The following is a 144179-nucleotide window of genomic DNA, read 5'->3' as shown; positions in this document are numbered from 1 at the left end:
GGAGATTAATTTGCCCCAGAGGTCAGGGAATAAGAGACAAAGACAAGAGGTAGAGAATGACTGAGAAGGGGAAGGGAACAAGAGAGAGGAGAGGGTTATTTTCCCCTGGGGGGACAAGGGAATGACTCTGGATAGAGAGGAGAAAGATGTAGCACACAGACAAATGGCAGTTTATAAAGATAAACAGGGAAACCCTGTGTTAGGATGAGGTGTTTAATTTTGACTGGACATGTTAATTAGGTGACCCAAAATGGGGCTTATGATTGCTAGACCTGGGTAGTCAGCCTCTGGAGGAGGAAGTGGCCGAATAAGGGAATGGACTTTCAGGGATAGCTTTAGGAATGCAATCTAATGTTTTAGCAAGGCTCAGGGAAAGGGGGAAAGGGCACGGCCTGCCAGAGCCATGTTTGCTATGGTCAGGCTGGCCAGAGTCCCTGCTGTGACATCCTAAGAAGCCCTTGACCCAACTGAAGATGAGACATCAAACTGAAGACCGGGAAAAGGTAGAACCTACCCTCATTTTCAAGTGCATTATGAGGAGGGGTAGGAAATAGATTTGTATGTGGATGGCTGCTAAGGATGAGAGACAGAATCAAGAAAAGAGGCGACAGGCAAGGCTTTACTCAAGTAGGTTTCCCATCCCTAAGGCCGTGTCCTTCTGGGAAAGCCAGCTGGAAGAATGGCTGAAACAAATGGGATAAAGCTGGGTGTGAGAGGACAGAGTGTTTGAACTTCAGGTGAAAATAGCATGTAGCAAAGACCCAAACATGAAAAGCTTTACAAAGGCACAATATTTAGTTCCCATATAACTGTGTTTAGATAAAACTACCTTAATTTAAAAAAGCAGACAGTTAGTATTGTCCTGGGAATCCTAATCATAACCAAATCAAAAAGTAAGTAGCGATGAGGAGGATTCTAAAATTGAGCATCAAATATATATGACAGTGGCTGAGGAGAGGGCTAAGTAAGTAAGAAAGCCTGCCATGTGAACATGAGGACCTGGGATATATCCTCAAACCCGTGGAAGAACAGCTGGGGCAGGTAGCATGCACTGTGACCCCCAGCATTGTGGGGGGTGGTGGGGACAAGTGGAGCTCTAGGGCTCACTAGTAAGTTCTATATTAGTGAGAGAGCTTGTCTAAAACAAAAACAAAAGATGGATGATGCCCTGAGAAGTACCTCAAGGTTGCCTCCTGCCCTCTGTATGCACACTCCCACACATACATGCACACATATAGGCATACACAACTACACACACACACACACACACATTTGGAATTTTGATGATGCCTAATAACACAGTATTCTAGAAACTGAATACAAGGGTCACATGACTCTCTTCCTCTTAATTGACCTCATTTTGGTTTGATTACTCTAACATCTATTCTGTGTCTTCTTTCAATGTCCCATCAGTCATTGATATCAGCATTTCATTAGGAACTCACTGGAGAAAGAAGTTTCTAGAACCACATGCTCTTCTCACTGACATTGACTGAAGTATCATTCATGTGTCTCTGCTCACCTGTAATTCCTGGAGACTGCAGTAGTTTTCCATCATAACCTCCACAGCATTTATTGTCATTTCCCCTCAGTGACCTCAACAACAGAAGGAAACCCTCAGTTACATGAAATTCCTCAAGTGCTCCACAGACACAAATATTTCCTTAACCTTCTTTACAACACACCAGAGAAGGAATTGGTTTCCTCCCCACCCTCCTCTTCCTTTAATGAGAGCTCTGGTGGTTGTGTGAGAACACAGATTTTGGCTACTGTGCCTAGTGCCTCTGGGTGTGGAAAGAGAGCCAGCATATCAGACCTGCGTTCACATCTTCAGTTACAGGTGACAACCTGCTCTGTACTTTTAGACAGAATACATGACTTCTCTGACTTTAAAATTTGTGTTTGTCTTTAAGGAGAGACTAGGAGGCCTCAACTAGTGACTGAGATACCTTGTATATACAGCAAATGGCGGCACCTGTTGTAAAGATATTTTACATTTATTTATTTGTGCATGGGCTCACACCTGCCATGATGTGTGTGTGTGTGTGTGTGTGTGTGTGTGTGTGTGTGTGTGTGTGTGAGTGTGTGTGTGGGTGTGTGTGGGTGTGTATGAGTATGTCATAAAGCTTAGCAAGCCTCTTTACTTACTGGCCTCTCTCACCAGCCCCTTCTCTTGATTGGTTAATGGCTGGCACTTGCCACTTGAATTGCTGAGCATGACAGAGGTGTGGAGTTTAGGAAGGTGTGCTTCAGGGCACTGGAGCTGTCCTCTGTGTAGCAGGCTCAGTCAGCTAATGTTTTCAGAGCACAGAAAAGTGAGTCTTCAGTCATATATTTGCAGGGAAGAAGTTAAACAGCTATGATTGTTGACATTTTAGCTACTCTAAATATGATACAAAAATCAGAAGGTAACCTTGTATTGTGTGCCATGAAGCTTGTTTGCTTGTAAGATCCATCCATCCCTTTGGAACATATGCCGAGCCCTTGGATACAAAGTGAAAAGTACAGGCCCGTGCTTTGTTTAACAACGCATATGATATTTATAAGATAACATAAATACGCTCATATTACTCCACCACAACACCCTTTAAAAACATGAGACATTGTTAAATGGGGTAAAAATGCAGAATATTTTTATACTAAGCTATTGTGTTAAGCACATTGGAACGTGAGTGCTGAGTACTAAAATAATATCTGTGTTGGTTTTGAAATGTTCATTTTATTAACATTCATATTCCTCTAAAATCTTTATTATTTGTAACATCTATAGTAAATGATTGGTTTGATGTTACTTTCTAGTGTGTGACCTATGGATGGTCTTTTAAGATTTTGAGCCATTTAAAAATAGTAATAGCAATAAAATACTTATAAGATTATTGTTCCTTTTGTATTTGTGTGGTTGGGATAACTGTTAAACATGGTTTCAGTCTGAGTTCAGTGATGTATTGCCTGGAACAGACCTATTTCAAAGAAGGAAAGTTTTTCAAGGGAAAGTGAGTGCTAATGGAATTTCTTTTGTGAAGGCGATGTATGGTATTAATATCATTTTCACCCTTCACTTCTGTTATGGTCACGGGTCTGGAAGAGTGAGCTGCAGTGCTCTCATGAGCACAGAACTTTTATCTTATTTACTTTTCATTTAAACACCAATAGCTAAAATACTGACCAAAGTATGCCAGAGCTTAATAGGTATCACTTCTTAAAAGCGTGCTGGAAAATCACTAATGGTTTATGGAGATTTATGGCCTCTGGGATAACATGACAGCTGCCCCGAGAAGCAGCAACTTCCACAGAGGATTGCGATTGGGCTGCTCCAACAATTCAGGAAAGCACAGAATAGCGAGTGTACAGATGTGGGACAGAGGGTGACTGCACTAGAACAGATGTGGAACAGAAGATGAATACACAGGACAGCAACGAGCTTTGCTTTGATTATTCACTATGGCCAAGAATGAATGAAATTGGATTTATAATGACATGATGTACTTGTTAGGTGTGCATAAAAACATGGGAAGGAGATCATCTTTGAAAGTCTCAAGACTAATGATATAATAATTTGAAGCATTACTTTGACTAAAATAGGCTTATGGGTCACTAAGAAGCTGTGCTTTCCTGTTTTATACTATAAGGAATAATAACAATAACAGTCCCACTATTTTCTAGGTGGGTCACTTAGTAATCGCAGAAAATCTAGCATCCCAGGTCGAGTTGTGGATGTAGGTTGGTGTCCAAGTTCTCAGGCCTTCAGAGATTCTGTTGATGTTCTTCTTGTCCAACTCCACAAAGAAGCTTAGGCCAAGCAGCTCAAGCTCTCGGAGGCCCCAGTGACTGGATGCCACCCACAAGACTTCTTAGACCTCAGTATCTTCAACACCATAGCAATTCCCCACTTGTGTCCTTCTCAGGTCATTTCTGCTCTACTCAAAGATGCATGCTATTCTGATACCCACCAAAGATTATCTCAAGGTTTCACTTTTGGAAGCTGAGGCCCAAGAAGAAGGTTGAAAGAACGCAAGAAGCTAGACACCAACAGACCGAAGAGTTCAATTGAAAAATGGAATACAGATCTAAACAAGAACTTCAAATGGCTGAGGAACACTTAAAGAAAGGCTTCACACCCTTAGCTATCAGGGGAATGCAAATCAAAATTACATTGAGATTACATCTTACACCTGTCAGAATGGCTAAGGTTAAAAATATAAGTGAGAGCTCATGCTGGTGAGGGTGTGGAGCAAGGGGGAGCATCCTTGCATTTCCGATAGGAGTGCAGACTTATATTGTTACTAGGGAAATCAATATGGTGATTCCTAAGAAAACTGGGACCCTGATTGTTCCTCCGAAATAGGTTAGGGGAAGACAGTAGCTCGGCATAATAACTTTCAGCTGTAATCATAGCACTAGGGAGGTTGAGGCAGGAAGAGCATCAGATATTTAAGTCCAACCTGTGCTGCATAGTAAGTCCCAGGCCATCCTGGGATACAGAGTGAGACTCCATCTCAAACAAAACAAAAAAGAGAAAACAAATTAAAGAATCTAGTAGTGCCACACACTAACATTTATCACACCAGGAAATACAAGATGGATAAAGTAAAACAGGTTTCATCTTTTAATAAATAGCTATCTTATTTTGTTGAAACCATGTATGTGTGTATGCCAATGAAAAGCAAAGCTGTGCACACTTTTAATCCCAGCACTTGGGAGGCAGAGGCAGGTGGATCACTGTGAGTTCAGGGCCAGGCTTGCTCATCTGCATAGTGAGTCCAGGACAGTCAAGGTTACACAGAAAAACCCTGTCTCAAAAAACCGAAAACCAAAAACCAAAAACCAAAATAAAATAAAATAAAATAAAATATAAAAGAAAAAAAGAAAAGAAAAGAAAAGCTTTCATATCTATGATACCCATCTCCTGGGACAATTGAAATAGAATCTCTTAGTACACATCTTTATGTATTTGAGGCAAATTTATGTTGCTCCTTCATGATTTATCAAAGGTAATTGAAATCTAGTTTTGTTTCTGAGACATTAGCTGGCCTCAAGCTCACTAATTCACCAAGGAGACGTTTTAAGCTTGTGATTTTTCTGTTTCTGTACCAGTTTATGCAGGTGCTGGGGGCAGAACCCGGACCCTCGTGCATGCTAGGCAAGCCTTATACCAGCTGAGAACATCCCCAGTGAGAACATCCCCAGCCCACTGAAATATTATTAACGATTTCCCACGTCTGCAGGAGAGCTTCCTTTCTGTCTACACTTCTCATCTCACTCTGCCCAGGAACTCATGTAGCAACATCACGATGCTCTGCACGGAATCATCTGCTATTGCGTGAGTATTCTCCTTACATAGTATTTTGGTGATCTTAGAATTAATTGGCTCAGGAGTGAGGAGCACTTGTAGAGGACCCAGAGTCAGTTCCTAATGCCTAAATCAGGAGCCTCACTAACATCTGGTTCTAGTGACTGTGAAGCTGTCTGCAGGTACCTATCTGCATACGATACAGAAACAGACACGGAGAAACACATTCATATACATAAAATAAATCCCACCTCTCATTAAGAAGCTATTGCAATTGATACCTTTTGGGAAAGAGAAAACTAGTTTCCTCCAAGTGTCACCAAGTATATCAACCACACCCCCGGGCAGGCCAAACAGCCAGGAGTCATTGGCCAAGACAGGACGTTCTATATTTCTTTGTGCACTCTTCCTTTTGTTTTGGTATATTTTATCTTACTGATTTTCATTTTCTTTTCTTTTCTTAGTTTGTCTGCTTTTATTTTTTACTTCTTTCTGTTTTTATTGTATATGTACTTTTGAGAGAGAAAGAGAGAGAGAGAGAGAGAGAGAGAGAGAGAGAGAGAGAGAGAGTCACAAAGCTGGGTAGGTAGGGAGATTTCATATGGGAGGAGTTGGAGGAGGGAGGAAAACTCTATCAGAATTCATTGTGCAAAGAAAATTTTAATAAAAATTTAAAAAGAATCAATTTCAATTTATCACCAATAGTACTCTTCTAATGTATAAATTTAAAATAGTTTTTATTACTAAGTTCATCTCTGTGGAGAACCAATTTTCGGACACTTTCTTCTGTTCTAGTGTAGATCTGTGTGGTAGACACAGAGATGTCCGACTCAGAAGGTCCTTTGTGGAGGGACCTTGCACTCCGGCTGCCGGGGCTGAGTCAGTAGCCGAGCTGCAGGGATGGTCCTTCAGCCTGTGTGCTAGCTGCAGAGCTGTGCTGCTGTGCTGTGCCGAGCCCGCCCTGGCTAGGGGGGCCTGTATTAGTGGCTGAGGAAGGCTACGTCAGCCCCTGTGGGCACACTCCAAAGGGCTGCAGTACCCCATCGGCTCAATCTTGCTCCTTCCTTCTCCCTTCTTCCTAGTTCATTAGACGCACTCATCTCTAAACATGAAAAAAAAAAAAACCTTGCATGCCAATTTTCTTATTTAGCATCAGTCACTAGATAATGCCTCTGTAACTCATTTCGAGATGTTCCTTCCCCATCCTCCTGGAAAAACACCTTAGAATTCTGTTCCTCTTGCTTTTATTGTGGTGGGAGTACCTAATCTGTGCTCTACCTCAATGACCGCATTTTAAGCGCATAATATAATAATAAACATATGCAATGTTGCCCAGAAACCCTTTAAAATGATTTATTTGTGTAAAGAAAACTTTATAGCTACCATAGAGCATCTTCTCATTTCTCCCAGCTATTAGAAACTGCCATTGTACCCTCTGCTTCTGTGGCTTTGGCTGCTCTGGATACCTCATAGAAATGGGGTCATGCGATACCTGGCCCTCTGTGTGAGATGTTTATGTTAGTTACTTTTCTATTGCTGTGACATCTCACCATGACCAAGGCAACTTGTAGAAGGAAGGGATGAGAGTCCGTCATGGTAGAGAAACCTGGCAGCAAGCAGCAGACAAGGTAGCTTAAGCAGAAACCATGGAGGGCTCACCTCCTGAACTGCAGGCAAGAAACTGAGAGAGGGAATTCAAAACTGCATTTTAAACTCTCAGAGCCCACTCCCGCTGACCTCTTTTCTTTTCAAAGCCAGTCCTCCTAAGCCTCCCCAAACAGCACCAAATGCCCCAGACTGTGGGAATTCTCATTCAAACAGCCACAGTGTCACATGTTAGTGGCGACATTTTCTGTATCAAGTCTTCTCTTTGGCTCACTTTCTTATTTTGCTGGTGTGTATCCTGTAGTAGTTTTTTGTTTTTTGTTTTTTGTTTTTTTTTAAAAGGAAACGTACATTGGATTTTGACTGTTTCGATTCTGTGTCCAAAACTCTGGCTTTATTTGCTATTAAATTTGATTGATAGCCGAGTTGTTAAGTTTCCCCCCAGAATTTTGAAGGCATTACTTAATTTTCTTTTGGTTCCAAAAGCTTTGCGTATGACTTTGATGCTAATAACATTTCTTGAACTTTAATATGAACACTGTGAGCTTTTTCTTTGTAAGCTCATTTGACCTTGCTTTTGTTTCCGTCACTTGCAAGTTGCAGCCTCCTCCAGTTTCGAATTATGCTAGTTTGTCACTACATATCCAGACACTGTATGACTTCTCAAACTCAGCTACTTTAAGATCTTATCTTTTCTCTTTTGCCATTATTAATAAAAATACAACAAAAGAAAGGAAGAGAGACCAAAATTATTGTAATGAATAGTGGCATTTGAGCAGACCCTTGGGAAGAAGAGGTCGGAGGTTTAAAACGCTCTTAGCCTGATATCTCAAGCAAGGGATTCGATTTCTTTAAAAGAAAATGTGAGCTTCTGAAGCTGTGGCATCTTTCCTTTTCTCCTTCCTCTCTCTCTCTCTCTCTCTCTCTCTCTCTCTCTCTCTCTCTCTCTCTCTCCACTTACCTCTCCTATGCATGAGCTGAACATGCTGCACCTAATCTGATGCTTATGAAGTTGTCACATTGGTGCCTTTCACCCCATATAGCATTGGCTGGGGAGGTTAAAAGTAGCCCTGCTATGTCTCAGTGAAAATCCTGTGCAAACTGTGGCAGAGACTAAACAACTGTTGTCACCAGCAGGCAAGAGCCACTGTTATGTTTATGGTGAGTTATCTACAGGTGAGTTTAAGATGCACACTCAGGATGACCATGTTTGGTGAGTGTGGAGAGCTGACGGTCTCTCTGTGAAACAGGGGAATCCAGCAAAGCACACTCGTGGTCAGTGGTCAGTGGTCAGTGGTCAGTCTTGCTATCCCTGTCCCGTCCCCCCCCCCACGCCAGTCACTTTTTCTTATGGAAATGAGGAAATTATTGAAAGGAGACCCTTTGGGGTTGAAACAGTGAATGAGCTGCCATGGAGTGAGGGGCAGGAATAAGCTGCTGAGTTTCCTCTTTCAGAGTCTGACAGGCTTTATCTATGGGTCCTGCCAGGATTATGTGCTAAACTCCGTGAACTATGAGAAATACAACACAACTCACATCTAATTCCTTGTTCTATGTGTTGTCATGGCAAGAGCATCTACCAGACAAAAGTGTAAATTTTTGAGTCCCATTGGTTGTTCATTTTGCTGTTGTGGTCCTGGTGGCGAGCTGCTATGTTCCAAAGGCCTTGTCACTCAAGTGAAGTGACTCTACCTAGGATGTGTGGCTGCTCTTTGTAGTGTGCAAAAGGCATACGTTTCTTCAGTGTTGCAACAAATGAACTCATGTGTATAGGATCAAGAACACCCTAGTTCTTCTGTCTGAGAAAATTCTGGGGCCATATTTTTCTTCCAAACATCTCCGAGGCAGTCAGGCTTCTATTAAATCGTGCATTTAGATGGGTTTGAGTGGTCGCCTTGCACCAAGTTCTCAAATTAATGGCAGTCCATGCAAGGTGGTGTGGCAGCTGATGAGGGGATGATTTCATAACTCTAGTGAACCACAGGAGAACAAACTTGAGTCTGTAAATGAGAACTGACAGATGAAGCAAACATTCCCCTTAGTGTCATCAACAACATGTAACTTGAGATGGGCAGTGGAGGGATGTCCCCAAGAACTGGCACCAGGCAATACGGATCTGGACATGAGAATTCAAATGGGCAAGCTCACTCATCCGACTACACCTTCTCTAGCCCAAAGACTCTAGAACATTCAGAGACACACAAAATTGGGGAAATCGGTCCTTTTTTGTTCCAACAGCATGCATACAGATGTTTCCATTTAATGTAATAACACTTGACAGTAAAGTCGCACTTGGTATAACTTAACAAGTGACAGGAAATTGGGCAGTGCTTCAGATGTCTGGTTCCAGCAAAAACAATGAAGCAGTGACTAGCAGTCTTTAAATTAAACGGATGTCTAAGATAGCTTGCAAGGTTTGTTGTGCCTTCCAAAGTGACGGCCCAAAGGCGTTCACTGTGGCTACTGGGGACTTTCTGGAGATCTGTGTCACAGGATGCCTGTTCTAGGTCTGAAGGATGGTGGCTCTGGCTGGCAGCTCTTTTTCATGATGGCAAAAGACAGAGGACTGATCAGCAGAGCACACACAAGGTGCCCATATGCTTCAGAGTGATTCACACTAGTGCTGGCTTTCTACACCAGTTAAGCAAAACATGACTATCTTGGAGCTCGTTTGAATAGATCGAATTATGATTGCATCCGTCTGTCTGATGAGGATGCTGTAACTATTGGACAGCTGTTACCAGAATGCCTCAGCAAGGGAATATACAAAATATTATCCCATTTGTTTTGAAAAACACAATCAAAATATTATCAACTAAAAGAAATTGTCAACTTTTAACTGTATGTTATTTTATTCCACTTGAGACTAGGTCTTGCTATACGTAACTCTGTCTGATATGCAATTTGCAATCCCCCTGTCTCAGCTTCCCTAGGTGAACACCAGCATACATGAATTAACTGTACTTTGTCAATAGCAGAAAGATAAATGTGTCTTCTAAGAGCAAACAATACCTGTCCCAATAATTGATAGTACTATTTAAAAATAAACTACACTAATTACATTTTTGGTTGCATGTATGTGTCTTGGCAAATGAAACTTGTGGTGGTTGACTTTTTCTAGCAGGTGGGTCCCTGTGATTGAACTCAGGTTGTCAGGCTGGGTGACAAGTGCCTTCAACTACTGAGGCTGCTCACCAATCCAAAAGCATTCTTTTGTTCCCCTATTAAACAGTGCAGAATACTAGGTAGATGCTCTGTTTTAGAGGAGAGGATGTTTTTACTTGCTAGAATATCCTCCTATGCAATGAGTTGTGATGTAGTAGCCAAGGTATCACCAGCCAGCATACTGTTGAGGATAGGGGTATGGTGGGGTTGTCGTTGGCTCAGAAGCTGTAGCAGAAGGGAGATTACAGGCAACGTCACAACAGAACTGGAGAAACCTATACATGTCCCCAGAACTAGCTAGAGAATGGATCAGCAGTTAATATAGTTTGCATACACTGGGTACTGGAACTGACACAGGAAAATTCATTCACTTAAAAAAAACCCTTTCCTTTCATTTGAGAAGTTTGGTGGCTACCTTTCCTCTGTGATACGGGGCTTGGATGTGAAACATCTCCACAGGCTGGGTACCAACTTCAGTTGAACTAAAAGGTCCTTATAATGAAGCTAAACTCAAGCAGTTGGTTAGATAAAACCAAATTTTAAGATGGCATTAGTCTGGTTTTAAAAGCCAAATCCTTTAATGTAGTGCTTTCCAGCTGAACAGATTCAGCATCGCCCTTTAAAAGAATCTCTTCCCCTGAGGAAGCAGTAAGATTATGCCTTCGTGAGGTGTAAAACCACATTGATTTGCACTGCTGTGAGCCTCTGGAATTAAGTCATTTAACATCCCAAGGGAGGATTAAACACTGCCTCCCATGAAGGAGAAAAATGATGTGGCCCCACATCCTCCTAGAAGAAGAAAGGGCAGAATCCACAAGGACTTTATGCCTCTTGTTGCAGCCTAGCTCCTGACCTTCCCAGTGACCTTGGAGAAGTCCCTAGCCCACTCTCACCTCTTTTATTCTGTTTGTAAAATGAAAAGCAGAGACTATGCTTAAAAAACAAACAAACAAACAAACAAACAGCCAGATGGCTTTCTAATTCAGTCCTGCAAAGCAGCTAGGCTCTGGAACAGAACAAGACTTGACTCAAGTCTTCACTGCTACAAACCAGCTGTATTTCTGGAGCAAGCAAGTTAAATTTGTGTATTTTTAAATCAAGCTACTCCCGCAAAAATCATACTGCTGAAGGTCGTTAATCTTCTTCTCTCACTTACTTGGCCAGGAGGCAAGCAGTGACTGGAACAATGGGAGCTGTAGACAGGACAATGACAAGAGTGCCATTGCAGATGGAAAGCACCTCAGTCTAGCCACAAGAGAAACAGTGCCCTGCAGACGGGGCCCCTTGGGCAGGGTATGAGCTTGCACGCATCATTCATCACGGACACTTTCTTAATGACACCTTCAACCACATCCAGGTCACAAATTAATGTACTCCAGTTGTAGTTCATTTTCAGTTTAGCATATAAGCTAATAGATTTCTTCTTGGCATTGTCATATATACTTTGTTCTTATTTATCCCCCTTCTCTGTAGCCCTTGCCTATCCTCTTCCCTTATGTCTCCTTCACACTCTTTTGTTTTCATGTCACCTGTGCATGTACTATATCTTATAGGCAAGCCACTTGAAAGGAATCATGTCAAGTAAATGAAGATGCAGCATAGTAACACGTATCTTTAGAACTGGGTGTCTGAGGGTAGTGTTTGAAAGCTAACCTTCGTATTGGAACCTCAAGGGATAAATAAAGACTGAGGGTGCTAAAGAAAAATATATATAACGTGAGTTAAATTTACCAAAGTTTATTTGAGCAAGAAGGCCCTAGCGCTAGGCAGCATTCCAGACCGAGCTGGTTCTGAATTCCTCACTCCACCACATGTACCGGCTTTATTTATAGTCAGAGAAAAGAGGTGACATACAAAAATATCTTGATTTCCTGCAGTTGACGTTTGCCTTGGGTGAGCATGGTTTAGTCAACTGGCAGCCTGTGATTGGCTGAGATTCCATTGCTTGGTTACTAGAGTGTATACTCGTAGGTCACCTTATAATTGGTTTGCACCTCAAGCTGGTGGCACAGTTCACCATATATGGAGGCCCCTTTGGGGCATATCTTATTACCCAAGTACAGAGAGCAACTTAGACCAAATCCAACCCAGTTCTGTAAGGTTCTGCTTTGCTTGCGAGCCTCTGACACCTGGAAGGGCAGAAGAACTTATTTACTGCCTCAGCTGTGCATCTTTCACCATCAGAAGCTCTGTGGGAATCAATACACTTATTTTCATTTGGACTGGTAGAGAAGCAACTGTAGGTTATGATTTAAATTACAGTTCTCTGAACTAAATGTACCTTTGGCATTGCAAGAGAGCCACACATAATTTTGAATCAGAATGTATGAGAGCTGGAAAGAAGTCTAACATCATGATGCGTGATGAGTCACAGGCAAGAGTATAAAGATGGTGAGGGTCTAGGCTATCTGAACGGCATAGAGGTGGAAATAATACAGTAGGAAGGGTGAGGGTATGGAGAGCAGGCACAAGCCATTGCTGCATTGCCTTACATGCCCCCCTTCATTTTACATATTTATTTTGTGTGTTGCGTGTATGGGGGTGTACACATGTGGCAAGCATATGAACGTCAGGGGACCAGTAGGAGTTAGTTTCCTCCTACCACATGGGCTCAGGGGGATTGAAATCATGTCCTCAGGCTTGGTGGCAAATGACTTGATTTTCTAGGCCATCTTGCTGCCACCCCCCCCCCCCCAAATAAAGCATCTTATATCCTTAAACGGTTAACTAATGAAGCAGAAGTAAAGCTTCAGTTAGGAACTCAAGAGAGACAGAACCACACTGTCACTACAGCTGCCATGAGGTAATCAATGAAGAGGGACAGGTTGGGCTTGGTAGCTTGAGGCAGGAGGATTGCTTTGAGTTCCATTCCAGTCTGAGTCACAGTGAGACAATTTTTCAAACAACCAAGCCCCACTCTACCCCCTTGTGAAACACCAATACGCTATCCAAAAAAGGACACGATCAAAACCAATTTGAATTGGAGTAAAATTTTTACTCCTCTCAGACATCTAGCCTTGCCTTGAGATGGCGCCAAAAGAAAACAACAACAACAACAACAACAACAACAACAAATCTTGGACATCAAGATTAGGAAAACAGTCTCCACCCATATACTGCTCCTATTATCCTGAAGACACACGAAAAGGCGCTTTTCTTCTCATAGGTAAGCTCTGAACTCCATGGCATATCTCTGCATGGAGCAACCACTTTCTTATGGTGCTTTGAAAGGGCTGGGGCGTGATATGGTTTTAAATTCCAGCAAGAAACAGGGCTACTTTGTTCAACACGGTAGCTCACAGGTGGATTTAACAGTTTGGATCTGTCGCATGGCTGTGTTCTATTATGGGTAAAGGTGCCCTTTAAGCACTCTCATCTATCCTATAAGGTCATTCGTCTTACCTACTCTATGTATCTTAAGAGTTTGGTAGTGGGACAAAAAAATCCAGGGGACACCTGCTGAGTCAGGGCCTGTTCTAAACACAGTGGGAGTCAGAATCTGTAAACTTGGATAGTAGTATTCTAGGAAACAGAAAATAGAAGGGGTTATACTCAGTCCCATAAAACTGTGTCTAATTAGAGATGGCCGCAAAGAGGAATGACGGTTCCTCCTACCTTCACGCACACCTTTTCTTGAGTAAGTGCCATCCTGCTCAGACGCCTACACCTGCATGTATATTGAGTGACTGGCGCATGGCTGAGCATTCTCTAGCCAACTTAGGTTTTGGAGAAGCAGGTGCTTATTGCAGTAGTGGTGACATCCAGGTGTTTATCCACCCCAACACCCCCCCCCCCAAAAAAAAACGCCAGTAAGATGGTTCATCGGGTAGAGGTGCCTGCTGCCAAGCTTGATGACCTCAGGATCCACATAATGGAAGAAGAGAAACAATTCTCACTGGTTGTTTCCTAACATGTGTGCTTGTACATGCATGCTTCTGCACATGCATCCCCCAGCTAAGTAAATACATGAATAGGCCAAAAATTTGTAATTAGGTTGCTTTGAGAATGTGGCTTGAGACACATGCCAAACAGCCTCACTGGTCAACTTGTCTTCGTTGATCTTCGTTGATGGGCAGGATGGGCAAGTTCAAGGGGCAGAAGATTCTGTCTCCTGAGTGGTTAGTAAGCTTCCTGCCCTCATCTATGTACACACAGTGGTCCACCCCAAGGAGCAATCTCTTACAGGATCTGCTTTCTATTGGAAAGATTTTAGAGCCCTCACATCTCCATCTTCTCTGTCAGGGGACACATGGAGTAACCAGCTGGTAATAAAACAGATAAAGAAGATATTGGGAATTTGTTTTGCCCCTTGCATGGACGCTTCTCTATCTTCCAGGGCAAAAGACATTATTTATGCTTTTCAATTAAACTATGCTCACCCCATTTTGATGTTCTGGGTCTTAAACTCCTTTAGCATGTCTGTTGAACGCTTACACAGTAGGAGAGCGTGGTTTTAGTACTGGGTCCTCCTTGGCAACGGCAGAGCTTCCTGAGAATCCATCCTACCTTCTAGCCACCACTGATCTGCAACTCCTGTCAGGCAGCATCAAACACTGATGGGGACACATTAGTGATGAACCCCCCAGCAGTCGGACATTTTGGATTTCTAACCACTCTGAGAAGAGCTTTCTGGGGGTAATGGCAAACCTAGTGCTGGACTTTCGAGAACATCCCAGCCCAAAGCTTTGCCAGCGACACCCCTTGACCCCAGATACAGTGCAATCTCCACAGTCAGCCTTTCTGGGAAGGAGCAGGCTATGCCTTCCTGCTCATCTTTATAAGCCATAGTCCTTGTTTGGGTACCATGGCTGCTATAGTAGCTTCTAGAGAAGCTGGTTCTTGCTGTGGTGGTGTAAGAATTAAATGAGAGCAGCATGTTTAATTTCCCAGCAGAGTGTAGTGAATCCTGTTATGTGGTGCTTCTCTCTACCTTCACTATGGAGCTCTTTCTATATCCCACACCTTTTCATCTCTGCCTTGTTGGCACAGATGATAACGCCCACCCCACCCCATCCAATTGCCCTAGAGTCTTTTTTTGTGAATGGGTGTGTTGGGCTATTCTCACCCTATCTTTCTCGCACGCAAATGTCCCTAGACCCTCTATTCCAGCCCCTTCCTTTTAGCCTTCTCTACCCCAGCACTTCTACACTAGCATAAGTTGCCTCCCCCTTGGTTACTCCTACCACATGCTCTTTTATCCTTGTGTGAGTCTCGCGCCATATCATGTACCCCACCTAGACACTGAACTGCTTCGTTGGAAGGAATGAGCCTTACTGGTAATTCTATCTAATGCCCAATAGAGAATCGATATACCTTGCTTAATAAAGCATGAAGTCAGACACTGGTTCTCAACCTTCCTTATGCTGTAACATTTTAATATGGTTCCTCATGTTGGGATGACTGTCCCATCCCCCCCCCCTGCAGCCATAAAATGATTTCATTGCTATGGCATAACTGTAATTTTACTACTTTTATGAATCATAATATAAATATCTGCTCTGTAGGATATCTGATATGCGACCCATGTAAAAGGGTCATTTGAACCTCAAAGGAGTCGAGTTCCATAGGTTAGAACCACCAAGGTTCCAGATGATGGCCTGAACATTTCCAACCGTCTTCTTCATTTCTATGAAGATTCGCCGCACATAAAAACATATGACTTCATTTTAGACTAAGGATAATTGATTTTTCCCTGTGTACAATGAAGACACTCTTCTTTTTTTTCTCACAGATGTGTAGTGAAGGACAGAAATTACACAGGAAACAGGACACGGAGATATAAACCTGCTTAATTCAATAACATATTTTGGTCGGCTGACAAGGTCCCAGGAGAGGCGAGGGTGATGTAGGAGATGGAGCCTGTTAGGAAATGTTTTTTTTTCCTTCCCCTTTGCTCATGAAGAAAGAGAAATGAGGAGAAGGGCTGAGAACTGGCAGAGGAAGTGAGAACCAGTGTCTGTTTGTCACATAACATGAAACCAGTCCTGAAGGAAATGTTTAGTTGGGGGAATGCTAAACCGGGCACTCATAAATAATTTTCTTTAAAAAAAAAAAAAAAAAGCAGAAAGCAGAAACACAAACAAACCAGATGAAAGAAACAAGGACTACAAGGACCTGGCTTTGAAGGGAAAGGCAGACTAATTACATCAATTTGATTGAGAAGTCATGTCATAGCTTGAGGCAGGAAACACAGGATTTACAACCCCAAGAAGGGGGAGACTGAGGATGGTCCCTGAGGTAGGGGATGAGGCAGTACTGGAAGTTACAGAATCCCAGCTTCTTCATTTCATATGCTCTACCTGGTTTGGGCCTTAATAGAGCGATTCTATGAAGTACGTCTTTTGCTTTGTACTTTACAAGTAAACTTCAGGTGTGATATTAACTCAAGGACAGAGATTTTGTTCTGCTGACTAGTGGCACAGATAAGAGTTGAACAATGCTCTCATCTTCCACATTTCCCTCATTGTGCCTTCCTACAGTAGGATATGACCCATAAGACCCCTTGCCTTAGTTATCAGCGCTTGGCATTGAACTCCAGGGCAGGAAATCACAGTAGCTCTCACTGCGTTACTGAATTAAATGTCTGTTACTTTAATTCACTTGTAGTATTTGGACTTCTCTCTTCTTAATGGCACTGCTTCTTTCTCAAAGAGCTTCTCTGTTGTTCTTAACCATGGTTTGGGCCAAAGTGGCTACTACCAGTTGGATTTTAGGTGGCCATGGATGCACAGCTTTCAGGTATATATATGTGTGTGTGTGTGTGTGTGTGTGTGAGTGTGTGTGTGTGTGTGTGTGTGTGTGTGTGTGTGTGTAGGCCAGAGGTTACTCCTATGGTGTGCAGTACATTTTAGATACAGGGTCTTCCATGTCTAGGACTCATGAGTAGGCTAGGCTGTTTGGCCAGGGGTCCCCTGGAATCTCTCTATCTACTGGGATTACAAGTTCACAAAAGGACCTAAATACTGGAACTCAGGCAGGGCCTCATGGTTTCTAGGCAAGTATTCTCCCCTGTCCTGCCCTGGAGAAACTTAAACCAGTGAAGGCCAACTTCATTCCAGAAGTGGTGCCTTGCAGTGCTCCTTTCTGAAAGCTAAGACTCAGGAGAAAAAAAAAAGTGGAATAGCACCTGTGACCACTGTGAATACCCTGAACATACGCTGTGATTGTTGTCTGTCTCCCCACCTGGGGTGGCTGTAATGGCACTTAGGCTCTCCTAAGTCTCAGTCATAGATGTATTTTTGGTGTCCAGAGAGATCTTGGCCACAGCAGACCTCCAACAAATGTTTGAATGGGGCGTGAGGGTGAACATTGTCACCTCTGCTGTTCATTCTCTGAGAGGGCCCTGGAAACGTTATTGGCCCTCTATGAGTCTCATATTTCCTTCTAGAAAACAAAGTCAGAGGGTGATTTCTTGTGGGGTTGGGGTTAGATGGCACACAGGCACTCCATCTAGCATGTCATTATCCGTAATAAGTCTACGTAAATACTGATTTCTTTCTATCTCCAGTGGGCAGAGTTGTAACCAGGCATTTTGGCTACTTTATTGGGTTCCTATATCTACCACCCTTCTCTACCCCAGTCCCTTCTAAACCCCAACACTAGGTAGGTGAGAAATAAGGTTGGAGGAGAAAGGGGGCATAGACTTTTTAAGACTACTTCCTGCTCATTAGCGGTGTCAAGTTCCTTGGAGTAAGTCCAGTTTTCATCAGAATATGTGCAACCAGCAATCCAGCAACCCAGCATTAGAAAAAGCAACAGCAGGGACCAGCAGCAGCAGGGGTAGCATCAGCTGCCACAGGCCTTCTCTGGCCTCTGACATTTATACCTTCTCAAGAGTCCCCAGAATTCCAAACTGTCTGCAGCTGGCAAAAATCATGTCCCTCCTAGAGCACGAGACAAATCATAGTTAACAGCTGTGGATAATCTAAAGCAGCCCCGTATCTCACACCTGAGATTAAAACAAAAACATATTCACATAACACAACTGGAATTTTTAAGAAATCAAAATTCTCACTACACAAAGTAGCCTCTTACATTTACTACAATACCCAAGAAAACATATGTTAAAAGGCACCTGTGTAGCTGAGCATATCCCATACCAGTGCTGTTTCTTGTCCCCAATGCAGGGCAATCCTGAAGCTCCTTCTTCCCCTTTTTTTCCCACCATGATCACTGGAAAATTCTGAAAATAGGGCAAGCTTTAAAATCCCAGTCGAGATGTGGAGCCTATCAAATAATGTAACAAAAGAGATGTGGACTCAGCTGGGGAAAATACTTATATTTCTTGCGAGATTGGCAAAATAATGTGCAAGCCCCCGGTGCACTTGATTTGTTAACAGCATTTAGACAGATTTAGCAGCTGAAAATTTTGCACTAAGGGAAAAAAAAATACAGCCTTTATGGAAAAGAATACGTAATTTCCTCGGAAAACTAAAAATACAACTGTCATAAAAATGTAGCAATGCCATTTTTGTATATAACCACAGGGACTGAAATCAATGTGGGGAAGAGACACAGAAGCTTACCAGTCATGTAACACTATTCACAACAGCATAGATATGACTGTGCCTTATGTGTCTGTTGTCAGTGAGTGGATAAAAAAGTGGTCTATGCATGCAATGCAGTACTCCACAGCCTTTAAAAAGAAGACAACTCTGCCATTTTTGACAGAATAGTTGATCTTACTTATGTGTGGAATCTACCAGAGTTGAACTCACAGAGAATAGAATGGTGGCCACTAAAGAAAGAAGGAGGAAAATTGATAAGGAAAGGGGAGATATTGGTCAAAGAGTACCAAGTTTCAATTAGACAGGAGAAATGAAGGCTAGTGATCTTGTGTGCAGATTATTACAGTGACTACAGTGCACTCCAAAATTGTCTTAAAAGGTAGATGGCAAATATTTTCAGGACAAACTGATAAGTATTTGAGGCGATAAATTCATTGAATGGCCCAAGTTAGTCCTACCATATTGAACACGCCATGTCAAAACATCACCTTGCACACCATAAACATATGCAAGCATTATCAGTTGATTAAAAATAAAGTTAAGTAATTTAAACAGCGCTCTGTGTTTTCTTAATTTGAACACGAACAGAAAGATCAAATGAAAACCAAGCAAACTGAGTGGGCAGCAACACAGATGCATGGCTTTCCCAGGGCCTGGCACGCTGTGGGTGCATGGCTTCAGCTGGGTTGCCAGGCTCCAGCTTCCAGAGCTAGGAGAAAAAGAGAACAACACATCCTTAATTAACACCATAACAAAGCCCTCCCAGAGTGCTCTGCGGCACTGGGCCCTGTGCATTGTTATGAGATCATTTGCTTGGAAATGCATTGTTTGAAAACTACATGAAGTTAAATTTGAAATGCCCCAGATTGAACTGATGGCGATGAGTCAGGAGGCCGAGCAGAGCGAGCAGTGGATTTCCACAAGTCAGGGGGACAGAGAAGGGGATTTGGATTCAAGATGAGAGTCCACACTGTACAGCTCACTGGCTGTTGTGGCTTCATGCAAGTCATTGACCCTCTAAGGCTCTTAGGAAGCTGTAGTGAGAACAATTGTGAAGTGGTATTTATTACTTTTTGAAGTCTGGGGCCTGGGGATACAGTGGCGCAGGGGTTAAAAGCACACACTGCCCTTGTAGAGGATCAGAGTTTGTTTCCCAGAACCCATGGGTAACTCACAATTACCTGTAACTCCAACCCCAGGGGATCAGATTTCAGATACCTTTACTCAAAGGCATATATTCTATCCCCACATGCACATAATTAAAAATAAGAATAAATCTTTAAAAACACCATAAAAAGTCAAAGTACATTTATGGGTGTGAGCCTAGCCTTTAACGGCTGAGCCATCTCTCCAGCCCCCCCCCTTTTTTTTAAGCCTACAGCACCTGGTATTCCCAGGTGGTCTCCCATCCAAGTACTAACCAGGCCCGACTCTCCTTAGCTTCCGAGATCGGGCGCATTCAGGGTGGTGGCGCACACCTTTAATCCCAGCACTTGGGAGGCAGAGGCAGGCGGATCGCTGTGAGTTCGAGGCTAGCCTGGTCTACAAAGTGAGTCTAGGACAGCCAAGGCTACACAGAGAAACCCTGTCTCGAAAAACCAAAAAACAAAAACAAAACAAAACAAAAGTCAAAGTACAAGGGTGGCATTTATAATTTTCTGATTAATTGTAAAGAATCTTTCAAAAAGATTTAATTAAAGGAGACAGAGTAACTCTTTGCTTCCTCCTTAACCACCCCACATTTTTCTGTAGATCCGATTAATATGTGTGCGCCCAGTTACATACAATGTACAAATACATCCTATGTACTAGCACCATCATTAGCATATATGATAATTATCAATTATACACGCATCCCTTCATTAGCATTCCCATTGTTCTTTATAATTCTTCTCCTAGACTGTTGCAATCGTCTGTGAACCAGATGGCCTCTCTCTATGCTGTCGTTTTGATCCAAAACAATCTAAATGCAATGGCTACCTGGCCGTGTTGCTTCAACCTTAGGAGCCTCTAATCCATAAAGCCTAACTTCCAAGTCCACGGTTTAGTCCAGTTCTTACCAGTGAGGTATATGAGGGAGTGATTTCCCCACCTGGGGACCTCAAACAATATCTAGGGACAATTTCAGATGTCTGAATGGACCGTGTTGAGGAGGAGGTTGCTACTGACACCCATGAGTAAAAACCGGAGTGAAGCATCTTCCAGTGCCATCATAGGCCCCCATGGCAGTCTGTCTCCTGGGAATGCCATGGTGCTGAGCTTCAGAAACATACTTAGCCCATGAATTCTCTGTAGCAGCTCCTGTCAAGTCCCAGGCCCATGTCACCTTGGTCTCTGTCGCAGCAAGTTACTTTCTTCTCTTCAGGTCATTCCCACAGCTCCCAGATGGTATGGCTTGTCTTGCTTCGCGGTCCTCTCTGTGACTTCTGCCTTGCTCATGTTTCTCCTTCCTTCACCTCCACTGTCTCACTTTTTTAAAGATAGCCCTTTGATGTGGGCCTCTGGGAGCAGCTTTTCCTCCCTCGGTCCCTCTGTGTCCTCTCTCCTGCCTCATCACTCGCTTACCGGCTGAACCTTGTTGTAGGGTGACAGTTTCCGCAGGCATCAGTGAACTGAGAGAGGACCAGGCCATTCTTCCTTGCTTTTTGTAGCCTCAGAGCCTCATCATACCAGCTAGGCACATCATCTCTGTAAATAGTTGTTGGCTGAACCCGAGGCTCACTCCAAGTAGGCGACTTTCTAGTCAGGGTCACAGGGTCACAGGGTGATACTTCAAGGGCACCCTAACCTGGTTCTGTGGATACTCAGGTCTCAAGCTGCCCATGGTAGTTTAGATTTGTTAGCACGAGGTATTAGCTGTGGGAATCCTCACACCATTCCCATTTTTGCCAGATATGGACAGTGAAGCATGGGAGTCCAAGACAACAACTCACATGAAAGTTGTGTCACTAGGGTTTAAGTACGGTTCTCAGACCACGGAAGACCTGATGTGAGAACCACTGTCCTGGTATATGGTCATCTGGGAACCCAGTTTCCATTGGCCTGTGTTTAAGTGATGAAGAAATAATACTTCTGCAGTACAGCCATGAATGACAGGCACATGTAACAGGCAGGGGAGCATCGTTCTGCAGTCTTTGGGTTCAGGTGCATCTAGTGATCCACTGGTATCCATGAACTAAGCCTGCGTTTGGTAATGTTGCTTATGAGCTGGGGCCAAGACACTACAGTACTCATGTGAAAATAGACCCTAGGAGCCTTCACACCCACGATGAATCCCACTACAAATAGCTCTCTGATAATTATTTAAGCTTGTAGAAATCTGCAGCAGATCTGGAACAACTTTGATTCCTGTCTGGGATGAGTCCTCCGTTCTGGGAGGTCTCTGTGTGAATCCCATTTGTTACACATCTCTGAAAGCTTCCAGGCTGCTTAACTCTTCCCAAGCTTTTTGGTTTTAAAAACACATTCCTAATCAGTGGGTCTGGGCATATTCTTTGTGCCTAGAGAATGCTGTTCCTGTTAACTTTAGAGTGAGCCAGCACATAGCAAAGACTAAACTATGTGACACTACATTTCCAGATTGTGTGGCCTGAGAAGGCAATGAGGGTGGCACTTACGGGTTCCCATACAGTTCTGAGAAGAGGGCGGGGTTTCACAGGGTGGTCTCACAGCCCTGACTGCAGTAGGCTCCTTGTGCTGGCATCTTTGGGAAATCTCACACAAAGATGGTTATGGGATTTCTCACTCTTGCTTCCTTTCCTCCATCAGAGATGCCCTACCTCTTGACCTGTGACATGACACTGTCATCTACAAATGTGTTGGGGAACACAGCTGTACCTATTCTAGGATGCATGGGTTTCCACTGGTTACAGGTTACACATCTACTTGAGGATTTGTTTTTCTAGATGCACAACCTACTTACATGGTATACCAAGCACACTTCTTGATCTCTTTAGATTCTTGTCACATTAATGTCTTTGATCTACAAACACTCACTGAATTCCCTCTCTGTTCCAGGGACCTCAGGATTTGGTGTACAAGAGCCTTAAGTGTGCTCACAGCCTAGCAGAAGAGATGTGACAATGTCAAAAAGTGATGACTTTATAATGACATGTAGCAATCCAAGGGTGGGCTGGGCTTGGTGGCTGATTCCTCTAACTCTAGCATGGAGACAGGGTAGCTTGGGCTCCACAGTGAGATTCTGTCTCAGATAACCAAACTAGACCACCAGCACCACCACCAACAAATTAGGATAGTTTCAAAGGATCATACAAGGAAGACCCTAAAAGTAATGTCCATGATTTCACTAGTCCCAGGTAGCTGGGTGGTAGTCTTCCAGTGCCAGTCAGTACTTTCCTCTTGTTGATTGGATATTAAGTACAATCAGAGAGCTGCTGGTTATGACCAACATATAAATGTCACTACCACAACCTTAGGGTTGTCATGCCATGCTGGCTGTTGCTGTGGCTCACAGACATCATAGCTCAGGATAGCTGCTGGCTGTTTCCTTCCTTTGGAGGGTTAAATGGTACCTTCTAGTACCATGAAAGTTAGATCTTGGCAAGGAAGCTTTCATTTCACATTCATTGTGGGGGCCTCTTGGCCTTGTGTCCAAAGGACATGGTGTCTTCAGCACTTTCTACCACAGTAGGGGTAGGACAACCAAAGGTAACCGCAATAACCTGTAATGTTTTGAGAATCTCTTGGTCAACTCTAACCAGTAAACCTACATTTATAAGACTAAGGAAGAATGAACACTTTTTGCCTTTTATTTAAACATTTAACAACAACAACAACAACAACAAAAATTAGGCCAAACTGAAATTTCAATGAATCTTTTCAGTGAATAAAAATAGAAAAACTTATTAATAAAATGCAGTCATGGTTTATATTAAATACATGCTAGACAAATAAAAAACAAAAAACAAAAGAACAAGGTATGGCCAAGCTTCCATTTTTCTGCAATTCTGCAACTAGGCCTTTTTGATAAAAGTTTTTTTCAGAACAAAAACTTGGTCCTACTGTGTCATTAGTTCCTGCTACATTAGATGTTAGGAGACACTCAGGGAAGACAGTAGCAGAGACATGATAAAGTCAGGGTAGAGCCTAGGGATCAGATCCAGAATCACCCAGGAAGACCTGGGTGATATATGCACTGCACAGGCCCAGGGAGAGCACTGGTTTCCATGGTACCATTCTATGGGAATAACTAGGGTTGTGAAAATTTAGAACCATCAGAATTAACAGTGATTCAAGTCAAGATATAAACTCAAGGTTCCAGATGAGTTACCTAGTAGAAGAAAAGAGAGTCAAACTAGGCTCCTGTGCCACACACTAGGGGAGGCGCCATGCAAACATTCGCCTCCCATCAGTGCGATGAAATAGAGACCACTATCCATCCATATCAGTTAAAGAAAGGAAGGCTGAGAGGAGAAGTAGCTCATTCAAGAGTTTACAGCTACCAAGCCCAAAGCCCAGACTTCAACCTGTTATTCATAGTTTCTACCTCCCTCTCATCAAAGGATAGTCAACCATCACACATCTGAATAATCTATGATACCTTAAATTTTCTTCTTTAATTTAAAAATGAGTGTTTTCACTTGGTTTCCTGTTGCTGTGATCAACAACACAATTAATAGCAACTCGGGACAAAGGAATGAGTTTCTTTGGCTTATTCTTCCCAATCATAGTTGATCATCAGGGGACTCAGGGCAGAAACTCAAGGCAGGAAGCTGGAGACAGAAATCGAGGCAGAGGACGTCAAAGAACACTGTTTATTGGCTTTCTCCCCTGGCTTGTCAGTCTGTTTTCTTCTACAGCTCAGGACCATGTGCTGAGGGGTGGTACTGCCCACATTGGACTGGACCCTTCTATGTCAATCATTAGTCAAGAAAATGCCCCCATGGACATGCCACCAGGCCAATCTGGTGGAGTCAATTTCTCAACTAGTGTTCCCTCTTCCTAGATGACTCTAGAGTGTGTGAGGTTGATAGAAAACTAACCAGCACAGTGGGTCTGCACACAGTGGGTCTGTATAAACTATTTGTTAGCAAGGACTGGCCATCTCATTAAGCTTCTTTGTCTCCAGTTTCTCAAGCATTTCTGAGGTCTGCTGGTCACAAGGGCAGGCTCAGCTTTCCCATATCTCTTCGTCTCAGTGCCACCACTCAGGTGCCTGAGTGTCCTACTCCTTCAGAGTGGTACTTCTCTTCATCTTTGCACTTCATGTCCATCCATCAAGCAGCAGAGGCGTTGGTCCCCACATACTCCTCAGAATGTACAGAGTAGCACCTTCATCTTAGAATTGTTTGGAGCACCTCAATCCTCTCCAAAGGTGCTTGTCTAGCCAGCTCTCTTGGGTTTCTTTAGGCAAGAAAGAAATGGCCTCAGTTGTCTTAAATATGCAGTTATTATGCATCTATTGAAAGAAATGGGGTTTGGTTGCCCTTCAGGTCTGGTCTTTGGCTCTGCTACTTACTAACTATTAAATTTGCGCAAGTCTCTTTCCTTCTCTGAGGCTAAGGTTCCTCCTTTGTAAACATAAACTATTATGTCTGTCCATCCCCAAGGCCTGCTAAGAGTCTTTTGAGAATTGCTTGAAAAGATCTTGTCTCTACATCTGGCCAGTGGTATTCAGTGTAAAGCCTGTTGATCTGGACCCCTTCCACTCCCAGTCTAGATGAGTGGCACATCACCCACAGCATCCTTTATCATTTAGTTGTATGGAAAGTATGACCTTCATCTTATTTCTCCAGGGTGTGCTGACAAGTCCCAGACTCAAGTCAGACTCCACAGCTCAAGAACAAATCATAGAACAGAACCCCATGACTTTTCCCCAAGGGAAACTGTGTACATGCAAGGCAATGGTAGCAGTTAGGATCACATGAAGAAAGAGATGCATTTGCAAACCATACAGGGTGTATATTTCTGCTTCTTTTATGATTTTATTTCAAAATCACGTTTATTCCAGTACTATTGGCACACAATGTGATGCTTACATTTCAGGTGTAAAATTTGACAAAATTTGATAACTGTATACACAGCACAACTGCCACTTCAATCCCAATACAGACCACTTTCACCACTACAGAAATGTCTCTCATGATCCCTTGCTCTTGATGCCTTTATACTCCTGGCCTCCAGCAAATACTTCTCTGACTTCTTTCATTACATGTTAGTTTAGCATCACTGGAGACTACATGTAAATAAACTCATTCCTTTTTGGCCTAACTCAGCTTCATATTTAAAATTCATTTTTGTGGTTACATCTATTAGTAATTTGTTACTTTTTATTGGTGAAGAATATTCCATTATTTGAGTATATATCACAGTTGGTTATATATACACACTAGGTGGTCATCATTTGTATTATTTCCAGCATGGGGCACTATAAGTAAAGTTGCTTTAAATGTTCATGTGAAGCCTTTGTGAATATACTTTCATTTTCCTTAGAGGGTAAGTACCTAGGGTTGGAGGTGTAGGCATATATTGAATGTAATGGCTATCTTTAAAATAAACCACCGCATTGTCTGCTGTAGAGATCACAACCCATGAAAAAACCGGCAACAGTGATGAACTGCTCCATGTCGTTGCCTTTGCTCAGTGCTGTCAATCACTTACATTTTTCCCATTCCCGTGGGAATGTAATGAGATCTATTTGAGGTTTTGATCTGTTTAGGTATTTTCTATCTTTTATGTTTTTATGTTCACTTGAATATCTTCTTACACAGTATATATTCAAATAGTTAGCTAGTCAAACATTTTAGATGTACTTACTTTATGTGTAAAAGTGTTTTGCCTGCACGTGTGTGCACTATGTGAGCACCTGAAATTATTCTTAAAGTTCATAGTAGATCTTCTTTTCCAGCAGGGTCAGCACCCGTCATGTCCTGTTCTTTGCCACTCCTGCTTTTGCTATTCCTGGTCCTTGGCACTGGTAGATAAAGCTGCGAATCGTCTTACCTCCTGGAACTTTGGTGGAGATCTGTTAGATGCATAGATCAGTCTGTAAACCAGTTGTGTTTTCTGATCTCTAAACATAGTATTCCTATCTATGTACTTATTTAGATTTTAAAATATTAACAATACTGAGGTTTTTTTTGCCATATAAACAAGTACTATTGATATGGAGCTTGCTGTCATTAAGAATATTAGCAATATTAAAGTGTTTTATTTATGAAACATATGTTTATAAATTTACTTAGATTAAAAAATTCCTCCTCCTCCTCCTCCTTCTTATTTAATCACTTTATAGCCTGATCCCAGGCCCCTCTCTCCTCTCCACCCAGGGGTACCAACCCACTCTGGCACCTCAAGTTGCAGCAAGACTAAGTGCATCTTCTCCTACTGAGGCCTGAAAAGGCAGCCCACTTCTGGAATTTTCTGTTTGTGTTATCTGTGAATCAACTTTCAAAGTGGTCAGAGGTTAAGAAGTGGCCCTCCAAAGTGAGAGAGGAAGAGCTGAAATATGGGCAGAAATATTTACATTAAAGTTGGTGCCTCCACAACTTGCACGCAAGTGTGTGTCTCTGACAAGCTTGAAGCTAAACTAAGCAGGGAGTCCATGTTCCTTGCAGTTGACTGATTGATGTCCTTCATGAATTCATTCATTTCCTGTATGAAGACAGAGCCTGATATAACTCTTATCGCTACATCCAGATGAGTGGGAAGTTTGCATTAAGAAGGCCTGCATCTGCCAGGACTGTAAGATACAGACTTAGGAGGCTTGTTATGATGGATATTTTCTTGGGCAAAAGATTCGTTGGCTATGTGTTGCTGCTTGAAATATGATTGCCCTGTAGTTGCCAAAAAGAAATCAGCTTTGCCCTAAGGACCATGCTCCCCGTTTATTACTTGAGAGATTGATGACTTTGGCTTGTGTTTCTTTGATTGGAAAGTTGGCAAGATTTGATCATATCAAGTGACCTAGTGCATGAAGCTTATTCCCACCCTGTAGATGAGGGGTTCTAGAATCAAGATCTGACTCACGTTACTTTTCCAGTTGGCTAATGTAATGATGTGTTAGGGTTTCCATAGTAAGTTATCGTGGACTGGGTGGCTCGAACAACAGATACTCAACCAGGCATGGTGGTGCATGCCTGCAATCCCAGCACTCAAGGTGCTGTGTCAAGAGGCTCATAAGTTAGAAGCCAGCCTGGACTACATCTTAAGAGCCTATTTCAAACTAAACCAAATAAATAAACAAGTAAGCAAACAAACAAGTGAACAAAATTTCCCAGAAATTTATCTTTTCCTCATTTGAGCAAGGGGATAGAAAGTTTGTTTTATTCCAAGGCTTGTTTCCTTGTCTTGTCATGACCTTGTCATGGCCTAGTGTCTTCATATAGCACTTTCTGTGTGTACACATATGTCCCAATGTCCTTACTTTTCTTATAAGAATGTTAAGGGACATGGTCACTTGTGTTTCCAATGCAAGGACTTAGAAGCAGAGGTTGGATCGTGAGTCCAGGCTGGCTTGCACTAGACAGAGAGACCCTGGTTCAAACTGTTCCCCTTCCCCAAAGACAAAGAATTGCAGTCAAATTAGATTAGAGGATATCTTTATGCCTGAAATTAACTTTATTGGCTCTTTATAAATCCTAGATTAAAATACAGTCCAAGGTACTGGGAATTAAGGTTTAATACAGGAACTCCCCACAGAGGTCCATCAGCCCATAACACCACAATGGCCTCAGCCACCCACACTCTTTCCTGCTTGCTCAACAGAAGAAGAGTCTGGTCAATAATATGTGGTTTGTATAAGCCAAGACCCCTGTGAGTCACCAGGGAAAGAAAGTCTTGTTTCCTAGGGGACAAAGCTTGGGGAAGAGCCACTCACTGTTTTTGAAAAAAAATTTTATTTATGTGTATGTGTGCATATGTGTGAGTATTTACACACATGTAGATGGGAGAGAGGCCAGAAAGGGGATTCCATCAACCGGAACTGCATCTACAGGTGGTTGTGAACCTCCAGCTCACCATTCACTTCTTTGAGACCACTAACTGAAAGGGAGAAGATGCCTACCTTACTGAGAGGGTTGCCATGTAAAGAAAGCAGGACTAGTCACTGCGTTCGTAGCAGTGCTAGAATTTCATCACAACCTGCAAAAAGAGCGTATACGAAGAGGAGCCTTTCTGAATCTATGGCAGAATGAATTTAGGATCCGCATACGTTCTGCACAGTTCTAAACACATTTTGTTACAGACTTGAGACGTCACAGTGTCTCCCTTGACCATGCTGTGGCATGTGTGTGCTACAACACTTGCACCAGGGGGGTGACTAGGGTCATCTTGGGTCTGGAGAGACAGGGCAGGAGCTGGCCGATCAGTGGAGGACCCGGCAGGGCATACACAGAGTTAAACAAGAGGCGCAGCATCAGCAAAGCTAAGGAATCATTGTCTTCACAGTTGGGAGCTTACAGGACTTGTCTCTCCTCTGAGTCCTACCTGTCATCGGAAGGAAACAAGTGACAGATCTGGGAGGCTCCCTCCCTTGTCTCAAATATGTTCTAGTTTCAGGCAGGGTGGTGACAAAGTCTACCACAGTCCCCAAAGGTTAAAGACCAATGTGAGGCCATAGAAAGAATGCTGGATGATGGCCAATGATTCTGAGTCCTGCAATTTACTAGCCATAACCTCTGGGTAACTAACAGCTCCCTGTAGGTCTACTCTAATACTCCATGAGGTGGAAAGAAAGAGCTCCAAGTGGCTCCAGTCTCTAGACTGCTCACTTCTAAAGCAGTAAATAATTCTTGTCAAATCCTTGCAAGTGAATCTGCCCTGGATAGATCCGTATCTTAGAGGCACATGAGGAACTGATGTGATTCCCTGGAAAGCTTGTGCATTTAAAGTCATTGATTTCTGAGAAATCTCTTACAAGCTCTGAAATATCAGTCTTTAGGATCAGCTTACAGTAGCATAATAGGGAGATACATCATTTCTTTTTTAAACTGCTCACTTCTCTATAAGGAAAATTATTGACACTTTTAAATTTTGGATGCTTACTCATCTAAGGACATTTGGGAGCCATTTACATAACAAGTGTTTTCAGGGTACAGGTAGATAGATGAAAAGGCCAGGTAGGTGCACATGTTAGCTCTTCATGTATTTTTAGGGCCCATTTGGAGTGTAGAAAATGGACAAAAAGACAAGTTCCCTTTAGGAAGACTATCTGGCCAAGGGCCTTTTACTTCCTTGTCACAAAGCAACATGATCTCATTACAGCGTTTAAAGGCCACGGAAGGGTTTTTTCATTCTACCTACAACACTAACAAAAAACAAGTTAATAATACAGTGACTATGCCATGGGGCTGGTGAGATGGCTCAGGAAGAAGAGGTGGCTGCAGCCAAGCCTGGTGACCCATGGGTGAAAGGAGAGAGCTGACTCAGAAAGTTGTGCTCTGACCTCCACACGTGTGCCAGATAGCATGCAAGTGCACGAAACCCTCCACAACAAAAGCAAATAAAGGGAGGATAAATAAACAATTATTCCTCCATTAAAATGCTATATTCTTACAAGTTGGTCATTAATAAGACTGTGATTTAAATAGTTATAGTGCCTTAATTTAATCAGGGTGATTGCCTGATGTCAACAGGGTTTCCAAAGTGTGCTTTTAGTCAAACAAACTGATCTGTCAGTGGGAGAATGCCTTCTAAGAAAAATTTCCCTCAGTAAGCACAAACTTGTACCTGAAATAAGTGCCTAGACCAATCCCTTCTTCTTGGTTTCCTCCTGGTCACCGTGACAGATACCTTGCTTAGTCACCGGGACTCAACAACTATTGCACACAAGTAACAGCTTGCTCTCACCTTGCCAAATCGCGCTGGTTGAAATTGCTTCTCTCTGCTGATTGCCCGGCTGTCACGCCACCCCGAGTCTCCTCTAGCATTGCCGAGTGTAGTCGCTGTCCATTTCCAGGTCAATCTTCCCAGAGAACTGGACTGGTCAGATCACTGGGCTCCAAAAATCACATCTTCGGGCACATGGAGTCAAAGCCACGGCCTTCCATCTGGCCCCAAGGCCTCTGTGATAGGATTATCCCAGGTCAGCAGTGGGTTTCTCTAACATACTCCTGGAGACCTTGGGACACGGGGACACGGCTCTTGTTACATCTCTCCACTCAAGACTATAGTCACACTATCGTTATTGCACAGAAGGGTTTCCCTTTTTTTTTTTTACCTTGCCAGTGGGTAATTCTGTTTTACCAAATTACTTCAGTGCTCAGTCCAAGAGGCAGTCACGATCTGAAGGGGTTAATATAAATGATTTCATCATTGCAATCATTCAAAAAGCTCTGTTAATGTCCAACGGGGAGAGTGCATCAATTGTGAGACCCTACCACTGGCAGGAAGCTAGTGTCCCTGGAGTTAGAGAACAGGAGAAGGGGACCCTGCTCCAGCATGGGAGAAACTGTGGCTGTCAGTGGCGGTTGTGTGGGGGTGGGGGGGGGAGGGGTGAAGGAGGCTCAGCCACTGCCCAGTGCTACCTGAAACAACAGACATGGGCATATTCCAACTTCCTGTCTTCTCCAATATTCTGAGTTTCCTTCTGGCTGAACCTAGCCCACAGCCAGTTGGCAAAGGAACATGCAAAATGGAGTTCTCAAGGCATAAGCCTTCTGTTATGGAGCAGAGCAGGAAGAGGGCAGAGTGTTTCCCTGAGCATAGAAACTAATAACTCCTGACTCCCCCCCCCCCCCACACACACACCCTGCTAACACTTTCTATTTCTTCTGAAACCACTGAGTCCCAGGCTCACTCTTACGGTGTTTGGATGCCTAGGACCACTTCTAATATTGCCTTCCCTATGGAGGGTCTGAGACCTCAACTTACTGTCTCTGCTAGATCGGAAGTGAATGGGCTCTCATTCTTTCTAACCCCATGTTACATCATTGGAGTTGCTGTGGACTCTTATATTTAATAAAGACAGAGTGGTTTTCTGGCAGGAGAGATGGGGTGGTAGTTAATAAAGGATACCCCATGACTGCAGAGTCGGTCAGAGAAGAGAAACAGTAGTTAATAAACAGGAAATGCTTAAGGCTTGTTGCGTTACAGGCCGTTAATGACATGCTCTCATTTTGTTTTGTTTTAAGATTGATTTTATTATTTATTATTTATTTACTTATTTTGTGTGTTTGTCTCTCTCTGTGTGTATGTGTCTGTGTCTCTGTGTTTGTGTGTCTTTGTGTGTGTCTGTGTGTGTATTTGTGTGCATGTTGTTTGTCTGTGCATGTATGGTGTGTATAGTGTGTGTGTATGTGGTATGTATGTATGTTTGTGGTATATGTGTGTATGTCATGTGTGTACAGTGTATGTATGTGTGGCGTGTGTGATGTGTGTGTGTGTAGTATGTGTGTATGTGCATGTGTATGTGCTTTGTGTGTGTGGTGTATATGTGTGATGTGTGTGTGGTGTATGTGTGTGGAGAGGTGTATGTGGGGTATGTGTGTGTATTTGTCTGTGAATTCACACACATATACATGCAGGTGTTCATAGAGGCTAGAAAAGAGCATCAAATTCCTTGGGACTGTCATTTCAGATGATTGAAACTTACCAATGTGGGCATTAGGAACAGAACTCTGGTCCTCTGAAAGAGCAGCAAGAGCTCTTAATTGCTCCGCCATCTTCATAGCCCCAGAAGACTTTGTACTTTTATTTTCTTCACTGTAGAATTCTTTATTGTGACACCCACATTGGAAAATCCTATGCAAATCTACAAAATGCCATGTGCAATTATGCTTTGTGGAGCTTTCGATGACCAGTCTAAGGACCAAAGCTCTTATTAACTCTCCTGATACTAAAGGGCAGGCCTTAGATGTGATTTAAAAATCCCAGAAGGGATGGGTGCTTTTTCTGATAGGACCATGCTGCTGTCTTTGAAATATATAAAGTGAACTTGTTTTGATTTTTTAATGGCTTTGATAAAGATGATTCAGTGTTAGACTTCTTAACTTAACGATAAGCTTTTAATTCTGAATTAAAGCCAAATTTAGTGTAGTTCTCTTTTGAGGCAGCAACTTTTCTGCTTTACATATATTTTATTTCATGTTTCATAAAATGAAAAAATGGACTTTTGCCAAAACAAGGCAAAATGAAACAGGATCTTCTGGTTGAGCCTGTTGCTTCATGTCCCTAATCCCAGCACTGAGGAAACTGAGGCAGAGAGAGATCATAAATTTGAGACCAACCTGTGATACAAAACAAGCGCATTTTGCAACCAACCAACGAACCAACCAACCAACCAACCAATCAATCAATAAACCGAACAAGAACATGCATTTTTAAATGTTTATTTTCTAATTGTAAAACTGGAACACATTGCATTGTAGTTGGAAAATATGTAAGAGTAGAAAAGTTCACTATTGTTAATGCTCTATAAGAAACATAAAGTAGTCTTTTCTTTCAAAATGGTATGGTTTTTCTTTCAACATGGTATGGTTCTCTGTATATTGTCTTAGAAACTGTACCTTTACTTAAAACATAAATCACATTTTCCTTCTTCAGTAAACATAAATTCAATGTTAAAGGCTGTGTTATATTCCACAATGTCGTACCTGACTCTATTTCTGGGCACCCAGGGGTTCTGCAATGCTGCGCTGTATTCTTACATTAGCTTTGCGTTGCTGCTATAGCAAATCATGACAAACTCAGAAGTTAAAACAATATATGCTTATCTTGTAGCTTTAGAGATCAGAAGTCTAAGGCCAGTGTTCCTGGTCAAGGTCCACCTATCAGCGAGTCAAGTTCCTCCTGAGGGTGCTGAAGAAAGGGATGTGGTTTTTTTAGGGGGTTCTTGAGCTTTTAACTCCAGGTTCCTTCCTCTTCTAAGCCCCCCAGATCGGCACTTCCACAGAGAAATCCTCTCTGCCTGACTCTGATTCCCTTTGCGTCTTAAGATATAGTCCACTGTGACAGCATCAGGTTTGCTTTTGTAATTTCAAAATGAACACCTCACCCCCAACGTCCTTCAGTCAACCACTTAGGCTAAGTCCCCTTTGCCTTTCTCTCTTTTATCCAATCCCTTCCCCTCCCCTCCCCTCCTCTTCCCTTCCCTCCTCTCCCCTCCCCTTCCACTCCAATCCCCTTCCTTTTTTGTTCTTTGGGGTGCTGAGAGTTCCATCTAAGGCTTCAAGCATGCCAGGCAGGCACTTTAGCTCTGAGCTATATTCCCAGCCCCAAAGTGCCCTTTTCTTATATAGCAGTATTCTTTCACTGGATGCGTAGCAGCATTGTCTTCCTCTTTGTGGACAGTATTATAGGCACCTTTGCAAGCTGTTCCAGCTGTGTAATGCTGCAAACATGGCTCTTAAAAAGGTAGGTGTACCTATTGTAACTGCACAAAGATGCATGAGGGTAAAAAAACAGAAGAGAGTTGGCATACTGGGGGAAGCCCTGGCTCTGCCACTGTCTAGATGAGTGCAGTCTTTCCTCTACTGCAGCATCCTTACCTGCAGGTGATGAGGCTGCAGATTCCTTTCACACAGAGTACTTCATAATTCTTCAAACTGAACCACTGCAAGTGATGCAACAGAAACAGCAAGAGTGTGGGCAGGGGTTGACCAGAAGTGATGAGCGGCGGTGTCCTAGACCTTGACACATTGTGTGCATGATGTATGAATTGGAGTCTTAGAGAAAAGCTTCACCTTGCACTTGTTAAATGCTATGTATTCGTGGCTTACTGTATACAGGATGCTCTATCAGTAACTGGTACAGAAATCTCAGAAATGGTGAGACACTCTTCGTAGTTTTTAAACAGTTTAAAGGGTCTATTGAAGACTGCATGGCAATCTGCATCTGGATGTAAGTTGAGGCTCTTTTGCACATGTAAGTTTCCAGTATGTTTCCAAATTTATCACTGAGGAGAAACCCAGTCTAGCTGCCTCTCCTCTGAGGCAACAGCTTCTCTGGTTTGCAGGTATATTTCTGGTTTTATAGAGTAAAAGGGTAGTGAAAGAGTAGAGTGAAAGCAAGTATATCTTGCTGTGTGTTTGTGTGCACTTTGCATAGGATTAACTGCTGTCATTAGTACCCAGGCTTACCTAGGTGTGGAGGCAAATGCCTGTGGCCCCAGCGCTTGGGAGGTGGAGGCAGAACATCAAAACTTCAAGGAAAGTCTAGGTTATATGCCCCCTTTTCTCAAACATAGTCAAAGACAGCATCCATTAGCAACAGCTGGTGGCTAGTAGAAGGCTCTGGACTTGATGTTTCTAGAGTAACTAGTAGTGTTATATTGTTGAAAATTTGGAGCTGTATACCTGGATCTGAAAGATGCTCCACCATACAACAAGGACCTTTGCTCAACTATGTTCATAGCAGCCTTTTTTGTAATAGCCAGAATTGGGATACAACTCAGATGCCCCTCAATTGAAGAATGGATAAAGAAACTGAGGCACATTTACACAATGGAGTACTACTCAGGTATTAAAAACAAGAAAATATCGAAAGTTGCATGGAACTAGAAATGATCATCCTGAGTAAGGTAACCAAGATCCAGAAAGACACTCATGGCACATACTCATATATAAGTGGATATTTGTCCAACATACATGTCCTTTGAGAGGCTCCACCCAGTGGGGGATGCTGGGACTTGCTACTAGACTCAGCATGGAGCAAATGATATGGAAGAATGGGGGGACAGAAGTACCCAGAGAGTTCAGGAGCCCCACAAGGAGACCATGAAGGTCATTGGATCTAGACCCATGGGGGCCTGCATTAACTGTTGCACCATCCAAGGACAATGCATGCAGTAAACCTAAACCCCCTGTTCAGATCTAGCCAATGGACAGCTCATTTTCTGTGATTGTGGGGAGAGCGGGGACTACTTCCAATATGAACTCTGGTGCCCACGATTTTATCATTTCCCCTTGGTGGGGAGGCCTGGTGGCACACAGAGGAAGGGGAAGGAGGCTATTCAGATGAGACCTGATAGGCTGTGGTCATATGGTGGGGGAAGAGGTCCCTTCCTGTCAGAAGTCTAGGGAAGGGGAATAGGGCAGAAGAGGGAGGGAGGGTGGGGAAAGGAAGATACAAGCAAGGTGATAACATTCTGAATGTATTTTGAATAAATTATAATAAATTAAAATTTAAAAAAGAAAACATAAATAAAAGAAAATTTGGAATTTTTTATATTAGTGCTTTCTTTGGCATTGTACGTGTATGTGTGTGTGTGTGTGTGTGTGTGTGTGTGTGTGTGTAGGAACATATGTATGTGTATGGTTATGTTATGTATGACCACATGTTTGTTCAGGAGGGTGTGCTGAGACCCTGTCTTATTCCCCTGAGAGAGTGCTATTCACTGAGCTAAGTGGCAGCAGCCAAGCTGTAGCCTGAGTGACCCTCTTATCTCCATACGCCCCCCACCCCCATCCCCACCCCCAGCCCCCAGTACTGGGGTTACGGTATGGCCACACTTAGCCTGTGACATGTGTGCTGGAGATTCAAACTCATGCTTGTAGGGTTGGTGCTGTTACACACAGAGGCCTCTCCCTAGCTGTTTGGCTATGAAGTTTAATGGGCAGATTTTTGTGAATGTTCTCAGAAAAGCTGAAGACTGTTCCACTTTTTTCTTCCCTAGGCTGTGCTGAGGATGACTCAGTCCCTTCCCTCTGGCCTCCTTGACTAGTTGTGTGTGTGTGTGTGTGTGTGTGTGTGTGTGTGTGTGTGTGTTCATAGTGCTTAGGCACGTGCTGCACTTACGTGGCCTCTTCTTCGCCAAGTTCCCTTCCTTATGGAAACCAGATGCAGGCTCAATCTGAGGTTCACAGTCGCAGAAGTGAAGCTGGGCTGCCTGGCCAGATGACTCTGAGTTTCAGGACACTCGATGCCCTCTCCTCTGCACCCCCACCCCACATTAAAATTTTTTAAATTAATTTTTTACATATACATTATATTATTACACACATAAACATATATGTTCATATATAATATATTGTATATAATAAGCTACATACATCAAGAAGAAACAAATCAGGAATTATATACGTGTTACATCCATGGTATTTCGGCTCTTTGTATTTGGCTGCTAAGGGTCAATTTCAGAAGTGCCACATTTCTAGGTACTGATCACCACCCCTTTTGTGCTTGTGTGTTTAAAATGAATTTGTAATTGCAACTTTGTTTAGAACAAAAGTTGCTTTGGTTGTCAAAAACTGTAACCAAGTGGAATAACAGGGCCTCTGCAGCGGCCTGATAATTATGTAATTTGACTAACCTCTAATAATATTTGGAGGGAATTTAACAATCTCACAGCAAACTAACCAGCCAAACAAACAACCAAACAACAAACAAAGCCGGAAGGGCAGGGAGGGGCCACTTCAAATATGCTGGTGAGCAGTGAGAGCCAGAGAAATCTGACTGCCCTGTTAATTCCATCCAGCTAGACTTGCTGGAAGAACCCATAGGAATCCCTCAGGATTAAATAGTTCTGTTGGGACGTCAGATTGCTTCAAAAATCACGCTTACTCTTTATGTACATAGAAGGAGGAGTTATGATAATGATGGGATAGAGCAAGTGTCGGAATGTAATTAGTGAGGGACTAAGGACTTCAGAGTAAAATGGCCACACTCGCATTACATGCTTCAGAGAAGTCCAAACCAAAGGAAGAACATATGCTATAAATAATGGACATGCTGGGCTCTCGTGCTTTCTGCACTCGTGTGCCTGCATCAATTTAAACAATGTACTTAACCTCTCTGAGTTTCGTTTCAAGCTTCCGAAGCCGACTTGAATACATAGATTTCAAACGTGATGTGGCTCAGTGCAGAGAGTGTGCTGTGCGTTTACTGAGGGACCCTGTGGTTGGGGTACAAGATCTGTACATTCCATTGAGTTAAGACGCCTGCAAAGAACCAACTCTTAGCGTCCTTACTTTTCCAGAAAGCCATTTCTTCAAGAAAGAGTGTCTCATTTACATTACAGTCCTGTGAGCTCACCACAGCAGCAGGAACGTGAGCACAGAAATGATATGCAGTAAATTATGCATTTCTCTCTCTTTGGTTAACAGATTTTCTTGATTTGTTTTGTTCTTAGCTTATTTTATTCCTGTTTTATGTATTCGTCTTGTGGTGTCTTTGAGGTACGAAGAGGGCTCTAGCTGATGATTTTTCTCATATGTATTAAAACAAATAGTAGTTCTAGAAAAGAGGAGGCCTTGTAGAAGAAACATCATTGAGAGTGAAAGGGGAACGCCTGCTTGGTTGGGAAGTGAATTCTATCATTTATCGTTCACACGTGAAAAATACATGAGGGGGGAAAAAGAGAGCTGTTTACCAAAATTCCAATAGTTTTTATGGCTAGAAATAGGGTTTGAGACTTGTTTTTCTTCTTGAACATGTCTTATAGTTTCATCCATTCTATGCTGTTGATATATATATTTTGCATTAATATTATTTATATAATTTTTCATCTAAGGAATCCATTTGTGAGTCCTGTTAAAACTGCTATTTCAACTGTAAAACAAGGTATTTTCTAATCATTACAAAGTGTTCATCCCCATAATCCTGCAAGGTGAAGGAATATTCTTATTGTTCTCAGTTTTATTTCAGATGAAAATAATAAGATGTCAACGGTACACCAGTAATGCCAGCATTGTGGAGGAAAAGGCTGGAGGATTATTAATTCCAGGCCAGCTGGGCGCACAATGAGACACTGCTCCACAAACAAACAAGTTTTAAAAACCCAAAACTTGATCAAGGCAACGTAGCTAGAAATAGCCAGCCTGGTATGTAAACTTGTATTTCAATTTTCCATAGCCAAGGATGCTACTTAACACCTACTCTCCAAATTTCTCTGGTACTGCATCCCGTGTTCAGGCCAGCCTGCCTTGCTAGTTACCTACCTGGCATCGTGTCCACCCCTCCTTCTGCATTGTGAATGTTTAGAGACTACTTTGCCCATCTTGGGAGCAGCCACACAGGCCCACGGAGAGGAGGGCCCTCAGGAGGATCTATACTGAGAAGGAATGAATGCTTGAGAGGGTGAGCTCCACCTCACACAAGTGAGTATATGGCCAGTCCACCTCCACTCTCTTTGTACCCTTTCCCCAGAAGGCCTGATTGCCTACAGCTGCTGGCTTCTCACAGCAAATGCACTCTTGCTTTTTGGAAAAATTTTAAATGCCCAGACAACAGATTCAATAGGAGGTCAGGTATCCAATAGTCAAAGCTGTGTTCTCTGTGTTCTCTCTCTCTCTCTCTCTCTCTCTCTCTCTCTCTCTCTCTCTCTCTCTATCTCTATCTCTCCAAATGATCTCAAAGGTAAACTGACAAGATCTTTGAACCCTTTGGTCTTTGGTTCCTGGGGCATGGATCATTCTTTGTCTATTGATGGACTAGGATGAAAGAAATTAAGAGGTTTCTTCCCCATCTTTTCTCTACCCTTCTTCCTCTCTCCCTCCCTCCCTCCTTCCTTCCCTCCCTCCCTCCCTCCCTCCCTCCCTCCCTCCCTCCCTCCCTCCCTCCCTGCCTCCTGAAGCACTCCTTGCAAACCTTTTTGCTTTCACGAGGTTGGGGACCATAACAAGGACTTATTGGAAACTAAAAATTAGAAAATCAGGACTCCATTCCATTGTCATAGGACTGTTTTTAATGGACTTCTGGGACTTGTTGCTAAGGCAACTTGGTGGGCCACAATCCTGGAATCTTTAGCCTAAAAGTTGAACATACACAGCGCTCAGCTTTCAGGGGCTGAGTGTGGGGAAGTCCAGTTAGAAGGCAAGCCTTTCTTCCTCTCTCTTCTGTCCTTCGTCCTGAGAACACAGCTGTGTCTGTATTTCTCTGACTATTGGGGTGAGGAGAGGCCTCTCTGTTCCCAAAATGAGACTTTGAATTAGTTCTTCCCCTTCCAGAAATGTCTTCAGCTTTATTAATCTGCTTCAGGTTGGTCTCTGGCTCTCACAAACCCAAGAGTCCACACGTATGTCTATTATCACCTTTGCTATTGGTTTTAAAATCCACCCCAAGTCACTTTCTCCATTAAATTGAGAGTTTCTCAAGACTGGATGCTTGTTTTTGTTGTTGTTTTGTTTTGTTTTTTCATATCTCTTGCACTTAGAAGGCCCAATGGTTACTACAGGATTAGCTGAGTGATTAGATTATATAGCAGCCTGTTCACTTTATTTATCCACTTAGCATACCTTAGCACAGAATGTGTAGTTCTATTGATTTCCATATGTTAATAACTCACCTTTTCATCTTAGATATATCTCATTAATAAACACACACACCTACATACATGATACAAGTATATGAAATAAACATAGCTAAGCATTGACAATAAGAGTAGAAATAATCTTCTAGGGCAAAGTGGACATTAGACAGATGATGTGAACTCTGTTATGTAGCTAAAAGGTTTGGTTCCAGGAAGGGAATTAGAGAAGAGGCTGGTTTGGTACTGAGTCAAAAAGAGATGACGTCAGGTTTACCTGGAGAGTATTTTATGTTCTGGCTTCAAGAGTCCCTCTGAACCCTCAGCTATGGGGTGTAAAACTGATAAGTCCTCCAACCCCCAAGGCGAGTTCCATACACAGAGAGCTCTTTCTGTACACAGGAACCCCAGGAGAGAAATGGAGAGAAGTCAAACATTGGCTACTGTGCCCAAGCACACTCACGGGAGTCTGCCAAACCCCAAAGCTAGAGAGGCCTTGACACGTTTCCACTTCAGAGTCTGCCCTTATAAAATGTGTTGCTAATTAAAACCACTGCCAGCTCAGTCTCTGACAGGGAAGCCCATCCACGTGCACACAGGCTATTGTTTTCCATGTTTCTAGCTTTCAGTAAATAAGCAATACCCACTAAGCCAGAAGCAGAACCCAACTCTCTAGGGCAACTTGAGGGGAGCCCTGTCCTACATCAAAGCCATCAGGCAAAAAACGTTAATCCAAATCCTCCCTTCTCTAGAGAAGGAAGGGGTTAAGTGGCAGATGATGTCACTGCTACACAGTGCTGTGGGCATATTTGATTTGGCAAGTGGTAAAAGGAGTACAAGACACATGCCCCAACAAAGTCAAGGATTAAATTGAATTCAATACACTTACCAAATTGAATTTGGAGTGTGTGCGTCTTTTTCCTCATCTGAGCCTTGGTCTGTGCAATTGTTTAAAAATTCATATCTGGTCATGTTCTTCCTTGCTATGGCTCCTTTATTGGCTTGCTGTTGCATACAGTCTAGCCTCCCTCACATGGCTATAAGACCTTCCCTTGTCCAGACCTCACTCCTCCCATGGCCAATCTTTCGCCACACCAAACCAAATGACCTGTAAGTGCTATTTTTTCCCTTCTCTCTGTGGGTTTGCACAGGCTGATCCATAGGGCTAGAATGCCTACCGTACTGATCCTCTCCTCATGCCTGGCCAGCTCATAAACAACTCTTCAGCCTCACGTAAGGACTCCTCTCAGTTTGGAATTCTTCCCTGACATCCATTGTTGTCCTTGTACAAATGCTCAAGTTGGAGAGATGCTTCCTGTGAGCTTTCCTCACTTTTCTTACCATGCTTGTCTATTGCAATTGATATGAATGAAGTCTTGAGCTGATCTACAGCCTAATTTAGAACCCAGACCCTAATTTAGTATCCCACACCCTAATGTTGCAGACAATTGGCTGGTAAAGGGTTACACAGCTGAGACTGCAGGAAAGACTGAGGCCACAGGTACAGACAAGCCTATACATTGATGACTAGAAATAAGAACAACGAATTCATTATTTCACTCATTATTACAGATATTTGTTCACACTTATGATCATGTGGCCAATTGTAGCTACAACTGCTCAGCAGTGGAAAGGAGTAAAATATTTATTACAAGCCTAGAAAAAGATAAAGATATGTAATTTAAAGAGTAGTGTCTACAGAAAGTGTGTCACTTTTACATCATTTCAAAGTCAAATGTCATTCTATAGTCAGGGGTATTTTAATATATCTGTATTATATCTGTATTATGTATACTGTACTCATTGAGTATGTTGGGGATTGCAGACAACACTAGGGCCAGTGTGGTCTCTGTTTGTTTGAAGAGTACAGTTTAAATTGATGTGTGTGTGTGTGTGTGTGTGTGTGTGTGTGTGTGTTTTGTGCAATTGCATACATATTTTCTCAGACTATCAAAATAAAGATAAGGAATTAGATAAGAGGATTTGTTAGGAACATCTAACCCTGTATGAGGGCAACAGAAAAACTACTGTTGGAGATGAGAGGGTAGTGGACTCTGGCTATAAGCCAGACTGAAAGCAAAAAGCACTAGGCAAAGAGAGCAGCGCATGCAAAGCCCCAGAAATGAGAAACAAACAGTGATGCTCTAGAAAAAAAAGAGAGAAGCCAATGGAATTGAAATGCAAAAGCAGAAAAGGGGTAGAGCTTGAACCTGAAGAAGTGGCTGGGTGGGTGGGAAGCAGATTGTTAGTCTCCTAAGACAAGGTAAGGCTTGTTTTAGAATTTTATCCTAAGTGTAATTTGGAAGCCAAGGAGAGGGTTTGAGCTTAAAGCTAAGTCCAATTTGCCGTGTTAAAAATCACTTGGCATCACCACTCTGGAGGATGGGTTGGAAGGAGTAAGAAACCAACTGAAAGGTTGCTAGAGTTTTTGTTTTTGTTTTTGTTTTTTGTTTTTGAAAAGGCAGGGGTTTCTTGGCCTTAAGCACTGAGAAGTGCAGGACAGTAGATGGAGTCAGGAGATACTGAGGAACTTGCCCCAGTGACCCTTTGGGATGGGTTGACTATTGGGCTGAAGTGGAATGAAGGATCAGCACTCTAGCCAAATAGCCTCAGTCATTCAAACAATTCTTCCTTAGCACCCCACTGCCGGCTGGAGAAGTGAGCATTGGGATAATGTCTGCAAAGGGCTCCGTCTTCTCTCAACTATGGAAATTTAAAACTGTCTCTAAGACAGAATTGTAACCCTTATTTCTGAGACATCATTGAATAAAACAGAAACTTTTCTGGTTTTTATTTTATCATGTATTAATTCTATATAGGAATATTTTCATTATATATATATATATATATATATATAGTACTTGGTCATACTTAGCACCTTTTCTTCTTACAAATCTCCCTGCTTCCTCTTGCTGATCTCCCTTATATTCCTAAAGAGTTCCCCTTTGGAGCCTTTTTTAAAAATCAAGATTCCACATGTGAGAGAAAATAGACAATATTTGGTTTTCTGAATCCAGCTTATTTCACTTAACACAATGATCTCCAATTCCATCCATTTCCTTGAAAACATGATATTTTTCATCTCTGTGACTGACTAGTATTCCATCATGTGTATGTAATACATTTCTTTATCCATTTTTGTTTTGATAGGCAGATTTTCCACTAAGTTTTTATTGGGTCAAATGCTGGATGCAACCCACAACCAATTCTCATCTGCCGCCAACAGAGTGCAATTTTCTTTCTGTGAGCATGTGTGTGGTTTTATTTTTATTGTACTTGGTCACTTAGAATATTTTAGACTCTGTTCATCAGGCCTGACTTGTGTGAGCAGATGACATATTCAGTTCTGCCCCGGTTCCTCGATTCTTATATGAGTTTAAGCACATTGACTGGCCGCCATGATGTTAGAGCACTTTTTAGGTGCATTTAAATCATCTCCATTGGTTGTGGTCAACCAGATACATTATGCTTCCCATTGTGATAATTATGAAATAAAAATGCTCTGGTAGCCCAGTTGGTAGAGTTTGATCCCAGCACCACATAAGCAGAGTGTGATGGCTCCTGTCTATAGTTTCAGCACTGAGGAGGGGTCAGATCTTGAAGAGTTCACACATGGATTAGGAAGAATGCACATATTCTTCTAAGACACATAAGCACACCCTCCTCTTCCAACGACAGCATGATACTGCAGTTACTAGGTTGATCTTAAGACCATGAGCCACCAGTCTAAAGAAACCCAACAGCAATGCAATCTCCCCAAATGCAGTCTTTCCCAAAGAGAAAGACCTCGGCCTGACACGCCTGACACTAACCTGAGGTAGGTCTGTGGCAGATTAAGGCAGGCAATGTTTGCTGTGCTGACCATTTTCAGGATGGGTAGGCTGTGCTGCACTTTCAATTGATATAGGAGACATACATTTTGGAAGAAGAGCCCCAGTCTTCTTTTAATTACAAAAATAGTCCTGGCCTTCCCTTTGCACACTCACTGAGGTGTAACTTCGTGTCCCACTTTTGTCTGATTTGATTTATGTAGTTTTCATGGACAAGCTAATAATGCCAAGGAGCCTTGTGAAAACTTGGTAAAAGCCATGAATGCTGGAATATTTCTCAGTTCGTTTTCAAATTCCTCACTAGCAGTTTCCAAACATCAGTGCTAGCAGGACTCAGGCAACGCCAGGCAGGCGAATTCTCCCACCCAAAGCCTCATTTTCTAGGACACAGTTACAAATGCTTCTAGCTTTTTACATATGTTCTAGAAAAGTTCTTGGCTGGGTCGGGAAAGTGTGTTTCCTTATTCTTTGGATTTCATCTTTGTAGCACAGGCTGCTGGATAAACATCACGTTCCCATGACTGGGAAATTTCATTCACCAGAGTGACTGCCAATTATATGTGCGGAATTTTTGTCCCTCTAGTGAGCTCAACAAATCCAAACAAAATGTGCCTCCTGTGATCTCAGCTGACTTTGTTTCAATATGATGCAAGTTGATGCTGTTTACTAGAGACTCAGGAGCCAGTGTGAGTCTAAACTATGATGAGATGAATATACAATATTACAATAGAGTCTTAACAGAGCACACAAATGGGTTTAGCTGCATGTGATTTCTGGAGGAGAGTATCTACAGATACCTGAAGATGGCCAAGAGAACCAGAAAGATTTGGTCAAGAAATTTGTCAACTTCAGGAAACTTACTGACCACTCCCCCCACCTCAACACAGGAAAAAGGTAGGACTTGAAGGCTGGAGCTGTGGGATGGAAAGGTGACTCAGGAGGACCCATAACTACAAAAAAAGCAATGGTGCTAGTCTAGGTACCGGAAGGACACAACCATTCTTCTCTTGTACCTTGATTTGTTTGTTGACCAATCTCAAACAAACCAAGAGCACAAGGAAGGACGGTGCAGAGCACAGACATCAGCTTCCTAGGGTCTATAGAGAAGATCAGACACTTGTCACAGGAGCAGGGAAGCAGCGATCTGAGAAACAGAGATCAACCTGGGTAGCTTTTACCATCTGACACCTGATTCTATCCCAAGACACAAAGGGGGTAAGTAACATGAGCAGGAAGGTATATATCCAATCTCATCCCTTAGTGCTGAGGCCTTGGAGAAAGCTTATACTCTCTGCCTCTGATTCTTTATTGATGAAACAGTCATTTATTGGGAATATTTGACAGTAGATACCCAAAGAAAAGAGCTGGACAAACCCAATCTCATGTCTTTAATTATCTGTTGGTTTATTCTCATTAGCGCTTCCATCACTTACACTTTCAGTGACAAGATGCCTGCCATGTGGAGATAGGAAAACCAATGTGATCACATTTTAGTACTGTGTTCCTGTGGTGTCCCCTGTTGATTCCTTCCTGGAATGATGAGAGATGGGAGGACCGATGTTGTTGTGTTGTGTTGTGTTGTGTTGTGTTGACTTGCTTACTGAGTCCTTGTGTGAGGAGATTATGCTAGTATTCTTAGCATGATGTGAACCCATCAGAACTTCCTGAGGAGAACACCACCTTTGTCATATCACATGGGTATAGGTCCTGAGGTAGTGCTTCCCTTTCCTGGTGTGCAGATGTGCACAGATGCTCAACAACTGCTCCCTGTCCTCTTGTAATCCAAGTCTTGACAAGATCATTTGTTTTCACAAGAAGAACTCAGGCAATTCTGTTCTTGATAGGTTGTTTGTTCTTTTCTAAAGCTCTCAGAGGAATTGCCATTTATTGTGGGTGATGCTGTCCTCTAGGTTTTTTTTTTTTTGTGTGTGTGTGTGTGTGTGAATTGTATGTCTGTCCTTGTTCACATGTATTGGAGTACAAATGTGTGCAAATTCACATGGAGGTCAGGACAACCTCAGAAGTTGTTTTTCTATGATGCATTTCATATTTTGTTTGAGACCAGGTCTCTAATTGGCTTGAAACTTTTCAAGTAAGCTGGAACTACTGGCCTATCAGCATCTGGGGACCAGCCTGTCTTGGCTTTCCGTCTTGCCACCACTGGGATTACAAGTACTTGCCACAGCACATGTATTTTCACATGGGTTCTGGAATTTGAACTGAGGTCTTCATGTGTGAATGTGAGAGCTTTACCGATGGAGATTTCTCTCCACCTTCCCTACTTGCAAATTTTGACTGGCCTCTTGGAAATGATGCTAGTGACTGGAAGAAAAAAAGTCACAGAGCATTCATTTAAATACTCATTGCTTCAAACCGATTACTAGGTGCTAAGAATAGGCCTACATCTCACTTTAACTTTTCTAAGTTAAAGAAACCGAGGCTTGGAGAGATGGATTGTTACGTCCTGCTGCCAAAGCCTGCGCTGGAGATGACAGGCCTCCCTGAATCAAAGCGTAAAGCTGTGTCTTCTCTGCAGACGCTTAAAGAGAATCGACTGGAATACTCTTCTCTAGCCACGACTATCTAAAAAGTAAAAAAATAAAACTGAACAAGGCAATGAGTTTCCTCATGGGAGGAGTGAGTCTTTTTGACCCCTTGCTTCCCGTTGCTTCCACCACCTCCTCCCTAACATGGGTGGCTGATGAACGTTTGCTGAATGAAAGAATGATCAGCTGAAAGAATCATCAATACAAAGATATTTCTGTCTCTGTGTGGCATTTTTCTAATGCATATTTATATTTCATATGACAGTATTTGCAAATTGCATAATATCCCCCTTCAGCATGACTTGCAGTGTAGAAATGCTTCCATATGCTACATGTTTCCCCTCATTTGACTGAAGGTGAAAAAAAAAAGACTAAGAAAAACATCACATGGTGGCTAAGCACCCATATAAACACAAGTCATATAGCACGTACTGTCCACAAACAGTGTATTTTGGAAGGGCAATTTTGCAAAAATAATATTGAAGTAGACATTCAGTTTGGGTTGATGTGGGTTAGGAAAATGTTCTTGTGAAGCTAAACACAGTTTTATATTAATTCAGTATGTTGTAGGAGGTAGGAGGAAGAGCTGGGTCCTGGGGCAATGTCCATATTCAAAATCGAGCTCTACTATTTAATAGCAGTGTGCCTTCTGCAACATGCTCAATGCATTTGCACCATATTCCAGAGACTCAGTGAAATGGAAGAAAACCACTACTTTTCTCATGAATTATTTGAAAGGGTTGAATTAATATAGAAGTTATTAAAACGACCGTCTCACAAATAGCAAGGATCAGCAAATGCTATTCACAGTTCTATGCACTCTGGCTCAGAAGAACCAAGCTTCTCCATCACCACCTTTCTCAGCTGACTTTACTTTGCACTCCCTAGAGTGAGTCTTTGAAGACTGACACCCGACCCACCCCTTCTCATTTTTGCATCATGTCACTGCCATTGGTCCCTACCAACTTTAAGACAAAGTACAGTCTTCAGAGTGGCCTTCAAGGCCCTACGAGAACTCATTCATTTCCTCTTCCTCTCGCCTCACTTCTCATTTCTCCAACTTGTATGCTTTACCAGTGGGTGCCAACAAAGGTTCCAACAAAGGTTCAGACTAGAAAAAGTGATATCGGATGGGCAAATAGTAATAATTGAGTGAGAGGGACGAGGTAATCATTTTGCCAATGGGTTTGTGGAAAGCTTAGAAAAGAGACCTATTGAAATTGCTCCTTAAGAAGTAACTTGATATTTGTCAAAGAATATGAATTAAAAGATGATCGAAGGGATCATCAAGACTGAGGAGAGGATTTGTTCCTGGCACCCAAAACAAGGTGTCATCATGCAGGCACGACTGGCTGATGCTGCCAAGGAGTGAGCAGCAAAGTTGGTATGAAGGGAGTATCATCCAGATCCTATAAATCTGGCCTAAGTAGCTAGATGGATAGTGAAAAATGTAGTGGAGATAAGGGATATGTGACCTTGTTCCGTGTGTGTGTGTGTGTGTGTGTGTGTGTGTGTGTGTGTGTGTGCACATGCTGAATGGAACCAGTGGGGAACTGCACACATGTACCAATGTCACCTAATAACATTCAGTACTAAGCCTAAGATCATAGCCTCACTCTCTCCTCTTCTGAGCAAGCGGTTTAGTCTTCTGGGATTTCTCCCTCTCATGTCCAGTATCTGACATTTGGCCACTTACTTCAAACCACAGCTAGAGTCTAATCACTTCTTAGCATCTTTGTGGCCACCACTATCATTGCAGTCACTCTGTCGCTATGGGATCATGATGATGGGCTACAGAACTCTTTGTCCGTTTCCACCTTACCCGCTTTCAAACCTGTCCTCAACACAGCAGCCAGGGGGGCCTCTTAAAGAGAACCCAGATTATGACTGCTTTGCCTGAGACCTACCAAAAACAAGTTCCCTCTAAGCCAATCCCCAGGTGTTTACTCTAGTGAGCTCTATGACACACCCCGTCCTCTCCTCCAGTCCAGCTCTCTGCCTTCCAGGATGTCATTGTCTATGTCGACCTTTCCTGGCCTCTTCCTGCCATGTTGAAGTCCTTGGTGTTCCTCAGCCATGCCAGGTCACTCCTTCCTAGGAGCTCCTGAAATGAATGACTTTTCTGTGGAAACTTATCCAGTCACCTGCCTCACCTCCTTTGTGGCTACCCATCCAGTCACCCCACCCACCTCCTTTGGGCTTTCACTTCATCACCACTTTCTCAGTGAGGCATCTTGTGACCATTTTACTCATAAGAAGCAGACTCTTTCTTTCTTATATTCTCTTGACGCCCCGCCCCCTTTCTGATATGGTTTCACCTTTTGCATATAGAAGCCTCTACTGTGTTCTGTATTTGACCTTCAAAATGTGTGTTTTCCTCCACTTGCCTATCTGTAACAGACATCATGTAGAGAGACTGACTTTTGCATTATTTCCTACTCTATTTCTCTGTGCCTTAAAAAGTGCCTGCCCACAAGTTACTTAACAGGCATTTGCTGAATGAAAGAATCCGGGCAGGGACTATAGCACAGTGTGTTGCTCTGAGGATGTGGTTTAGGAGGCAGATCTGGGTTAAAGATAGATTGGGGAATCCTTAGCAATGACGTGACAGCTGTGTGGGTGTGCCAATGACAGATCAAGCAGAAGATCTTTAGTGAAATTGTTAAAAAGAATAAATAATGAAGACTGTAAACGAAACAGGAAGAGGTGAGTGTCACGTCTTGCGTGGGACAGGGATTGAGATCTGAACTAAAATCTTTGCTATGCTTCTCACCAGCTGTAGGACCCTGGGAAAGTGACCGAGGCATGATTGGCCTCCAAATTCTTAGGGGTAGTTGGACAAAACAAACAGACAAATCCCAAGATGTCTATTTTTTTAAAATTAAGCTGATTTACCAATAAGGCACAGATAAATCAGTTCATAGAAGGTGATAACAAATATAGGCTGTTGTTGTTGTTGAGACAAATAACATAATTACTAAAGCCTGAGAAAGAATCCTAAAAACACAGGAAGAACTAGATGACTATCTCAGGGACAAATGAAGAGAAGTTTTAAAAGGGTAGGGTGGTAGACCCCGTAGATGGCCCATGGCCTAGGCAAGCATGCTAAAGGGCATGCTGGGCCCCAGCGTACAGCAATTTAATAAGAGAGTTTCACTTGAACCAAAAAGTTACAATCCCATATTTTAAAATGAGCTAATGGTTTCTGGAAAATAGCAATAATTGTCCCAGAAAACAATCAAATAAAAACAAAACAAAACAAAACAAAAAACAGCACTTGGTCCTTCAATTGTGTCCAGCTGACAAATGTAGGAACATGGTGACCCAAAAATTTGTTTCTTTCTGGTCCTTAGGAGATTTACTCGCTCACTAGTCAGAACTAGTTTGCTAGCTTTTATGAGGGTAAGCTATTGTGCAACTCTATTCAGCTGGCTCTGTGGGCGTTTATTTACAGATGGCTGCCATCTTGATTTATTGTCTGTCAAATTATAATTATTAAGGATGGGGTTAATTGTCATTTCAACCACCTGGTAATTACCCACTGTGCTTTCATGTGGTGACAAATCTGTCCTTTGGATCAAAAGTGGAAACTTCATAAAAATATTTCAGTTCCACGTCCGTCTCCATTCTTGTCATGTTCAGAATAAAAGATTAGTAGAAAGTATCAATACTTTCAAGTGTAATTTGTGGGCCATAAAAGGAAAGAATTGCCAATTGTGTTAAATAGTTTTGAGTAGCAGGGCTTGTAGAACCAGAATCCACTGATGGGAGTTCTAATCATTGAAATTAAAATTACAAGACATGCTCTTTCAGAGAGTGGTCTAATAAAACCTTTTAAACAATGCTCCTAGTATATCCCATGGTGCAGCACATAAAATGGTGATTTATGACCTTCTGCATTGTTTACCACACTGTGTACCAAAGCAACTTAGCCTTATATCCTTCTGCACTTTCAGGACAGAACTGAACAGAGACAGTGTGCTTACTATCGAGCAGACCTGGGGTGATGAAGCAGGTTCTTTCCTTGTTTATCTAAGGAGACTGATACAATTAGTTGGAATAAAAAAAAAGCCATCTACATGTCATATATGGGACATTACTCTTGTCATCTTTTGGCACCTGTTCCTCTCTTTGCATACTTTTGCAGTTTCTGCTTTCCCCGGCACAGCGCGTACATTCTCAGGAAGGCACACAAAACTCAATAAATTAGTCAGAATGGGATCAAGAAAAAAAACATTCCCACCAAAATATAACTTTGGAATGTTCTTATCATCCTATTATCTATTCTTCTTTCAGGAAATCCATCAAACAAGCACACTGCACGCAATTTGTTATAGCCTTTATAAGAGATCATAGCAAAGAAGCGCGTGGCTAAGGGTCCCAGTCTTTCTCAGCAGAGTTGCCTTCTGAGTGACAACAGTCGTTATCAGAGTCCCTTAAAGCCCAGAGCCCCACTTGGCTGCTTGCTCAGCAATGAGACTCAGCCTGAGCTGGTTTCTGCTAATGCCGCCTTTCAGCCTCAGAGAAGAGGTGTCTATCCATTGGTTCCAGAGAAACCTTGAGAGTGGCTTCTGCCTCCCTTCCTCTGTAAGACTGCAAGTGCATGAGTCAGGGAAAAAGCCCATGGGTTAGAGGGCCTCATAGCTTGTCACCAAGCTCAGCTGTTTCCAGATCTGTCTTAGGAGATCATGACCTGCTCCGTAGGATTTCAGATTCTTAGGCAACTTTCTCCAGTCAAGTGCCCCAACATGCCTTGCTCTGCTCTTTTTCTTCTCTTGCTTCTCCATGAGCCATGGGAAAATTCTCATCTTTCTTGTAAGATCTTATCTCTGGTGCCTGCTCCCTACCTAGTAAAGTCCACACACTTGCTGCCTCAGAGAGTTCTCAGGTCTCTTGCTGCTGGCTGCTACATTCCAAAGCATTCGTCCTGACATTCTCTCACCGTTTTCATCCGCTTTCCTCCTATGCTTCTAACCCAGTGCCTTCCACGTTAGATGCATGTTATTCATCTGGAACATTACTGCTTATTCTGTAAGACCCACAAGCCCAGAGGAGATGCCCCAATGGAGTCTTCCATAATCACCCGTCCCTCCAAAATGAATTCTTTCTTTTTCTATTTTTTTTCACTTCTTTATATCCATGCCCTGTGATGTAAAACTATTTTCCCCTGCTCTGTCTGTCCCTCTTCTAGGATCTTCAAGGGCAGGATGTATCACAGGTTTTGCTGTTGTTGTTTCATTTTGAAATCTGAGTTAAGGAAATTGAATATGTTTTTTGCTTCATATCTGTACATGTCTTTCTCTAGGTTGAGTGATGGTAAGTATTCAGTATGAAACATGTAAACGGCTAGCTGCTGGTGGACTCTTGTAAAAGATTTCTTAAATCTCAGCAAATGGTGCTGGTATCAACATTAGAATACCTAAGAAATTTTGTGAACAAATATGAACAGGTTTTATGGAAAAATCTATGTTTCCCCCACATCATAAATGACATTTGCTGATCTGAAGAAAAGACAGGTAATCATACCCAAATGGGAAGAAAAGAAAGCTTTGGGGTTTGTGGGGTGAAATTATTGTTTTTGCTTTTTTGTGGTTTATTTCCCCAGAATATTTAAGGTAATTGAGATATTTTATGGACAATGAATATTTTTCAAAGGATGTTATTGCTTTTCTACCTCCCTGCTTCCAGTCTATAAAGTCGGGCAATCTTGGGAAAAACCAGAAGGCTGCTACCTTCTACAGAGAAAAAAAAGTGCACAGTCTGTCTGTGTGTAGATAGCAGTCTCTTGATGGCAGGTTGGACCATCTCTTCCCAAACCCAAGATGACAGCTTAAGAAGGTATTTTTAACCTTTCTATTTCCTCATTAACTCCCCAGTCACTCCAAGTCACGGGTGTTTATTGGCTTTGAGGGCCCATCATGAGAACTATTGATCAATTAATTGTTAATAGACCTATGAAGGGACTTTTTGTTATTTTTGACTGCCACTGTACAAGGACTATCCTTTCTGAACCCAAATGTAACTTCATATGAAACCTGAACTATCCGGTTTCTGTTCTCTCAACATCATTAGGGACTTTCCACAGCGTAGAAGACAGCTAAGTTCTAGAGCAGCTTGAAAGTTGTCTTACTAGGGTGGATAACTCCTGGAGGCCCTGCCATTCTCTAGGAACCATGAATTACTGCCGCGATGATTTATATGTACACAGCCACTATCTTCTTATCAGAAAAGTACTGCTTCAAAGGGGAAATCTTTGTCCCTCCTACAGGAAGCAACTGAGTGAGAAGCATTTGTATGAGAGAGGTCAGAACAATGCTGTATTAGACACATTTAAATTCTGTTCTTGTATTCTCTTCTATGTCAACACAGATAGATAGTAAAGGAAGGATACACAGGAGGGGTCTTCATTTCTGCAAAATAAAAGGTCCCAAAAGACCAAGATAGCATCACTTTTATACCTGGTAGGAGTTCCCTAACTTTTACCATAGCCATAGTATGGTGAAAGGAATATTTGCCTGAGAGAAAGTGGCTGTGAAGTCTGGTCCTCAACGTCTACTGATTGACCATATCACCTCATTTTCTCTATCCTCAACTTCCTCCTCTCCATAAGGTCTAGGTTCTCTGCAAAGTAGAGAAACATAGGGTGATGGATGAATCACTTTAATAACCTCTAGGTCACACACACACCCTGACACATATCTGCCAAGAAGCCTCTTCCTATCAAAATTGGTTCTCAGTCCTTCTTAGCTGTGTTTACACCCATGAGAATAGAACTCCACTCCTGGGAGTAGATTATATATAAAAAAAAATCTCCTTAGGAAGGAGGAAAAAGTGTAATAAAAGATACTGCTCACTGTGAAGTTCAAACCTCATCACAGACTCTGTGGCCAATAGATGAATGTATCGGCACTGCTTGTGGTGGTTTCAATGTCATGAGAACCGCAATGAGGAAAGGCAAAGCATTTGCCCTGTGGCTTGCAGATACATCTGTGAACAAGAGGAATGTGTGGGGAGTAGCTGTCCATGGTGTACCCTCTCTGAGCCAGGCACTGAGTGCTTGCATCAATCTGCTCCTTCAGTCCTCAGAACAGCTATGAGGATAGATCCAATTGCTATAATTTATGGATTAGGCACACAGAGCTCAGAGACTTGGAGTCACTTGCCAAGCTCGTGACTGCAGTTGGTGAGCTAATACTCAGAATTCAAACCTAGCTGGGTGGATTTTTGTTGTCACAGTGGCTCTGGTTTACAGTCACTGTGTCTCCAAGACATTAAGCCACTGAATGCTCACCCATTGTTCTTGGCAAAGTAAAAAGCTGAGCCCCTGCAAACTTCTGCTAACCTTTTTTTTCAACAGATCAAATATACTGAGATGGCCCTCGGCTTTTTGACTTACAGTATTTGCAGTTCATGATGGTGCAGAAACAATGTGCAGTCAGTAGAAGCCTTACTTTTGAAGCTTGTCCTTTTCCCTGGCTGGAAGTATACAGTATGCTGTACTTTTCATGCTGGCTAGCATTGTGAGTTGCTGCTCCCAGATAGCCTTGCTATCCTGAGTAGAAGCATCCCATATATTTCAGAGCTGTGATGCTCCACAAAGAGGGTAAATCAAACACATTCTTGACCCTATTATGGGCATATTGGGATGTAACCTCACTGTAAGTCATGGGACATCTGTACATGTATGTGTGTTTTGATTTAAGGATCCCTCAACATATGTGGTTGACTCATTAGCATTGAACTCCTAGCCAATACAGCAGAGTCTAGTGGAGAGGGCCTGTAATCCTAGTTAATTGAGAGGCTGAAGCAGGAGGATCAAGAATTCAAGGGATTTGTATATCATGTATGAGGCCTTGAGTTCACTATGAAAGAGAGAGAGAGAGAGAGAGAGAGAGAGAGAGAGAGACAGACAGACAGACAGACAGACAGACAGACAGATAGACACTATGTTTTGGAGCAATGAATTCACCAACAAAAGGCACAAAAGTGTAAAATATGTTGGCAATGCAAATTTTTCACTGTTCCACATATGTCTGTGAGCAATTGTGAAATCATGGGGGTTTGGGAAGTTGAAAAAAATTGTAGTGAGAAAATTCACAATTACAGAATCCATGAAAAACAAGGGTTGACAGTTCTATGTATTCACAGATAAAAACAGGAGTGTCCACAACACAACAGACACTGTTCTAGACACGAAGGATCCAGCAATTAGCAGGAATGGCATTTTGAGAAAGGACTGCAAATAAGAAGTATACCATCATCAATGGTGATGACAAATGGAATTAAGAGCAGCTTTGGTAGAGATAAGAATATAAGTAAGAAGGAGGACCCCAGGGAGGATTCTTAAATCTCACTCAGAAGGGGAAATAGAATAGGCAGCAGAAGCAATTAAAGAGAGTGAATAAGGTAGAGAAGGGATTGCAGAGATAAATGAGGGTGGAGATCAGACTTGAGGGGAGGAGGAGCAGGAGGATGGAAGGCCTTCAGAAAGAAGAGAAACCTTAGGCGGGGACATTTCTGGGGTAAACTGGAGACCTAGGACAAGGTAGGTTTTGGGGAGGATACAAGGGTGACTCTAGCTGAGACTCCTAGTAGTAGAGGTCATAGAGACTGAAGAGGCCACCTTTTAACAAGATAGGACTCCTAGTGGAGGGAGGGGAACACCACCCCACCCACAAAAATCTCTGACCCAAAATTTACCCTGCTTATAATATGTGCAGGGATAAAGATAGAGCAGAGATTGAGAGAATATCCAAACAATGCCTGGCCCACCCTGAGACCCACCCCATGGGAGAGAGGCAACCCTTGATACTATTGATGATACTCTGCTATGTCTCTAGGCCAGAGCCTAGCATAGTTGTCCTCTGAGAGGCTCCACCCAGCAGCGGGTGACAGATGCTGAGGCTCACAGCCAAACATTGGGTGAAGTGTAGAGAGTCTTGTAGAAAGGTTGGGAGAAGGATAAAAGGACTTAGAGGTGACAGGAGCTCCACAAGACCAACAGAGACAACTAACCAGGACCCAGAGGGGCTTGCAGAGACTAAAGCACTAACCAAGGACCATGCATGGACTGGACCTAGGCCTCCTACATAGAGGAAGCCAATAGGCAGCTCAAGCTTCATATGAGTCCCCTAGTAAGGGGAGCAGGGGATGTCCCTCTGTTGCCTGCTTTTTTGTTGTTGTTGTTTGTTTGGTTTGTTTTGTTTTTTGTTTTTATCACGTCCCCCTGGAGGGGATGCTTCACTAGGCCACAGGGGAAGAAGACGTGCTCAGCCCTGATATGACTTGATGTGCTGGGGTTGGCTGGGGAGGGGGATCCCCTTCTCTGAGGAACAGGGAGGGGAATAGGGGAAAGAGGGAGGGTGGGTGTGACAGAAAGAAAGGAGGGATGTAATGTGAATAAAGAGATTGATTTTTTTTAAAAATTTTTAAGTGTCAGGTTTCCATTCATATAAGGTAGTCTCTGAGGAATCTGTCAAAATACCATCTAAACTGACAGAGGAAGAAGCAAGGTCCCAGTCAGAAGCCAATGTGGCTGGAGCTGAAAGAAGAGGTGGTAGGTGAGGAGATCACAGACAGAGAGGTGTGATAGAGGGTACCAGAATCCCGAATGGAATACCATGCCTCTAGACTTAGTTCTTGAATGGGCCATGCAGCAAGTGCAATAGCAGCACTTGGGTACTCTGCGGGTGGTCATGAGGCTGGAAAATAAAAACGCTGTAAGTTTTCAGCTCACGGGACAGACCCAGGTATGGCCTTCAGAGAATCTTGGTGATGACATGACAGAGGCTTTGCTAAGGTTCCCAGACCCCCTGCTTCCTCTGTGGCTGGGTAGGGTACCTGAAACTGCCTGGTTAAGGAAAATGACTGAAAATCAGCCTGGGCTTGGGTGAGGTTCTATAAGATAACACGGCCCAGGGCTGCAACACTGAGGACAATTTCATCAGCATCTGTCCTGCATCCCAGGCAAAGTCAGTCACAACAAACAAACCATCCCCGAGACAACAGCAGCAGAGACTGGAAGGGAAGGATATCTACGGGCCAATGGGCTGTGGAAAACTGTGCAGGGTTCTGCCTGTTGGGCTGGTCTGTATGTGAATACCTAAGTCTCTACAGTTAGAACTCCTGAGTCTCAACCCCCTCCACTGTCTCAGAGGGAAACTGAGGCCTAGACAGGGTAAGTGGCAGGCCATCTGAATGCCAAAGGAGTGTCTGAGCAAGGTGCTCAGTGAGATTCTGTCACCAAACTGCTATCTTCTATGGTTAATATTCCAGTTTAGGAGACGAAATTTGTCAGCTTTCTTTGGTTTGAAAACAAAACAAAACACAACGACATTGGTCTGTTTGGCTGTTGTGTTTACATTTATCTTAAAGGCCCAGGTGGCAACAGCAGGATGTACTGTCCACTTCAGTGAACTGGATTAACCTAGTACATATTTTTTCTTGTTACAACCTTACTATTCAAAATCTGTCTCTAAGAGTGTCCTGTGGAAATGTGCACAGCTATTGTATGAATCAGTCCCAAGGGAACTGTTCTCAGTTAACCAGAGTGGTTACTCTACATGGAAAACAGTGGAAAAGAATTAAACTTCCATCTCTGCCCTTCAGATTGCACTGGTGATGTGCTTGCTTTGGTATATCCCTGTGTGGAAGCCTGTGCAGGGCTTGGTGGCTTCAGGATGCTGCCTTCACGGCACATTGATTCTCCAGGGTAGTTGAAAGTGCTTGGCCAGGGTTAGTGGCGTGCTTGCTAGCCACAGATCTGGAACGGGGTGAAAGAAGAAGTACGTGCTTGGCTGTGCTTTCTTATATTTTGATGAGAGTACTCTCATGATGGTGTACTTCAAACCCTCAACCGTGAATACCCTTGCAGAATTTCTAGAAATGTGAAATGTGCTTTCCCAGGCCTTCTCCTACAGTCTCTGGCACATCTCTGAAGCTCTCTTAAGAGAGAGGGCAGGAGAGGTGGTTGATTCTGCTAAAAAATACCAGTCTCTGAGGAGCTGATGGATAAAGTGCTTGTAAAGCAAAATATGAGGCTCTGAGATTGGTTCCCAGAACCCACATGGCTATGGTTTTGTATATTTATAATCCCAGTAAAGGGGAGGTGGAGATGGAGGATTCCTGGGGTTTGTTGGTCAGCCAGCTTACCTGACTAGTGAATTCCAGGCCATTGAGCTATCCTGTCTAAAACAAGACAGCGTTCCTGAGAAACAGCACCAATTTGGTTTTTGTCGAGTTTATTTCGTGGTTGTACTGTTTTGTTTTAGATAAAGCTTGTCCAAATCAAATCCTTCCCAATGTGCTAACGTTTAGCTTATAGTTTAAGACTCAGAAACAGAAGTGTTGTCCAGCGGGGTCCGGTATGTGTTAATGTGTGGGTATGCACGCTCCACGTGCGTATGAAGACACAACAGAAACCGCCTTGGGCACTGGGAGAACTATTGAGACACCAGGGCAAGTTAAACATAGGGCATACTAATCTTTGTTACTAACCTTGGCGGGCGGGGGGGGGGGGGGTAAGTGCCGGTGTTCTGAAGTCCTTTTCCAGAGCGCTAGAATCTGAATAGACAGGATTGGAGAAGTGTCTAGAACAGGGAGCCTGATGAGAGCTCAGCATTAAGACTGTTCTGGTAAAGCTGCAGGAACAAAGTCAGGGATGCCTTAGGGAATAGAGGCCTCCCAGAAGCTCTACAGATGATGTGGGGCAACCACTAGGTGGGGCTGTGGCCGTGGGCACTCCGGGGGTTTCTTTTCCGCCGATCATAGTTTCTATTTCTATCTCTTTATTTTCGCTCTCTCCTTTTCCATTGGCCTCTCTCCCTCAGAGCTTATTCCTGTAGCTGTCTTTGCGGAAGAAGCCCGGGTTCGCCACCTCCTTACGCACAGATCTCTACAGCTTGCTACAGACAGCAGGGGCTGGGAGAGCCTCAGCCTTCTTCTCCTGCTGGCGCAGACACTGGGTGGAACGTACAACTCCACGCTTTCCCGCTTTTGTTTTGTTTCTTTTCTTTTCCAACATGCTCAGCTCCACTCTTCAGTCTGAAGATGGACAAAGAAGCAAATCGAAACTGAAATTGAACGTTGGCCCCAAAGTGAGGACATCTGGGAAGCTTGTAGGGAAGTTTACGTGCTTGCTGGGTTTCCGGTTACATATTTTGTGTTGCCTGGTAACAGAGCCCACAGTTCACTTCCATGCTTTCTTCTCCCCCTATCCCCTGTTTATAGTGTAATTACCGCCGTGACTTCGTAATCCCCCAGTGAACAGCTGTCAGGGGGGCCCAACTGCTGAATAAACAGGGCTGGCTTTACAATCTCTCCTCCACTGGCTGGTTTACTAAATAGATCAATATTTGGTTTGTAGGCACAGAGATTAGGAGATGGAAGTGTCTTTTGAAAAAGCTTGTTAGCTTCCCAGGGCCTCCCAGCACACCTGAGAATGTGGGAAAGAAAAGCCAGGTTCATGGAGGGGAAAAAAAAAAAAAGACTCACCCAAGACTCTCACCTGCTAGAGATTTCCTGAGATTTCTCTTCCTTTCTTTAAGAAGGCAACCTCTTCGGATAGTATTTTAGGCTCTTAACTCTAAGTCCCAGATCTCTCCCTCTCCCTCTCCCTCTCCCTCTCCCTCTCTCCCTCCCTCTCCCTCTACCCCCCCCTCTCCCTCTCCAGCTCCCTCCCTCCCCTCTCTCTTCCCCCCTCTCCCCAGATCACATCCTCTTTAATCTTTCTAAATGGATATTACAGCCTCAGGGACTCCAAGAAAATTCATGGGCAAACAGGAACTAAGCCCCTCACATGCCTGCCACCCTCCCACCGTCATCTCTACCCTAAATCTCAGGTTAGTAAGTCCATCAAGAAAGCAGCCTCTGAGGGGTCTTTATCAACTCGAGGTCTGGTGTGATACTCTAGGAAAGAGTAATCTTAACCCTTTTTTCTCTGTTTAAGGAAAGTATGGCTGAAAGGCTGGAGGTCTGGCTGGAGCATCCAGAGGTATACACATCCCAGCCCTGGAGCTGGCTCTAGGACCTGGGACAAGCCCTTTGTGGATTCGTTCACACGAGGTGTGGGCTGCTGGGTCTAAAGGCTTCTTCTGGAAAGGAATGAAAGAACGTCTGACTGAGCAGGGGACAGTCACCTGCAAAAGCCCCAAAGATAGAGGCAACTCCACAGAGCTGCCCCCCCCTTCACTGTAGAAAGAGGAGTGTTAACCCGGTACTGTGACCATCAGAGGAGGCAAAGGCTGAGCGTCCCTTGCCTAGGTCATGGTCCTTGTGTGTCTTTTTGAAATTAGTATTGTTTAATTTCTCCTAAAGCCAAAACCCCAGTGAAGAGAGCCTTGGAGGTAAAAATTGGGACTGAAAAGGAAAGAGAAAGAGTAATCATAACCAAGGCCTGTGCTGCTCTTTCACAGGGGGAGGAGCTCTCTTCCTGTGTATGGTGTTTGGCAGTCCACACGTCACCCTTCACAAAGGCAGAAGCACTGCATTTGTTCAGCTTTAGACTTATCTACCCACTGTCTTGGTGTTTCCTCGGATAGTGCCAGTGTGTTATTTTCCTAGGTTGCAGATAACTGATGTTCAGAGGGCATTGTGACTGTTGATCGGGGGTCACCTTGCAGGTAAGTGTTGGACCCTACTCATGCGGATCTGGCTATAAAATTTTTGTGTTTTCCTACTTGGAAAGAGGACCAGCAAACTGATGAGGCTCTCAGAGTTAATGACCTAGAGGAGGCGAGGGACAGTAGCACCGCATCTGATGCTCCCTTCACTGTTGCCATACAATAACATGTCACCTGCCAATCCATTTATTTCACAGAATAATTAAGTGTGTCTGTGAAAAAGAAAAGCCTGCACCTGGCCTCTTTCTATGGAACATGATGAGACTTCTTTTAACCAAATGCTACAGAAGGCCTGCACAGGGAAACGTGTCCCATGCAGACACTTCACCCAGAACGGAAAGGATGCAGTGCTATGCCTCTAGAAATTCAGCTTTGGCTTTGTGTTAGGATGACCACGGGCATCCAGTTGTTCGATGCTGTCCCAGGCTGGTGGCTTTCTCTTTGGAAGGCTGCACGATTTCACTTCAGTTTCATATAGATCGGCGTGTAGATCCGCACCGTGATAACATTCCTTCGTGCTAAGTCTGTCCAAGACAACTAACCTGTTTCCAAGATCTAATTTTGTATGTGGGAATCTTGCCTTGCCCTGATTTCCAGACCCATAGGCGTGCTTGGCAGGCTGTAGCTAGGGAAGGTGCATGCTTTACGCTGCTGCCCTTGGTCAGGCAAAAGTGCCTGTCCTGTCACAGGTGCTGTCTGTGCTGATTTGTGAAGCCCCTTATGATTGATGATTCCTTGGATAGCTCAAAACCCATATTTACTTGCTAATAAACAAAATGCACAAAGAGCCCATTATAAAAACTTGTGTTAAAAAAATATTTACTGTGGTGTGTGTGTGTGTGTGTGTGTGTGTGTGTGTGCGCGCACGCGCGCGCACATGCGCTCCCACACATGTTTAGTGTGTTTACTTACTCCACCAGCTAGGACCTTCAAGCTATAGTGTGCATCCATCCAACCAGAGGGCTTGTTAAAATGCAATGTCCTTGACAACATGCCTAGAGCTCCTGATCCATCATGACCCAGAGCTTGCAATTCTGCCCCTTTAACTCATTTCCAGCTGACTTCTCCCACCCGCGGGGATGCTCTTGTCTGCATAATCCACCATAGCCACTTGAGCTCCTGGAGCCACTGGAAGCTCATTTTAAAACTGTTTCTTCCCCACATTTGTTTTTGCTATTTGCCTGTCTCCTCGTAAACAATATGAAAATTGGGTGGTTTTATGTAGTGCCGGTTTTTTCACATCCCACTGAAGCCTATAGCATGGCAGCCAGGAGATGTGCAAGGACCCCCAGTCCACTTTCTGACTCATACTTGTGCATCTTTGGAAGTGCTCCCGAGGTCAGGAGGCCTCCCCAGTGGTTTCTGAATTGTAAGTTAGGATGGAATAGAGCACAAGCCCTGCAGGCCCATCCCCCCAAAAGCCACCCATGAACAGATAATCCTGCTTTCTCTTTCTATAATCTTAAAGCTTCTAGAACACACTATGTCTCCAGGATTTTGTAACATCAGGATCTGTTTTTACACCTCCTCTCATGTAGACAAAAGGGGACAGGAAGGCAGAGACAAAGAAAGGCTCCAGTTGAAATTCTGCACAGACCGTGTGCAGTGGACAGAGGTGTCAACTCACATTATGCTTTGAGAAGTACCTGGGATATTTGCACAAAGCTTTAATAGTCACTTGTTTCCACAGAGCAGTCACACCAAGGTCTTTTGGGAGGAAAGCTGTGATTCAGACCTAAGGACTCTGGATTTCCTAAGATGAATGTTCTGGTAGTTACCACTCTACTCTGAGTTTGCACCTTGTCTATTCTGTATCTTATCCATGAAGAAAGTGTTCTAAGTTCATTCATCAACTATCTCAGAGGTTCATCAGTCATTTATTCATTTATTAATTTATGTATTTTTGTAGTATTCACCATGGACACATTGAAAGTGATAATTTACATTATTCACGTTCAGGTTTTCAGTGAGTTAGATAAATGATAATTGAATATGAAATCACATTCCTGATAAAGACCAGGAAGGGATGTTTTGCTCAACAGAAAGCAATAGAGGCCATGCAGCAACTGGGCTGCATGAATCTGGAGGCTAGGGATGGCTTCCTGGGGGAAAGGCAGCTGTGTAGATAGGCAGGAGATGTCTGTTGGGTAAGGAGAGAAGAGCAGACTCCAGGAGTGGTAGCTCCATGAGCATCCAGGTCTGGATCACCTCAGGACTCTGGCCATTCCTCTACATGTCAGCCTTTCTCTTCACCACTCTGGTAATGCAAATGGAGCATTTGCATTCACACACACACACACACACACACACACACACACACACACACACACACACAGAGAGAGAGAGAGAGAGAGAGAGAGAGAGAGAGAGAGAGAGAGAGAGGATAAACTCACTCCTGAATGTTGATATTCAACTCTCCCTTTCTTCAGGATGCTCAGAATGTTTTAAGTGACATTATCTCTGATTAGCATCTTGTCAGAAGTATGTGTTGAGAGTCTCTCGACAAAGGGTGATCCTTAACCACAACACTGTGGAGAAGACTGGAGAGTTCTGACAGTGGTTCACATGACATGGTGTTCCAGAGCCCAGAATGCATTGGTGCACTCACCTTCTCCTTGCCTCAGTCTTGTTCTTTTTTTTTTGTTTTGTTTTTTTTTTGTTGTTGTTATTGTTTGAGAAAGACCAGAGAAGCCCTCTCTTAGGTGCTCTGCCATGCTGCCCAACCAACATTTGTGGACATTAATATTTCCTTTTTAAAGAACATTCATTTTTTTAAACAGTAAGGGAAAATCTGTTTTTATTCTGTATAGTTAAGTGTAGCACCACTATCAACTAGCACAGTGGTACAAGCACCTGCACAATTAACAGTTGGGGGATATTAAAGAGAAGTGGTTAACTCTTGCCAATATGATAGTCCACCTCCTAAACTTCTCTGTGTGACAGTCTCTGTGTGTTTCTCACTGTTGTAAAGGTTTTAAGATTTAATTACGTGTGTATGTGTACTCCCACACGTGGGCAAGTACACATGAGTAGAGGTTCATGAAGAGGACCTTAGCATCAGATACTCTGGGTCTGGTGATACCAGCCATGTGAAGCTGCCAGCTACGGGCTGGGAACCAATGCAGGAACATCTCCAAGAACAGCAAGTGCTCTAAGCACTGAGATACCATCCAGCGCACTTCCCCGTGTTTTAGATGAAAAACTAGTTGATTTAGGAATGAAGAATAGTTGAAAACTGTGCATAGCCTGATGTTGCAGAAATCACCAAAAAACAGAGCACTAAACGATGAATAAACTCGGGCTGTAGTAGAGTTTTCTGAGTACTAATAACAGCTACTGGTTTTTGAGGTTTTGTCATAATCAGATAACAGGACAGGTGTTTGACTTATTTCACCTCTGGCCATTTACTCAACTTCAATTTTAAAGAAAAGCACTGATGCTCAGAAAAGACTAGTAACATCTCCCCAGTCACTTAGCTGGTGAATGGGATTCAAGGCCCCTGGATCTTAAGATCATGGTATTGTCCAGCATTATAGCTTAGTGCAGCTCTCCATCAATCTGTGTGTCCATCTACAAAATGGACCAATCACTATTCACCCCATTATATGCCTAGAAGGACTGATGGCACAATAACTTAATAGTCATTACTATGTAGGACTTCAGCCTATACAATGTTTGTTTGTGTGTGTGTGTGTGTGTGTGTGTGTGTGTGTGTGTGTGTGTGCATGTCTGTGTTGGCTCTGTTTCTTAACAATTAAACTTTATTATACAACCCAGCTAGCTTACAGAAGAGGAAAAAAAGGATAAAGGGAAAAAAGAGTGAACTTTCCGGTATCTGTTCCGCAGGATGGGTCCCTAGGTGTCTCTGGACTGCTTGCTGGTCCAGCCTGTTCGCTGGTCCTTTTCCCAATGCATGTGCACTCAAGCCCAGTCTCAACCTGCTGCTCCTCTCTCTCCCCTCCACCTGCCTTTCTGTCCCATGCAGAGGGGGGCAGAGGAAGGTCTCCCTCTCCCATTGAGGGTCAATTAGAAACACAATAGTCTAAGTGGAGTCCCCAGGTCCACTTCCGGAATTCCAGGCCCAGGATGGCTCCACTCAGTCTATCTCAAGGTTAATCTCAGGGAGTATCGGTGGTGTGTCCAAGGGCAGAGTTCACCAAGACTGCTTTCACCTGTGACAAAGCTTACAATCCTTCCCACATGTGTGTATGCATGTGTGTGTGTGTGTGTGTGTGTGTGTGTGTCCTGAGTTCCATGTGAGTGTCATGACATCCCTGTGACACAGGGATAATCATACCCATCTTCTAGGTGAGGCTTCAAGAGGAAAGGTGACTGGTCCAGGTTCACAACACTGAAGAATGGTAGTGCTAGAAAACTGATGCTTACATCAGTCTTTGGCTCACCTCCTGTCAGCTGCCTTTCTAATTACTAAGATAACTGCGATCCACTGGAAGTTGCCCTTGGAAAGGAAGGGCTCGCCACATAATACCACACAGGTGCTTATTATCTTTGATGCCATGGTTGGTATGAGTCTCCAAAGGACAATTGTGAAGTGTTTGGTTCTTTTTACCCTTCACATTTCTTCTTTCTTGTATGAGTCTAACCACCTCCTTTATCTCTCAGCCACGGGGACCACATTACTCTTCTCAAGGCTCCCCTGGGCCACTATGATCCTTGGAAATCATCAGGTCTGGGCTTGTGTGCTTGCTTCTCTTCTCTCTTGAGTGTCTTGGAAGAAGTTGGGAGTACAGAGAAACATAGTTAGCACCTTAGAACCAGGAGTAGTGGGGTATTCATTATACTGCCTTCTTGTGTGAATGGCCATGAGAGTAAGCCCTGTAGAAAGCTGGGTTACAATGAAGAGTATTCCTGACCTTTGGGGTTGGCCAACTGGATGAGTGAAAACAATCAGAGCAAGTATAAAGCAATCAGTCTGGGGAGAGGAGAGCTACTTACTGGATCTGCTGACAAAGAAGAGCTGAAAGCATCAGGCCCAGTGTAGAGGTTTTTCTATTGTTGGACAGGCTTCCTGAGTCTCACAAAATAAAAGACATAAGAACCATTTATTGGGACTCTATGAGTCAGGAGATATAGACGTTAGACAGGATTTAGGAATGGGCTCACTAGGATAGTTTGCAGCCACAAAAGGGAAAAGAGTGCAAAGAAGAGACAAAGAATGGAGTTCAAATTACAATGGACATGAGTGGCCATCATCTTGGTTATAATCTATGGGAAAATAGTATCTTCTCATAAGAAGGAGAAGAAACAGCGTCATTTCATGTCCCCTCTGCTTTGCAAAAGTTGAACTGAAGCTAGAGCCCTCCCATCTGCCCACGCAAATCCTCATCAATAGACGGTTAATTTAAAATAATGTGCCAGTGGGAAGAAAGCAACAAACACGTCATGCTCTCAGGAAAACTGTGAGGTGATGCTTTCCTTACATTGACATAGAAAAGTCTTGGGTGAGCATGAGGCTAAGATCGAAAGGACCCTTGGAGCTGAGACAATTGGGAGAGAGTCTCACAGGCTGGGAAGTGCATCTGTTTTCACCAACGTGAGAGTAACAGAAACCACCTGTAGAGGAATCTTTAGCAGAGACACGTGAAAAATCAGCATTTCTGCCCCCATATTCTCCTGTTTCTCTTGATTATCACACCCTGAACAGGTGGCACTGTGTTGTACTGTGCAGAAAGAAGAGAACTTACCTTTACTTCTCTTAGTCCAGTGAGCAAGAGGGTCTCTTTCTAGACTCCAGGAAGGAAACTATGGCTTAGCACAGGTAAATTGCACTAGATTAAATAACTTGCCACTGGCAGAAATTGGGTTCCAAAGCAGATATACTGACCCTGAATTCCATTCCCAACGACCCTGAAAGCTCCTACCTCAAAGTCAAGCACCTGTCCTTTTCCTCTCTCTTTTCTCCTTGCATGGAATATCATTCATCCACATACTTATTCATCCAACAAGTATTTGCCGGACACCTAGTGTGTGCCTGAGAATTGGCTTAGCATTAGGAAAATACATGGATAGGAACATGTGGCTACCCTCCAAATGCAGAAAATCTAGGGAGGGACAGGTATGGGCAAGAAGAGCCCCACACAGTGTGGCATGTTCCTTTAGTAAAAACCCAGACAACACACTGCAAAGCCACAGCTAATGAAGCAATAAACTCCACCAACAGCTGGAAAGACAATGGGAGGAGATGGAGAAAGGACATCAGAGAGGGTGCTTTGGAAATAATACATGCCAACATTTATCAGGCTATCTGAAAATTAACCATCAAAGGAAGACAAAGAACTCATCATAACAGATGTCCGTTAGAGGCTTCTGTAGGCCAGCATCACTCGAGAGAGGAGGATCAGCAATGAGGGCTCAAGTCCCTGCCTCATGAAGCTTATATTCTGGTGCAAGGGTTGGGTACAAAATAATGAAAAAGTCCAAAACACCATGACAAATCATGAGAAGCACACCAGTGAAGGTAAAAGCCAAGCAAGGAAGTGGTTGTTGAGGTATCTGCTCAGAGAAGGCCTAGCTGAGGCCTTTGAGGGGTGGAAAAAGGCTTTGAAGACACACCACACAGCTCAGTGTGGAAGATCAAGGATGGGAAGGTGGGTCCTAGAGGGGTCGACTAGCCAGAGGGGTGGAGGAGCTGTGGGAGCTGTGAGGAATCAGTGAACCAATTTGTATATTTACCATTTATTACAGAAACGTTTTAACTGGTTAAAAGGTTGCTCAAAAGACATTTGCCACACAGTTACTTTTACAAATCAACTGTAAAATAAAATTTATATTAAATGTGATTGAAAGAGATGGCGTCCCCCATCATCAATTTAGTCAAAATGAATTTCTAATCTCGTGCTGACACATTTTGAAGAGCCTGTGTTATATCTGGCCATCTACCAGAAACTGATAATTTAAAGAAAACCTGATGTTAGGAAAATATGCAACCAAACATTTTAGGTGAAACCACAAGAAAATCGGTTTGACATAGGTCAGAACCAAAAACTGCCACCAGCTGCCCACTTTGGTTTCTTTTCTAGATCCACTCTGAAAAACAGACGGCATTGCACAAATATTCCTGCCTTGAGCTTGGCTACCACAGCCTGGAACCAAAAGGCTTCTGTTATAGTTCAACCCATTTTCTCTTGTTCTGAAACATTCTCTTTGGGGCCTTCCTAGATATGAGCGTAGACCATGGAGGTGGCTCTGGGGCCAATCGCAAATGAAGAGAGGCCTGAACTGCACAGTACACATGAAGCAGTACACATATCCAAGCCTACTGCCCACCCGTTGTGCGAACCATGCCCTGGTCCTTGACTCTGACTCTGCTCCCTGACAGTTTCGGAGACCAGGAGGCTACAAGGGTCTAGGCTTCCTTTTATCACTGATGAGGCTGAGCCAATGTGGAGGAGTGGCAGAGGCCAGGCCTTTAGCAAAACAGGAGTTAAGGTGGGGGTGGGGGGTGGGGGGGGCAGGGTGTGTGTGTGTGTGTGTGTGTGTGTGCTGGGGGGGGAGGATTGAGGGGGTGGGTGGGGTGAGGGGGCAAGTAGGGAAATCCTTATTGTTATGCAATGGTGCTGTGTGTTTGCCTGGGAGCACAGCAGCAATTTAGTTTCCCCAAGATCAGGAAATGTTGGGGGATGGAGGTACCAACCACAGGCTCCCAGTTAGCTTTACAAGCCTGTCTCTTCTCCCTTTACAAGATGGTCAACTGGTGATTTAAAAGCTTTTCACAAGCCCACCTCCTCTCCTACTGTTATTGGGGGGGGGGGTAAAGAAAAAGGATGGGCACATCAAAGTAGGTAGGTTTCTTACCTAAAGTGTGATCTCAGCCTTTTACTGCAAAGTTAACATTAGTTCCCTCTCCTGTCAAGTGGGTTTACTTCTCATAGCTGCAGTATTTCTCCCTCCACACTCCCACCCCCCTACCCCCCTCCCCTGCTAAGTGCTCAGTGTGTCTTGTCAATTGGTTTCTTCTCATTTGGGGAACATCTCTCTCCCCCACCTCTCTCTCTCTCCCCAATCCCCTCCCCTGACACACACACACTCTCTCTCTCTCTCTCTCTCTCTCTCTCTCTCTCTCTCTCTCTCTCTCTCTGTGTGTGTGTGTGTGTGTGTGTAGGAACATACATCTCCCTAGCTGAAAGTGTCCACTTTCACCTTCGCAGTGTCTGTTTTCCCAATGCTGAATACTGCTTCCATTGGTGTCCCCATCCCACCACTACCATGGTTCAGAAAATTGGGGCTAGAAATTGGAAGTGACCTGCTCTATACTCCAAATCAACTCCTCTCCCATTTCCCCTTTGGGGGGAGGGGCTACTTGTCAGAAGAATGCTGTAAACTAGTTTGTCTACAGTTGTTTTTCAGAGAAGGTTCGAGGGGCCTTCTAATGTAATGGCTTCCCTCATGTGCTCATAGATAAAACACCAAGCCACATCACTTCTTTGACTCCATAGTCTGCTCAAGGGACCCCCCTCACAACACCCCCTTTCCATGGGAAAGGAATAATTGAACAACCCCTCTAGACAAGGAACTCAAGGACTTTAGAAAAACAAGGCTTGAAAAGCTCTAATGATAGTAATGGCTTTTAGAATTGATCTTGCCAGGTTGCCTCAATTCCGTGTTTTCATTCAACTTATTAGTGTAATTTTAGACATGCAATCACAGTAAAAAGTTTAAATGGCTTCTGACTCATTTACTTAATATTAGACAAACACACATGACCTGCATGTGGGCACACCCCCATCCTCATGGCCACACACACACACACACACACACACACACACACACACACACACACACCTTACTCATTTCACATGCTAGATTAAATTTTACTGTTTTGGACCTGATCTTGTAATTAAGAGCATTCTCTTTGAAGAGACAATTATAGTTACAGATGGCAGTAAGCGGGAAGCTCAAAGCATGTTTCCTGGTATTACCCAAAAGCCACTGCATTACTGCTTAGAAATCTCGCTGAAGTTTCAAAATAATAAAGCAAGAATGCTTATAAAAATGCCGAGAACACTTTGCCCGAAGCTGCGGTAATTATTCAAATAATTGGTGTGTCATTGTGGGACTTCAGAAGAGATCCCCTCTCTCCAAGTCCCTCCACATCCTGTTTATAGAGCATGGAGGTGTCTTGGTGTACAAAGTCACTCTATCTAGTTCTGTCGCAAACAGGGGAATCAAGTGCCCAAGGATAAAAATGATTTGACTAGGATTCTACAGGAAGCTGGGTGCTGAAATTGGCCCCATTATCTACCCTCCTGTTATCTGCTCAAGCTAAGAGGTACTTTTCAAAAGGATGCTTCCTTGTCTCAATGAAGCTCTAAACTGGGGAAGCCTGGATAAGGTTATGCAGCTATAGAAATGTCCCGGTGTATTGAGATAGCCAATTATCTAAGAGCAGCACTCAAAGGAGTCAGTGACCTTCAAAGGAGACAGCCTCCCTGGGGCAGAGCTCAGGCTTTATTTATTTTGATAAATACAGTATTCAGGTTAATGCATTTCAATATGGAATGAGCTGCTAATACATAACCGTAACCAGTGCTTTAGGCATCACAGTGCTTCTGTGGGCTGTGGTACCCCCTTTTAAGATAAGAGTATTGAGGTTCAGGAAATGTTGGACCTTACAGAAAATGTCTGAGCTAAGATACAGTGGGGGGGGGTGTAGCTCACACCCTGGCATCGACTGTTCTTAAGCTCATGAGTTTGGTTTTGTTTTGTTTTGCTGTTGTTGTTGTTCTTAATTTTATGCCGATGTACTTCCACCAGGGCAATGGGAGAAATGATACAGGCAAACTGGTAATTAACGAAATACAAATGGAACTATTGAAAACTAATGATGGTGCTGGCCAGAGGCCGGTTCCTTGTTGTGAATAGTGTAAGAGAAGTCTAGTTATACCTGGAGGCTCTGAGAGATCTCTCCTTAGAGAAGAAGCACGGGTGGTCAGTTAGGGTGGAGCTTTCAAAACTGGGAGGCATGACCCTGGATGTTGTCATGTAAGTGCATGGATGACTCTTAAAAGTTCTTTAAAGGGTTTCTGAAAGTACACCTAGAATTTCATTCAAAATCAGTTGTGTAAGGAATCCAAGGTTTGGGGGCCATACTGGCCCATGTTGCATATTAGTATTTCACGGTAGCCTTGGTTCTAGACGTAGGTTACTCTGCACTCTGCACGCCATCAGCAAGGCATTGCCAGCCAACCACTGAAATCCCTTGGCTCAAACTGGGGATGGCTGTGTCAGGAACTGCAGGGTTCTTACCATAAAATCTGTCTGCTCTTATAGAAACAGGGCGGCTGAATTGTGGAAAAGAAAGTCTTTGGGTGTTTTCCTACAGTCAGTCTTCAGCATGTAAGCATAAGTTCGTATACCTGGGTTAGAATGCTTGACCTTAAAAGCTGCTGTTTCAGAGTAAAGCTGTGTGAGCAAAGGGGTATACTGTGTGACACACCATGACACACCACAGTTTCCATGTGCTTATTTGTTTTTATTTTTATTTTCTAATTTTTTTCTTGTTTTGTTTATACATTTTATTTATTTATTCACTTTATGTCCTGATTGCAGCCCCCTCCTCTCCTCCCAGCCCCCTCCTTCACTTGAGGTCCCCCATGGGTACCAACCTGCCCTGGCACATTAGGTCCCTGAAAAACTAGACACATCCTCTCACACTGAGGCCAGGCAAGGAAGCCCAGTTAGGGGAGAGGGATCCAAAGGCAGACAGCAGGGTCAGTTGTTATGGGACCCACATGAAGACCAAGCTGCACATTGCTACATATGTACAGGGGACCTAGGATCAGACAATGCATGCTCTTTGGTTGGTGAGTCAGTTTCAGTGAGTCCCCATGGGCCCAGGTTAGTTGACTTTCCAGGTCTTCTTGTGGCTTCCTTGACTCCTCCTGCAGCTCCCTCTGTCATCTCCACGACTCTTCTACATGACTCCCTGAGCTCCGTCTAATGTTCGACTGTGGGTCTCTGCATCTGTTTCCATCAGCTGCTGAGTGAAGCCTCTCTCTCAGAGGAGTTGTGCTAGCCTCCTGTCTACAAGCATAGCACATTACACAACTACATTAGTAGTTGTCAGGTTCCTGGCAAATCCCAGAGATGGGCCCCCCCTGCCACACCTGATTTCTGTTCTCTCACCCTGCTCTCCCTACTCCTAATCCCCACCCCTGCCTCCCTCCCCCTCCCCACTCCTACCTAGTTCCCTCCCTCCCTCCACCTCTAATGCCAATTCTATTGGCCTTTCTGAGAGAGATTCAAGCATCCACGCATTGAGTCCTCCTTGTAAGTTACTTATTTGTTTTCTTTTGAGGCAGAAGTTGCAATGCCAGAGGGAGCATATAAAAGAATAGAGAGATGAGGGGCATTAGGATGCATGGTGTGAAATTCACAAAGAATCAACAAAATGGTTTTTTTAAAAGTTGCTGTTCTAATTCCATCCATTTGCCTGAAAATAGCGTGATGTTTTTTACATCTGAGTAGTATTCTATTGTGAAATGTGCCACCTTTTCTTATCCATTCTTTGGTTGATGGGCATCTAGGTTGTTCCCAGTTTCTGGCTATTACAAATAAAGCTGCTCTGAAGATAGTTCAGTAAGTGTCCTTGTGGCATGATGCAGCACCTTTTGGTTATATTCCCAGGAGTGGTAGAGCTGGCTATTGAGGTAGATCTATTCCCTTTTCTAAGAAAAGGCCAGATTGATCTCCAAAGTGTTTGTACAAGGTTTCACTCCCACCAGCAATGGAGAAGTGTTCTCCTTTCTTCACAGCACAGGCTGTCACTTGGGTTTTTGATCCTAGCCATTCTGATAGGTGTTAGATGAAATTTCAGAATAATTTTGAGTTGCATTTTACTGATAATTAAGGACATTGAACATTTCTTTAAGTGTTTCTTGGCTATACAATATTCCTCTGTTGAGAATTCTCTGTTTGGCTCTGTACCTCATTTTTAATTGGGTTATTTGGGTTGCTGGTGTTTAATTTCTTGAGTACTTTATATATTTTATGTATTAGCCCTCTGTCAGATGTACAGTTTGTGAAGAGCTTTTCTCATTCTAAAGACTGCATTTTGTCCTATTGAAAGCTTTTCAGTTTCTTGAGGTCTCGTTTACTGGTTGTTGATCTTAGTGCCTGAGCTGTTGGTGTTCTGTTCAGGAAGTTGTCTCCTGTGCCAAGGTATTCAAGGCTATTCCTTACTTTTTCTTCTTTAGAGTTAGTGTATCTGGTTTTATGTTGAGGTCTTTGATCCACTTGGACTTGAGTTTCGTGCAGGGTAACAAATATGGATCTATTTGTTCCATTCTTCTACATACAGACATCCAGTTAGACCCAGAAAGACATGCATGGTGTGTATTCACTTATAAGTGGTTATTAGCCATAAAATACAGTATAACCATGGTATAATCCACAGACCCAAAGAAGCCCAGGGGGAACCAAGGGAGGATGCTTGAATCTCACATAGAAGGGAAAAGTAAAATAGACGTGTGAAGTAGATAGAAGGAGGGAACTGGGTGGAAGAGAGGGTGAGGAGGGTGGAAGAGGGGTGAGGAGGGTGGAAGAGGGGTGAGGAGGGTAACAGGTGTGGGAAGAGGGAAGTGGGGGTGAGAGAGGGAGGACTGACCAGGGGAGAAAGGAAATTGGTAGGGGTCATCTCTGAGACAGAGGAGGCTCCCAAGAGTCTATCAGGGGTGACCCTAGCTGAGACTCCTAGCAATGGGGGGTTATGGAGCCTAAAGTGCCACTTCCTGTAGCCAGGTGGGATTTCTAGTGAAGGGAGGGGGGGACCCCAACCCACCCATAAACCTTTCATTCAAAATTTGTCTTACCTACAAGAAGTGTAAGGATAGACATGGAGCAGAGATTGAGGGAATGGCAAACCAACGACTTGCACTACTTGAGACCTACCCCGTGGGAGAGAGTCAGCTCTTGACACTATTAATGAAATTCTGCTATGTTTGCAGACAGGAGCTTAGCATAACTGTCTTCTAAGAGGCTCCATCCAGCAGCTGATGGAAACAGATGAAGAGACCCACAGCCAAACAACAGGCTGAGCTTGGGAAGTTCTGTGGATGAGTGGAAGGAAGGATAGAGGGAGCTAAAGGGGTCAAGGACACCATAAGAAGACGTACAGAGTCAGCTAACCTGCGTCCATGGGGGCTTAGGGACTGAACCACCAACCAAAGAGTATGAACAGGCTGGACATAAACCCCCTACACATATGTAGCAGATATGGAGTCTGGTCAACATGTGGGTCCCCCAACAAGAGGAGTAGAGGCTGTCTCTGATTTTGATGCCTGCCATTGGATCCCTTTCCCATAGCTGGACTGCTTGTCTGGTCTCAGTGGGAGGGCATGCACTTAGTCCTATTGTAACTTAAGGTGCCAGGGTGGGTTGATACCCCCATGGAGTCCTCCCCTTCCCTGAGAAGGGAAGGGTGTAATGGGGGTCATGAGGATGGGGCTGAGAGGGGAGGAAAGATGGGGCTTGGAACAGGCTATAAAGTGATTACATTTAAAAAAATGATGATTAGTTAAATTAAAAAGTCACTGTTTTCATTACTGATCTGATTTAGTCAAATGAATTCTGGCTGAAGATCAGGACAGAGTTTCCATCAGTGTCTTAAATGTCCCTAAACACAGTTTCTGTCATTTTGTAGTGTATCCTTTGCAAAGTGGTGCTCCCAGCATTGAGGTTTCATTAAAAAAAAAAAAAAACAACAAAAAAAAAACCAAATAGTGATCAATTCTGAAAAGTGTCAAATGTGCTTTGTGTCCCACAGTATCTAATATTCTGCCAAGATTTAATTTGTTAGTGAAAACAAACAAGAATACCCACCCTATTAACATAAAAACTTGCTTTTATCTTTAATAAATGATAAAATCATGTGTATATGAAGGGATTATTAAAAAGTAACTTTATTCACTTTTTTTTTATCATTAACTATTTGGTTTGTATACCCATTTCATTGAACTCTACACCCAAAATTGAGTAAATGCCCAGTGGAAGAAAGGACTTGAAAGCGGACAAGTTGAAGAAGGTAGGGGTTAGTTTCCCAGCTTCGAATGTCTTCCTTTAGAATTCCACATAGCTTGTTTGCTTTATGGATGAGTACTGTTAGTGGGTGCACGTTCATATGAGTGCTCACGAGGCGTGTACATAGGAACTTTCTGTGGCTTCCCTTCAGTCTTCATGCTTTTGCTTTCATCCCTCCAGAGCTGTCTCTTAATCCTCCAGAGCTGGCTCTTAACCCTCCAGAGCTGGCTCTTAAGCCTCCAGAGCTGTCTCTTAAGCCTCCAGAGCTGTCTCTTAACCCTCCAGAGCTGTCTCTTAACCCTCCAGAGCTGTCTCTTAACCTTCCAGAGCTGGCTCTTAACTCCCCAGAGCTGTCTCTTAACCCTCCAGAGCTGGCTCTTAACTCTCCAGAGCTGGCTCTTAACCCTCCAGAGCTGGCTCTTAACCCTCCAGAGCTGGCTCTTAACCCTCCAGAGCTGGCTCTTAACCCTCCAGAGCTGGCTCTTAACCCTCCAGAGCTGGCTCTTAACCCTCCAGAGCTGTCTGTTAACCCTCCAGAGCTGTCTGTTAACCCTCCAGAGCTGTCTCTTAACCCTCCAGAGCTGTCTCTTAACCCTCCAGAGCTGGCTCTTAACCCTCCAGAGCTGGCTCTTAACCCTCCAGAACTGGCTCTTAACCCTCCAGACTGGCTGGGACACGCAGCATTTTCCAGGATCCCCAATCCTGCTTTACTCTGGGAATCATAGCATTTATCATATATCCAGCCAAATTACCTCATTTGATGATTGTCCTTCATTTTTCCTGCTTCCTTAGCCCAACTCTAGCAACATTTCAGTTTCACCAAGAAAATAAAAAATGTAAAATTTACATTTATTGATAAAACCAAATACTTAGAACTATTGTGTGGCAACCAAGAGGAAGTCACTAAGTATTTCTTGAGTAAATGAATAGGTGCTAACAGAGTCACTTTAAGATATTATTCATTTATTATTGTTGTTGTTGTGTGTGTGCCTGTGTGTGGGTATGTGCACCTTAGTGTAGGGGTCTGAGGGAGCATTCCATGGAGCTGGGACATGGGTTGCTGGGACCAAACCTGGTTTGTTGTAAGAGCAGTTTATACTCCTAACTGCTGAGCCATCTTACCAGCCCCTTTGGTTTTATTCTCTCAGACAGGAAGCATATGTGGAAAGGGGGTACCTATATCTCACTCTGGGCCACATGCTCTTGCATCGTGTCAGATATCATATTCCGTTGACATATAATAAGAAGAAAATAATTTACAAGCTACAGAGACACATTACAGGTCAGAATACTGGGACTTGCGCTATGGTAGCACTTAGTAAAAATACTTTTATAGAGAAAACTGAGGCTCAAATTCGAGGACTCGAGCTGTTTTGTGTAAAGGTGAGGTAATAATCTGGAGTATAAAAATACTAGTCCAGGAATCAGAAACTTCAGGCCAAATTCTACCAAGTCTCGTTTTTATCCCCACTCACCACTTATCCATGCCTTAATACTCCATATGCTCATCTATCCACCTGCCCTCTGGCCTATTAGCTGTTCATCTGCCATCCCCCTAGCCATTGACCCTCAGAACTAGCAGTCTTTCTCAAGATCCTGCTAATCGTCAGGAATTACTTGAGGTAAGAACACTGCAGTGAACAATACCAAACCACCAAGTGACAGTGTACCCTTACAGTTAAAGCAGACAAGGTCTCTGCCAACACTAAAGTTACATCATGGTAAATCTACTGCAGAAAATTAAACAGGAAAAAGAGGAAGAGGTTTAAGTTTCATGATTTCAAAACTCCTTCCTTGGCTTTGGCATTTATAGATGCCACGAAGCTAATTCTTTGTTTCTAAATTTTCTCCACAATTCAGCCACCCAAGTAAGCCTGAATGGAGATCAGGGAATATTAAACCCTAAGTCCTGTAAGGATATTTTAAAATATACTGTCTCTTAATTTGAACTTGATAAGTAGGTTTTAATTTAAATTTGAATTCTGTGTAATTTAAACAATTCAAATCTAATGTAAATGTGGCAATAAAATAACTTTAAATACTTTGCATATTGATTAAATAAACATGTATTGAGTACCTAGGAGGTGGCTGGCACTGTGCTAGCTGCTAGAGTTGCCAAGAGGATCATAGCCTTCCACTTGAGAGCCTGGATATCTCTTGGGACTACAAACAAACAGTGACAGGAAACACAGCCAACTGGCAAGATCCTTTAAGATAATGTTCTATGAAGTGCTGAGGGGAGAAAGTGACTAACTCGTGGGCGGAAGAGAAAGCCTCGCAGAAGGGCTTTTAAGCTGAGTCTCAAGGAATGAGAAGTCCTTGCCTGTACTTACAATTTGTCTGTAATTGAACTAATTCGGCATGATGCAACGCGAGCATTAATCACACCACGGGTGTTCTTGATATGGAAATGGGTTAGTCGAGTTGGAAAAGAACACCGTGGTCATTTAGGCACCCAACAAGCCATAACACGAGGGTGAAGCTCTGCAGTTCCGAAAATATACAAGGACTGTGTGTAACTTCCGTTTTTTGAGATCGGGTTTGAAAAAGTTGAATCTCACTGCCCCCTCTGCAAAGAAAGTGTAAAGTTCACAAACGTTTAACAAATGCCTTGCAGTGTGCTTTCAGCTTTGGGGAGTAAAGGTGGCCTCAGCCAGAAGTGACTTAAGAGCTCTAGGTCCCCTTGCCTGGGTAATCCTTTATTATCTATCTCAGTAAGCCCTCGTCAGCGGCCATTGCAGAGTGGGTGGTGAAGCTGGCTAGCAGGCCTTGACACAAAGCCTTCCTTTGAACCTAAGGATCATAGCTTCAATTCAGCCCATAAAATTAAATCCTAGTTTAATCCCCATGATACCTCTAAGGTAGAACCATCTTGTTTTCCATTTATGGACAAGGGAGCTGTGACAAGGGCAAAGGAAGCACCTTAACCTATCCATAGGGCTAAATCAGAACTTTTGAGTGTTGAAACATAAAACAAAAACACAAGATTCATTGGGAATTTGGGGAATATACCAGAAATAACTTATCTACTGATGTCTATTTGCAACACCATGAAAAAGGTAGATGTGCAGACAAACATTCCTAGCACAGTAACAAAAGAATTAGACTAGCTTGGGGATAAACTAAACTGTAAGAAAATGTGATTCCAGAGGGATAAGCCAGGGCAGCCTGTCCTGACTAAGATCTATGAGTCCCACACTCATGGCTTCAATGGGACAGAAAGAAAAGATATAGGAGAGAAAGCGCACAGCCTGATCCCAATGGCATGTGACCATAGAAGTTATTGCATTAACTTGAGGATTGCCCAAGATGTTCTAAATGTGAGACTTAAAATAAAGCTTGCTCCACAGAAGGAAGAAAGAGTCTATTGGACCACTTTTAGCCTTGGCTCCTGGTGGAGTGTCTGGGCAGACTGGAGAGAGACAAGTGGATGGCGCCTTTGAGTGTCTCCAATCACAAACTTGGTTATATAGGCCAAAGCAAAAATTTACCCTGGCGCTCACTTATAGCTTCTGATGTGTTTTTAATTGATGGCCCACAATGAGGAATAGAAAGCATAAGAGGTACGTTTTTTACGACTGTGGGCAAGATGTACAGCAAAAGCAACATAAGAAGTTTAGGGGCTTTAGGCATCCTGGTGGGGAATGCATGGTGAGAGAGCAGCTCCAGCCGGGGCATATAGAGCAGGAGGTGGGGAAAGCATGGAAAGAGCACGGTTCCAGCCAGGGCAGGGCGTATAGAGCAGCAGGAGGGGCTGCTACTGCCAGGAAGCCACACAAAGGGAAGAATGCTGCTGCTGCTGCTGCTGCTGCTGCTTGTGGTCTTACTTGCTCTGAGACCCCACCGCGTGGGATACTGTCACGCACATTCACGATGGATCTTTCTTCCTTGGGCCAGCTTCTGTAGAAAGCTCTCACAGACGCGCCTAGAGCTCTTTCTCTGAGGTGATTCTGACTCCATTCAAGTTCAGAACGGTGATCATGGAGGATAAACAAAATTTGCAGAACTTGTTGAGAACTTTCCCAAACTGACTAGGGAAAGACACAAGCTGATAAATCTCAAAGAGGGACATTGTCATTTTAAATACCAGCCTAAAATTTCAGTGTCACTACGGTGAAGAAAACATCCTAAAAACAAGGAGACAGACCCCCCCAATTGCTGACTTCTTTAATTAAAACCTTGTTTTAGTGTTAAGTGTCATCCCTCCTACCAATGTGTTAACTTCTTTCTTTATCTTTGTGTGGAGATCCTGAAATGGGAAGGTGGCAGCTTCCTGGGGGGAAGCAGGAGGTTTTCCACATCTGCAGAGCTTAGACCTCAGAGTTGAGAAGCATGACTGTTCAACAGGGGACACTAGGGAGGACGGTGATCGGATCCTCTTCCGCCGCTGCCTCTTGATTTCCCAACCCATGCATTCACCTACTGAGAAGCCACCATCATATGAAGATGGTTGGTTTAGAACATGGACTACTTTCTGGAATGTAGAGCCGCATTTGATCATGGTACCCTCTCCAACAGGACAACCCCGTTGCATCTTCAAGGAGTCGTTTTCCATTCTGTCACATAGCAGGATTCTGGGTGGTATTGGCTAAGAAAGGATGGAGTTTCCTTACCTGTGCCCACCACCATATTTTGTTTGCTAGAAAATGTCACTTCTATCTAAGATGCTGTTATATAATGTGTTGACCTTGGAGATGGTCATTCCACATATTCCACCTTTTTTTTCTTTTTCTTTTCTTTTTTTTATTAATTTGATTGTTAGCCCTTCCCCTATTTCCTCCCATTCTTCCCTCCCTTCTACTTCCCCCCTTCTCCTCTTCCCTATGTCTGTGATTGAGGGAGACCTCCTCCCCCTATATATGCTCTTAGAATATTGAGTCTCTTCTTGGTAACTTGCTATCCTTCCTCTGAGTGCCGCCAGGCCTCCCCATCCAGGGGACGCATATTCCACTTTTTTAAGCCAGTAGAATGTGCAGGAAATTTTAATTTGCAGTTTCCTGACATTTTTATGGTTTTTTAAAATATGTTTCCTGAATTTTTTTTTGTTTTTGGCGTTAATACTTCATCTTTTGAAAACCATGTCTTCTTTTCATGAACCTGATTATTAATGAGCTGCTTCGCTTTTGAAGCTTATGGGTTTGTTGTTGTTTACATTGTCTAAGTACTAATCACCTGTCAGATGTATAATTTATAAAAAAAAAATGTCTCCTATTCTATAATAGGATAGCCGTTGCTTCACTTGATAGTTTCCTTTGCCACACAGAAGGCTTTAATACAATCTCAGGTGTCTGCTTATGGCATTATCGCCAAAATTCCGTATTAAATGAAATAAATCTGACAGAGAAGACAGACATCTCATATTTTCTTTTATTTGTGGGTCCTAGATTTCTGTGTAGACACACACAGAGAGAGAGAGAGAGAGAGAGAGAGAGAGAGAGAGAGAGAGAGAGAGAGAGAGAGAAAAGAAGAAGAAGAAGAAGAAGAAGAAGAAGAAGAAGAAGAAGAAGAAGAAGAAGAAGAAGAAGAAGAAGAAGAGAGACTCAGAGAAGGAAAGGCGCTGATGGGAGAGAGATAGGCGGTGATAAAGGAAGGGAGTTGGAGGGGTGAACAGGGCGAAGATTGTCACTGCTGTACATGATCTCCTTAAAAGAAACTATCTAATGAAATCTGACACCATGTCTGATGAATATGCAGCAACTGAATGCCCTTGAAAAATGGACTTCTTTCTGTGCTTGCTTCAGCATGCTTCCCAGAGTTTGTGTGATTCCCCAGTCTGATCCTCTCTCAGTATTTATGTCTAGTCTTTTAAGGAACATTTCTTGTCTCATAGCTCTGTTTAGAATTTAGAGCGAATTCCCACCCCAGCCAGGTTTGCATTAATGGAGGCCTGAAATACATTTGTAGCAGGAATGCAGAGCTTAGCTAGCCGCAGAGCCCACGTGACATTTATTTGTGACATTTCTTAGTAGTTTATATAGGACCTCAGTTTTGCAAATGGCAAAGCTGTTTTACATGATTACGGGTAGGAATGGCCATGGTGCTTGGGAGTTTAAGAGCTGCAGTGGGTGAGGGGAGGATGTGGACACAGGAATAAATAAGAACGCACGGTTCCCTTGGAAGCTGTTAACACTGAAGCTCCTGGCTGCTTCAGTTACTCAAGCTCCTTTCTGTCTGTTCACGTGACTTTGTGCCTAATATTTTCAAAGATAGCTATTTGTAACTGGTGACTTAATTTCTCATTGTAAATAAAACCTAGCTTTTATAATCGATGCTGTATTTGGGGTTCTGTGGTCCCGTTCTTAAAGACTTCACCCCCACACATCCACTGTATAAAACCGATTGTACACTTGAGCCAGAATAAAAAAGAAGTCCCCACCCCCCCACCCCACCCCCCACCCCTGCCACTGCTCCATGTGTCTGAGCCCTATCCATGCAGGGGCAGGCCTGCTGGTGCACGCTGGCCTGAGACTGCCTAGGCTGAGTATTTAAATATTAAAATGTTTCCAGGCTCTGGCTGCCTCTGCTTATATAATGGCTCATGCTTTGAATCAGAACCGTGTTGCTAACGACTTACATATGAATAGCATAAATACTCATGTCACTGCTGTTTGAGTCTGTGGACAACTTACAAATGAGGTATTACAGATGGGGAAACTTAAGAATTAGAGAACTTTAAATAACTTACTAGATGTCATGGAGTTCCGAAATGACAAGCGGCAACTCAGCATTTGCCTCTGATTCCCCCCTCTCCCCCCCACCCCATGGGCCAGTTGCTCTGCCCCTGCTGTTGGATCAATAAAACATTGATCTAGATCTCCATGACAGTGGTATTCTATCTCTTGTGGTTTGAATGAGAATGGCTTTCATAGGCTTGTATGTTCCCCATTGGTGGAACTGTTGAGGTAGGATTAGAAAGACTGGCCTTGTTGGAGGAGGTTTGCCACTAGGGGCGGACTTTGAGGTTTCCAAAGCCTCTGCCATTTCCAGTTAGCACTCTCTGTTTGTCCCATGCTTGTGGATCAGGATGTAAGCACTTAGCTACTGCTCCAACACTTTTTTCCGGTCTGTTGCTGTACCCTCTGCCATGACAGCCATGGAGTAACCCTCTGAACTGTGAGCCCCAATAAGTGTTTCTTTTATAAGTTGCCTCGGTCATGGTGTCTTAGCACAGCGATAGAAAAGTAAGATTAAGACACCACTCTATTAAAATAGCAAAAGAACAACCCCCAAACTAATTACAGTACTACCACACTTTGAATGAAAATTTTCTCCGCTAGGTTTAGGCATTTGAACACTTGGTCTCCAGTTGATTGCACTGTTTGGGGGACGTTCAGGAAGTGTAGCCTTGCTGGAGGAAGTACATCATCAGAGACAGGCTTTCAGAGTTTGAAGCCTTGTCCCACTTCCTGTTTACTTTCTGCTTTCAGTTGAGAATGTGAGCTCTCAGCTTTGTGTTCTTGCTTCCATTTCTGTCAGTTGATGTCATGTCACCCCAGTAGACCCTCTGTAATTATAAGTCAAAAGAAACTCTTTCTTCCATAAGTCACTTTTGGTCATGATGTTTTATCACAGTAATCAAAGTAATGCAAATGCCAAATCCTTCAGAGATATGTATATGTGTGTATGTATGTGTGTATGTGTGTGTATATATATATATGTAGAGAGAGTTGGGGAAGAGACAGAAAGATACACACACACACATAGAGACACAGAGACACAGACACAGACAGAGACACAGACAGAGAGAATAAGTCAGGAGTTTATAGACAAAATATATCTTGCCAATCCAAAGGGGTCCATGTTCTCCTTCCTGAAGTCTGTGGAAGTTCGCTGTATGGCAAGAGGGACTTTGAAGATTGGTTAAGTAAAAGCCTTTAAAATAGGGAGCTGGTCCCAGTTTATCTGGGTGGGCCCAGTATGTGTTTAAAGAGGGAAAAGGGAAGGCTGGTGTGAGAGGAAGAGTTTTCATGGCAGAAGCACACTTCAGAGACAGAGACCTGAACACACAACAGTGTTGGTCATGCTGGTCATGCTGATGACATTTCGGAACATGAACCAAGAAATGCAGGAATCTTCCGGAAGCTGAGAAAGTGGAGAAAGAGGTTGCTCCCATAACTTTCATGCTGCTATTGTATCACTGGACGTGTATTGACAGGCTGCTCTTTATCGCAGCTCATAGGATTCATAGCTGGGTAAGAATGATGGCTATGTTTCTCCTCCGGTACCATTCAGGTGCCTTCCGGCGGAAAGAGAGCTATCTTGTAGGGATGACTTGTGTGGTGATTACAGGCTTGACTTCTTCATGTTTGTTACTCAAGCTGGCAGTATGTTCAGCTGCAGGGTCTTATCAGCAAGCTCTGGAGTGGGTCCAAGCATGGTAACAATACTCTGTAATGTTTGCAGGCTTTATGTCTACCCCGCTTACAAGCAATTCCCAAAGAGGTAGCCCATTCTTACCCCTGGGATTTTTATTTGTTAAGCTGTGGTATCTGGTGCAAGCATTGTCCCGTTATGGAGTAAATAGATTTAAACTCTTTTCATGTGTGTGTATGCATGCAATTTAGGAAGCTTCTACAGTGGTAGGTTTCTATATTACTTTTTTCAAAAGGCCTTTAATGTTGCTTCTCACTCCCCATATCCCCTTCTTTTATGTTTCTCTCCTATTCCCCACATCATTCAACACCCCCCCCCCCCGCCCGCCGCAAATCCATTGTTCCCCTTTGTGCCTTTATGCCACTGAATTCTGTTGCAGCATGGTCTGGTGCTTTGTGTTTAATTGTTAATTGTTTGTCCCCTGAGATCTTTACTGGACTATGAGCTAATGCTCATGCATACCAAGTGACGCTCTGTAGACTTACCTCTAGAATTATCCCTGATTGGCCAATAAAAAAATGCCTATACCTGGGTTGGGCAGAAGAGAGGTAAAGCAGAACTAAGGTTCCCAGATTTGGAGGAGATAAGGATCCCAGGAGAGAGGAGAGAAGACAGAGGAGTAGGAGAGGAGGAAGCAGCAACACAGTCACCATGGGTTAGCATAAAGAAGAAGCATGTGGCCCGGAAGAGCTGGCTCTGAGGTTTGGCGTGATGAAGAGAAGTAGCCCAACTGTATAACATGTGCAAGTACTTATGGGAATTTTTCATGGGAAATAGCCCAGATAGGAATGATTAGAGCAAATGGTATGGGAGTTTGAGTTGGAAGATAACAAGGTAGCTTAGGGGGTTTATTTCTGCCCATCGTCAGTGGTTTAAGGCTATTAAAATTCTAACAGGTGCCTATTAGATATGATTTATTGATATGACAGAGGGTTAAACAATAAACATCATAATAATTATATGTGTTAATAAGAAATATGAATAGATTTCCAAAAGCAGGCAACAGAGTTCATGTCAGAGACAACCCCTCCTCCAATTGCTAGGGGACCCACATGAAGACCAAGCTGCCCGTCAACTACATACGTGTTGGGTGCCTAAGTCCAGTCCATGCACGATCTTTGATTGGTGGTTCAGTCTCTGTGGACCCCCAGGGACCTAGGTTAGTTGATTCTGTTGGTTTTCTTATGGAGTTCTTGTCCCCTCTGGGCCCCTCTGTCCTACCACCCCCTACCTCTTCCATAAGATTCCCCAAGCTCTGCCTAATGTTTGGCTGTGAGTCTCAGCATCTGTTTCTATCTGCTGCATGGTGGAGCCTCTCAGAGTCTCTGCTGCTGCTAGGCTCCTGTCTGCAAGCTTAGCAGAGTATCATTAATAGTGTCAGGGGTTGTCTCTCTTCCACGGGGTACGTCTCAAGTTGGGCCAGGCATTGGTTGGCCATCCCCCAAATCTCTCTGCTCCCTCTTTATCCCTGCATATCTTGTAGGCTGGGTAAATTTTGGGTCAAAGGTTTTGTGGGTGGGTTGGTGTCCCCCTTCTCTCCACCGGAAGTCTTGCCTGGCTACAAGGAGGTGGCCACTTCAGTCTCCATATGCCCTAGTGCTAGGGGTCTCAGCTAGAGTCATCTCCATGTCCTCTCAGGAGCTGTTCCATCTCAGGTCTCCAGCTCAGGTCGCAGAGGTGTCCACTCCCTATATGTTTCCCTTCTCTCACCTTCCACCCACTCTCTCCCCACATCTGATCCCCACCCACATTCCATTCCCTACACCCTCTCCCACCCAGTTCCTTCTCCATCCACTTCTGATGTCTATTTTATTTCCCCCTTCTGAGTGAGATTCAAGCATCCTCTCTTGGGGCCTGCTCGTTACTTAGCTTCTTTGGGTCTGTGGATTGTAGTACGGTTATCCTGTACTATGTGGCTAATGTCCACTTATGAGTACACACCACATGTGTCTTTCTGGATCTGGTGACCTCACTAAGGATGATATTTTCTAGCTCCATCTATTTGCCTGCGAACTTCATGATTTCTTTGCTTTCAATAGCTGAGTAGTATTCCAATGTGCAAATGTACCACATTTTCTTTGTCCATTCTTTGGTTGAGGAACATCTGGGTTGTTTCCATTTTCTGACTGTTATGAACAAAGCTGCTATGATCATAGTTGAACACAGGTCTTTGTTGTATGGTGGAGCATCTTTTGGGTGTATGCCCAGGAGTGGTATAGCGGGGTCTTGAGGCAGAACTCTTCTCAATTTTATTAGAAAGGGTTAGATTGATTTTCAAAGTAGTTGCACAAGTTCGCACTTCCACCAGTAATGGAGGAGTATTCCCCTTTCTCCACATCTTTGCCAGCATGTGCTCTCACTTGAGTTTTTTTTAAATCTTAGCCATTCTGATGGGTGTAAGATGGAATCTCAGAGTCATTTTGATTTGTATTTCTCTGATGACTAATGACAGTGAACATTTAAGTGTTTCTTGACTATTTGAGATTTCTTTGTTGAGAATTCTCTGTTTAGCTCTGTACTCATTTTTAATTGGGTTATTTAGTTTGCTGGTGGTTAATTTCTTGAGTTCTTTATATATTTTGGATATTAGCCCAATGTCAGATGTAGAATTGGTGAAGATCTTTTCCCAGTCTGTAGGCTGCTGTTTTGTTCTATTGACAGTGTCCTTTGCCTTACAGAAGCTTTTCAGTTTCATAAGGTCCCATTTATTAATTGTTGATCTTAAAACCTGAGCTGTTGGTGTACTGTTCAGGAAGTTTTCTCCTGTACCAATGAGTTCAAGGCTCTTTCCCACTTCCTCTTCTATTAGATTTAGTGCATCCTGTTTTATGTTGAGGTCTTTAATCCATTTGGATTTGATTTTTGTGCAGGGTGGTAAATATGGACCTATTTTCATTTTTCCACATGCAGACATACAATTAGACCAGCACCATTTGTTGAAGATTCTTTCTTTTTTTCAATGTATGGTTTTGGCTTCTTTGTCAAAAATCAAGTGTCCATAGTTTATTTCTGGGTCTTTCATTCAATTATACTGATCAAATTGTCTGTTTTTATGTCACTACCATGCAGTTTTATTACTATTGCTTTGTAGTACAGCTTGAAATCAGGGATGGTGATACCTCCAAGTTTGTTATTGTACAGAGTTTTTCAGCTTTCCTGGCTTTTTATTTTTTCTCTATATAGTTGAGAATTGCTCTTTCAAGGTCTGTAAAGAATTGTGTTGGACTTTTTATGGGAATTGCATTGAATCTTAAGTTTGTTTTTGGTAAGATAACCATTTATACTATGTTAATCATACAGATCCATGTACATGGGAGATCTTTCCATCTTCTGATATCTTCTTCAGTTTCTTTCTTCAGAGACTTGAAGTTCTTGTCATACAGGTCTTGAACTTGCTTGGTTAGAGTTACACCAAGAACATTATATTATTTGTGGCTATTATGAAGGGTGTTCTTTCCCTAGTTTCTGTCTTAGTGAATTTGTCTTTTGTACACAGGATGGCTACTGATTTTTCTTTTTAGTTAATTTTGTACCCAGCCGCTTTGCTGAAGGTGTTCATCAGCTGTAGGAGTTCTCTGGCAGAATTTTGGGCATTACTTATGTATATATTATTATATCATCTGTGAATATAGATACTTTGACTCTTTCCTTTCCAATTTGTTTACCCTTAATCATATTTTTTAAAGGAAGACACAAATTTGGGTGGGTAAAGAAGAAGGGAAGTGAGCCTGGTAGAAGTTTGAGGAGGGGAATGAATGTGTTCAAAATACATTGCATGAAAATTTTCACATACTAGTAAAAATAATAACCAAAAATAGAGTATTTCTTAGAACCCCCAGAAATAATGAGATAATTACATAGTAATTTTGATCATACGACTTCTAACTTCCAGAACAGTACAACAATAGCTGCATTGTTCTTTTAAATTTGTATGAGTATGTGGTATATGCATGCTTACATTTATGTGTGCATGTGTGAGGTGTGTGCACATAGTATGTGGTTGCTCTCCGTGTAGAGAATAGAAGTTGACATTACATCTCCTTTAGTCATTCTTAGTTTTTAGGCTGCGGTGGTCTGAAAAAGAATGACTGTCTCCCCCAACCCCACAGTCACCAGGGAGTGGAACTGTTCAAACGGATTGTAAGAATTAGCAAGTGTGGCCTTATTTGAGTAAGTTTGGCCCTTTTGGAGGAAGTGTGTGACTAGAGATGGGCCTTGATGGTTCAAAAACCCATGCCAGACCCTGCTTCTTTCTTCCTGTTGCCTGCAGATCAGGATGTAGAACTCTCAGTTGCTTCTCCAGTGTCATGTCTGCCATATTCCTCGCTCTGATGATAGTAGATTAACCTCTGAACAATGAGCCAGCCCCCAATTAAATGCTTTCTTTTATATGTGCTGTCTTGGTCATAATGTCTCTTCATAACAATAGAACAATTCTGTAGCTTTAGTTTGTAAAGGAAACATGTATTTGTGTGTATGGATTTTAATGTACTTGGTGGATGAAATTGTTACAGAATAATGTTGATATGTGTACAAGTAGGACCAGTTCTTAGATTTATAGATTCATTGCTAGAGGGGAAAAAATCTTGACTAGGCATCAGTAGAGTTCTGCCTATGTTGGACAGCAAATCTATATCTTTCAGGGAGTGGAGCTTTTTGAAAGGAGTGTAAGAATAAGAAGGTGTGGCCTTTTTAGAGTAAGTTTGGCTTTATCGGAGGAAGTGTAGAGGAAAAAACATTAGCTCTTCAATGTTACTGTTGTAGAGTAAAAATATCTGCATCTAACACATAAATAAAATGCCACGGTTGTGTTCTGATGAGTATTTATGAGAGACTGAACTTGGAATTTTGTACAAAGTTCCTATGTTCTGAAATAATGTTCTATTGATTTTCTACTAGTGCTGAATGTTGAACTTAGGGCCTATGCCTGCTAGCAAGTGCTCTCCCAGTAGGATATGTTCCCAGTCCTTCATTCAACCACTTCAGATAGTAGAAGGGCCTGGAGCTGCACAGGAATGATGCTTAGCAGGGTAAGTTCTGTAGAGCCCGTCCTAGACCCCACTAGAGTTGTAGAGGAATGTAAGGCAACTGGATAAGTGTAGCACGCACCCTCCATAAAAGAAGCTTCATAGTGAAACAGATGGAGGCTATTTCAGAAATCTGCAACTGCTCGAAATATTGACACTATCTCACCAAGTGGCCATGGGGTGCCCAGCCTCAATTAATTCTATACTGTAAACCCCACACCAAAGGCTCAGAGAACAACAGAGCTGTAAAAGGGTTGGAAAGAGATAAAGGACCAGGATTCCTGGTGTGGGAACATCTTCTAGACATGGCATGAATGCTGTGCCCATGAAATATCAACAATATGGCTGCCTAAAAGAGACCTACATGATGAAAACACTAGTTGACAGGTCAGCACGAATAAAGGAAATTTCACATGGCCTCCTTCATAGATAAAGACACACGGGTGAAAAATGCCTGCTTAAAGAGGGAGAATGGGTTTTCTCCAGCAAGAAACTCCCTAATAGGTTATTCAGCCCCAGGAGTTAGCCCAAAACACATGTGCATTCAAGCAGCAGTAAATGGACTCAGCAGCCTTTTATATATACATGTGTCTCTATATGGATATACATGAATGTAATCATCATGTAAGAGGGCATGGATTTGAGAGGGAGCAGGAGGATATGGGAGAAGTTGGAAGGGAAAGAGGAGTAGGAGGATGATGTAAAAGTCATCGTGTATCAACGTCTCAAAACAGAAAAATTCACATGCAAGATGAGAGGGAGCAATTCAAGCTTTATGGACCATATTTTAAAAATGTAAACAAATGAAACCATAGTATAATGACCTCTAGGATGGCTGTAGAGTGACCAGACAGACAAAAGGTGAATTGCATCTGAGGCAGTCAGAGGCGGTATTGATCTGTCATTGACTCAAGCAGGATTACCCCAGCCAGTGATCTCAGACACACACTCAATTCTCTAATGCTCATTTGGTAATGGGAAAAGATAGCTAAATCTACATCCTTCTTTAAAATTAAATGTATGTACATTTGCCTATAACCCTGAAATGTGGGTAGCTGAAGTAGGGAAATAGTCAGTTTGAGGCTGACTTAGGCTACAAACAAGACTTTGCCTCTGAGAATCAATACTGTACCACATGTATATGCATATGTGTATGTATATGTATATATACATACATACAGTATACAGAAAGTGCTACATAATAATTCTCATTACATTTTACTTATTTATTTTTGTGTAAAATCACACACACACGTGCTTGCATGCATCAAGGCAGTATTTATTGCATTAGATAGCCTTCCATGTATATTGTTTTGGCATAGGAAAGCTGGGATGAAAACATAGCTTTTGCATCCACCACTGGCCTTGTGTCTTAGCTCCATTATAAGAACTTCGCTAAGTTACTTCAGTTGTCCAGGTCACAGATATTTTCTTACAATAAGATGATGGAATCGGTGCCTACCACACAGAGATGTGAGTGGACTGAATGAGAAAAAAATCTATGGTAACCTTTAGCAGGCTCAGATCTAAATAAGCAAGTAAAATGATCAGCACACAAGCTAGCTTATAAGAGGTAACCAAACAGTGTCTAAAAATAAAAAGATTTATGTGAAAGAAATTTTAATGATCTGGAATGTTTATTTAGCCTTCTCAAAAACTTCTCTCTTAACAACAAGAAAGAAGACGTGGAAAATGTATTTGAGGAGGAAGAGAATTATTAGACCTTCCATCAGTGGTAAAGACCATGGAGGCCCACATAGAGCGAGGCTGTCACTCACCAGTGAGGCCCATGCCTAGCAACAGATCACAATTGTATAGTAGCTTCTAAATAGTTGTATAGCAGTTTCTAAAAGACATTACTGAGCATGAACTCTGACCTTCTCCAGATTGTTACGCTAATTACACTGTGGAAAAGCTTTCAAATGGCAACTTATGGCCTACTTCAACCATACATTATTTGCCTTTGAAATGATCTATCTAATATATGGATTTTTTTCATGACAAAGACTCTGCCATTCTGGGTGATTTATGAAATCATCCTTGAAATCGAAGCATTGGTGGGCTAATTTAGTGCAGTTTGCATTTTTGCTGGAATTTGATTTGTGCACAGGTAATATGAGTTCATTTCAGAAAATGTGTCTGGAGGTACAACAAATGAGAAGGTGTTAATGTCACCAGAAGAGTTTGTCAAAGAGCAAAATTTTAAATCCTTAATCATCGGCCTGTAGGTATGTGTGTGGCGCTGGGGACAGATTTTCATGGAGATGAATTAATTAGCTAGATCTTTGATGACAGTGAATGAGATGCAGGCAGCTCCCACAAAGTAGGTAGGTGCTCAGTGAATGTGTCACTGTCACTTGAACCATTTCCCAAGGGCTTGCCATATTCCAGCAGTTTCCAGTTGCTGCACTGGTTAGTCTTAGCCCACAAAACCCTAAGAGGAAGGTGATGTCATTACACTATTGCAAACTGGAAAATTCTGCAGTCAAAAAAGCTTCCTCTAGACATCACAGGGATAGAAAGGAATAAATGAGTTCTTTTCAAGTATGATCCACTAGTGTGTGTGTGTGTGTGTGTGTGTGTGTGTGCGCGCGTGTGTGTTGCATAGGGATATACATCCCTTTTAATGAAAATGCCAACCCCATAATAAGACCGACGACTACATTAATCTCTATTAAAAGCATTTTAAAACACTCATTTTCTTCAAAGAGAAACCAAGGGAGGGAATTATGTGTAAATTCTACTGTGCGCTGTACTTATTATGTCAAAGATAGTTTTTAGATTCTGCCGCTTATGAGAGGGTAAGCTTCATTGAGTGCCATTTTTATTATGTCCAAGATGCTTTCCAAACAGCAACGCTCATTAGATTTTTTTTTTTTCTGTGTACTGTGGGTACTTAGTCAAGCATCTGCCTCCATGAATTAGGAAGGGATTCTTTTCATGTAGAAAACCATGCCTACCTCTCTTCTCTATTTTAGTATTAACTTGAAACACACATGATTTTAAGAACAGGCTGACCTTTTGATAATTCACTAGGTTCCAGCTCTAACAAGTACATTGCTTCTGAGTTCTTCTATGCATGTACAGTCAAGACAACAGAGCATGTAGGTACATTCCTCCATCTGAGGAGGAGCGAACATTTGAAGTGAGAATTGTGGAGGATGAAAGGGCTCACGCACAGGTAATAGGGCAATGTTTGGCACACAGTAGGACTGTAGACGACATTCTTCTGAAGCTAGGAGTTAAGGTTTTAGTAACAGCACTGGAAGCATCGTGTATCCTCCTCAATGTGTGGAGACCCAGACCAGACCAGACCAGACCAGACCAGACCAGACTCAGTCTACCTATTCGCTTTCCAAATGCCAGAGTAAGTCAGTGTATCTGTACTGTCCTAAAATGAAGCATCAAATGATAGGGAAAGAGAATCATATCTGGGCTATTTTCTAATAAAGAAAGTGAGTAGTCAAACAGTTATCTTGTGGTTATTAATAAACTGATTTTAAGGTTTAGAGAGAGAGGATAAAGGTTTATCAGCAGCAGCACAATTTTGAAAAGTAACTATTGTTATATTTCTTACTATAAAGCTACAGTAAGCAAGAAAAGTGCTATTGGCATAAGTACAAAAAGATATGACCAAAAAAAAAAAAACCAGAATAAGAAGACTTGAACTCAACTCACATGAATAGAACCAATTAACCACTGACAAAGAAGCAAAAGCAACGCAGTGGAGAAAATACATCCTTTAGAACAACTGGATAGGCCCAAGAAGACATGTGAATGTAGACACAGACCTTAAATCTACCTGAAACAGTTGACCAAAATGTGCCACAAACCCAAATATACAACTTGAAACTAAAACTTATAAAAGTTAACAAAGAAGAAAATCTAGGTGACTTTGAATAGGGTGGTGATTTTTTAGGTACAATGACAAAGACATGATCAGTGGAACAATTTGTAAACTAGACTTTATGGAACTTAATTTTTCCCCTGTGAAATATATTTTCAAGAAATTAGAGGCTGGATATATGGCTCAGAAGTTGAGAGTGTTTGTAATTTTTTTTTCAGGAGGATTGGAGTCCCAAAACCAACACCAGGGAGTTCAGAAATGCCTGTACCTCCAACTCCATGGTATCTGATGCATCTTCTGGCCTAAGCAAGCACACATATGTGCATGCATGTGCATATGCACACTCACTCACACACACACACACACACACACACACACACACACAGAGAGAGAGAGAGAGAGAGAGAGAGAGAGAGAGACAGACAGACAGACAGACAGACAGACAGACAGACAGACAGACAGAGACAGTGAAAAAGAAAGAAAGAGAGAGACAGGCCGACAGACACAAAGACACGGAGACAAACACAGATAGAGAGAAACAAAAATAAAATAGATATCTAAAGGGAGAAGAAAAAGGAAACAGACTAGGAGAAAATATTTGTATAAGGCATATTTTACAAATGATTATTATCTATATGAATGGACAAACAAAAAATCCTATGAAAGTTATCATAAGAAAAACCCCCAAGTGAAAAATGAGCCAAAGACCTCAACATACATTTCATCAAAGAAAGAAGTAAAAAATGGTCAAGTCTGAAAACATACATACAGGTAGCATTACACCGACTAAACAGGTTATACTTAGGAATAAACACAAACACACATACACACACATACGGATTCGATAATAACTAGTGAAAAAAGAAGACATGAATTTAAAGAAGATTGAGGAGGAAGTTTATAGAAAGTTTGGAGGAATGAAAGAGAAGGGGGAATGTAACTAAATTGCAATCTAAATAAATAAATAAAAAGATGGAAAATTGAGCACATGAATAGGAGGTGCACATTATCTTTCTATAGGAAAATGCGAACCAAAGCAACGAAATGGTGCAGCATTAGAAAGACCAGGTCCAGAGCAGCTGTAAATGCTGCCCAGCACAGAGAGCAGCTAGAACTCGTATCTATCGCACATCAATGCTCATGCATGTGGAGATCAGCGCAGAGCTTGGCAGATTTTCCTCCACCCCTTCTCACCTTGTTTTCTCTGAGACAGGGTGTCTCAGTGAACAGAAAGCTGGTATCTTGACCATGCTGACTACCTAGTGGGTTCTCAGGGTCTACTTATCTCTGACCACCCAGGTCTGGTGTCACAGGCAATTGCTGCTATGCCTCGCCTTTCACACAGGTGCTGGGGATTCATGCTCTGTTCCTTGTAAGGTCAGACCCATCGGGCCATCTTTCCAGCCCCACCTATCTTTACTATTTGAAGTCATGCGGCTTGTGACATACTGCTTTAGCAGCCCTGGGAGATTACGAGGCTGCACTGTGAGGAGTAGTGACACACTTGCACTGGTCAAGAAGCTTCTCACTCAACTATGAGTTGCAAGGCTCAAACTACTTTAAAACAATTAGCCAAAGAAATATGTTAAAAGAAACCAATTTTCTAATATTTTTAAATGAAAAGTCATGTCATGAATCATCTTCTAGACTAGGAAGAAATATGACTGTAAAATCAAGCAGTTAGAGGAGGGTGAGGGTTTAAGTGTTCTATTTTCTCCTTTATTTGCTTATCACATTAATTATGTTTTCTTTTCTTTTCTTTTCTTTCTTTCTTTCTTTCTTTCTTTCTTTTTTTTTTTTTTTTTTTTTTTTTTGAGACAGGGCCTCACTCTGCACCCAAGTCTGGCCTCAAACTTAGTGACCTTTCTGCTTCAGGCTTGTAAGATCTGGGATTGTAGATGTAAGCCGTCATGTCTGGCCATAAACAATTTATTAAGGTTTTGGTAGGTTCTTGAAACTTCATTAATCAGGGGGGGAAAAAAAATCTTACTTTGAAGGAACTTATACACTTTAAGGGAAGTGACATTTACCTAAAAAGCTATTTTACATAATGAGGAAATGTGATGAGAAAGTGATTTGTTCTGAAGTACGAAGGAAGGAGCGAGAACTTTCTTCAGCGATGAGGGATTCCTGTCAAAGGTGAGGGAAGACTGAGTCGGTAACTGAAGTTGTTGGAAGGCCATCCATCTTTCCTCTCTTGCATCAGCCAGCTGTAAAGAAGGATGGCAAGTAGGACTCCCCACGACATGCTGGGGACCAAACTGTCCACCAACACCTCCATTAAAATTGGGAAACCCACAGAGGTTCCTGATCTTACTACCACAAGCTAAGGCTGCAAGGTCATCACCCTCTTGGCAAATGGATGTGAGTAGAACATTTGCTTTTGCGACTTATAGGACAAGGGTCGGGATGCGCCTTGAGGTGGTAGGGTCCAGTGGTCCTCTTGGCCAGCCTGGACTGGGGAAGACCCTGGAGTGATATTTCGAGTCCTTGTTGGAGGTCAAGAGTATGTGTGTGCACTGTGTCCAGTGCTGTAGCATCAAGTGGCGCTTGGGCTCTACACTGTGTGCTCAAGAAGGTTGTCAGTTTCCCCCAAACCTTGTATAGCTGAGTGTCCGGTCGTCCTGGAGACAGTTTTATAATACAGTTCCTAGCCTGATTTTCTAGATTATCTAAATCATCTAGCAGTTTTGGGTTGCAGTTAGTTAAGATGCCTACGTGATGATTGTCTGTGGTGTGTATCAGTACTTCCCACTGGAAGTCCCAGGGAAACCAAACACCAGGCAGACAATTACTGCAGACAAACTGAACCGTGTTGCTGGCCTGGAGGAAGACGCTTTGGGAGATTTAGTCTAGGTTTCCCCATCTTCTGAGATTGAACAATTTAAATAAGAAACTACCAAAGCTGCAGCTTTTGGTAAGGACACACACTGTGTATTTAGTAACAATGTGGACTCATTTGTCTATTAGTGAAATTCTCTCACATCCTATGGCCTAAAACAATGAATACACTTGCTCAAGCTGGTCAGGATTTGAGAGTCATCTTTTAGCTATGTGTAGAATAGTTTGCTATTTTTTAAAGGTTACCTTTGTTACTGAAAGGTTAGTTCTATGAGGATAGGACTGAGCGTTGAGTAGTTTATTAACTCTTCTCAAGCAAGAATTGACTTCTAGGGGCAGGGCAGGCTTAATAGAGAGGTTGCTTGTTAGATGTAGTGATTTGAAGAAGAAATGCCCCCAGTGGCTTAGGCGTTGAACACTTGGTCACCAGTTGATGTTAACATATACCTTTGGAGATTAAATTCTTGCATGGATAAATGGGGCCACATCACGGACACTCTAACACCACAAACTTTGACCAGGTAATATCACAAATCAAACATGATACTTTTTTTTCTCTCCGAGCCTGCATCTAGCTTCAGACTCTTCTCAGCAGGAAATTCCAGGAAACTGCTAGCACCTGACCAGACAGACATGTAACATGAAGACAGTCTCCATCTTTGTTCTGAATGTCATCAACAATTGAAATTAGTCATCCTATTTGTAAAGGAGTTATACTAGTGACTTCTTCAGGTTTGGGCATGGTCCAAATGGCTTGTTATGCTGGTGGCCCAGTTCTGCTTGCTGGCTTGCTTTCCTATTTGTCCTCATAACTTTTTACTTTGGATACTCCCTTGTAAGACTTCACTAGACCCGTCTAAAGAGAGCCAGATTTGGGAGTGCTTGGTAGCGTTTGGTAGCGTTTGGTAGCGTTTGGTAGCGTTTGGTGGCATTTGGTGGCATTTGGTGGTCCCTACCAATGTAACCATTGCAGATGCACTCAAACTCAATTGTGCTAGTCCCTGCTGATTTAACAAGTGATTAATGAGCACATCAACCTTGGGGGGGGCAGTTCTCACACTTTAGAAAGAACAAAGAAGACAGAGTTTCTGCCTCCCAGAATTTTATATGTAAAGAAACAGAAAATGCATTTAGGAAACTATTTATTTGGTTTTCATGAGATCTGTGGGCTGTTGAAATGCTTTCACAATTTTTACTTTTTGGCTAAGTCACAATCTGAGATATGAGATTTGAAACACAGAGTCAGTTGGCAGCCTGTGTGAGCGACACCAACTGCTCCAGAGCTCTGGAACAAGGCAGGAGCCTGTGCGTGATGCAGGACCGCCTCTGTGCTCCAAGTTAATCCACTGGCTCATAAAACAGAGCCGCTGTTTGTTTAGTGCTTGGCAATACATTTTCTCCAGTTTCAAAAAACATTGGAAATCTCACCCAGCTTTAATTTTTTTTTTTAATGCTTCAAAGAAATCCTTGCAGAGCCGAATTCCCAAGAAGAACATGTGACCAGGCCTGAAATTCCTATCAACCCCTGATATCTCTACACACATCATGGTCTTTGATGTCAGAGGGGCCTGCCAGTCTCTTTCACGTGAGCCCTGGCAAGTCAGTCGACATTGCTGAGACTTGCTTCCTTATCTCTTCAGTGGAGATTATGGTATCTATCTACCAGCAACGTCACGAGGACTAAAGAGACAATGCAATTAAAGCTTCTGTGGCATATACTAAAGCTCCATTCTTCTCCCTATCAATAGTAGAATAACACTGGTAAGAAATCCAAGAAAATTTGTTTGTGCATGACTCAATTTGTCTGTCCATCCGTCCACCCGTCTATCCACCTACCTACACAATCAGGAGTACTTGCTGTCCCTGGCCTGCTGTATACAGGCTCTTGTGCTTGGCACTAGGCAAACACATGACTTTCTCTTTCACTGCACTAGGCAAACAGACACATACATAATTAGAATGCGAAGTGCCAAGCAGAGACCCAGTGTCCTAGCTTGGTTTCCATTGCTGGATAAAATACTGACCAAATCAACTTGGGGAGCAAAGGGATTATTTCAGCTTACATTTTAAAGACTATCATCAAGGGAGAAGCCAGGGCAGAGCTCAAAACAGGAGCCTGGAGGCATGAAGGAAAGGCCGTGGAGGGACCCTACCTTGCCTGCTCCCTATGGCTTGCTCAGCTTGCATTCTTGAACAACCCAGGACCACTTGCCTAGGTGTTGGCACCCCATGTCCCCCAACACACACACACAGTGGGCTAAGCCCTCACAGCTCAATCACTAATCAAGAAACTGCTCCACAGACTTGCTTACAACCCAGTCTGGAGTTGCAGTGTAATGGAGGCAGTTCCTCAAGGAAGGGTGCTGTGAATGGGCTTTCTGGCAATGCTCAGTCTATGCTTTCCATCCTCTCTAGATAAGCCGGGCTTTCTAGGGCAGCTTAGTAAATGAGCCCCTGAAATCTTGGCCTGCCTTGTTTCCAAGAAGCTAGTCTCTCTACCTCTCCACTGAGCTTGCAGAAACAAAAATACACTTCAGATGAGCTCCTTCATTCCCTTTGAAGGATCCCACGAGTCTGGAAAAGCTAGTTTTAAAAGCAGCCCTTGGCTTTCTTTCTGAGCTAGGAAGCAGCTTACTCTCTAGACCTTACCTGCTCAGGGCTGTCTAGCTTTTGATTTCAGAAACCCCTGGGACAATGAGGTTTGAGGTTTTCCATGTAATTATTTAATATTTGTCCAATTTCGTGGTGATCACTCTGACTTTCCTTGAACAGTTTCTATGTCATTATTCATTTTTTAAAAGTTCCCTGAAGTTGTTTTTATAACGTGGTTAAAATGGAAAGCCCTGGAAGTGTGCATTTACAGAATTTAAGAGAGATGTGTGCTTCTCTGTTACAGACCATGAAAACAGTGCAATGAAGTAATTCCCTTATTTGTGGTGTGTGTGTGTGTGTGTGTGTGTGTGTGTGTGTGTGTGTCTGGGCATGCATATGTGCACACACAAGTATACATGTGTGCATACGTGTCTAGATGGACATGTATATATAGGTCAGAGGTCAGCTTTAAGTCTCCCTCCTCAGTTGGGATCCATCTTGTTTCTTTATTTTTGGGATGAAGGCAGGGGGGTCTCTTGTTTTTACATGAAACTGGTTGATTTGGCTAGGCAGCTGGTCAGCAATCCTTCGGGCCTGGCTTGTCTCCCGTTCCCACCTCTGGTATTACAGGTGCAGCCCACTGCACCACATTCTTTAAGTGGATGCTGGGGGTAGAACTGAGGTTCTTGTGCTTGTGTGGCAAACATGGTGCCAACTGAGCCTTCTCATCAGCCCTATTCTCTTTCTGTTTAGAAACTCTACCAAACACAGTCTCAGTTACAGAAATGACTTCTCCCTGGTGGATGCCAAGATGAGATTTATAAATTCTGCCAATTATTACTTAATAGGAGAAAAATTAATATGTCATTTCCTTTGTGTGAGGAACAGTCACATGTATAGACATTTATATACATTACTCTACAGACATGTTCACACAAAATATATGACCACTTTCATCACACACGTTTTGCTTTGATAACTTTCCATTCTTGAAAAACTGGCCATGCGAATAGGCAAGAAGATAAAGAAACACTAATACAGAGAATTCACTTCCAATTTTTTGAACTATCTCAAAGATCTTAGATGCAAAGATCAATAGGGTAGCTAGCTTTAAAAACAAGTAGATGATCTCTTTTTAGCTCTTTTACCTCAGGCTGAGTGTAAGAAGTGAATATACAAAAACGCAGTTACTGCCCACTCAGAAGGATCTGGGAGGAAATACAAGAGAGAGGTTTTCAGTGTAGGAATAGAGGCTAACACAGAAAGCAACTTTGTCTAAACTGAAATGGTCAAGGTTCAAGATGATCATAATAATTAGTAGACTCCTCTGAGGACCACGAGGGGGTGTGTGTAAATGAGGGTCCTGCTCTGTCCTTAGGAACTTTGATTGATGCTATTCTTTCCTCTCAAATACATTTAGGTTTAACGCACAAACTTTTAAATTATCTTAAGTTCTTCTTGTAGTTAATTGACCCTGACTCCCAACCGAGCCACCTCACTTTTGTGTAGAATTGGAGCGGGCTCCTCCTCCTTCACACTCTGGGTCACATTATATGCCTGGCCAGCATGTCCCACCGAGTCTGTGTTTTGGTGTCTTTCCTGGAAGGACTTTCCTCAGTTGATGCCTTTCTCATCCTTCCCCTCTTCCTTTTCTTCCTCCTGTGCTTCCTCTTCATTTTTTTCCTCTCCCTTTTCCTTCTCCTTCTCTGGCTCTTCTTTCACCTAAACAATCTCAGCTTCAATTCATAGTGATGACTACATGCACCTCTGTCTTCCTAATTGGTTAGGTGTGCTGACTCGCATTGCCATCTTTCTTATTCTTTGGTTAGCTAGGCTGGGAAGCTTGTAGCTAGGCTGGGATAACAGTTATTCCAGGAAAAGGTGTGTGTGTGTGTGTGTGTGTGTGTGTGTGTGTGTGTGTGTGTGTGTGTATCAAATTAATGAGAATCCACCTATGATGGAAGGTGGGTTCTTGGAGAATGCTCTAGAAGGGCCAGTCTTACATCTCCCCTATGAGATATGTTGATGGTTCTAACTCACATTTCCCTTCATAACAGAGTAACTCCTGCATGACAAACACACCATACAATACAAAACAGATGCGCTCTCCAAGCTGCTTGGCCCTCAATGGCTACAATAACTGACAGATACATTTGATAAGGGAGATAAAAATAAAAATAATAGAAAATGACAGGCAAAATACATTTAGGTGTGAAATTTTATAAGAGACAGAATGACATAAGGGATACCAACCCTTAACAAATTAATGTGCAATTGGTGACACTGTAGCGATACATGTGACCCATGTTTTTAAAATGTACATCTTCAAACCGATCAACTTGTTCTCCCGTGACTCTGCAGCTCATTTTCCCTTTCTTTCCAATTTGTTAATCCCCTTTGCCAGATTTCTTGTGACTTTAAATATTTTCAGCAGGTTACCGTGCCCCACTGAGTTGTTAGCACCTCTTAGGGTACTTCATGACTTCATCTTCTTGCTATGTGTTCTCATGGAAACAGAATACAGTGTAACACAACCGAGAAGAGGCCTGTGCCTTTCCTGTGTATATCTTCAAGCCCGATATTAAGTAGGGGAGTGAGGCTGACAGGATAGAGTTTACTGTGGCTTTTCACAGTGATTCCCTCTACAGCTCTCAGAAAGTTCTGTTTTTAATAAACTTTACTAGAAATGTAACATGACCAAAAAGCATAATCAAGTACATTGTATACGCATGAATCATAATAAATGGGGATTAGATAATGCTTTTGCTTACATGAATAGGCTGTTTCACAGTTGATATTTATTTCTTAGTGGGAAAATTGTTTTGGTGAAGCAAGCGAGCCTGGATAGAGTAGAGTTTATGATTATACATGCAGTTGACCACAGTATTCTCTCTACAAACCGAGTGTGAACGTTGCCTCTGCCTGGGCTGCGTTGGGATCTCCAGCCTCTAAGAATGGCACTCTTCTGAAGCTGCGAGGATGACCTTCCTTAGAGTTCTTTACTTCCGGGTCTTGGACAGATACCTTTTCTGAGTCCTGGGTTTCTTTTTCACCACACATGTGTGGAAAGTAAAGCATCCATGTGGGGCTTTTGAGACACAGAGGCAATGTGTTCATGGCGAGACTCCTTTTTCTATGTGACACACTGATCTTCAGCCGTACGTGTGAAATTGGTGGGTAGTAATTATGAGAGCAAAAGAAATGCAGACAATAGACATTTTTCCACTGACACATAAGTGAAAAATTACTTTGCAAAACAAATGGAACAATGAATGAATTAATTTTTTATACATTCATGGATATTTTGGCAAGCAAAAAGCTTATATAGGGGGATAACATGACAATCTCAATTAATATTTTAAATCTTTCACACATTGGTCAACAACTTTCGTCAAACTTAGTCTTCTATGCTCATTTAATTTGATAGACATTTAAGTTTTCCTCCAAAAGAATCAATAAACACACAAAAGTATTAACATGTGGATGCATTTTTTCCAGGATCAAAAAAATACTAAAATGTATTATTTTACAATTGACCTAGGGATTGTGATGACGTTCTGGCCACGTCTTTGTTTCTTTGTGGTCAAATACTTCAGCTTTCAAAGATTTTCCCAAATGTGAAAGGATTTTTTCCCACCAAACTCCCTTTACCAGAAATATGTGCCTAAAATACCTACCATATCTTGTAAAAATTGATTTACAAATCAGGCGAAAGAGCTTTATGATAGCTAATAGTAACACTACGTGACCTGTGGTTTTAGACCAAGAAGATTCCTAGCTCCTTATGAAGGCTGTGGTACAGCCGAGCAGTCTGCATCCTCTGGGTTTTTCCTGGCACCTGGGCCCACAATCTTTTACTGTTTCACTTAGCATAGTCTTGAAATTCAATTCTTTCACATTATACCGTAGATCAGCTAGGAGTTTCTCAACAGTTTGTTTATGCTGTAGTTTGAGGACAAATTTTAAAAGCTGTTGTTTTACTGCCTTTTTTTTTTTTTTTAATAAGGCCGGTTCCTATTTTATTTGTACATTGGATTTTTTTTTAATGTTTACTAGCATCATGCAAAATAGTGTAACATCAGAAAATTCAGAACATCTTGCTAATGAATTAAAAGTTGTCCCTAACAGGGCCTAAGGAAATGGCGCAGTGGTTAATCACACTTGTTGTCCTTACAGAGGACCTGGGTTCGGTTCCCAGCCCCCACGTGGGAGCTCACAACCACCATACATTCAGTTCCAGGTCATCCAATCCCCTCTTCTAGTCTCTTTAGGAAATAGGCATGTAAGTGGTACACATGATTGTATGCAGATAAAGCATCTGTGCATATAAATAAGAATAAAACTATAAAAATTCAAACACATAAACAAAAATTACTATTCTATAAAATAATTGTTGAGGTAGTCACACAGTGTCAAAAATGAGCTACCTATATTTCTTTTCTTTGATCTTTTCTAATCGCTGGGCTAACCCTTTCATGCAGATTCCCCTGTTGTAGCCCTCAAATACTGGGACCTGAGCCACCCCTGAAACCAACTAGGAGAGGTCCAAACAGCATAATGTCCCACGTAACAGGAGTGCCCGCAGCTGGAGCTGTACATGCTGGTGCCTAATGGCATAACTGAAGCTCCTCAGAATTAAACTCTGTGTGTGATGTGATTTGTATTAAAGAATAAGTTGAAATGTATTTGTTTAAAGCTTACCTATTTATTATTAAAAACTCAGTGACAACTACAACAATTATCGAGGACTTACACTAATAGTAACACATTCTTTTTCCAAGGGAGTATTTTCTCCTAGACATTGTTTAGAATTCCAACTACATGGTTACAATAAAGACCACAGTAATGTTTTATGCTGTTTTCAAGTTTCCTATGCTCTATGAAACTCTTGGAGTCTAGGAGAGCACATGGCTCATGCTGGCCTTCCCTTGGTGCCAAACTGGTGTGGGAAATCGGCAAGCACTATTTTTTTCCTTCTCTAAATATTTTAGAGTTTGGTACCAGCTTCACTGTGGAGTTTTCCATGTGGATATATACATACATCTTTATGCATTTGCTGAGTTCTGTAATGATGCCTCTGCTGATGAATGATGGAGAAATCTCTGAGATAATGAAAGGGTAAAAGAGTGTTCCAGTATCAAGCAAATTCTTTTTCAAAGTTCCTATCAGTGAAAGTATCTCAGTTTACTTTTAAAATAAAGCCTGATATAAGTAGCACAAATTAACACAAAATGGCGCAGACTTCAAGGTTATTTGTTGTTAGGTCAGTGGTCTGTTTAGAGGTGTGATGTCCCAGCTTTGGTATACAGCTAAACAATGCCACCAAGGACACTAATTCTTTTGATCTTTTGTCTCTACCATGTTCAATTATTTGGCAGCTTATTTCCCATTGTCACAAAATGGCTGATGAGGCAAAGCATTGTGTTCTCACAGAATAACTTCAAAACAAGGGAGGAAGTAACGATGACGCAGCAAAGTGACCGTCTTCCTCTGTGTGCTGTTCTGATGGATTCTCGTGATTCTTTTCATGGAACTTCTCAGGGCCTTCTTACGTCTTATTGGCCATAAATGGCTTGCTTACTCAACTCTGAGTAAATCATTCATCAAAGAAAATGGGGTTGTCGTGATTGGTTTACAGGAATCATGTTCATCTGTGCCCGAACACCTGGTCACAAGAATAGATTCAGTTTTGTTAACCAAGAAGTGGGCTGTGGTAGCTGGCTTAGGCAGTCCCATTGTCTATATTCTGGCATAATATAGTCATGTGCACAGAAACTCTGTGGGGGCATCATCTGTGGAGTCCTTGCTTCAGCTACTGCTGTGCTTAGGAAACTCTTACCTGATCTTATAGAGTCTGCAAAGTGCTCTGGGCCAACACTTAAACTTTGGATGAGGGAAATTCCAAGTTATTTTTACTTAACTTTATTGAGTTATAATTGACACATAAAATTATGTTTTTGTTAACAAATTACATACAATGTAATATAGTATACAGAGCTATAATATTTTATTGTGTATAACATTTAATGTTACCACACATATCAATTATATAAATGGTGTATAACATGTAATATTATACATAATATTAATTATATAATATATCATATCATGCATAATATATGTAATATGATACATATATTTGTAATTAATGAGACTATAGTATGTAGCTATAACTGTCCATGTGGCTTTGATAGATGTTATAAAATGACTGCTACAGTCAAGTGAGTTAATTTCTCTCACTTTACATAGTTACCCACCCCCCATAGTGAGAATACTTAGGACCTACCTTTTAGCCAATTTAAAATCTGAAGTAGTTGCTATCTTGGTTACTTTTCTATTGCTGTGAAGACACCATGACCAAGTCAACTTGTAAAAGAAAGTGTTTAATTTGGGGGCTTGTGGTTTCAGAGGGCCATAGAGTCCATGGCCTTTTTTGGGAAAACATGGCAGCAGGTAGGCAGGCATGGTGCTGGGGCAGCACCTGAGAGCTTAGTGTCCTCTTATTGCAAGGAGAGAGAGAGAGAGAGAGAGAGAGAGAGAGAGAGAGAGAGAGAGAGAGAGAGAGAGAGAGAGAACACAATAACTGGGAATGGCAATGCCACTTGCCAATGACACAACACCTCCAACAAGATCACACCTCCTAATCCTTCCCAAATAGTTCCATCAAAAGATGACCAACCATTCAGATACATTAACTTAAGGAGGGGGGGGGGGCTTTCTCATCCAAACCATCACATTTGCTATTAAGTATAGTCACATACCACATATTGAAACTAATATTTGTTCAAGCAAAAATTTATATGCTTCACCAACATCTTCCCCTTGCCGTCACCTTTCAACTTTTGGTTGTGCAGGATGGCCTGGAGCTCACTCTGTAGTTCAGTGCTGGTGTGAAGCTTGTGGACTTTCAGTCTCATCACTCTTAGTGCTTGGGTTACAAATATGTACCAACAACCATGCTCACAGATAGCTCCTCTTCTTTTTAAGGGTAAATACTATCCCACTTGGAGTGCAGCCATACTCTCTTAACCATTTGTTTGTCAATAGTTATCTTGAGTCCATGTCTAGACTCCTCTGAGTTACTTTGTAACGAACACATGCTTACAGCCATCTCTTTGCCACATTGATTCATTTCCTTTCAATATACATCCAGAAAAGAGACTTCTGGCTTGTGGCTCCTTTTTTTTTTTTTAACTTTTGAAAGAGCTGCCACATTGTTTTCTGTCATAGCTGTACCAATTTGCATCCTCAGAAACAACATTCAAGGATTCCTTAGCTCCACCTCTAGAGAAAATTTTTATCACTTGGCATTTTGAGAACAGTTATGTCACCAGTTAAAAGGCTATATTCCACTGTGCTTTTGATTTGATACCACTGATTGTTAATGACCTTTCCATGTATGTGTTGATCAATTATATGTCTTCACAGCAAAAATGGTTATCCGAGAATTTTGGCCATTAAAAATCAGGTTACATTAGTTTTGCTATTGAGTTGTGCAAGTTTCTTATATACTTTGGATATTACTCCTTATTGAATATGTGGTGTCTAAATATTTTCTCTCATTCCATAGGTTTCCTTTTTATTTTGCCCTTTGCTTTGCAGAAACATTTTCATTTGATGCAGTCAGTCATGGTTAATTTTTTTCTGTCTCTTTGGTATCATGTCCAAAAAGTCATAGCCAGGAGCCACCAGCCTGTGGTTTCCCACTTTATTTTCCTCCTATGAATTTCATGATTTCAGATTCTGCTTACATTTTAGTGTACTTTTGTTAATCTTTATACATATTATGAGCATCTGGTTTCTTTGTGTAGGCATATATGTGTCCACCTTCTCAGCGCCATTCACTGAAGAAGCTATCTTGGTTGTGCTATGTGTTCCTTGTACAGTGGTGATCAGTGGATCACATATACCCATGGCTTTATTTCTGCTTTTCCCCATTTCTGCAGGAGGCTGCAGACCATTGGAATTTCAATAGGGATTTTATCAAATTTGTAGATTTGGATAAATGACTGTGAATTCTTCAGACTTTTGGAGAGAATGGGTTCTAAAGTTTGTTTGTTATAACCCAAAAGAAAACACTCTTCATAGCTTAGCTTACTTCAACCTTTAAATGAATAATGAGCTTTCCTGGTTCCTTGATATTTGGGCAATTCATGGAATAGTTCACCTGCATCCAGGGTGTGTTAATGATGGAGGTTCTTGTCATCATTCAGGCAGCATTTTGTTGTGACCCCACTGCATGCCTCTATCATCAGGCATCCAAGACATTTATTCCAGTCATTTAAAGGACTAGCTAATTGTAGGCTTTCTTGCTTCATATTATGCAAGTCAGTGAAGAAAAATACAGCTTACCTCTGAATTATTTCAGTCTAGCTACTGTCAACATGGCATAAACATGTGACCAATTTTCCCAGCTATGTGAAGAATCAGAGCCCTGGATGTGATTCCTACCCCGTAAGTCACTGCAGCAATTCAAATACTTCACTCTGCCTGCAGTACTCTAGACATATAATATATAATATTGCCATACAAAACTCCTTGAAAGATAAAAGATTGCAATTCCCTATAGAGCTATGTTTGTTTGCCTGGGCTGTAAGCATATTACAAATGGTTGTTTCAGGTGCTTAAAGGTTTTTCAAGATACACCTACTTAGATGTTCAAGGACACTTCAAGGTGCTTGAGAGAGAAGTTTCCTTCAAGAGACATAATAGGTTCTTTGCATTGACCTCTTCTACATCCTTACTAGGTTTTCACAATGGAATGGTTTAAATATACCTATTTGCTATGTATTATCTCTATGACCATAGTGAGGGTGTTAAATCTTCTGCAGGACTATTCTGCCATTTTAAGGATATGGTAGGCTAGATATCCCCCAAATGGAAGGTTGGCTTTAAAAGGTAAGGAGATATTCTAGGGAGAACTAAGCCTGTCTCAGAATGTATATTCTTAATAGAGTCCCATCCCTTGGTGGGGGTTTAAGGTCTTATATGTGTTCAGTGATTGGCTACACTCACCTCTGGTAACCCATATCTTAATGCAACAGTTTTCATATAAACCATAGTCAAATGACCACATATAAAAAATATCGACAGACTCTTCAAGAGATAATAATATGATCACTGATAACTTTTAAATGATTTTTTGATACTTTTGGGGCTATCCAGAACACAGAACATCCTATCTTAAGTTTTAGCTTTAGAAATTGCACTTATTCACTATAAAACCTTCATGTCAACTATTGGTCTCACTATAGAGGCATTATAGGCATATAAGATTGCTAATTTTGCTACAGTGGAAATTAGATGGTCAAAAACATAAAGCCATAGGGATGGGGCCTAGAGGAATGCCTCATGGGTTAAGAATAAGTACTGTTCTTGTAGAAGATCAAATTTGGCTCCCAGAACCCATGTTAGGTAGCTCAGAGCCACATGCACATAAATTAAACCAAAAACAAATCTTTACAAAAGAGTTAGGAACTGGTTTCTAGCTACCACTAACACTATAGAGTACAGAGGTTGACTTTGTTTTAGCTCCCTTCATCTTAATTCAGAATCAACCAATGAAAGAAAAGATGTAGCTTACCTAGCTTCTTCTGTAAGTATGTATGCTTGCATGCTGACTTCTCCATCCACTGTCTGCTCAACAGTTTTCTCTGACTGCCTAGAGTGTAACAGGTAAGAGTACCAATAGAGAGATAATGCTGGGTCTTTGGAAAATTTGAATGTTTCCAAATCATCTTCATATGACACATTTAGAAAAAAATTCTACCCCTTATTAACATTTTAATTTCACTCTTCTTATAAGGTCTTACTAAGCCTTTTTAGCAGCTCTTACACCTACCTCTTATCACACTCCGTCCCAATAATCTGTTTATTGGTCAACAGACTTTGCATTTTAGGATGAAGAGATTGGCACCTGGACATCTGCCCATATGGTTACTGATATGATACATAGCACCAATAGAAGAGGATAGACTCATTGACTATCAAATGGCTACAGTTTGTGTCTCTAAACCAACAAGACAGTGTACGTAAATTCCTAGGAATACAAAGAACTCTACATGTTGCATAGGCTTCAGTTTTAGAGACCTGGGCGAGTACTGCACAAAATTCTTTCTCAGTTGGATGGGGGTCCTCATCTAGACCACATTCTATTGACTGGAATGGACCTAAATGATTCAGCGGATGATAAGCTGATGTTTGAGCTAGGCTCAAAATGAGGAATCTAAAAACAAGTAGAAGATGAGAAACTGACTCCTTCAACAGCTGCCATCACACACACACACACACACACACACACACACACACACACACTTCTGTTGTGTGCATCTTAAATGTCTGCCCAGACTTCTTACATATTCACAGCTGCTAGAGCTGTTGGGTGATGATAGGATTTTAGGAAGTGTGACTTGGTAGAAGTAATTGAGGTCATTGGGAGTGTGACTTCATTTAGAATATTGGAACTCTGGCCTCTTTTCTCTCTTTTAGTTTCTTGGCACCATGAGGAGAGTAGTGTCCTTCATCATACACTCTTCTACCATGATATACTTACTAACTCTGGGCAGGCCCAATAAAAGCTTGGGCAACTGAATCATGAACCAAAATGGACATTTTCTTTTTGTTGTTGATCATTTTAAGTACTTTATAATATCGCTGGATAGCTGTCTCACATACCCCACAATCCCAAACCACACTGAAGCAACCTAGACAGTAACACTGAGAGAACTGTTGCCTGATGGGGCAGGATGCTGAGTAAAGTCAAGCTCACATAGCGAGGCGTGGAAAATGGAGGTTTTTCTCATCTTTGTGCTTTGAGAGAATGCATGTGCTTTGGTCACAATTGTAGCACAAGAGGCTGAACCCGAGTTTAGTGAAGAAGTTATCTAAACACGTAGAAATGACTTTCACATATTAACCTCTGAGCTTAGGCATGAAAAGATGCTTCACAGTATTAGGAGAGACAGACAGCTCTAATGTCATTGGCCAAGTAATAGACAGAAGTGTGTGGAGTAATGTGGGGGTCTAACATGGAAGAGGAGGGATATGGGTTATTTTTGTAAAATGAAGAAAGAGTAATCAGACAAAGAGCACAGAGTGGAGTGGTAAGTACTCTGTGAAGGATGAAAATATGGACCAAAGCACGGGCACAATAAAGCATTAAGCTGGGCAAGAAATTCAATAGCCTAGAGACAGAAACACGGGAGCAGAAGAGTCAGTGGGTGATAGATCTTGTTAGAAGATAAGAAACCCATCTTGAAATGCCTGGGAGTCAGGATAAGAACTTTGTCTTTCTTGGGAGACCCAAGAGATTCCTGGGGTATGGTGTGGTTTCCGAGGGGATAGAACAGCTCCTTAAAGCTGTTACAATTCCCAAAGTTTTTTGTATTCTGTGGCCTGACCTATACTTTCTCAAGGCACATAGTGAAATGCCTATAAATAAGTAGGCCGTCCAAAGAAAGCACTCCTTAGAATCACAGATTATATTGGATAGTAGGGCACTAAGGGGAAGACAACAAAAGACCAGAATAAAATTACTTCTCACACCCAGTTGTCATCGTTTTCCATTAGTAGATCCTTCAGGAACTGAGGCTCCAAAGAAAGGATGTGTGGTAATATTGAGTTTGGAGCCACTGAATCACCTTCTAACAAAAGGAGTGGATGGCAAGGCTCGCAAAGAGGAAGATAGAGCTAGAAGGAAGGAGAGAAGATAAAAACAAGGGGAAATCCTGCTTCCGCATCTTGCTGAAGTCCCATGGCAGGAACTTGTCCTTTACATAGCATCAGAGATAAATTATACACACACACACACACACACACACACACACACACACACACACACACACACGTATGCACACACACACCCTTTAGATGTTGATTGGAATCTTTAAAAAAAAAACAAAACAAAAGGAGAACTCAAAATTACCTTAGTGTGTATTCATGTAAAACACAAAATTCAACAGTAGGTAAAATTTTAGCAAAAAGAAAATTAGCGCAATACTGTGTGTCTGAAAGAATAAGGAAATTTACTGAAAGGTAGATTAATATCCTCAAAAATGACTAGTAGTAGATACTGTGTTTCATTAACAAATGATAAATATACAAGATGGTTTATTAATTAGCTTTTTTAGTCATTCCAGGTTAATTTATATGAAAACATCATTTCAAATGTCACAGACAAATGCACACAATTCATTAAGAAAAAATAAATTACCACTTTAAGTTTGCATACCAGGCTGACCAGGCTATGCATAATCACTTCACACAGGAGGAAATGGAAGCACTGCTGAGCTCCTATGCTCTATAGATTATGTAGATTTGCAGGATGGAGAACGGAGGAATTTTAGTCTTAAAAGGTGTGGTTTATATTAGAAAATTTACGTTGAAGGGCTGAACCTGTAGTTCAGATTACTGGATATTTGTAAGGTCACGGGTTTAATTCCCAGTGAAGGCTTTTTTACTCCACCCTGCAGGGGATCAGGACAGATGCTGGGACTAGCTGCTCAACTCCAGGTGGACCACTGAAAGTGGTATGGAAGAATGGGGGGATGGAGTCCCACAAGGAGATGGTCAAGGCTGGCAGATCTGGAGCCATGGAGGCCTGTACTAACTGTTGCACCAACCAAGGACAATGCATGCAGTAAATGTAGACCCCTGATCAGATCTAGCCAATGGACAGTTCATTCTCCATGGTTGTGGGGAGAGCAGAGACTGCCTCTGACATGAAGTGTGGTACCCCAGTTTGATCACTTCCCCTTGGTGAGGAGACCTGGAGGACACACAGAGGAAGGAGAGCAGACTATCTGGATGAGACCTGATATGCTGTGACCATATGCTGGGGGAGGAGATCCCTTCTGTCAGAGGTGTAGAGGAGGGGAATAGGGTGGAAGAGGGAGGGTGGGAATGGGAAGATACAAGGGAGGGGATAACATTTAGGATGTAATCTGAATAAATTATAACAAATTTAAAAATTTTTTTAAAACTATAGAAAAAAATTGTTAAAATTGCATTTTAAATCCATTGGTAATTTTTAAACATGCTTGCAATGCTGAAGACACTGGAGATATTGAGTATAAGCTAAGCATTCTGTAGGAAGCGAAAGGTTGCAGAGTGTTTACTGCTTTTCTGATTGCAATATCCCTTGAAGAATTATCTTTTGTCAGTAGAACATATCCTGAGTGCACAGGTATTTAGACCACTGGGATAACAGAGTTAGTGAATATTTATGAAGATTTCATTTCAAAGAACATACTACAAAAATATACATGTGAACCATTCTTCCAAACTAACTGAGACCTGATAAGCAGCTTTCTTTCTTTTTTTTAAAGAAGCAACCACAAACACAGGTTGGCTCCTCAACTCTTACTTGAATGGAAATGGTTATCATATCTGTAACTCTACTTAACACCTCATGAGGACCTACCAAGGGGACATGTGCTTGGTAGCTGGCCAGGGAGCTTGGTGTCCTGGGGGAGGAAATCGATTAGCACTCTGGGCCTTCCACATAGCTGCTGTCCAAACCACAGCAAAGATGATAAACTGTGTGCGAGGCTGAACTCCTGCTGATTGCCTGAGGAGGCTCCATCAGAATCTATTGCCAACTGTGCCAGAAGAGACCTTGTGGAATCCTTTGGCTTCTGAGGCATCAGACTGACTGAGAAACCTGTTTTGTATTATGGTTGGGAAATATGTATGTATGTATATATATATTATATGTGTATATATGTATATATATATATATGAACTATTCCTTGACTTTAATGGAACACAGATTTGGTTTGTCTTGGAATGGCTGTTAGGCATTATAATTACAATTTGCTTCCAGCGTCAGTGACGGCACACAGTGGAACTGCCTTCCAGACCACAGAGGCAGAGAGCAGAGAGGATAAACACCGAGATGCACACATGTGCACACATGTACCCACACACGTACACACCACCCATTGGTTCATTTGCAATTCATGATACTGTGGAACTGGGAGAATTTTTCCCCTCAAAGGCAACGTCCGGTTCTCTGACAAACTCATAAATCATTTTATTTCTTTGCTATGAAGCAAAGCCTGGTTTTAAGGCCAGTGTGATCTTCAAATCTGTTCATTTGGCAAACGCATCTTATGCTGAATTAAAGATGTGTCAAGTGTGACAGGAAGTGCACACTCCTGCATGGACGTGCTCCATGAGGCCTACCAAGAGGCTCGCCATTTTGGTTAATGTCCTCATGGAGAGCCTTGTGCCAGACTGCCGCACTCAGCATTTTTGTTTATCTCCTGAGTCCTTGCCAATAGAGCCCTTTCACCACTTTGTGGGGCTTTGACATTTCACCCAAGGCTTACATGTGATAGTAGAATCTGGAAAGGCTCCAAATGGGGCAGGAGAAATGAAGCAGATCTTAGCTAATGAGGAGCTGCCAGGCACCATGTGTTGACTCTGGGGCTCTCACTGCTTTCTCTTAGAAACTGTAATGCCGGGCTGAGTGAATATTGCTGGGCTGAAGGCTCTGAATTATTCAGTGCCTCAAAGCTCTTCAGTGGAGGCTTTGTGTTCACTAGTCTTCCATGCATCTGCCATGGCTGGCTCATTACCCTTTAGTTCTCAACTCATTTAATTCTATTGCATTAAGTGCTTTTCTTTTTTTTTAATTTTATTTTTTTACAAATACATTTATATTATTACACATATATACAATAAACTAGATACAGAAAGAAGAACCATGAAACGATCAGGAATTCTATAAATGTTACACTCTTAGTGTTTTGGCTATTTGTATGTGGCAAACTTGAAGAAAACATCTTTCCTATCTTGGTGAGTCTAAAATTCTGAATGTAAATAAGTATCTGTCATACATCTTAATCCCTAAACAACTAAGCTTTTTAAATTTATTTTTTAAATAAAGACATGGGGAGGAAATTCTAAATTGTGTGTATATGTGCTGGCTAGTATACAGTGGAGTTGTGACAGAGTCCATGGGTCTGATGAGGGGCAGAATGAAGATGCTTCTGGGGCGTGGCTTAGTAGGGTCACCATAAGATGCGTTGAGGTGCTGATGCTTTAGGTGAATGCTGGAAGAGTGCCAGAAGAAGAGAAGATATTTAGCACAAGGGACTAGAGAGCCAGGCAGAGTGACTTGTCTTGGTAGAATAGCAATAGCTGTGGAGAAAGTAACTGCTCAGTGTTACCAGGGAGTCTTCGCCATGAGTAGAGCAGTATAAAGCTGAGGTGGAGGCTCTGGTAGGCATAATTGTGAGATGCCAACTGTTATCTCTTCTGTTGCTGTGATAAAACACTTTGACCAAAAGCAAATTAGGGGCTGGTTGGATTTATTTTTAACTTACAGGTTATTGTCAATTGTTGAAGTTATTTTTATAAAACAGTGTTTGTTTCTCTTAGTTTCTCTCCAAACCCAGTTACCACACAAATAATTGAGACTCTTTTATAATACAAGGCTTCACAGCACAATCTGATCAGTTTAAATCTGTTCTTAACCCTCTATGCTATTTTGTCTTACTCCCAGCAAACATCTTTGTAGCTTTCCTTGGCTCCAGCTCCTTCCTCCTGATCTTCCTTAGACCTCTACCCATGCCTTCTAACTCTTCCTCCCCTGGCTGGTAGAAATCCAGCCCTATTCTCCCCCTCCCTGCTTATCGATTGGCTGTAAGCTGCTTTATTGACCTAACAGAGGGACAATTAGGGAGCAGAGTTTACACAACATTTAGAAGGAAATCAGAATTTAAACTACACAATAACTTTATGTCTACCGTCCATCATGGAAGAAAGTTGGAATAGGAATTCAAGCAGGAATTTGAAGCAGAAACTATGAAGGAATGTAGCTTGATTGCTCACTCTGTTTTATGTTTAGCTACCTTTCTTTTATAGCCCAGAACTACTTGCCCAAGGATTGGTGCCACCTACAGTGGGTTTGGCTCTCCCACACCAGTTAACAAAACAAGACAATTCCCATAAACTAATTTAATCTAGTCAGCTCTTCATTTGAGAACTGCCATCTCAGGTGAATCTAGGCTGCGTCAAGTTGCCAGTCAAAACAAAATTAGGACACTAAGTCATCTTCCCCACAACCCAGGATACAGAGTAACTGTAGGCAGTTAGGTGACCTGGTCCAACTTGCCTTTAGCAATTTCACTTTGGCTGTCACATGGAAGGTGGCTTAAAACTGGTCAAGGATAGAAAGGTCCATTAGGATATCGCTGTACGATCCCTGAGAAAAATAAGATATTGGGTAATGTAATATCTGAAATGCCCCCCTTTCAATTCCCAAGGCTCTAGAGAAGCCCAGGAAGCAATGAAGGAGATTAAAAAGGGTACAAGTGAGATTGATTGCAATTAAGGGCTGCCTGAAGGGTCATTGACTGCTGCTCATGTGTACTTGGAAGTGAGGACACTAGGGTCATCCAGGGGAGAACCTGCTCCCTCCATGTACACTCAGTGAGTGTTCCTTGGAATGCTGGCCATGCATTCCAAGCTAGCAAACCATGATGTCACTGCCTGAGTAGTGTGACTTGTGAGGCCTCTCTGCCTATGGTAAGGTTTGCAATAGAGGAGTACTGTGCAGAGGGTTAAAGGTTCTGTCTCAGCTAGACCTGAGCAGTGTCACGGAGAGGACAAGAATGACTAGACACCCTGGTAGAGAGGTGCTACTGGTCTATCCTGTGACATCCTGGGGGGAACTACTGTGAGATAGGTACTATTTGCCTGGACTTCCTAGTTCACAGGAATAGCCTACCCCTGACTATTTCACCTGGTTGGTAAGTTTGTTTCCCTGTAGGCTTCCCTCTTACTAAGTTGCTTTCTGCCTCATGTTCTGCCTTGGGTGTTTCATCTGTCTTTTGGCAATCTAGGCAAGGTGTGAATGCAGCTGGGCTGTGGACAGTACAGCATTAGCTACAGCAGCATGATGGAGATACTGTCAGTCTAAAGCAGAGTGATGTCAGGGAGGCCTGGGTCTGACTCATGAAGAGTTAGACGATAGATCAATAAGACCTGGACTGGGGGGGGTCGGGGGGGTGGGGTGGAGGGGGGGGAGTGCGGAGCATAGAAGGTGAGTTCAGCTCTACTTCCAAGTTTCTATGTGGATAGAAGTGTCACTCCTGGAAAGATTGAGTATAGTGAAGAATCAGAAAATTACCTTATTTGAGTATGTAATTGAACTTGATGTCTGAATGTCTACTGTGACCTGGTACATGCATTCTGGAGAAATAAAAAAAAATGGGGATGTGATTTGGGTTCATAGCCTTTCGAGCATGTGTCAAGCCTGGTACTTCAAGGACAATGACAGAAGGAAAGTCGGCCCTTAGGCATAGATGCTCCAATGTCATCGGAACAGGAGAAACTTGAACCCTGAAGCAGGCAGAACACCTAGGAGCAAGAGTCACCTCCACAGCCTGAAGCTTCTAGGACTCTGTGAGTCGCAGATCACCTTCTCTTTGGGGATGAAGAACTACTGTTCAAAGCGTCTGTGACATTCTTATGAGCACATCAACTTTGCTAGTGACCACTTTTCCATTTTTTTTTTTGGAATGTCGTACCTTTCACTGAGTCCAGTGATAGAGGGAATCAAAGTATTTGAAAAGTTGTAAGTACTTTTGAAGAAGTGGAATGTGTAGCATGCTTTTCTTAGGACCATCCATGGATTTAGGAATGTATTTTAAATGACACAAATGTTTTGAATGTAGCAATTATTTTGTTTTATAAATCCAGCCTTATGTTTCCATTGTAGCAACTTTCAAAAAGGACCAGCCCCTAATTCTAACACTATATCCACTGTGGAGCAAAAAAATAAAGAGGCAAAGGAGATTTTTTCTTTTTACTGTCAACTGTTTAAAGGTTTGGTTTATGTAATTATTTTCTATCCAGGTTCCTTTGGAGCAGCCTTTCCCTTGCACAGTGAGATTTAATGACATTGGATGAACATCTGCCATCTGCCTAGAGCTACTCGAGGCACTTTGATCAGCATTTTTTAAGCCTCCTAAAAGGGCCAGAGTGAGTTCCTAAGACTTTGGTCCATTTTACAGATTAAGAAATGAAGACTTTAAGAAGTGAAGTGACTGGGTTTCCTGAGCCAATTAGAGGACAAGTATTTGAACATATGTGCACACACACGCACACACTTTAAATTCCAAGTTAACTTTTTTTTTTCTGTTAATACAATGGTTCTGTTTCTAATACTAAAATATGGTTCACATCTTGATGATTTTTTCAAATGGAATAAATCTTTTCCTTTTAACTCCTGAGCATCCTAACTTGTCTGAACCAGAAGAAAAGAAGCAAGGAAGTGAAATTATGACCTCTCTACTATGGTTATTTCTAGATTGTGGTGTAACCTACACATTTAACCTTACAGTAAATTCTTTCTGTTTCTAGCCGGAACAAAGCCAATGGGTAAAATTTAAGTCAGTATCAACAATGTTTTCCGCAGCTTTCTTTAAATGTGCTCAGATTATCTTTGAGGCTTAGAGGCCAGGGAGCTGGACACTAGCATTGCTCAGGGAGATAGTGCAGCAGCAGGCTAGGCTAACACAGGCCCGAACGTCTTCAGTATCAAAAGTCATACCCACCTTAGCTCAGGAAGGTACATAAAGTTGTCGTTCACTGTCTCTCCTTATGTTCATGTTCCGGCAGACACTAAGTCTGAATATGAGAAGGAAATTCCTGTGTTTTTTTTTTCCTTAACCGGACTTCTAGGGACAGAAGAGCAAGTTACAGAAACAAGCAAGTGAACAATACAAAACAGAAGTGAAATTTCCAAATGGCTACCTCAGAAATAGATTCTATAGACTGAAATTGTGGACAGTGTTTTTGTTTGTTTGTTTGTTTTTTGTTTTTGTTTTTGTATAGAAAACTCAGCAGTAATAGACTAGGGGGCATTTGGATCCCTGGCTAAATCATCCATTGGTGGTGGATAAACTGTTCTGATCTAGCTTGCCGCTTAGTTATGGGGGGCATGAGAGTGCACAGAGTACCAACATCTCTGCAGGAACTCATAAAAATATCAGGCAACTCACCCTGAATGCCCACTAAGCGCCACAAGTCTTTGGTACTTTGATAGTGATGTTGACAAAGGCCATGCATATGGCCTCACAGAAAAGGCCCTGAGGAGGATAACCAAGCCTGGGTTGGAAGCTCCCGCTCTGCAGACTGTTCTTTAGGGCACAATTACTGGTGAAGAATCTCTGCTGCAAGACATGGTAGGTGGTCGGTGGGGAATGCAAAGGAGAGAGAGTTAAGGGATGTGTCTGAAGAACCCTAGAAGATGTGTGAAATAGATTCTACATAGTATAATCCATACATACATCCCTTTATACACATATATACAAATACACACATACATATACACACATACATGCATACACACATATGTATGCACACATATACAATATATTATACAATGTACAATATATAATATATAAATGATCCTTTCTTGTCAGATCTGAATCTGTAACATCATAACCTTGTGCTTTGGGACTGTTACTTTTTTTTTTTTTTTTGTCTCTGTGACCAAATTATTGACAGGAAGCAACTTAATCAAGGGAGGGTTTGCTTTTGTTTACAGCTTAGCCAGTTATAGTCCACTGTGGTTAGGAAGGCATGGTGACAGGCAGATAGTTACACTGTGCCCACAGGCAAGAAGCAGATAGAAGATCAAAATTAGAACTGACGTATTAAAGGTGAAAGCCTATTCTTTGGGGATTCACTGCCAGTGAGGCTCTCCCTCCTTAAAGTTTCATAACATTCCCAAATAGCACCATTAATTGGGGGTCAAGTGTTCGAAACCATGAAGCCCTGGGTAGGACATCTCAACTTCAAACCATAACAGATGGTATTATTAGCGAGATGTGTAAGAATGCAAGTAGTGCTGCATTGCCATAGCTGATTTGATAACAAGACAGTTAGGAAACCAGTAACAGATGGTGTTGAATAGTCAACTCAGAACAACCTAGAATCACCTGAGAAAAAAAGAGTGTCGGCGAAGGTTGGTCTAGATCAGATTGACTTGTGGTTTTAACTAAGTTAGTAAGAGTGAGAAGACTTGCCCACTAAGGGAGGCATCATTCCCTGGGAAAAGGATGCTGAACTGTGTAAGAATGGAGAAAGGAAGACGGACCCAACATGTATACATTTACTGCTTTCTGTTCCTGATTATGTAATATAAATAACTTCCTCGAACTCTTGCCTGTGTGATTTCCTGCTTTGATGGACTATATGTAATGTGGAACAGTGAGCTGAAATAAACCCTTTTCTCCCTAAATTGGAGGTGTCATGATATTATCACAGCAATAGGAAATAACACTAAGATAGGTTCTATACACAGTAGAGATACCTTGGAAAATGGCTGATCCATCTGCTGAGCAGGATAGAATGAAGTAGCATGCAATTAAAAACAGATGATTTATTTATTTTTGGACTTTTCTCCTTAATATTTGGGACTATAACTGAAAAAAAAAAGATGTGTCTGTTGCCAAGAAGGACCTGTGGATTAGGAAGCAGAACCCTTGGGGTAATTTTATTTATTTTTATTTTTTATTGAAAAATGAACTCATTCATATTACATCTCATTTGCTATCCCATCCCATGCATCCTCCCATTCCTCCCTCCATCCTGCTTTTACCTCATTCCCCTTCCCTATGGCTGTGACTGAGGGGGACCTCCTCCCCCTTAATATGATGCTAGGGTACCAAGTCTCTTCTTGGTAGTCTGCTATCCTTCCTCTGAGTGCCATCGGGCCTCCCCATCAAGGGGACATGGCCAAATATGGGGCACCAGAGTGTGAAAGTCAGTCCCCAGTCTCCACTTAACTGTGGAGAATGTTCTGTCCCTTGGCTAGATCTGGGTAGAAAGCTGGCTATTCTACTACATACTTGTGGTCACTGGGCTGACCTTGGTTGGTCTGTGCTTGCTTAAAATGGGGATCGCATCCCTGCTGCTCTGCTGCTGTGGGAATTCAACAAGATGGACTACATTAAGCCTCTGCCATCTCCACACTGCCTTTGTGGATCTTGGCCCGAGTTAATCTATTCTGGATGGCCCCTCGTTTGCTAAGATAATTTACTTAAAACAGTTCAAAAAGTATCTCCTCTCCTTGAATTATGTGCTGAGGGAGAAGCAAGGTGGACACTTTTTTCTTAACTATAAATTCAAGGAAGCCTTCACAGGGGACTTTTCCTGGTTGGAGTCCTTAGCTATGCTCCTCTGACATTTTCATGTTAATGAGGCTCCCGGAGGGGCTATATAATTGATAGAATACTCCGGCAGGTCGGCTCTGTGCTTGGCTGTCACCAGAGGTGCAGAGATACATCTTCTCAGTGTCAGAAAGCTCAGAGCAGATGCCCAACTGGACTCTGCCTTGAATTGCAGAAGTTTCCTTTGAAGAAGTCAGTCTACTGGCGAGGCTGACGCCAGAGCCTCTGGACCAGCTTGATGAAGGAGCTGGACGGGGCTGCTGGGCTTCCCTGGCCTTTCAGATGTCTGAATATCACTGGGAGGGGGGGAAAAAAGCGAAGGAGATGGAAGGTTCTAAGCAAGGGCTCTGTGTCGGTGATCTTGCAATCACAGACTTTGTATTTCTGCAAAATCACAGAATGTACTGGAAAGACTGTGGGCTACAAAGACAGCCAAAAACAAGCTGACTGGACTTCCAGCCATGCCTCTCTCTAGCTTGGTGAGACCTGGAGGAGCAGAAAACATCTTGAAGACTCTTAATGATGTCCGACATGAAACCAAGTAATAATCACTGTATCAGAAGGTTGCGCGGATGCCAGGGACCACACCAAAGGCTCCTAATGAACTCTAAATCCCTTAGAGCTTGCTTTCAAGCTGCGGTGGTAAAGATTTAACAACAGAGTCTCCAAAGGGGTGCCAGGGGGAGCCCTGACTTGTGGCTTTTGCCTGTGTGTCTGTGTTGTAAAACTGTCTTTGGTGCTGATGTCAAGTACTTAACCTGAGCTAATTGAATGTGAGGTGGGAAGAGCTGTGACCAACACTGAGTTCTCGGTGTCACACTCCCTCTGCCTGTCCATCTTCTCTTATGTTTGCTTGTTTCTGCCTTTTGGTGGCAGTGCCTACAACTCGGCATTTAAAATATATGTTTGCTGTCGCCTGTCCCTCAGGCAATGAGTGGGCAACATCCACTCCAGGTTAAGGCCTAGTTATCAAGTACTGCTGCTGTCTAAAGAAAAGGGAGCCCCCTGTACCTTTCTCTGGAGGGAAGTGGTCTTAGGTCAGAAGACATGCTTTGGCCTGAGGAATAGAGTGACAGGCTTGATGGCACTTTGCTGCCATGGTTCAGTGTTCTTGTACAGGACATACTTAGCTTTTAAGTACTATTTGTTACCTTTGCCTCATCCCCTATTCTTTTTCAGTGCAGAGGGTCCCTAGGCCCTGAGACGTGCTGCTTACTGAAAGGCCATATCCCCAAGGTGAGCAAAGCCAACAGACAGTTGCAGACAGATTTCTGTGATTCTCCCCTACCCCCCGCCAGGTGGGGGGATATCTTTGCCGGATATGGTAAAAAAAAAAAAAAAAAGTAAGAATTTCATGGTGTTCATGTGTGAAATTGTAAAATTATAAAATGTAAGATGCTTGTTTGCCCTGCCTACCCAGAGGCTTCTCCCAGTTCTCGTTACTGCTAGCCTCAGGAGTTCCACCCTAGTTCCCAGAATAGCTACATGCGAGCTCCCGAATATCAGAGGTCCCATACGGATTCCAGTAACCGCCCTAGGGACCCACACCCAAGTCCCCACAAGAGGTCTCCCAATGCCAGATGTCCTAATGTCCATATGATCTAACTTGATAAGCAACCCCACCTGCTTTGTGGTTTTAGCCTTTAAAACTAGCCTGTAACAGTCACTGGGGGTCCTTAGCCTCTCGAGTGCTGAGGGACCCTGGCGCGTCAGCAATAAACCTTCGCTTTTGCATCAGTGCGTTGTGGTGTGTGGTCTCTCATGGCGACCCCCTTCCCAAGTTGGGCGTGAGGGTCCAACACATGGTATTTGAGTTTTAGGCTGCAGTGAGTGCATGGACATGTAAAGATGACACAGTCAGGATGGATGAGATTGTCTTGATCGTTTGCCTGGGAGTCAGCCATTGGAGGGAAGGCCGAGATGATGGCTCCTTTAAGGATGATGTTCACATTTGTACCGTATGGGACAGATTAAAAGCCACTTTTAGACCTGTCACCTCATTTAGATCTCACTTCATAAAATCAAAAACATTGTGATCAGATTTAACAGATACAGGGGGGAAAAAAGTGGCTCAGAGAAGCCCATAACAGAATGCTGAGACTGGGCCCTGATCCTAGGCATTAGGCTGTATAGAGCCTTGACCTTTAAAATTGTATTATCATGGTTCTGTGCTGTTAACTCATCCTTCTAGATAGCATGTCCTGACTATGCTTTCTCATCTGAGCCACAGAATATGGTATATAATTTAAATATCTATGATCTATGCCCGGTGATGTATCTGGGGTTTCTAAAGGCAGTAGGAAGTTAAGTCACTACGTGAATAATTTCAAGCACTCACAGGAAAAGATACATAATCCATAACCAAATGCTCCCCTAAACCTTATCAATGAAATAGAGTGACCTAGACCCATTCAGGCCTGTGCTCATGGACAGTTTCCTGCTGGAGCCAGCACAGTTTCGTCCCAACCCTTGGCACACACTATCCAACTCCCTTTTAGGAAAAAATGAGACAGTTGTGCCCTTAGAAAATGACTCAGAGCTGGGAAGATGGCTCAGTAGATAAAGCGCTTGTTCTACAAGCTTGAGGGTTGGAGTTCAGATCCCCAGAGCCACTTAGAAGCAAGGTATTTATGGCAACCCATTGTAATCCTACTGGTCATGATGTAGAGACAGGATCTCCCAGGGCAAGCTGGCTGGAAAGACTAGCTGAGTAAGTGAGCTTTGGGGCTCAGTGAGAAACCCCTAATCAGGAGAGAAAGGTCAGTGAAGACACCTGAGGTCAACTTCAAAGGAGGGAATTGTAAGGGATAATTGAAACACACTTCATTTCACTTCAATTTTATTAGCAACTTGTGTGCTTAAAAGCAGTGAGGTTTTTTTTGTTTTTTGTTTTGGAGGATCTTTGAGGATAAATGAGTTATCTTTCGGTAAAGCTGAATTTCAAAAGCGCTTGGAAACTCCCTGTAGGAAGAAGAGTGGGCCTTTGGTGTGGGAATACAAGGGAACAAATCAAGTGAAGTGAGAGAAGGGTTAAATGAGTAAAATGAAAGATGTAAAAAGTATCCTGCCAGCATTTTTTATTTTAATAGAATAGTCTTTGCTATTCGCCTATTCAGTGAGCCCTGTCTCCTCAATCCTTTTGCTGTAACTCCATATATTATTTTTTGTTCATTTCAGATTATTAGCCATAAACACCAATCAGGGGCTCAGTGCCTTCGTCCCCATGAACCTACTGTCTTTTCCCCTCATTCTTTCTTCACTTCCTCATTTTTGCTTCTGCATTTCTGAGCTCTGTTTCTCTGCCTCTCATATCACACAGGAATTTGCACTGTTGGTTTTATCTATACTGCTTTTCAAGCAACTTTTCCGCTTTCAATCACAATTTGATTAATTTGAGAATGTTCTTACCTTGTTGAGCACCTATTATTAAAGCCTGATTCTAAACCTCTATCTGTGAAAGCACTTATGTGAAAGAAATCCCCTCAGATGGCCAACTTACCTAACTCCTAGCTGTGTACAGCATCTAACTGTGTTACAGTCAGCTCTTCTTTCCTCCTTTGCTACATGGGCCTAGTTCTCCAAAAATTTTCTCTGAATTTCATTGACATCACAAAACAGAGATGATCCCTTTTAACTTATAATATTTTTAGTCTGAGACTCCCATTCTCCTTGTCTCTGCAGTGCAATGTTACCCATGTCATTCCAAGGCTTTTATTTCATCAGGAATGTTCTCAATTTATAATCATTCAACCTTGAAAATAGGTGAGTGGATGAACCCAGCTTCTCACTGACCCTTGATCACAGGTGAGCCGCTGACCCTGCTGTCCCCTCCTAGTCACCTGGTTTCTCACACTGTAGGCTATGGGAGGCATTGTCACAGTGGTTCATTTCCATTTTCAACTGACTGATAAAGCAGCCAGAGGGGAAAACAAGGAGAGAGGAAGCCACAGCTACGTCACTGTTACTTACTCTCTGTGTTTGCTTAAACTCTTGTCCTAAGGCTTGTCATTTTGTATTTGAATTCCCCTTTGTCCCTGTTTCTTGTTCAGGTACAAAGGATAGTTCTAAACAAATACCGGAGCCTTGTGATGAAAATTCCACTCCTAGAACCATTTCCCTATAAAAATATCATGTGTTTTCTCTCAGCTGTGGTTGTGAGATTTTTATAAGGGCACTAACCCATACATGTATTTATGACACAAAATTAGAAGCAAAACTGTCTACAAGAACAAAGGAGACTAGTGGGAGGGGAGTGGGAAGGAAAGAGCATAGAAGGAATTGCAAGAAATATATACTATGGACTAAAAAACCACATACACAAAGGAGAGAGAGAGAGCAGTTGATCGTTTACAGCATGTGGGCCCAGTAGGATGAAAGAGTCATCAAATCACACACGTTTTTATACAATTGATGATGGCTTCCATTGTGCTTGAGAGATTTCAGCTCTGTTCCTCAACACCCACCTCCTGGAAAGGTAGCTGGGCTACAAGGGACCAAAAGCTTCCTGGAGGGTACCTTGACCAAAGCAGACGTTTCACCCTGAGTGCCAGCTAGCTCCAGCCATTGGCTCCTCGTCGTGGGAGCACAGTTGTAAGCAGTTGGTTAATTAGGCAAAAGACGTTCCCTTTAACTGCAGCTACCACCACAAAAAGCCAAGGCAACCATTATCTACCCCAGCTTTGGTGTGTAAGTTTTCCCAGCACCAAGATTGAATGGTGCAAAGCTACCAAGCATACCAAGTGTTTACAGGTTACTGGTGAGCTTTGCATGCTGTGCAGACAGCGCTGGCCGAACTCACTCTCTTTAGTTCTTCTGCCGAAGAAGCCTCCAACAGGCTTTGTCTGTTCTCTCCTTTCGTCATAATGCAAACACGTATGGGGATCTAGCTCACTGAAATCCAGGAGGATGTGCTGTTGGTCTTGTTTTACAGCTTTACCCTCCACAGACACAGAAAGCTGCCCCTTGTTCAGATGAAGACAGTTTGAAAGTTGGACTTGGTTCCTGTTGACAGTATTAGCTTGGCGCTGGATGCCTTATTACACATCCAAGCTTTGGAAGATTGTTTTATGACTAACATTTGGGTTAAATCTATAAAGATTGTTTATCTTCGACATTATTTCCTTTCACAAAAGCAAGAACAGCCACGGTTGCCCCCTGCCACGTTGCCTGCACCGCGGTGAGGAGGATGGTGGGTTGAGGGAGAGGAAGAAATGGTGAGGAGATGCGGATACCGTCTTCCTCTGAATCTTCCAGTTCTGTTGCTAGAGGGAAAAAATATTGACATGACACAGAAGGTCTTGCCTCAGGGAGTCCAGCGAGTGAAAACTGATGGATGTTCACCAGCAAATCCCTTTCCTTCAGGGATGTTATCATGTCACATTTCTGAAAATATAGAATGCACTCTGGATAATATTTTCACATATGCGGATGAATGCAGCTGCCAAGAATAGCATGCTTTAAAGCAAGAATCCAGGGAGCGCTGGGGCTGCCTCTCAGCAGACTTTACACGCTCTTGGTCTTTCTCCATTCCTTCAGAGATGCTCTCAGTTTTACCTGCTTCCCTTTGCTGTACCCTTCCATCTGATGACTGGGAATAACTAAAGCCCAAGTCTCATCTTTATGATGATCAGAGATGACAGAGATAATCAACTTGCTCCATTTTGGATCAATACACGCATGTGCGCGCGCATGCGCGCGCACACACACACACACACACACACACACACACACACACACACACACACACTCATTCACACAGGTGGGGCAAGCTGAAAGACAACTTAAAATCTAGGAATGAAGCTATCCACAATACAAAATAATTTCTAATCTTTATTTTACCTGTCAATGCAAATGTTCACATTCTACCTTCTAAGGTTCATTGAAGGAACTGAGGCAGTGTAGCAACGTTGTCATAGTTTGCTTTTCTGTTACTGTGGTAAACATAGTGATGGAAAGCAAGTTGGAGTGCAATGTCGTTATTTTGGCTCATGCTTTCAGGTCAAAACCGGTCCCTGAGGGAAGCCAGGGAATGAGCTCGAGCCGGAACTGAAGCAGAAGCCAGGGAGTAATGATGCTTGCTGAGCTCCCCACCCCCACCTCAGCCCCTCTGACTCCTGCCTAGAGATGGTGCCACCCACAGTGGGCTGGGTCCTCGAGTGCTAATCATTAGTCAAGACTAATGACACAGTCACAGACCTACCTGATAGAGGCAATTCTTCAATTGACGTTCTCCCTTCCCAGGTGACTTTTGAATGTGTCAAGTTGACAATAAAATCTGACTAGATCATTTGTGGTTATCGTTTACCAGGCATTCAAAGCAATTGACAGAGTACTTATCTTTCTCTACTTAATTATCCTGCTGTTCTTGCAAGATCAGTTATAGATACACAAAATCAGTCACTGATACAACTACAAACTGTGTTTGTTGTCCCTTGGCCTTTGTTTTTCTTTTCATCGCTCTGTGAGGAACACACTTCAGAATATTGCATTTTTACGACCTTGGCAACATTACCACCCCATAGAGATTTAATACATGGTACCGTGTAAGCAAGTACCCAATGAGATGGGGAGTCCTTTCTCTGCATTTTTACCTCATCTTACTACATTTCCTTCTCCTTCTACTCCTTCCTTCTCTCCTCCTCTCTTCCTCCTCCTAACCCCCCTCCTTCTATCTCTCCTCCTCTTTCTCTCCTCCTCTTTCTCTCACTACCCTTCTTTCTCTCTTCCTTCCTTCCTTTCCTGTAGCCTCAGGGATTGAACCTAGGACACATAAATCTCTGGACCACTGAGGTATGTGCTAAGCCTTCTTTTAGTTTAATTTTGAATTTTGACACAGGTCCCACTGAGTTGCCCAGGCTGGCCTTGAACTCATTCTATAGCGTAGGCTAAGCTTAAACTCCTTATATTCTCTTACGTTACTCCTGAATCCTACAATTACAGGCCTGTATCACTAGACCAACTTCTTTAATCTTTAACCTATCTACCCCAATTATTGCTATGAAGTCATCTGTTGAATCACATAAAAAAAAGACCTAATAATACATGCTTTTTAAATAACTGTCAAAAATAAATATAAACATATTGTCTAGGTGGCTCTTGAATGTTAAAAGAACATTTGATTTTTAAAATATTTTTCCTGTCAACTAAAGCCTGTGCTTGTAAAGCCCTAGCTTGCTAATTTAGGTACTCACTAATTTGAATTTTTTTCATCTTGCCATTTGATTGTTTAAAAGATTTCACTTCATATCCTTATTTGATCCATACAACAGTCCTCAATTTGAGAAGACCACATTACTTTCTTCATTTCACAGGAAAATTCGCCAAGCCCAAGAAAGCAAAGAAGTGTTTGGGAGCTTTGTTGGAGATACAGGACTGTTTAAGAGTATCGCGGCCCTGGAAACCCCATGGCATCCTGGTAAAACAGGAGCTGTGATGGGATGCTGCCTCTTCCTGTGATAAAGGAAGGGCCCAGATAAAGTTTGGGTAATTTTCCCATCAACACTTGCTACATTTCTGATATGTTGAAAATAAAATGCCAGGATTACCTCAAACTCACAAGAATCCACCTGCCTCTGTTTCCCAAGTCCTGGGATTAAGTGTGTCTGGCTGTTATAATAATTATTTTTTAATGTCAGAGTCTGTCAATATGCTAATTTATTTCTCTTCATACACTGAAAATGTAGATGCTTGGTGACTTTTAATTCTCAGGATGAAGGAAACAGCACACTAATCCAAGGTTGGCAACTCTCTGCACCTGCTATTAAACCTACGGATGCTCATTCTTCAGACTTGTAGAGCCTCATTCCCATAGTAACAAGCAAGATCCCAGATGTAGCTAAGAAAAGTCACATCTTCCTGGGACCCTGACACAGCTGGTGAGTACACAGGCCCGCCAAGCTCCTACAGAAGAGTCCACCAGCCAGGAATGTCACACTGCCTGCTTTGGCACAGCCAGTGATTTCACCAGTAGCAACCAGGCCTGGGTAGCCAAAGATAACATAATATAAAAGCACTGGTGGGCCAATGTCTTTCTATTGTTCTGTTGCTTTGTCCAGACAGGAGAACCGCCCCCCAGGCCTGCACCCCCAAGTATAGGACGCTGTTTCCCAAAAGCCAGCCCTGGACAATAAAGGTGAGGAGCTGAGCAACATAAGAGAATCCTGAATGCATAACACTGGACGGAAGCCAGACTCAGACAACACAAACAACTTGAGTCCATTTCATAAAAGGTATGTGTGTGTGTGTGTGTGTGTGTGTGTGTGTGTGTAGGACAACCTCAGGTGTCCTTCCTCAGGCACTATGGACCTTGACTTTTTAGACAGAATCTCTTACTGAACCTAGAAATCACCACATAGGCTAAGCAGATGACCAGGGACCCACCTAGATCTCTGCCTGTCTCTGTCTCGCCAGCACTGGTACTATAAGCACTCATCGCCACGACCAGCTTTGTTACGTGAGTTACTTATTCTTTCAAGGCAAGAAATCCATAGGCAGAACAGTTCCCCAGGCTCACGATATAAAAGTGTAAACACAGACAAAGAGTATCTTGTTTCAGAAGACGTAGAAAGTAATTCAGATAAGTAGAACTGTGACTAAATGACAAGAAGGCAAGTCTTTGGAAATGTCGTGATTTGGAAGGGGTCACATCACGTAAGCAATAATACTAGATACCAGTGGCACTTTCAGACTGATATGTACAAGTTTAAGCCCCTGAATTTAGATACAATGTCATTTCACAATAAAAAAAAATGTCTGTAAAAGTGGAATAGTGGTTAGGAGAAAAAAAAAATAGATTGCCATGTGCTTACTGCCCAAAGCCACTGTTGAAAACATCTCACGGCCTCTCTCTGCAGTCAAGAACATACAATATCCTCCTCCCTCAACCCCATCTGTTTCACGCATGGCCTGTGCAGAGTACAATGGGGTGGCTGAGGGAGAGCTTTTGTTTGGTTGCCTTTCGGGATTCTGCCGCCCCCACCCCCCACCCCACGTCCCTGTATTTGGATGAACCACGTTGAATAAATAATGGCTTGATGGAGCAATGTGTGTCTAATTAAGCCATTGCTTCCCTGATGCCTTTCAGGGCTCTAACATTTACCAAGTTAAAGCTTCGGTCATGTCGGTGGGGCCGTGGACCTCTCTTCTCCAGGGATTCCCTCTGTTTCTGAGGTGGGAAGCAAACCACCAGGCTGCAGGTTTTATTAGAAGCAGGAAGTAGTGTGAGGAATACTAAGCAGAGCCTGTGTTGCTCTGTTCTCCTCTGGTAGAGGGCCTGGACCCTGCTTCCTCTGTGTTATGTAAGCAGAGAGACTGGGCTGGGATGCATGGATGCGCTGCATAGGCCCTCAGTGTTCCAAAGCATTTAGCTGCTGCCTTAAATGAGCCCCAAAGGAGAACTGGATACACACTCTACGTTCTCTCACTGACCCCTGAACACATCACAAAAACATTTTTGTTATATTTCAATTACGATGTCACCCTCATATGTGTCCTTATTTTTCTAAGATGCATGGAAACCGGATCAGACCGAATATGAAGTAAACCAGGCCTGCCTAATTCATCCAGGATACTCATTAACATCCTCCAATTTTGCTCTATCTGGGACCCATTTTGAGTCATTCTTATGATGACCAAGCGGGACTACATCCAGCAATAACCAGCGGATCTCAATTCTCCAGCAGGTTCTTTTAACAAAGCAAGGGCTCTCCCCACACTCGGAGTGATCACGTGTAAGCTGCCTTTGCATGTCTCTCTATTTAGTTGCTCTCTTGAATTAGACAATTCTTCAATAGCACAAACACATTTGTGCCTGATTAAATTCACTGAGAACCATACTGAGTCACCACCCACCATGCACCAGGCCCCACAGTAGGTGCTGAAGCTCAGGCGGGAGTTCAATTTCACAGTTGTCACGGAAGCAAATTCATCTCACTCAAGTGCCAAAAATGCGATGTCAGGATGCTTATGGGACACTGAGAAGAGAGTTTTGAATGACTGACATCAAGAAGAGCACGGGCCGGGCCTGGGGTCCAGACGAGCACTTCCACATCTGAAAGAGGACTCACTACGCTATTGACAAGAACATTAGAAAAGCAAAACTAAACATTTTTTAAAACCCGCATAAACAACTGACTTCAAGATGATGAAATTCCACAAATATTTTTAGTTAAGAATGCAGACCAGGGGCTAGAGAAATGGCTCAGAAGCTAAGAGCACTGCCTGCTATTCCAAAGGACCCAGGTTCAATTCACAGCACCGAGATGGCAGCTCATAACTGTCTGTAACTCCAGAGCCAGGGGATCTGGCACCCTTACAGAGACATGCATACAGGCAAAACACCAATGCACATAAACTAAGAATAAATAAATCATTAAAATTATTTTTTAAAAAAAGAAAGATGGCAGAACTGGGGCTGTAGAGATGGCTCACCATTAAGAGCTCTTGCTGCTCTTTAGGACCCTTGTTCAGTTCCCAGCACCCAGGTCACGTAGTTAACAAACTCCAGAAACTCCAGTTCCTGGGGAGCTGATGCCCTCTGCTGGCTTGCCCAGGTACCTGCACACATGTGGTCCACATACACATGCACTCACACATGCAGATAAAATAAATAATTAAAATGAAGCCTAGAAGGTGACTGTGAGCCACAACACCATCAGAGTTATTTAGAAAATCAAGCCAAACAAGACAAGACAAGAACAAAACACCCAAAAGTTTCCTCAGGACAGAAAAGCAGCATTCTAAATATGCTACCACAGTGTGTTCCTCTGAGTTCTAAGTGTGCTGTATCTTACTAAATGCTCGTCAGTGGAGCAAATGAACCAATGGTTCATTGTATGAACCGAAAATACTTGTGTGCACATTAGTAGGAAGTGCGAGAGCTGGTGTTTTGTGCAGCACATGCAGAAATGAACACACTTGGAAAACTGGCTTTAGCCAGCCTACAGTGGGACATGGCGTGCTAATAACGGCATGGCCTCATCACTGGCTTTGTATAACGTGTGGAGTGCATTTGGCCCACCCTAGTTCTTCTTTCGTCATGGCTTGTAATGGAGATGTGGGAAAGAAAGGTCACGCTGATGTGTTTCCATCCACTTTGTTCCACACTGGGCTGTAGCATAAGGTCCTAAGACCTGTAGGGGGAGAAAATAACACAGGCGATGCTGAAAGTTTCAGGGTATAGAAATACGCATACACAACAGAGTTGGGCCAATTTTGAAGTGTCCTCTTCCTTCTACCAGGCTGATGCCATCTTCCCTAGCACAGAGTCGGTTCCGCCAATGTAGAAATGGCTGGTTTCTAGATCCTGTTCTTACATTGACTACTGAGGTGACGAAGGCAGGCTACTTCCTGTCTCCAGACTTCGGTTTCCATTCACAAGCTGACTGGGGTTTTGTACAGTATGGTGCTTAACCTTGTAATCATCTGGTAGGTGTCAGGATGCTCTCACAGGTATTTGAAAGGAAAAGGAAAGCACGTGGAGATGGGGAAGAAGGCATCTCAGAATCAAAACAAAAATTCACTGCTTTCATGGAGAACAACACTCCAGACCCAGATTCTAAGAGTGTCTTTACTACCCAGTGACTTCCTCTGGAATCTCTTTGCAACAAGATGCAAACGACTGAGCAACAGGCCCTGTGCCTAAAGGCCTCACTCAGGTTAGCATCCCAGCTTCTTAAAAACACATGTTCAACAGGATAGGGTTTTTTCCCCCCATGAAATTATTCTCCCGGAGAAAGGAGACCTGAAGGGAAGAGAGGAAGGCCGCCATGGGTTAGATGGAGGAGAAGCACATGGCCAGTGGCGTGGAGGGAGAATCCGGGCCAGATGAAGAACAATTGGGATTATGGATGGAAGGTAGCTTGATAGAAGGTATTGGAAGCAGATGGCGTGGGATTGAGGCAGGGATCCCATGTCTGTCCCACTATGGGAGGTAGTTTAGAGGATTGATATCTGCCCTGCCCCAGGTTAACTAAGGCTATTTTAAAATAAAATTTAAAAAAAAGAAAGAAAGAAATTATTCTCCCATCTTGCTCTCCAAAAAAGAAATTGAACTTTGGGCACAGCCCATTCATATAAATGGACAGGGACCACATGGCTGTGGGGGACTAGGATGGGCGTTTGTTTAGTTAGTTGGGTAGCTTTGCCTCCAGCTCCTTCTGCTCTCATCTCTTCGCAGACAGTTGCTGACTCTCTCTGTAGCTATCAGCTACTTCTGCACCCACATTTCTTGCTGGTTATTTGACATCTCCTCTCAGATGCCCCCCATAAGCTCATCTCAGGAAGCAATCAACCCCTAAATCCTGCATCACTAGGGTGTACTTCAGCCCTAGTCACCAGGGAAACACTCTTTAGCCTTCATTAGCCAATCATCTTACCTATGTCTTAAAAGACACTCCCATGTCAGAAAATGTTTTTCATGGGGGCAGCAAGACAGCTCGGCAAGTAAACACGCGGTCTGCCAAACCTGACAACCGGAGTTCAATCTTCAGGTCCAACATGGCCGAATGGAAGAACCGGCTCTAGCAAGTTGTTCTCTGACTTCCATAAGGAGTCAGTGGCACTCCTGTGACCCTTTTTTTCTACCCTACAAGGATAAGTAAGTAAACAAACAAACAAATGCATACATTGAATAACCTTTAAAAGAAGATATAAGACTGTTTATATTTCCCTTGATTTCCAAGAGATGGAAGAGGTGGGGCTCTTGGGGCAGGCAAAATGTCTACAGGATGCTTCTGAAAGATCACACGTGCTTTACCTGCCCCCATGCATCAGTGAATGCCCGTTACTAAGCCTGTGGAATAACAGCTGGTCTCCTTAGCCTGCCCTGTCAGATCTGTGGCATTCTTCTATTTTCTTTCTAAATGGAATAGATAAGCCATTAAGTAGGGCAGGTTGTTTCAGTTTTTTTTTTTAATTTTTATTTATTTATTTATTTTTCAGCTCTCTTTCTCTTTTTGGTTTTGAATCACTCATCAATTACTCGATACACCTTATTTCTTTCTAAAAGCTTCCTCAGTATGACCTCTTCTCTAGTTAGTGCCCTTTCCTTCGATTATTTATTCTGCAACTACTGTATATTGTGTTAGGTGCCGAGGACATGGTGGTAGATATGATAAGCTAGTTGTTTCCTGTAGTTACGGGTCTGGTAATGAAAGGAATATCCACAAGAAGGCAAAAAGAACTGGGTGAAGTCCTAGATGGAGCTGGAGGCAAGCACTGAGCTCCCCCAGGAAGAAATAACCCAGCTTGGGAGAACAGGGCACGTGAGGAAGGAAGTTATCGTGATTCTAGAAGGGAAGTTATCTGAGATGAGCCTTGAAGAATAATTGCAGACAGCCAGACATAGGAAATGGGAGAGGAAATAAGACAAGCTTGCTAATCACTCAAGCTAGGCTGACCCACCTGCTGGTTTTCAGCTTTCAAAGAGTGAAGAGCGCAGGAGCAGAGAATATAAGCAATGATACTGATGCTGCTCAGCTGCAGCCTGAGGTTGCAATACCTGCAGCACAGCTAAGGGAGTCAAGGCTTTATCCTTAAGGGTTCTGAGTATAGGGCTGTGGATTCCTTGTATCCTTTGCACCCTGGAAAATGAGCTGGAAGGAGGGAAGAGGGAAGAGGGAAGAGAGAGACCATCAGGATCCCAGGACAAGCAAGGAAGAAGAAGCAATGCCAACATGTCAGGCTCTGCTTCTCCTGTATATTGCCCCGTTTTCAATTACAAATTTCAAATGCATTATTTTTCATTCAGTTAAAATGTTTTTCATTCACTAAATGTGATGGACAGTGAAAAACCCCAGGATACTGCTATTGTAAACAAGGTAAGGCAGAACTTTCTTTTCATAGAGATATTCATCCTTAGCACTCTTTTCGGGTGGCAGAAGGGCATTAAATGATACTATGGTGATACCAGAATGGCTAAAATAAAAAATTCAAGTGACAGCCATGTAGGCAAGAATGTGGAGAAGGGGGAACACTTCTCCATTGCTGGTGGCAGTGCAAACTTGTAGAACCACTTTGGAAATCAATCTGGTGCTTTCTCAGAAAATTGGGAATAGTGTACTGCAAGACCCAGCTATATCACTCCTGGGCATATACCTAAAAGATATTCCACCATACAACAAGGACATTTGCTCAACTACGTTCATAGCAGCTTTATTCATAATAGCCAGAATCTGGAAACAACATAAATGTCCCTCAGCTGAAGAATGGATAAAGAAACTGTGGTACATTTACACAATGGAATACTACTCAGCCATTAAAAACAAGGGAATTTGAAATTTGCAGGCAAATGAATGGAACTAGAAATGAGCATCTTAAGTGATGTAACACAGGGCCAGAAAGACATACATGGTATATACTCACTTATAAGTGAATATTAGCCTAACATAGATGTCTTCTGAGAGACTCCACCTGGAGAGAGATTGGGACAGAAGCTCGGACTCACTGCTGTACTTGGGGAGGGTGCTGAGAGTTGTATGGAGGACTCAGGGTGATGGAAGGACCCAGAGGGTTCAGGAGCCCCACAAGGAGATCATCAAGGCTGGAGAATCTGGACACAGGGGGACCTGCACAAACTGATGCACCAACCAAGGACAATGCATACACAGAACCTAGACCCCCTGTTCAGATATAGCCAATGGGCAGCTCATTCTCCACCATTGTCGAAGGAGTGGTGACTGCCTCTGACATGAACTCTGGTGGTCCTGATTTGATCACCTCCCACTGGAGGGGAGACCATGTGGGCACACAGAAGAAGGGGAAGCAGGCTATCCTGAGGAGACCTGATAGGGTGTGGCCATATGCTGGGGGAGGAGGGCCCCTTTCTGTCAGAGATGTAGGGAAGGGGAATAGGGTGGAGGGAAAAGGAGGGTGGGAATAGCAAGATACAAGTGAGGGGATAACAATTGCGATGTAATATGAATAACTTATAATAAATAAATAAGAAAAATATATTATGCCTATAGTATGAAAAAAAGAAGTAAACTAATTTTAAGCCATGGGAAGCCCATGCTCTGAAGAAAATAGACAGGGGTTTTCTCATCAAATGTAAAATATAGACAGTTATTGCTCAGAAGAGATGCTGGCTGAGGCCTGAATGATGAGCCAGTGCTGCCATGATCCAGAGAAAGAGAAAGAGTAAGAGAAGGAAAGAGAAAGACACACACAGAAAGAGAGGTGGAGACACACACACACACACACACACACACACACAGAGGCAGAGAGAGAGAGAGAGAGAGAGAGAGAGAGAGAGAGAGAGAGAGAGAGAGGAGGGAGAGGGAGAGAGAGAGAGAGAGAGAGAGAGAGAGAGAGAGAGAGAGAGAGAGAGAGGAGGGAGAGGGAGAGAGAGAGAGAGAGAGAGAGAGAGAGAGAGAGAGAGAGAGAGAGAGAGAGAGAGAGAGCGCTCCCACAATCTGGAGAGAAGAGAGTAGTTGCAGGACTATCGCAGTGAGAGCATCAGCATTTGGGGACAGAAAGGAATGCTCAGTGCAACTGGGTAAAATAAGCCTCATGGAATAGGGACAGGATGGTGGCAACCAAGTCACAGAGACTTTTGTGGTTCGCGTAAAGAGTTCGGACCTTATTCTAAGTGTCTCAAGAAGTCATTGAAAGGTACTAAAAAAGTAAACATCAACAATGCAGTATAATTTTTACAGCACTCAGTTGAGTTTTGTGCAGGAAATGGATTAAAAAGTAACCCCCAAAAAGGAATTAGAAATTAAGGGTGACTAAAAACCCGTATAAGGGGGTAATTGATGAGGACTCAAGTCATAAAATGGAAGAGCCAGGAGATCCAGGAATTATTTAAAAGTTGTTTGTGGAGTGGTGTGTGTGCGTGCATGCGTGTGTGTAGTGTGTAAATGCAAATGTGAATACGTAAACTAAGATAAATGCCAGAAATCAAGGCAATCCTGTTTGTCTCAAGTCTTGGCAAGTTGGCAGCACTAAATGTATTGGCTGCATTGAAGGCACGTGTTTCTCTTACTTAAAAATGATCACCCTGTGAATAATGGCTTCATAAGCCGGCAGCCTGTGCATCATGCAGACTTAATGAGTGCACTCTGAGAGGTTTTTCAACAAAAATCACATTTAGATGTAAATATTTACTTCGGTATAACTCATCTGTGAAATTGAGTCCTTTTCCTACAGCCATACTCGATTATTTTTGTAACTAGCCAGCAGCTTTATATCTATGGAATTAGACCATGTAAGTTTCTGACTAATTCTCTTACTTAGAAAACATAAATATGGGCTTCTTTTTTAAGAGGAGTTATAAGCAAAACAGATTTCCCAGTACTTCAACAGTATCTAGCAAAGATGTCTGCTACGCCTGATAGGGTGACAGTAGACATCTACAAAAAAGCTGGAAGCTATGACATCTTTGACGTCCTTCTGCTTACAGAGCAAATTATAGGGATCCTTCGAGCAAAAACATGCAGTAGCATCAACAGAAGTAATCAATGTTAATACACCCCAATATGATTTTTTCTGAATGAATAAATCATCTCTATTAACCAAAGCCAGGAAACTCACAACTAAAGGAACAGAATGAGAGGTAAGCTGTGAAAGCTATAAAGCGGAGTGGAGTGGGAATGGGGTAGGTTTGGCCTTCATTCACACCGGTCCTGAGCATCTCAGAGATGCACTCACTCCCACAGTGCCAATCGCTGTCAACTTGCCCAGAGTCCTCTGCTTAAATTGAGGACTGTCTTGTGAGCCAGAGCTCTGTTTTCCTATCTCTCTATCTTCCTCTGTTACCACCCTCATTCCAGCCTCCACGTTTCACACCCTGCCTTGTTTCTGTTGTCTCTCTATTTCCCATCTCCCTGTCACATCCTAACTGATGCTTAAGGTGGCTCACCTCTTCCTTAAAAGTGTTCATTCACACCCCCTCCTTGAAAACCAAACAGAAACTCCTTCTGTTTCTCTGCAAGGCAGGGCCATGTGATTCTCAATTCTGCCTCCATACTAGAGTCACCCAGGGGCTTTTACAATATTTTTGTCAAAAGCCTTCTTCAGCCCAATTCTTCTCCTCCCTACCTAGAAGGACTTGGGCACACATTTTCCCCCATACAATTTGTTGGTAGTTCTTGAGTGGAGCCAGGATGAGAAACAGCAAGCTGATTTCAATATAACTCTTTCCCTAATCTCTAAGTATTTTCGCTCTTAAAAACAAAACAAAACAAAACAAAAATACTTCTGTATGCCTGGAGTCTATGGTCTTGTGTTTTAGGGTTTGCTGGATATGGACCCTGGTATGTCTTACTTTGGGTATAAATATATTAGACTGACACATTAAGTTTCTACCCATACGTGCCCTATATTTGACCACATCCCTTGGATGGGGAGGCCTGGTGGTGCTCAGAGGAAGGATAGCAGGCTACCAAGAAGAGACTTGATACCCTATGAGCATACACAGGGGGAGGAGGTCCCCCTCAGTCACAGTCAGAGGGAAGAGGAGTAGGGGGAAAGTGGAAGGGAGGGAGGAATGGGATGATACAAGGGATGGGATAAAAATTGAGATGTAATATGAATAAATTAATACATAAATATTTCTATCCATGTGCTTCTTTGCAGGAAGTCCCTTAGTACCTACTTTCCGCACCCCCTTTAGTTTTAGCTTCTCAGAACTTGGTTATTAATCTCATTGTGCCTTTACTTATTTAATGTATCATTGAATAACCCATTACAGGGCTGTTTATTTGATGCTTATCTTTCCCACTAGTCTGTGGGCTCTTTGAAGACAGACACCTGATCTGGTTGAATGGCCTCACTTTCTTAACACATACCTAGCATGTGTTTGAAATGGGGTCTTTCTTTTTATGCATCAGGGAACTAATTCAGGGAGAAAAACTATTTGTCTCAGTCCCCAAAGGTACCAGTTTCCAAGAAGAGAATAACTCCCTGAACTGTCTGCCTCTTATCTTTCATGCGTTTCTTACTCTCCTCCCGGCTCCATCTTTCTTGGCTCCATTGCCTCAACCCTCATACTTATCTCTCCATATAATCACTTTTTAACACCAATAATCCTTACTTGACCTCATCCTCAAAAAAGATCATGTGGTAAGGGACTGCCTCAGACAATGCCCTGCCATAGAAAATGATCTCAGAGGGCCCCATTGTGTGCTGCTGAGAGCCAAAGCCCTCCCCCAGACATCCGGGGAGACCAGACACCAAGAAAATCTGGCCCCTGAACTGTCTCAAATCATTCAATTATCCTGCTCTCCAGCAAGAAATAATAACACAATGGAAGATTTGATTAACAAGAGGGATTTAAGGTTCTGACGTTTTTTGATAAGGACAGGAAAGACAGAAAACAGCGTTAAGTTTGAGCTGGCCTTCCTAGTACATTTTATAGAGTGATACCCTCATGTTCTTGTCTGATTTGTTGGATGGCTCTAAGCATCCTGTTTGAGAGAGGGGAGAAAAGCCCAAGTTACGGAGCTGTGTCAGGGTGCTAGTGTGATTTAAAATTGTAAAGCCAAATATTGGTGTTTTATTTTGCCGTGACTTCAAGCTACCCAACACCGCCATAGCTATCATGCTTTAAACATGAGCAGTTGAGAGGCATTCGATTCTCGGATGTTCCACCTGCCAGCAATGTCTGCTACCACTATGCCATTCTCCTAGTGACCCCTCCTTGAGAGAGCTCTGCTTCTCCACAGGTGAGAGCTCCTCCGCTCCCATGGATGCACCCTACAGTGACTGTAATCTTCCTTTCTGGGACTCTTCTTGTGGAAGGACAATGGTCCTTTGGACTCAGTGGGGCCAATGGAGTCCCATGTGGCACAGCCCAGGTCTCTTCTGTGTCTCCCTCTAACTCTGGATCCTTGAACCATTTCTCTAGCCTTTGACTACTCAGATGGAAGTTAACCAGAGAATGGCAGCTCTTCACCCACCCCCCACTGAGCCAAACCCTTTCCCAAAGCCCTCCTTGCTGAGCTGATCCATTCCAAGAGATTTTTCAAATAAAACAGATATTCAGTTAAATTTGTATTTCATGTACACAATAAATGACTTTTTTTTCTAGAAATATGCCCCAAAATATTGCTTAAGAAGCAAACATATAAACCTATGTTGTTTACATGAAATTCTATATAGTATATAATACAATAGTGGATAAATGGAAAAATAAATACATTGTTTAGTTGAAATTTTATATAGTCTAATAGTATAATATATAAATATATTATTTACCTGAAATGCATGTTTACTTCACTATCCTCTTCTGGTTTTTATGAAATCTGGCAACCTGAATCCTAGATCAGTGGGAAGAGGCATGGGGAGAACTTGCGTGGCCTGCCAAACACGGGAATGGACTTTATTCCCACTCTTCTAAGTGACTCACTTTCCTCATCTGTCCTGTGAGAAGTTGAAGCAGATATTCTTCACGCATGTCACTGGCCTCTCTACCGGCTGCAGAGTTGCCTTCTGTTTCCCACATTCCTGTCAGCTTGTGCTGACTGCAGGACGTACAGTTATCGTCACACAGTGTGAACCCACTGCATTGAACCGTTTGAGAACTGGGATTGCTATCCACTCACAGGTACGAGAAGAACACAGGCAGCAAGGCCTTGACACCTTGGGCTGAAGAGTTGGTGTGCATTAAAAGGTTGGTGTGAACTCTCTTCCTAGCATATGCAGTCACTTAATAAGCATTTCTATTACCACTGATCTTGCATTTCGAGATATGCCAAGATTTATAATCCAGCTCTCTGAAGGATGAGATTCAAAATAAATGTTAAGTGGTGGTAAAAGAGCTTAACACCACAGATGAACTTGCTGTCAGCACGAAGGCGCGTACGGATCTATATTCCTCTCTGTATGAATCCATAAGTATAGGCTTCGACTTTTTCCAAACCTACCTTATTTGAGGTTCTTTAATGTTTATACCTCCTTTCCAACCCACCTATTCTAGATAGGAGAGAAAAGAGGTTAATGGGAACAGGAGAACTCGTCCTTTTTAGACTCAGTTCCTGGGAGTGATTCCCCTGGTGTAGTTGGCAGGATTTCAGCAGACCAGCAATTCGACCAAAGTTGCTGCTGGAACTTGGAACAGCAGCTGGAATCCAAAGCCTCGAAGAGTTCTTTGGAGTGGTTCTCTCTAAGAGCATCTCAGAGTTGAGTGATGAACAGCCAAACAATATCAAGACCCAAAAAGCCCAGCCTCCTGTTTGGGGGCTCATGTATATATCTCCTCTCAGAGTCTGTAGTAAGATGTGTTTTAGCTGGCAAAAATCAAGCCCAATCACAAGGTGGCTCATCTTCTAGTGGATAAACATCCCCTGCTCTCTCACAAGTCCGTTCCCCATCCCATACTTGGGATCAAAACAAAAACATGTGTACATCCACTACACATAAGACTGAATCTACTTGGCTATCTGAGAAGGTTGTTGCCTTAACCTGTGTAAGTACACAGCCAGTTCACATGGACATGGAAGTGGGTGTGGATGGAGGGTGTCATCAAGGCTCAGCCAGTCAACTCAGAACAATTGACTGTCCAGCAGATAACTTCTTGCAGCTGCCAGAACCTAGTTCCAATGTACATACTCAGGATGCTTAAGGCATGGCCCAAACGATTGGAAGCATCCATGATATTCTTTTTCATCAGCAGACACTGGCATCAGAAAGCCGATGAAAAGAGTTGAAATATTAAATTCAGGAAAGGCCTAAGTGAGATTCCTATCCAGGGAGAAGGGTGAAGAAAGTTGAAAAGAATGCAGCTGACTGGGGCTCAAACAGAGATATGCTTGTAGTGTGTTGCCTGGAGGAAGAAGAGGGAGACAAGTCAAAGATGTGCAAATCCTCATCTTTGGTGTAAGCAGTCTCCTGAGAACAGCGTTTGGGCTCTAGCGAAGCACCATCTTATCGCTGGTAACTGTTAATAGACAGCATTTGAGCTCTTACTATATGCCAAGCACTGCATGCCAGAGTGTGAAGAGAATGTTGCCGCTGTTTTTAACCACCAAGCTGTGGTGCTTTTTCAGGTAGCCCTAGACAATCAACACGGGCTCAGAGAGATTATAAAACAAGGTCGCCTGTTCTCCCTCATGTCTCCTTCACACCTGGCTCACACTCTTCACACCCAGACTTAAGCTAAGACAAAGAAGGGAGCCGTGAGGAGATCTGTCTGAGCGAAGGCCTGATGGCTAGACCATTTGGATCACGTCTGAGAGAAATATGAATTTGGCTGTGGAGCAGCTAGCCACAGTGAAGGAAACTGGGGAGGCAGGAGGAGGCCAGACTGGCAGCCCCATTTCCCCCAGCTCAACACACTACTCTTAGCTTTGGATTTGACTTCTGCTTTCTCAGAGGGGAAAGGCATGTGAGTCTCACATAAATTACCACGCAGACAGCGCCAGAGCCAACGTCTCTCCTCTCCAAGTCGTACGCAGAGATACTGCCAACTTCTGTTTTGGAAAGGGCTGCATCCCTGTTTGTTCTGAGCAGTGGATAACCTCCCTGATCCCCACCTACACTGGGAGCAGATCGAAAGGCAGGTATCAGCAAGATGCTATCGAGAGATGACTTTCAATGTGATACTATCTTGCTGCAGTGCGTGGGTTTGTGTGAGAGCCACATGCACCTCACATGGGCATGGTTGAACTAGCAGAAGGCTGCACCTCACAGAGCACATGTACCAAGGTGCAACTGCTACCTCCCTCCAGTTTGGGATCTGAGAGAAGACACACACACATCCCCAGGCTCGGGGCTTTGCACGGAGATGTCCGCGTTGATCCGTGGAACAACATCTGTCCCCACCATCTGGAATTCAAGGCACTTCAAGGCGTCAGAGCAGGCAGGAGGCCAAAATGCTGAAGGGAAGTTATCTGCTACTCGCAAACTTAACACCATTCTTGCACGTGTGCCTGCATGAAACCATGCTGGCCCAGGGAGGGCTTCAACACGTGATAGGGAAAGGGTAGAGGGACAACATTCAAAAACCACATTAAGACATCCAAACCATCATTTGAGAAATTAAGACTAGAAAGAGCTTTAGGTTTAGAATGTGGAGACAAGATATTGTTAATTTCACCATAAACTCCTCATGCTTCTTAATAGCTCTTACTCGTTTGGCGCATGAACTTGCCAGTTAGAACAAACCACCAAATATGTTTGTTACATGTGTCACAGATTATATATGATCCACATCATAAATATTTACACATGTTATATGTCTTGTATATAGGAATACAGCTCTTATGTGTATGACTCATCTAAGCTCTCTCTGTCTAAGATGTGATGATGTTGGAGAGGGAAGAGGCTGCCTGGAAGTGAAGGCATAGGTATTTCCTTACTTGGCATCGATGGAGAAGGGGCCACTGGTAACAATTTGCCTGGATGAAAGGAGCGAAATTCTGGTTGTCACTGTGGCTTCTAACTCTCTAAGCATCTGCTTCCGTCCGTGTGTGTGGTGTTACTCTGATGCAGACTGGAGTGTTGCTCAGGGTGATGATGCACAGGAAAACCATTCATGTCTCCAGATGGGGCTATTTTATAGTGGAAACAATGTTGCGTTCAGAGCCTGGGCAGAGTAGGTTACTTCCGGTCCTCAGCTATGGACTATTTTGTGTATAACTCAGGATTCCCCAGGACCATAGGCTCCTTTCTGGCTTCTGTGTGTCTGCGCTGGCCCCCGAGAGTTTCCATAGCCCTATTCTCAGCGCATAGCTCTTCTCACCACCCGTACCCACTCCTGTACCAAAGCAAGGACTCCAGCTCCGGCATCTCCAGGATGCCGTCCTACTGCCTTGGAGCTATCTCTACACTGATGTCGCCAAAGAGCCACAGAGCCTTTTGAAAAATCAAAGTTCCTATCTGCTTTCTCCACACTGTCCAAGGGCTGTTTTAAAAGGTTGGAATTATCCTATGACTAACAGGATAACAGACATTGCAGGAACAAATGGATATTATTATTTTTTTTTCAGCAAGGCTTTTCCTTTCACGGACCCGGAAAGCCGGACGGGTTCCCATGCGCCTGCTGGCCCCTGCTCCACACGGGCATCCTGTGAGCTCTCTGCAAGGCGAGTGGAACTTCGTCTGCTCTTTTGTTTCCGCGCTTCTTCACATTCTTTCCCAGCCCTCTGGGATCTGGCCCTGTGCCACATCTCACACTCTGTCCCCTGCATTATCTGTACCTGGATCTTGATGCTATTCCCAGAACACTCAGTTCTACTTGTCAGTTCCATACCTTGACACACCTATCTGCTTAGCCGGAAAATTGTTTACCTTCCCACAATCCAGCTTCTGATATGATGTTCCTATCTGTAGACTGATCCTGTGCCCTCCTCTCTTGACTTCTTCGTTCATTCCTTCATTTGTGCCTTCATCTAGCATTTGTGTAGCAGTCTTTTGGTGAGCCGTTGTTATGGGTCAGGAGTTTGCAGAAAATTATGGTAAGGTAAGGGGTGGGACATGGGGACATCCAGTGGGTATCAGCCTGGACACCAGATGGGTAAATTGGGATTGGAGACATTTTTTCCAAATGAGGTTACCTACACGAAGACAAGTGATTTATTGTACAATTTTAAATTGATGCCCGGCTGCTAGAACAAACTGTCCAAGTGCGCTATAACGGTTGTTTTAAAATCCTGGAATTATCCTATGACTAACAGGATAACTCCAGCAACGTGTCTTGGAGAAATTGATTTGTTGCATGTAGATACTTGAAATGAAGCACGGGTTTTTTTTTTTGCAATTTCTTCATACTATTGCTTCATTTTCAAATCATATTAGAAGTCTAGAAAAGTAACTATAACCCCATCTTGACGTTCAAGAAACTATGAGGCAGTGGTGTTATGGTGGGTCCCCAGGGCATAGACATTTTCAGTTGCTTTTTCAGTGATGTCTGTTAGTCTCCTCACCCAACCTGTGAGGAGAAACTATGCTAACGGACACAAGCAGCATGGGGCTTGCTATGGCCCTAGAGCTTCATTTTTGCGTTTCATTGCAGAAAGCCTTCCACGGGCAGCTCTGGACTAGAAATACTGTAGGTGCCATGATGCCCAGAGCTGCTCTGAGTCAAGCTTGGCTTCAGATGCTAAATGCACGGCAGGAACGGTGAAAGACAAGGTGTTCCACTCCCACGTCTTCCATTACAGTGTACCCAACAAGCACATAAGATGGCTGGATATTGTGCAAGATGATGTGACAGAAAAAGGACAGATGGTGAGGAAGAGAGAAGGCTGGCTGACAGGCATTCCTAATGTTTCTAGGATAGCCACAGGAGGTTTTCTTCCATTGTTCCAACCCTGCCTGTAGCTCACAATGCTCCCCTAACTTCCTAGCTAAGACTGCCATATGCCATTTCTTTGTTTACTTGTGTCCCCTGGTCAGCTACAAGCTACTCATCTGCAGCAACGATCCTCGAAGGCACCATGTCTCCCTTGTGCCTGGTATAAAATGACTTCTTCATTGGTAGTTGCTGACTGAGCACATCTCCTCGCACTCTCCAAATACTGCCTGTGTCTCAACCACCAACCAACCACAGCAAGTGATTTAGGGAGAGCAAGTCCAAGTTCTGGGAGAGCCTTGACATTTAGCTCAGTGGCGAGCCCACTTCAAAGGAAAATGACTGAAGAGCCATGACTACTACATGTGCATTCCATTTACCTTAGAAATCAGGGGTCCCCACTCATCAAAATGGCCGAAAAAGAGCTTTAGGATATGGAGCACATACGCACGCACACACACACACACACACACACACACACACACACACACACACACACACACAAGAGAGAGGGGGGGGCGCTCCGGGGGAAGGGAAGGGGGCTGATTGTGGTGATGCTTTTAGGTCAAATAGCCACACTGTGGCCCATTTTCTTAAGGAAGACAAAACCCTCTCAGTTCTCATGAGGAAAAAAAATCATTTTAAAAATCTATTCCTCAAGAAGAAGAGTGTTTAATTATATTCTTCACCCCGAAATCATGGCTCAGTAGAGACCTTTGGAAAGTGTGAGAAATTGTAAAGACCTTCCTTGGCTCTCTCAGCAGCCACCTCCCATTCTCCAGCCCAGCTTATGCTGCTGGCCCTCAGAGGACTTGCAGGTAAGAAGGAAGAATTTCGCTGCTGTGTTTTTACCGCTGACTTCTGAAAGGAGAGCCCTGCCTTTACGTATTCACTCTTACTTTTATCTGATTAGAAAAGTAATGCATTCTCATCTTGTAAGTGATAAGAAGTAAGTGCCTGCCATCTAATTCCCACCGAGAGATAAAGGCTGGCAATGTTCTGCTCTGACACACTTTCTCAAAATCTGCATTCTAGGCAAAGCAGTACAGGTAAGACCGCATGGGATGCGTGAAGTTGCAGCCTATGGAATACTCCCCACACATTCACATTAAAAACGTTTCCCATCCTGACAAACAAACAAACAAACAAACAAATCCCGGAATCACCACATGAGCTCCCAAGCCCAGTTTTGGAAGTGGACGCAAGCGATTTGAAAACAGGCCCATGAAGAGACATTTGGACACCCCTAAAATGCTGCAATGCTGTTTTGCAATAGTTCAGAGAGGATCATCTGCATGCTCACCAAGGGCTGGAGGAATGAAGAAGGGCCCTTTGCTTTTCACTTCCTCACTGTGCTGCCTTTCTTCAGATCACACACGGAAACTGGTGTGAGCCAGAAGCCTTTCTCTTCAGTTATCCAGATGTCACCGAGACATTTACCCAAAGAACCCTCAAAAATCTCCCTTCCTTTCAGACATCTCTCAAATATGGGACTGCTGCTTCTCAAATTGAAAGTGAATGACAGACTTTTATTTGTTTTTTTGTTTGTTTGTTTCTTTGAGACAGGGTTTCTCAGTGTAGCCTTGGCTGCCCTGGACTCACTATGTAGACCAGGCTGGCCTTGAACTCACAGCGATCCACCTGCCTCTGCCTCCCAAGTGCTGGGATTAGAGGCGTGCGCCACCATGCCCGAGCAGACTTTTATTTAACTTAAAAAACTGAGACACACTGATGTGTTTATAAGTCCTAATAAAAATTGATTCTGAGAAAAATAAAAGGGAAAAATGTGTACTATAAACCCAAAGACGTTGTTATTCGATGTATGACGGAAGTTGCCCTGACGATAGCTGTAAATATTTATGTACTTTCAATTTCTGTACTTACTTTGCAATATACTCATTGTGCCATTAACAAACCCCACGTTGCAGAGCAGGATCCTGAAGGAGAGACATGTGTTGAATTTTAATGAGTCCGTGTGACTGGAAATTGTTCATTTGCAGATCCAGGCTTCGGCTGATCTCTTTTCATGAGAAGCTCGAACCTATAGCACATGGCACATCCCAAGCACATTAAGTGTGGCTTCCAGGAACTGGAAAAGAATTATAATAAGCGTTGGAGCCAGACAGCTCTGTTGTGAAGCTGAGGGTCTTGAATACTCAGTGCTTCCCTCTCCACCTCATTGCCATCATCATCCTAAAAATAAATATCAGGCTAAGGGTTAGGGATACCTCTGGGTAAAATGCTTCCTTCGTGAGCATGGGGATTCAAGTGTGGTCCCCAGAACGAATGTGAAGATGCCAGGTGTGATGGTGCACACTGTAATCCCAGTGGTGAAGACTGA

At 42.8% G+C, this 144179-nt stretch overlaps 1 long non-coding RNA gene across 1 annotated transcript; it reads left to right on the top strand.

Moving 5' to 3' along the window:
- Window positions 1-44282: 44282 nt before the first annotated feature.
- LOC311594403 lies at window positions 44283-121364 on the top strand. Its single transcript, XR_014778073.1, has 3 exons — window positions 44283-44433; window positions 118805-118845; window positions 121291-121364. It is a non-coding gene; the product is annotated as an uncharacterized lncRNA (long non-coding RNA).
- The last annotated feature ends 22815 nt before the right edge of the window (window positions 121365-144179 follow it).

Source organism: Acomys minous, assembly GCF_964271855.1.
Source record: "Acomys minous genome assembly, chromosome: 1".
Lineage (NCBI taxonomy): Eukaryota > Metazoa > Chordata > Mammalia > Rodentia > Muridae > Acomys > Acomys minous.
Note: the sequence above shows the minus strand (reverse complement) of the source record. Positions and strands in the feature narration are given on the sequence as shown.